The sequence below is a fragment of the Oryctolagus cuniculus genome, chromosome 13, assembly GCF_051225735.1.
Source record: "Oryctolagus cuniculus isolate XC-2025 breed Fujian yellow rabbit chromosome 13, ASM5122573v1, whole genome shotgun sequence".
Classification (NCBI taxonomy): domain Eukaryota; kingdom Metazoa; phylum Chordata; class Mammalia; order Lagomorpha; family Leporidae; genus Oryctolagus; species Oryctolagus cuniculus.
Genome location: NC_142879.1, coordinates 17,787,856 through 17,925,025, shown reverse-complemented (window position 1 = coordinate 17,925,025; position 137,170 = coordinate 17,787,856). Strand labels below are relative to the sequence as shown.

The window sequence follows — 137,170 nt, the reverse complement described above, 5'->3', positions numbered from 1 at the left end:
GTTGTGTAGTGATTATTTACCACCTTTTTACATTTTCCTGTAAATCCAAAATTATTACAAAATTTAAAAATTCATTACACAAAAAGAAAGAAAAAGCATTGTGTCACTTTCTTAACACCGCTAAGGACTTTCCATCACACTTGGAATAAAATCTAAACCCCTCCTCCTGGCCCGCGAGTTTGTGTCTTTTTTTCCTTTTCTTTTAAGAGGCAGAGAGCGCTCCTGTGCACTGGTTCTCTCCCCACCCGCCATCAACATTGGCTGGGCCAGATCTCCTGCACGGATGGCAAGAACCAGTCACTGGAGCCATCATTGCCACCTCCCAGGTCTGCACTGGCAGGAAGCTGGAGTCGGGAGCCGGAGCCAGGAATCAAATTCGGGGCCTCTGATGTGGGACGCAGGCCTCTTAACCACCTCCCTGTAACAACGTTCGACGCTTTCAGGAACTGCCGGAGTTTTCCAAAGTGACTGCGCCGTTGCCAGTTCTGACTGGTCTTCCCCTGCACCAACACCTGGTATTGTGCATCCTTTTGCTGGAAGCCGTCCTGGTGGGTGGGAACTGTTACTTCATGGCGGTTTAATCGACCAAGGATATTGGTACCTTTTCATGTCTTTAGCGGCGGCCTCAATATTTTAGCCTGAAATTTAAACATCCCTGGTCAGGCGTTCTCACTCTTCCTCCAGATGCGAGATTATAGGAGAGTCTAATCCATCACACACTCTGCCCAGCGTACCCCAGGGCCCGCCCCCGAGTTGGATAGAATGTGAAGCCCCCAGGAATTGGGCCCTGTGACAAGACAGTGACAAAGCCCCCCAGTGAAACTGGGGAGGGGACAGATCCATCTCAGGGAGTGGCATTCGGTCATCACGTTTTCCTCACACACACACACACACACAAAAAAAACTGGAGCTGCAGGAGCTCGTGCATATTTGAACCTCAAACATTTTCCTGAAAAATCCCATAGTTATTCACCCAATGTTAATGGAGTACTTTTATCTGCAGGCCCTGAAGAAGACAGGCCCCGCCCTCACTCCAGATGATGTTTGCACTCCAGTGGGTGGGTGTTTGCACAGACAGGAGTACATCCCATGGGAACCGAGGCGGCTGTAGTTTCGAGCCTAGGAGATGTCAGTTAGCCCGAGAGCACAAAGACCAGCAGGCCGAGGAGTGGCCCAGTGCAACCGCCTAGGACAGGAGGGCCGGGGGAGGCACAGGCAGGAGACTGGAGCAGTGGCTCCTCCCGGCCCAGGAGGAGGGGTTTGGATTTTATTCCAAGTGTGATGGAAAGTCCTCAAGGGGTGTTAAACAAGAGAGTGACACAATGCTTTTTCTTTCTGTTTGTGTAATAATATTTTTTATTTTGTAATAATTCTGGATTTACAGGGAAATTTAAAAAGATAGCAGTACTAGCCGGCGCCGCGGCTCTATAGGCTAATCCCACAGCTCTCATCAAAGAAAAAAATCACAATAGTTTAGAGGTTCGTGGGTTTTTTTTTTTTAAGGCTTATTTATTTATTTGAAAGGTGGAGTTACAGAGAGAGAGACAGAGAGAGAGGTCTTCCATCCACTGGTTCACTCCCCAAATGGCCGCAACAGCCAGAGCTGGGCCAATCCAAAGCCAGGAGCTTCTTCGGGTGCTCAAGTACTTGGCCCATCTTCCGCTGCTTTCCCAGGACATTAACAAGGAGCTGGATCGGAAGTGGAGTGGCCAGGACTTAAGCACAGCCCATATGGGATGCTGGTGCTGCAGAGAGAGACTTGACCTACTAAGCTACAGTGTTGACCCCGAGATTTTTTTTAAGGATTTACCTATTTATTTGAAAGGCAGAATTACAGAGAGAGAGAGAGAGAGAGAGAGAGAGAGAGAGTCTTCATCTCTTGGTTCACTCCCCAAATGGCCACAACCATCAGGGCTGGACCAGGCTGAAGCCAGGAGCTTGGAATGCCATCTGGGTCTCCCACGTTGGTGCAGTGGCCCAAGGACTTGGGCCGTCACCCCTTGTTTCCCAGATGCATTAGCAGGAGCAGCCAGGACTTGACCCAGTGCCCACATGGGATGCTGTGGCTTTACCTGCTGCGCCACGACGCCGGCCCCTTGGCTTTATTTTATATCTGGAGCCAGGCACCACTGCACTCTGTAAAACGCAGTAGTGTTTCAATGAGGTGGGTCTAGGAGGACACTGACAGACAAAGGAGCCCAAAGAAGCAGACACAGAGGCAGAAGGCAGGAAGTCACCTCAAAGTCACTTTGTGACAGTGGGACAGCACCATGTGGGATCTGGCGGGCGTCAGCCGACTCCAGGTTCCCATTTCTGGGTAAGGTGCAGGGAGCTTCGTTATCATGCCGGTTGGAACTGGTCTGCCTGGGACATTGCCTGTTATCTCTCGGATTTCTTGGAAGGTCGAGATAACAGCTTGGTTTCAGTTTGGGGACGTGGGAAGTTAGCATAGGTGACTCCATGTGTATTTCGTTTTGTTTTTAAAACTGACTTATTTGAGAGGCAGGGAGCGCAAGCTCTCGTTCACCCCACAAATGCTTACAGCGAGTTGGGACCAAGCTGAGCTGAAGCCAGGAGCCAGCAACTCAATCCAGGTCTCCCCCATGGGTGGCAGGGACCCAGCTACTTGAGGGTCTTAATTAGCAAGAGCCTGGAATGAGGCGCGGGAGCGAGGCCTCTAGCCCAGGTATTCTGATGTGGAACATAGGCAGCCTAGCCAGTGTCTTAATTTTTATAAAAAATTTATTTATTTAAAAAGCAGAGACAGAGAAAAAGAGAGAGAAACATTTTTCTTTTTCTCTGCTGGTTCACTCCCCAAATGCCTATAACAGCCAGGCTGGGCCAGACTGAAGACCTAGAGCCCGGGTCTCCCACGTGGGTGGCGGGGACCAAATTACTTGAGCCGTCACCTGTTGCTTTTCAGGACGTACACTCGCAGGAGCCAAGACTGAAACCCAGGCACTCCAACTCGGGGTGTGGGTGTCCCTGGCAGCATCCTAGCCGCTGGGACAGATGCCTGCCTCCAGGCGCTGAGATTCGGAGGTTGAGTAATAGACGCGAACCTCTCTTAGGGCACGTATCACAGACTTGTCCTGTAGTCCATTGCGCACTCACTTACTCATCCACTGTCACTGAGCACCTCCCGAGCGCCAGGCACCGTGTTAAGCACTGAACACACGAGGGGCCCAGGACACAACCCCCATGACTTGCGGAGGGGACAACGGGCGCACTCTGCGGCGGTGACCGCCAGCGGTGACCGCCGGCAGGGGCCGGGACTCTGTCTTGGCTTCCCCAGGCTCTGAGCTCCCCAAGGGGCACAGCCGCATCTGATTCTGCTTTGCCTTTGTCTCCAACACGGAAATGAAGGCTGCACAGCTGTTTGTTGAGTGAATATAAACTTGGGGCCTGTCTTGATCTCCAACCAAGTCCTTGCTGGCCCTGTGCCACTGAGGCAGACCAGAACCCCTGGGCTCCAATGTCTCCCTCCAGGCCTGCAGGTCCACCTGCCCCGCATCCCCGGCCAGGAGTCCCTGCCAGTTAACCAGGTGATATGAACAGCGGTCTTGCAGAGAGCCTGTCTCTGCAGATAAGCGGAGGGAGAAGGAACCAGACCAGGCGGTTCTGCTGGCTCCCCACCTCCTTCATTCCCCAAGGATATGTTTCCAGCCAGGACCACAGGGTCCCCCAGGCTACCCCCACTAATCTGGCTAATCTGCCCTCCCCAGGAGCCTGTCTCCTCGGGTAACCCTGCCAGGCCCGGCAGGGACGCGCTGGTCAGCACGGTGAGCAGGCTCCACCCTCTGCAGTCGCAGTTTCCCTGGGCACTGGGGCGCAGGATGACAACCCAGCTGAGTGCTTGCTTGGGTGCGTGACTCGGGTCTGTTTACAGAGTGCTGGCACCTAGCGAGGCAACCGAGCTGACGTTCTGTTCTTTTCGCTGGCCCTGGGCCCACGCGGCCACACCTGCCCATACACAGTGAAGCCAGCTCAGGTTACACCTGCACTTCCATGGTTACAGAGCAGGCCTCCCATGGGGAGGGAGGATCTCACCCCACCCCCCTGAGAAGCAAGCAAGGCCCTGCCTGAGGTCTCTGGGAGGTCATGGGGTGGGGGTGGGGGGTGACCTTGGTTGTCATAGACGCCGGCCTCTGGGGCAGCCCCGCTTCCCTTTTCCCAAGATTCTCTGTGCAGTGCCTCCTGCAGCCACACTGGGCTTGTCCACGCTTGCCCGGTGCACCTAGGTCCATGCTGGTGCCTGCCTCGGCCCTTCCCCATCCCCATCACGGGGCCTGGGGACAGGGTGTCAGCCCCTATGCCATCTGTGAGCTGTTTCCACCCCTGTGCCCACACTGCCACCCTCATCGCCCTGACACCGCAGGGCGGACTCTGCTTCTGGCATCTCACAGCGAATTCGTCAGACGTCCTTTCCAAACCTACGCAACGCCCGGTGCTCTCCAGTGCCACCAGATGCACCCTGCACCCTCGGCACCTCCCTACAGAACACATTTTAAAATGTACAGTCTTCATTTATTTGACATTTGGAGAGACATCTTTGGTTCACTCTTTGAATGTCCCCAGAAGCGGGGCCTGGGCCAGGCCAAAGCCAAGAGCCGGGAATTCAATCGAGGTCTCCCACATGGGAAGCAGGAACCCAACAACTTGAGCCCTCAGCCGCTGACTCTAGGGGTGCACACTGCAGGAAGCTGAATCAGAAGTGGAGCCGGACCTCAAACCCAGGCACTCCTGTATTGAACGTGGGTGTCCCTAGCGGCATCTCAACGCCTGTGGCAAATGCCTGACCCGGCCTCCACTCTTGCTCCCATCTGCACCTGGCTACAAAATAAGATCTTAGAAAATGTAAAGCTATGGATTCCTGGGACCCTTAGAACGACACCCAGCTCCTTGCTCTGACCGCAAGCCCCCGTGCCTTCGAGTTGTTCGGTGCCTACCTCCTGTGTCTCAGAGTTAGTGGCTTTAGCATCAAAACACCCAGTGTGCTCCTCTCTCAAAACCCACCTGCCACTTCCCCTTGCTGTAGCTCACTGCTTCTTATCAGTCAGCTACTGGCTCAAATCTTGCCTACTCCAGGGAGCTGCAAGGGTGAACATGAATGTTCTCTGAGACAGTGCTCCACAACCCACAGGGCGCAGCAGGTGCACTGCATGCAAGTCCTGACGATCTGGGTCCCGTCCGCCAGGAGCCCATCAGCGAAATCCTGACGGCTGGGGGCGGGCGTTTGCTGCAGCAGCTGAGTTGCCTCTTAGGACACCTGCGCCCCACGTTCAGGGCCTGAGTTTGAATCCCAGCTCCACTTCCAATCCAGCTTCTTGCTAATGAGCAGCCAGGGAGGCGGTAGAGGAACGTTCAATATCTCAGTCCTGCCACCCACGTGGGAGATGCAGATTAAGTCCCTGGCTCCTGGTTTTGGTCTAGCCCAGGCCCACCTGTTCTGGATATGTAGGGAGTGAATCAACAGATGGAGGATCTCTCTCTCTCTCTTTCTCTCTCTCTCTCTGCCTTTCAAATAACTAAAAATTAAATAATACAAAAACTTAAGTCCCGATGCTACCGGGGGTTCATCTGTCCCCAGCCTTTGGTCTCAGTCTGAGCCCCTGGGGTTACAGAGTAGGACTGGGGCTGCTCAGGGCTGGGCTGGTAGCCTTGTCTCTCCTCCTCCGTCTTTCCTGATGGCTGCTGAGTGAGGACCATGGAGCAAGAGTCTCTTTAAGCAGTGTGATGTGGGCCCAGACCACTGCTTTGCGTGTTCAGAAACATAAAGAGGCAGGCAAGGGACTGGAGGGTCAAGCCATGGTTTATACCCTCTTCCCATGGAGGAGCGCTGGTTCAAGTCCTGGGTGTTCTACTTCCAGTCCAGCTTCCTGTTAACACATCCTGGGAAGCCCAAGTACTTGGACCCCTGCCGCCTATGGGAGAGACCTGGACAGAGTTCCAGGCTCCTGGCTTGGGCCTGGCCCAGTCCTGGCTGTTGCCAGTATTGGGGAAATAAGCAGCAAATGGAAGGTCTCTCTTCCTCTCTCTCTGTCTACCTTTCAAATAAACAACTCAATAAATCTTGTTAAAAAGAAACTTTTATAACAAATTGACCAAAAATTTTATATCAACTGAACCCAGTAACAAACAATAACAACAGGCTGTTCTTTTTCAGTTTTGAATAATTCATCTTTATTATGTTTTCACAAGAGTATGCGCAGACTTGTGCTGGGATGGTGGGGTGATGGTGTTCTTCAACAAGGAGCACCAGAGACAAGTTCTGGTGAGCATTTCCATTTATTAACAAGCAAGTAAAAGCTTTTAAAGGGCAGGCAGAGGGGGCGTGGCTAATTCAGGGCAGCACTGATTCTATAGGACAAAGAGGATATCGGCACTTCCATGCTTCTCCAATCAGCTTGAAGGTCACATAACCTACAGTAGCCTTCCAGGTGGTCTTAATGGGCCTCGGCCACACCCGGGAGCTGTTTACCTGATTGGTGATTACAAGGCTCTTCTGCAGAAGGCAGGGGTGGGGGAAATGTGTCTGGGGCACCTGCCGCCTGCCAGCAGTCAGGTTAACCTCCTGCGTGGACCAGGCAGGCAGCCTCCCAGCCAGGCACAACCCACAAGTATGAGGTTGGAAATTATGCACAAAGCAGTGCAGCTCAATTCACAACAGCTAAGATACGGAATCAACCCAGATGTCTGAGAACTGAAGACTGGATAAAGAAATTATGGGATATGTACACCATGGAGTACTACACAACAGTAAAAAAATAAATAAAATACTGTCATTTGCAACAAAATGGAAGCAACTGGAAAAAAGTTATACTTAGTGAAATAAGCCAGTCCCAAAAAGACAAATACCATATGTTCTCCCTGATCTGTGGTAACTAATAGAGCACCTAGAAGGTAATCTATAGAAGTGAAATTGACACTTTGAGGAGTGATGACTTTGAACAGCCCTTGTCTTGACTGTTGAGGAACATTTTTTTTAAATATGATTTGTTGAACTCTTTACTTAGTGTAGGGTTAATCTTATGTGTATAAAGTCAATTGAAAACAGATCTTAGTAAAAAATAAGAATGGAACAGGAGAAGGAGGAGGAAGCAGGGTGGGAGTGCAGGTGGGAGGAATCGCTATGTTCCTATGTATACCTTTAATAAAAGGTATACCTTTAATAAAGTTCGTATACCTTTAATAAAAGGTTTCTAGATTTTTTTTAAAAAAACTAACAACAACAACAACAAAAAAAAAGGCAAAACAAACTTGGTTCTTTGTCACAGACAGTGAGGGAAGCTCCAGAAACCCGGCTGGAGTCCAGGCTGCACTGCCACACCACTTGGCCTGAGGTGCCTCACCTAAGCTGTGTGATTCTTCAGTTTCCTCTTGAGGTATCTGAACGGCAATGGTGAGCCTGTGTCAGGGAGTGCTGCAAGAATTAGAGGAGGGAGCGGATGTGAAACACTGTGTGACCGCCGCAGCTCCCCCACCTCCACATCCCCTCCCCCTCCCTCTGCTGACTCCAGGATGACATACCCCAGCCAGAGACTGAAAACAGCCGGCGACAGCTGGAGACAGGCAGTCACGGCTTTAAGCAGGGGTGGGGAATCCGTTTTCTGCCAAGAGCTGTGTGGATACTTATTCCATCATTGGCAGGCCATACAAAATCATCAACTTAAAAAAAGTTGCCTTGGCAAGACCGGGCCAAAAGGTTTTGCAGGCCTTATACAGCCTGCGGACCAGATGTTCTCCACCCCTTCAAGGGTCAGGAGGACACAGCAGAGCTGCTACCCCATATAGGGGTGCTGGTTTAAGTCCTGGGCTGCTCCACTTCCCATCCAGGTTCCTGCTAATGCACCCAGGAGGTACAGAGGCTGGGCCAAATTCTTGAGCCTCTGCCACCCACCCATGAGGAAGGCCTGGATGGAGCTCCTGGCTCCTGGCTTTGGCCTGGCCCAGCCCCAATTGTTGCAGCCATCTGGGGAGTGAACAAGCAGGTGGAAAATCTCTCGCAAATAAATATCATTTAAGAAAGAAAATAAATCTGTCTTGGAGCAGTTAAATTCCCAGCCCTCAGCGACAGAATGTAAGATGGTAGGGGAGAAGTCGGTCACCCCTACACCCATCTTAATTACACCTGAGCTCCTTCTTTTTTCATTTACTTGAAAGGCAGAGTTACAGAGAGGGAGATAGGGCTTCCTCCTGCTGGTTCATTCCCCAGATGGCCACAACAGCCAGAGAAGCAGCCAGGAGAGAGGAGCTTCTTCCAGGTCTCCCATGTGGCTGCAGAGGCCCAAGCACTTGGGCCATCCTCCACGGCTTTCCCAGACCATAACAAGAAACTGGCTGGGAAGTGGAGCAAACCGGTTCCCATTTGGGGTACTGGCATTGCGGGTGGTAGCTTAGCCCAGTGGGCCGCACGCCAGTCCCGCCAGCTCAGGAGTCCCTGAGCTCCTTAAGAGCCAATATGCCACCTGCACTCAGCTCCCGGTCTAGTCCTCTGCCTGTCATTTACCATCCCAGGGTCCCCTGTGGGAGGCCAGCAGCTCACTCAGTTACTGCAGGCCACTGGGGTACCCGAGGAGCTAGGGGTGGGTTAAGGCAGGGGCGAGGGAGCCGGGGCTGTTGAGGGGTGGTCGCTGTGGGCTGTGAATACAGCAGAGGGGAGGCAAGAGGCCTGGAATCCAGCAGGGAGGGGAGGCTGGAGAGGCACAGCAGGCAGCTTTCCCAGCTGTGGTGTGTGCGCCACTGGGCTAAGACGCCATGTGCTTGTGGGCCTTGGACTTGGAGGACTTGAACAACACCTTCTAGAGCTGACGAGTGGGGGCGACAGCAAAACGTGCGCTAGGCGCCAAGGTGGACCACAGATGGTGTGATCCGGGCTGCAGCCCGTGGGCAGCCATGGACAGCTCTCCATTTGGGTGTTGTAAGCCCGGCCCTGGCCTGGTCTGTGGCCGTTGTAGAGATGAGAGAAGTTCGTGCTGAAGTCCCACCGTCCCCAGGATACGGGTCTTTGACGAAGGGCCAGAAAAGATGGAATTTGTGAGCTGGGTCAGGTGTTGGGACTGCAGGACCTTGGTACTCGTCCCGGGCTCAGCACACTGGGCCTGGTACTGGGGGCGGGGCTGGCACCCAGTTCACCCTGGGGGCCTGGAGGGCAGTCTGTGCAGGCTCAACAGGACAGGAGGCGGAGACGTCCTGCGGGAGACCCTTCCATCCCGGAGAGAGGGACAGCATCGGTGAGGAGGTCGGGAAGCAGGCGCAGGAGGAGATCACGCGAGAGTGACGGGGAGAGGAGGGAGGGGCTGGGTGCATGCCATGCAGGGGCAGAGTCCCCCGAGGACACAGCCGTGCCCTGGGCTCCCAGCGAGGGGCTGGGCCTGGAGCAGGCAGGCAGCACATACGTGGTGACTGAGCGCCCCGTCACTGCGGCTGGGAGAGACGGAGCCGAGAGCAGGCGGAACGCGTCTTACGTGAATCCTCTGGTGGAGGAGGAGCTTCTGCTCCCAGCAGTCACACCTGACCGAGGCCTCCTGGCCCTGACCTGCCTGGAGAAACCCGGGGGCTGCAATGCCCTGCGGCTGGACAGCAGCATGGGGCACAGGCGGGCTGGCCTCGCCCAGCACCTGGGTGCTCCCCTCCAGCCCTGCCCAAGCCCACCTTCTCCCCTAGCTTCCTCCATTGACCCATCTGGGGAGTGAAGCCCAGGGCCCGCAAGGTGCCCAGCGCAGGTGTCTTCACGGGGCCGGAGCTCCAGAGTGGACCCTATTGCCAGCTCCAAGCCGTCTCTCTCTAGATCTCAGTTCCCCGCTAAGAAATGCCCACGTAGGACACAATCTTGCTCCTTCTGCCTCTGTGGAATAGGGTCATAACTTCTTGTCCCTCCCCAGACAAGAAAGCCCCCCACCCCCCAGGCTTCCCGTTGGCCAAGAATCCCTGGCCCAAGGCACCAGCGCTGCCAGGGGCTGAGCTTGCTCCCCAGGGGCCTGCATCTGCCAGCACTGCCCCCCCGCCCCCAGGAGCTCACTCCGACCCGTCCAGCAGGTGTGTCTGGCTGGGGGCCAGCAGGGCCTGGCACCGGCTCATTTACGGGAAGAGAGGATGTAAACAGAGGACAAGGGGTGGGTGGAGGACAGAGGCGATCTGGCTCCACCCTCAGCTCAGAGGCTGCTTGCGTCACACCTCGGGGGGCTGGCACCCCAGGGCCTGGGACCCGCCCTTCAAGTGGCCACATGCTGTCTCCAGGTTTCTCCAAGACTCCACCAACCCCCGGTTCCTGCTGGCTGGGGCAGCGTTTCACCACCTGTCCTCCCTCACAGCCCCAGTCTCAGCCTCACACAAAGAGCTACCTGCCCAGCCTATGGCAAGCCAGGAGATTGCCACGTGGCTGCTCCGAGGGGCGGGGACACGTTAGGTTTCGTTTTCCCACTTCGGGAGTGGAGAGGAAATAGAGGCCAGTAGGCCAGGAACCCAGGCGAGCAAGGCTGCCACTACCAGCCTCACGGCTTAACCCACACAGATGCGGACGGGCACTCAGAGCACAGGGTTCAAGTTCAAGTTCGTCCATGCTTTCAAGAAATGTTTGCCGGCCATCACCTGTGGAGGTCCCAGGCACACTTCTGGCGGGGGGGGGGGGGGGGGGATGCTTCAGTGAGCTGCCCACTCGCGTCCGCCTCAGTCCAGGGGGAGACAGACGTTGCAGGGGATGAACACCCAGCCCCAGCGCCTGCCACAGAACGCATCACCGCGTCACTGTGTCACTGCATCACTGCGTCACCGCAGGGCTGGGCAGGGGCTGCACGGGCACCCCAAGAAGAGACTGAGGAAGCACCTGAGGCAGCAGGGGAGACAGTTGGGTGTGTCTCCAGGGAGGGGCGTTCTGGCAGGCAAAGAGGCCCCATGAGGGCCTGGAGGAGGGCGCCCGAGGCCAGCCCCAGGAGGACAGTGAAGAGGCCACAGCTCTGAGTGTGCTGGGACAGCCAGGCCAGGTCCCCCAGGGCTGCAGGCTCTGTGTGGGTGCCCCAGAGGGCTGGGAGCTAAGCTGGTCCTGAGCTGAGGATGTTCATGAGTCTGTTTGCAATTTAACTGCACCCCTCTGGTTGCGGGGCTAGAGAATACATTTATTATTCAATATTATTATTCGTTTTTTAAATTTTAAAAATTTGTGATGGGACAGATGTAGTGCCAGCATCCCATACAGGCACCAGTTCAAGTGCCGACTGCTCCACTTCTGATCCAGCTCCCTGCCAATGCGCCCAGAAAAGCAGTGGAAGATGGCCCAAGTGCTTGGGCCCCTACACCCATGTGGGAGACCCAGAGGAAGCTCCTGGCCCCTGGCTTCTGCCTGGTCCAGCCCTGGTTGTTGTGACCCTTTGGGGAGTGAACCAGCAGATGGAAGATTTCTCTCTCTCTCTCTCTCTCTCTCTCTCTGTAACTCTGCCTTTCAAATAAATATATATTTTTAAAATAATAATAAAATAAAATAATTGTGATGAAACGTATGTAACATCAAAGCCATCATTGTTGTCATTTTTAACTGTACAGTTTGCTGGTATTAAGTATGGTCCCATGGCTGTGCTGCCACCAGCATCCATCTCCAAAAAAACGATCCATCGTTTCCCACTGAAACTGTTTACCTAAACTGTTTACCAGATTCATTCATTTCCATTTGAGACAGGGAGAGAGCTCCCAGGTGCTCATTCACTCTCCACATGCAAAGCCCAGAGTCAGGGGGCGCCCCAGGTCCCCCGTGTGGAAGCAAGAACCCAACCGCTTGAACCCTGCCCGTTGCCTCCCAGGGTCTGCATTAGCAGGGAGTGGGAGTCGGAGCTGGAGCAGGGATTTGAGCATGGAGACTCCTATATGGGAGGTGGGCGCCTTCACGGCTCGCTCTCCCCTACCCCGGCCCAGAACAGCCACTTGCTGCTTCCTGCTTTTATGCATTTGACCTCGCATTAGTGCAATCACAGGATTTGTCTTTGCACACCCAACTCTTTTCCCGTAGCTCTTAGGTTTGCTTTATTTTGTTTTGTTTTGTTTCTTCCTGACTTTGACTGCCTCACAACTGGTGTGAAGACAAAGGGCACAGTGTGTGTGACCAGGTCTCACAAATGGTAAGAGCCAAGTCCAGGGTTAGGAGTTTCCTGGTTATTCGTCCCCGGTGTCTGCCCAGCTGGAGGTGGATGGCACCAGGTGGGGGACTCTGGGGCTTCCTCTTGGACATGAAGGGACAGGTCAGGGTCTTGAGGTCCTGCTCTTCCTGGACCTGCAGTTTGGAAACTCCTGCAGAGCCTCTGTCTGCTGCGCTCGGCAGGGGGAGGCGGCCTGGGGCGCTGACTCTAAAGAGGGGCAGGGAAGGCTGCTTCCCCCCAACACACACCTGACATCCACGGCCGCCGCCTGTCTAATCCCTGTTACTCACATGCACCCCTGCCGCCCTGTAGAAGACATGGTGCTGCCCACTGCTCGGGTACCTACAGCTACTGGCCACCCTCGTGCAAACCCAGGGTGGACATCCCCCCAGCACCTCTCCCCGCCCCTTGCTTCTAGCTGCTCTTGGATGTGAATGCTGTGTCAGGATATTCCCTGGGGTTCTGGGGAAATCGGTGGGGACCGGGGTAGGGGGTGCACCGGCGACACTTCCTGGAGGTGACCCAGTCTCGCTCCACGCCCTGCTCAATAATAGCAACAGAGACAGCAGCCTAAGTAGAGAAGGCAGATGCCATCTTTACTAAGGAAACCGAAACCCAGGAGGGTTCAGCCATCTGCTCAAGGTTACGGAGATAACTCATGGCAACACCAGCACGGGCTCTGAGACCTGCTGCTCCCACAGTCACGTCCCAGTACAATGCAAGGTGTCTTCCAGGGTTGTCCAAGGCATGGTTCAAGGTCATTTCAAGGGGAGCTCAGGTGGTACATGGACAGACACTTCTGAAAATGTAATAGCAGGGCCAGCCCTGTGGTGCAGCGGGTTCCTGGCATCCCATATCAGAGTGCCAGTTCAAGTTCCAACTTCTCTGCTTCCAATCCAATCTCTGTTAATGTGCCTGGGAAAGAGGCAGAAGATGGCCCAGGGCTCCTGCCATCTTCGTGAAAGACCGGACAGAGTTCCAGGCTCCTAGCATCGACCTGGACCTGCCCAGGCAGTTGCAGCCTTCTGGGGTGTGAACTGTTGGATGGGAGATTCTCTCTCTCTCTCTCTCTCTCTCTCTCTCTCTCTCCATGTCTCCATCACTCTGCCTTTCAAATCAATAAGTATTTTAAAATACATATAATAGATTTGAATTTGAAGAGATTTATTTATATATTTATTTGAAAAACAGAGTGACACAAAGAGAGACAAAGAGATCAATTTTCTACGCACTGGTTTACTTCCCCAGAGCCTGTGGCAGCCAGGGCTGGGCCAGGTGGAGGCCCTGAACCTAGAACTCCATCCAGGTCTCCTGTGTGTGCTGCAGGGACCCAAATGCTTAGACCACCAGGGTGCGCGTTAGCAGGAAGCCAAAGCAGAAGCAGCGCAGCTGGGATTCGAACCAGGAGCTCTGATATAGGCCGTGGCTCCCACGTGGCGGCTTGATCCATGCCACCATAGCCACCCCTGGATTTGCTTTAATGTATGTAAGGACAATAACAAGCAGCACCTCAAACCCTTGAAGAGACATAGAGATTTTTTGAACTAATTAATTGCTTTTGAATGAAATGCATTACAGTAAAGAGGAGAGCCCCCTCAATTTGCTTTTTTAAAGATTTATTTATTTATTTGAGAGGTAGATGAGGCGGGCACTGTGGTGTAGTGGGTAAAGCCGCTGCCTGTAGTGCCAGCATCCCATATAGGTGTCAATTCGTGTCCCGGCTGCTCCACTTCCAATCCAGCTCCCTGCTATGGCCTGGGAAAGCAGCAGAAGATGGCCCAAGTCCTTGGGCCCCAGCACCTGTGTGGGAGACCTGGAAGAAACTCCTGGCTCCTGGCCTTGGATCAGTTCAGCTCTGGCTGTTGCAGCCATTTGGGGAGTCAATCTGCAGATGGAAGACTTTCTCTCTGTCTCTCCCTCTCTCTGTAACTCTTTCAAAATAAATAACATTTTTTTTTTCAATTGTGGGAAACACATGTAACATTACCACTTTAAATCACATTTTTCTTTTCTTGAGAAGCAGAGATAGAGAGAGGGCCCCCAGCCATTGGTTCACAACCCACGAAGGCTGAAGCTGGACCACAGCCAAGGTCAAAGCCAGGAGACAGGAATCCAATCACTTGAGCTATCACTGTTGCCTCCCAGAGTCTGCAATAGCAGGAAGCTGGAGTCAGGAGCCGGGGCTGGGACTTGAACACAGGCACTCAGACACGGGACTCTTTCTCTCTTTCTTTGCAGATCATGCAGCCGGGGACATGCAGCCGGGGGACATCCTCAGGCTGGGTGAACACCGGGCTTCTCCCTCTTCCCTGTGTCGCAGACCAGCCCGCGACAGGACAGGACGGGCTGTGCTGGGCAGTAGAGGGAGCATGTCGGGAACAGAGGAAGAGGAGGCGGGGATGGAGTTGGGCAAGGGGTCAGGTGCAAACTCCTTCAGCAAAGAAGCCACCAGCAGTTCCCCAGCCACTCTGGGACCCCCTGCGCTCCCAGAGCCCTAGGCCAGCCGGCCCGCCCTTTCTGTAAATGCCTGGTGGGCAGGGATCTGTGGCTCCGTCTCTGGGCTTCTCCTCCAGAAAGGGCGCCGGCTGCCCACCACGCCTCCTGGGGCCGTTTTCTCGCACCTGTTTGCCTGGGCAGGGCCCAAGCAAAGGCATCCGAGGGACTTTGGACTGCTGCTCAACCAGGTAGCGGCAGCCCGTGACTGGATGTCTTGTGTCTCAGGGTCTGAGTCAACAGGGAGATAACAGCCGGGGCAGGACCCAGCACGGAGAGAAGGCTGAGGTTGGGAAATCCCCGGGGCCCTGGCGCCCCTGCGACTTATTTATTTATTTATTAAAGATTTTATTTTACTTGAGAGGTAGAGTTACAGACTGTGAGAGGGGAGAGACAGAGAGAAAGGGTCTTCCTTCTATTGGTGCACTCCCCAGATGGCTGCAACGGCTGGAGCTGCGCTGATCTGAAGCCAGGAGCCAGGCACTTCTTCTTGGTCCCCTACGTGGGTGCAGGGGCCCAAGGACCTGGGCCATCCTCCACTGCTTTCCCAGGCCATAGCGGGGAGCTGATCGGAAGTGGAGCAGCCGGGACCAGAATGGGTGCCCATATGGGATGCCGGCGCCGCAGGCAGGTTAACCTGTGCTGCTGCGCCACTGTGCTGACCCGCCCCTGGGATTTAAACAAAGGGATTTTCAGAACAGAGAGGGGGGCTGGAGACTCACAGTCACTGTGGGCAGCCTCCCGGCTTCACGGTCTCCAGGCTCAGGGAAGCCGAAGAGTCAGGAGGTGAGGTTTCCCTCCAGGAGCCTTCGCATCAGCACGAGGCCTGTGCCACGGGGCGCTTGCCGCTGGGTGGCCGTGTGCACCCCAGGCCTCGTGGGTGCTGTGGCTCCATCTGTGCTCTGGGTGCTTCTGTGCAGCCCACCAGCTGAGCTCCTGGCTCAGATGAGCTCTAGCCAGCAGCTTTGCCTAACCCCCATGCAGTCTACCTGATAATCTCAGACTAGAAACACATTGTGGCCGGCGCCGCGGCTCACTAGGCTAATCCTCCGCCTTGCGGCGCCGGCACACCAGATTCTAGTCCCGGTCGGGGCGCCGGATTCTGTCCCGGTTGCCCCTCTTCCAGGCCAGCTCTCTGCTGTGGCCAGGGAGTGCAGTGGAGGATGGCCCAAGTGCTTGGGCCCTGCACCCCATGGGAGACCAGGAGAAGCACCTGGCTCCTGGCTTCGGATCAGCACAGTGGGCCGGCTGTAGCGGCCATTTGGGGGGTGAACCAACGGAAGGAGTACCTTTCTCTAGTACCCGGCGCCCCAACCGGGACTAGAACCCAGGGTGCTGACGCCACAGGCAGAGGATTAGCCAAGTGAGCCGCAGTGCCGGCCAAGACCCAGTTTTCTGAGACATAATTTGTTTCCATGTGGCTGCCCATTTGTAAGTCAGTGCAACTACTTCCAAAATCAGAGCAGCTACATAGAACTGTGCCTTAGAAATAGTCTCCTTGGGGCTGCCACCTGCAGTGCTGGCATCCCCTATGGGCACTGGTTCGAGTCCCGGCTGTTCCTCTTCTGATCCAACTCCCTACTGATGGTCTGGGAAAGCAGTGGAAGATGACCCAAGTCCTTGGGCCGCTGTACCCATATGGGAGACCTGGAAGAAGCTCCTGGCTCCTAGTTTAGGATCGGTGTGCAGCTCTGGCTGTTGCAGCCATCTGGGGAGTGAACCAGCAGATGGAAGACCTCTCTGTCTCTCTCTCTGCCTCTGCCTCTCTGTAGGTCTCTGCCTTTCCAATAAAATAAACAAATTTTTTTAAAGAAAGAAAATAGTCTCCTTTTAGAATTCACAATAATCATGAGAAATCTTTCTAAAATTTTTTATAAACTTATTCATTTAAGAGACAGAGACACAGAAAGAGAGAGAGCACTCCTATCGCTTGGTTCACTCCCCAAATGCCTGCAGCGGTTTGGGGCTGGGCCAAGTAGAAGCCAGAGCCAGGAACTCCATCCAGGTCGTGGGCGGCTGGGACCCAGCTACTTGAACCAACATCTGCTGCCTCCCAGGGTGTGGGCTTGCAAGGAACTGGAATAGGAGCTGGGGCTGGAGCCCAGCACTCTGATACAGGACGCAGGCGTCCTACGTGGTATCTTCCCTGCAAGCCCAAGTGCCTGCCCTGAGTGAGCGCAGAATTGACCTTAGGTCTCGAGATTACCCTCGGCCAGAACCCAGTCACTCACACCATCACTGCTGCCTCTCAAATAAAAAAGTTTAAAAAAATTTTTTTAAAGATTTCTGATTGTTGTGAATTTCAAAAAAAACCAACTATTTCCAAGGCAGAATTCTGTGTGACCATTCTGTTTTCGGAAGCAGATGTGCTGCCCCAGGAGTCGGTCTCCCAGCTTGGTTTAGAGCAAACACTGGGAGGATCCTAGAGGAAGAAGCAGAAAGCTGAAGTCGACCAGGCGCTCTTCTGTGGGATGTGGGTGTCCCAAGTGCGGTGCTAAGTGCGCATCCCCCAGTTCAATGTTTGATAGCAATTATTGGGTCCACTTCTGGGGTGGGAAGTTCTACTGGTGGTATCGATAACGTAAAGTGATGAACAGAACAGACAGATCTTAAGTGGTAAGAAGTTTCAAAACATACATCTTTTTTTTTTTTTTTTTGACAGGCAGAGTTAGACAGTGAGAGAGAGACAGACAGAAAGGTCTTCCTTCCATTGGTTCACTCCCCAAATGGCTGCTACGGCCGGCGTGCTGCGCCGATCTGAAGCCAGGAACCAGGTGCTTCTCCTGGTCTCCCATGCCGGTGCAGGGCCCAAGCACTTGGGCCATCCTCCACTGCCTTCCCAGGCCACAGCAGAGAGCTGGACTGGAAGAGGAGCAACCGGAACAGAATCCGGTGCCCTGACCGGGACTAGAACCCGGTGTGCTGGTGCCGCAGGCGGAGGATTAGCCTAGTGAGCCGCGGCGCCGGCCAAAACATACATCTTAATGCATGCAGACACGTAGCACAGTGGTTAAGACACGGCTTGAGACAACCCCATCCCATATCGGGGTGCCTGGAGTTGCATGAGGCCTCTGCTTCTGACTCCAGCTTCCTGCTCATGCACACCCCTGGGGGGCAGCAGGTGATGGCTGCTCCCCACGTGGGAGACCCACATTGAGTTCCCAGCTGTTTCAGGCATTTGGGGAATGTGCCAGCAGATGGGAGAGCCTTGTCTGCTTGTCTCTGTCTTTCAAATAAATACAACAACAATAAGTAAATGCTCAACCTCGTGGAGATCAGGTGTATACTTTGGAACCATCCCGGCTGAATAAGAAGCCACCCAAGTTTATGGAAAGTATCAAGTGTCATTTGCTCGGGCAGTCCTTCGTGTCGTGTGTCCATCCATGGCTGCTACAGCCACGTCTTTACCACCCTCGTGAGCCGCCAGGAAGATGATAAGGCAGTGACCAAGGACAGAGCCACCACATGTACCACAGCCCTGGCCAAGTCCACTCTGCCTCCTGCCCTGTGGGTGTGTGCCCCGGGCCGGGCCTCTGAGGCCCTGTGGGACAAGCTGGTTAACCATTCTCTCTGCTCCTAAGATGAGGTCATCCGTTCTCCCTGGGGAGAGGTGAGGCCTTGTGGGAAACCAGCCTGGCCTGCACTGTAGGGTGACGTCACCCTGCCCCCACCCCCTGCCGGCCCAGGGGCCAGGTCACGAGGGCCTGGAGAGCTGGAGCTCAGGTCAGAGGCCTCTCCTGAGCTCTTGTCCAAGTAAACTCACCCCCAGGCCATCCTGGTGGAAGCCATCGGCTGGTGCCAGGAGGCAGCACAGGCCGGAGGAGAGACTGCAGGAGCTAGCTCACAAGGCTGGGCTGGGGATGCACGGCGGTGGGACAGCTGGGTGGCAGGACAGTGATGCCGCGGAAGAGGGGAGCACGGTGGCTGTGCAGAAAGCCCTGCATGAGGAGCACCCATGCCCCAGGCGGCCACCCGTGGGCTCCTGGCCTCGCCCTGCTTTGCAGTGTCCTCCACACGTGGGGGGCTAGATGCTGACGATGCCTTTCACCCACATAGCAGCCCCGGGAGAGGGGCGTAAGCACTGGCCGCGTTTCAGAGATGGGCAAGTTGGGACAGGGACGGGTAAGTACAACTCCAGAGTATCCAGCAGGCAAGGCTGGCGGGGGATCAGAACCAGAAGCTGCCTCATGGGGTCCACAGCCGTCCTCCCCTCCACCTGTCCCCCTGTCCCGGCATCCCACCCCACCCCATCTCCATCTCCCTCGGCCTTTACGGAACCGATTCTTTGCAAACTCTAGAACCCTCTGGGTTCTCAGAGGGAAGGCTTGTGAGCACTGATTCTTCTCTCTCCCAGTCCCAGCAAAGCAGAGAAGTGAATCAGTAGCAGAGGTCAACCTTTCACCTTTGAATACAGCTAAAGGTCTTCAGCCTCGCCAGAGGTCACCAATTAAGGGCTCAAAGGTGCTGACTAATGGCCGTCACCTTCTCTATGAACAGGCAGACAATCATTTGTTCCATGGATTATTTCTGCAACATCTCCTATGGCACAGGCCTCGTGAACAAAATGAGCAAAGTGCCGCTCATACTGGGGAAGGGGTGGAGATCATTAACCAAAAAAATAGATAAACATGTGACATTTCTGATCATGGTTAATACCGCACAGAAAAACAAAACAGAGAGAACGCAAGGCGTGCTGGCAGCCTGGGGTGGAGGGTGGGTTGCAGCTCCGGCTGGGCTGCTCAGGGACTTCACAGAGGAGGTGATTCAGGAGCAAGGACGCGAGGGAGGTGAGAGACGGAAGCATGCGGATCCCGGGAGGATTCCGGGCAGAGAGGAGTAGACGTGCATAGGTTCTGGAGCAGCGACAAGGCCTGTGTGTGGTGCCGAGCAGAGGCACTGACCGATGGCCCTGGGCCGCAGACCTCTGTGAGGACTCAGCTTGCCCTCTGCACAGGAGGGAAGCTGGGAGAGTTTGAGCAGAGGCGGGACTCAGGCAGAACAATAGGAGACGTGAGTGCCCACCAAGAGGCCGGAGGGGTTGCAGCTGAGGCTAGCGAGCAGGTTGGATTCTGGGTATATTCTGAGAGCAAAGACTGCGGGACCGAGGACGGCTGCCAGCTGGGCTAGGGAGTGGGAGGGAAAGGCAGGCGTCCGGAGCACAACTCCAAGGCTTCGTCTTAGGAACAAGAAGGAAGACGCTTCCGTTACCGAGGGAGAACCATTTCCAGGGGAAGCCGGAGTTGGAGTTGACGTGGGGCTGAAGGGCAGGGGAGCCCTTGGTGCACAGATGGTGGTTTTAAAAAAAAAAAAAAATTATTTATTCGAAAGGCAGAGTTACAGAGAGAGAGAGAGAGAGAGAGAGAGAGAGAATCTTCCACACACGGGTTCACTCCCCAAATGGCCACAACAGTCAAGGCTGGAACAGGCGGAAGCCAGGATCTGGAAACTCAATTCAGGTCTCCCACATGGGTCCCAAAGGCTTGAGCCATCAGCTGCTGCCTCCCAGGGTGCACATGAGCAGGAAGCTGGAGTTGGAATGGGGTCGGGACTTGAGCCCACGCGCTCAGGTTTAGGACGTGGGCACCCCAAGTGGTGTCTTAACCACTGTGCCCACGGCCACCCTGTCAGTTACTCCTCTGAGGACCCTGAAGGCCCTGTGTCCGGCCCACAGCTCCCTGCCGAGCCTCTGCCAGGAGCACTCAGGCCCCGGAAGCCCAGCGATCCTGGCGGTCAGCTCAGCGCCTCCTGCACAGGGCTGGGGGGCTACCCTCTCGCAGGGGTGCCTGCCCCACACCCCTGGCCAGGCCCCACCCTCCCCACTCCACTCCCAGATCTGCACGTTAGACCCCAGGATGTGTCCTGATGCTGCGGCTGCCCTGACTTGTCCATGTCTTCAGCAGGATCCCATGGAGCCACCCTTGACGCTGCCAGCTGTGACAGTGTCACCCGGCTGCAACACCCAAGCCCATAGGTGGCTGCGAGTCACGACCCCATGACCTCCACACCTCCCTGCCTGCCTGCTACGCTCCCCTCCCACCCACTTCCTTCCCATCCTCAGCTGCATGGTCCTATTGCATGCACTGTGACCTTTGCCCTTTGCCCTGGATGCTCTTTCTGACTGGAGGACCCCATCTCTGCACCCTGGTGAGCTCCTACTCACCTTCCCAGAACCCACCCACACCAGCTTCCGAAATCGGGTTCTGCCTGGTGTTTCAGGATCGCGCTTCCTGTGCTTGCATTGCGCTGTGCGTCCCACGTGCAGGAAGCGTCGGCTCCTGCATCTGGCTTCAGCGGGGAGAGTCCTCTCTCTGCCCCCTCTGCATCTTCAGTGCTCCGGTCCTCAGTGTGTCATCCTTGTCAGCAGGTGCATAGTATCCCACACTAGAAAGAGCTGACTCTGTGGTGCAGCGGGCTAAAGCCCCAGCCTGCAGCGCCGGCATCCCATATGGGCGCTGGTTCGAGTCCCGGCTGCTCCACTTCCTATTCAGCTCTCTGCTATGGCCTGGGAAAGCAGTAGAAGATGGACCAGATGCTTGGGCCCTGCACCCATGTGGAAGACCTGGAAGAAGCTACTGGCACCTGGCTTCAGATCAGTACAGCCCTAGCTGTTGCATCCATTTGGAGTGAACCAGTGGATGGAAGACCTCTCTCTCTCTCTCTCTCTCTCTCTCTCTCTCTGCCTTTCCAATAAATAAATAAATCTTAAAAACAAAAATTCCTGGTGAGAAGCTTCAGCACCTTTAAGGCCAGCATCCCCACGGAGAATCACGGGTGGTACTTCATGGATCCTTCATGAATGAAGGAATGGTGGGATGACTACAGACGTGTAGAGGTAAAGCAGCAGATGGGATAAGCTCTGGAAGTAGAGCACACCGGATTCAAACCCCGCCTCCATCACCTGACATCTGTACAATCAATCGTAGACAAGTCACTTCACTTTGTCAAGTCTCAGTTCACCCAGCTGTGAGTTGGAGACTGTAATCCCTACCTCAGATTGTTATTCTGAGGCTAAGGGAATACTGCATTTTGTATTGTCAGAGGTTTATTTATGTACTTGCAAGGCAGAGTTAAAGAGAGAGAGAGACTTCCCACCCCCTGGTCCACTCCCCCACATGGCCACAACAGCTGGGACTGAGCCAGGCTGAAGCCAGGAGCTTCTTCCAGGTCTCCCACATGGGTGGCAGGGACCCAAACACATGGGGCATTGCTTTCCTTCCATTGCTTTCCCCAGGCCATTAGCAGGGAGCTGGATCAGAAGCGGAACAGCCGGGATATGAACCAGCACTCACATAGGATTCCGGTGTCACAGGAGGCGCCTTCACTTGCTATGCCACAATGCCAGCCCCCAAATACTGTGTTTTTCAAAGTGCTACATGGGCTTGCCTTCAGCACAGCAGTTAAGATGCCTGCGTCCCATATCAAGTACCTGGATTTGAGTCCCAACCCAGCTCCTGACTCTAGCTTCCTGCATTATGATTTAGGGACACAGTAGGTGATGGTTCAAGGAGTTGGGGCACTGCTGCCTACCCATGTGGGAGGCCTAGTTTAGCTCAGTTTAGACTCCAAAGCACTGTAGGCGTTTGGGGAGTGAACAAGCAAATGGAAGCGCTTGCCAGCTTGCTCTCTTTCTCCCCTTCTCAAATAAATACATATTTTTAATGCTAAAAGTATTTTAAAAGACTTAGATATGCTAGCAAAAATAACAAGTAGCACTATACACTATATTACAAAAAGTCTCCAGGGCAGGTGATGTGGCACAGCAGGTTAGACCGCTAGTAAAGACACCACATCCTGTAAGGAATGCCTGGTTCAAGTCCCAGCTTCTCCACTTCTGATCCAGCTCCCTCCTAATGCACCTGGGAGCCTGCAGATGAGGGCCCTGCCACACATGTGGGAAACCCAGATGGAGTTCCTGGCTCCTGGCTTCTTCCTGGGCCAGCCTTAGCTGCTGTGGGCATTTGTAGAGTGGACCAGCAGATGTAAGATTCTCTCTCTCTCTCTCTCTCTCTGTCACTCTGCTTTCAAATAAATAAATCTTTAAAATCAAAAGTCTCCTTCTGGCCAAGCTGACTCTCATTTCCAATCCAGAAGTGACACAGCTTGCCAGTTTGTTATGTTTTTCCAAAGATAGTCTCTCTCTCTCTCTCTCTCTCTCTCTCTCTCTCTCTCGCCCTCTCCCTCACCCTCTCCTTCTCTCTCTCTCTCTCTCCCTCTCCGTCACCCTTGCCCTCTCCTTCTCTCTCTCTCTCTCTCTCTCTCTCTCTCTCTCCCTCTCCCTCTCCCTCTCCCTCTCCCTCTCCCTCTCCCTCTCCTTCTCTCTCTCTCTCTCTCTCTCCTCTTCTTTCTCCACATAACCTGCTTTGGAGATTGGCCCACATAAATGCATGCAGAACTGCTTCCTCTTTAAAACACCATAACTTATTTAATTACTTCTAAACTGGCAGACACTTGGACTCGAACCTTGGGAGGATAAACTCAGGAGTCCAACTGCCTGAGCTTGAGTCCTGGCTCCACAACTCCACCTGTGACACCGTGAGCGGCTGACCTAAGTCCTTGGCGCCTTGGCCTACATAGACCTACGGCAAGAGGAGGTGGAGAGGAAGCAGAGTTTGCGTATGTAAAATACTAACAACAACGGACACATAATAACCACTCAATAAAGTAATTGGGGTTTTTTTGTTTGTTGCCAATATTTTATTATTTTCCCTGAAATGCTACCTTGATTATCCTTGCACCAATATGAAGGTCTAGGCCAACGCCGTGGCTCACTAGGCTAATCCTCCGCCTTGCGGCGCCAGCACACCAGGTTCTAGTCCTGGTGGGGGTGCCGGATTCTGTCCCGGTTGCCCCTCTTCCAGGCCAGCTCTCTGCTGTGGCCAGGGAGTGCAGTGGAGGATGGCCCAAGTGCTTGGGCCCTGCACCCCATGGGAGACCAGGAGAAGCACCTGGCTCCTGCCTTTGGATCAGCGTGGTGCGCTGGACACAGCACACTGGTCGAGGCGGCCATTGGAGGGTGAACCAACGGCAAAGGAAGACCTTTCTCTCTGTCTCTCTCTCTCTCTCACTGTCCACTTTGCCTGTCCAAAAAAAAATAAAAAATAAAAAAAAGAAGAAGAAGAAGGTCTATCTGGAGGCCAACTCATGAAAAAGTACACACTTGTGTCCAAGTTACCCGAACGTTAAGTCGGGAACCTCCCCCCAGAGCCTGTTCCAGTTTATTCACCTGCAGAAAACACGGGAGAATGACTTTTATCTGCACTCCTCAGACAGCCCAACATGCTATCCAACATTTTTTATTTTATCAGCACAATAAGAGAAAAATAGCATGTCAGTGTTGTGTCAGTGTGCATTTCTTTAACTTTTAGTACATTAGGAGGAGTTAATTTATCGTAAGCAAGGAAAACAGGTGCTTTCGGCACCTGGAGAGGAGCCACTGTGTGCGTCGATGCTTTGCTGCAGGTGGTGAAAGTGTTTTCCTCTTTCTCAAGATGGTCAAAGAGGGGCCCAGGGCCACAGTGTGTCCAGCAGAGCAGCATCCCACGTGGGTACCGGTTCCTGTCCCGGCTGCTCCACTTCTGATCCAGCCCCTGCCTGGGAAAAGCAGCAGAAGATGGCCCCTGCCACCCTTGTGGGAGACCAGGATGAAGCTCTTGGCTCCTGGCTTTGGCTTGGCCCAGCCATTTGTGCAGTGAAGTAGCCAATGGAAGATCTGTCTGTCTCTGTCTCTCCCTTTCTGTAACTCTTTCGAATAAATAAATAAATATTTAATGATGATGATGATGATAAACGGATGATCGAAGAAGTCTGGGACTCCATTGCCCAAAAAAGAACCAATAAACAGAGCCCACAATAGAAGGCAAAGCACCATGAGGGTGAGGAATGAATGGGGCTGTGTCCACAAGGGAAGGAGCCAGTGGGACTGAGTGGTGCGCTGCCTTCAGGATGAGAAGTCGAATGTGCTGGAATGTGCTAGAAACTTAACATTTCCCACAGCTGAGGTCGCGGCACAATCAGGGAACCAAGAACCTACGGTGGGCCCCTCCCAGGAGAGAAGAGACACAGGTCCCACCCCAGCAAAAACCGTCCAGGAAAAGGCTGAGTGAGGGCTGGCACCACTGGGTCCCCGAGAGCTGCCACCCGAAGGGCGTCAGCAGTCACCCAGGACCCTTGTCCACAGACCTCCTGGGGGCTCAGGAGAGACTGGCAGAGCCCCTATGAGGGTGCAGCCTTGAAGGGGGGTACCACTGCCTGGGGCAAGAAGCCCCAGCTGGAGCCTTCTCCCAGGAAGGAGGAGGAGGAGGAGGAGACAGGAGACAAAGCCTGGCTGGGCTGAGGGAGGGTCTGCAAATCCCCTTGCCCCCAGGGCACCGGCCAAGGTCCCCCTCCCACCTCTGCCCCACCTCTGGGGAGGGGCAGGAAATGGTCCCAGCGGGGACTCTGGGGGTGGGGAATGCCCCCCCACACACATTAGGGGTTGTGCCAGTCTGGGGTTGGAGAGGAGGTGGAAGGTCAGGGCTGCTTATGGAGCATCCCACAGGGGCCTGGACGGGCCTCCAGCCCAGGACAGGGAGAGCGTGGGGCTGGGGGAATGACCCCATGCCAGACCTGCCAGCCACACTGGCTGAGCACGGCTGCCACAGGAAGCCGGACAGGGACCTTGAGTAGTTCCCGCCTCTGAGACCCAGGCACGCAGAGCCTGGACAGGACCACAGCCACACAGGGGCAAGCATGGCGTCGGCCGCGGCCGGGGAGAGTGTGGAGAGGGCGGCACAGGTGCACAGGGGAGACCAGCAGTTCAGGGTGGAGCAGGAACACGGAGAAACCAGGGCCTTGCATGCAGTGATGCTGGCAGGGCGTGCGGGGGGTGGGGTGGGGGGAGGTAACCAAGCATAGCAAGAACAAAGGTCCACTGAGCTCCTGACCGCGCTGACCCGGCCCCCGCACACTCACCGCCTCGCGGAGACTCGCCCGGTTCCAGCCCCCGTGCTGGTGATCTCTATCGGCTGTGCGACACAGAAGCCAGCGGCTAATACATAATTACGGAGGCGGGTGGTGTGGCGCAGTGGGTCTGGAAGGGCCTGAGTTCGAGTCCCGACTCCGCTCCCACACTTTGGAAAGCACAGATGACGGTTCAAGTGCCTGGGCCCCTGGCACCCATGTGGGAGACCCAGAGTGAGCTCCGGGCTCCTGGTTTCAGCCTGGCCCAGTCCCAGCTGTGCCAGCATTTGGGGAGTGAGTGAAGGAGAAAAAAAAAATTAAATTTTTAAAAAGTATTGTAGAGATGTAGATAACAGTTATTACTAATTCCATTGGTCCCTAATGCTTTTTCAAAATGATAAGGAGCTATATTTTTATAGTAATATATGCTCAGGGCTGGCACTGTGGCATAGCAGGTTAAAGCCCTAGTCCGTGGCGCCAGCATCCCATATGGGCGCTGGTTCTAATCCTGGCTGCTCCACTTCCGATGCAGCTCTCTGCTACGGCCTGGGAAAGCAGTAGAAGATGGCCCAAATCCTTGGGCCCCTGTACCCGCATAGGATACCTGGAAGAAGCTCCTGGCTCCTGGCTTCGGATTGGCACAGCTCCAGCCATTGCAGGCAACTGGGGAGTGAACCCGTAGATGGAAGACCTCTCTCTCTCTCTGCCTCTGCATCTCTGTAACTCTGTCTTTCAAATAATACATAAATAAATCTTTAAAAATATGCTCAATTCAATTTTCCAGAAAATATAGATATTTTTCATGATACCACCCAGAAATAACCACTAACAATTTATAAAAGTGGGAACATTTTGTACAAAATTAAGGCAAATCTTTTTTCCACTTAATTGCATATCATGGAAAATTCGACATGTCAATAAATGTGGTCCCAGTGCCACCTTAACGGCTGCCTTGTATTGAAATCAGTTTCTCCGCTGGCTTTGACTTTCACTCATCCTCTTTTTTAATGATTTATTTTATTCATTTTAAAGGCAGAGAGAGGGAGAGACAGAGAAAAAGGTCTTCCATTTGCTGATTCACTCTCCAAATGGTCACAACTCCAAATACCACAACAGCTGGGCCAGGACAAGGTCAGGAGACCGGAACTCCACCCAGGTCTCCTACATGGGTGCAGGGCCCCAAGCACTCGGGCCAGCCTCCGCTGCCTTCCCAGGTGCATTAGCAAGGAGCTGGAACAGAAGCAGAGCAGCCGGGACTGAAGTTGGTACCTACATGGGAGGCCACCACCGTAGGCAGCGGCTTATCTCACGGTGCTCCAACAAGGGTTTCATCCTCCTGTTTTTTAAGGTTTGTGTATTTATTTAATTACTTATACATTTATATTTAAAGATTTGTTTATTTATTTATTTATTTGAGAAAGAGAGACAGAGACTGAGAAAGAAGTCTTCCATCTGCCGGTTCACTCCCCAGGTGGCCATAACGGCTGGAGCAGCGCCAGGAGCTTCTTCTGGGTCTCCCACGCGGGTGCAGGGGCCCAAGCATGTGGGCCATCTTCTTCTGCTTTCCCAGGCCATAACAGAGAGCTGGATCAGAAGTGGAGCAGCTGGGACCCAAACCGGGGTCCATATGGGATGCTGGCACTGCAGGTAGCGGCTTTACTCGCTACGACACAGTGCCTGCCCCAGAGGTTTACTTTTATTTGAAAGGCAGAGTGACAGAGAGAAAAAGAGACTGCGAGAGAGACAGAGAGAGAAAGAGAGACCATCTATCTGCTGCTTCACTCCCCAAATGGCTGCAATAGCTAGGGCTGGGCCAGACCAAAGCCAGGAACCAGGTTTCCCGTAGGCGTGGCAGCCCAAGCACTCGGGCCATCCTCCGCTGCTTTCCCAGGGGGCACCAGCAGGGAGCGGGATTGGAAGCCGAGCAGCTGGGACTGCAACAGGTCTGTGATACAGGATGCTGCTGGCGTCCCAAGTGGTGACTTAACCCATTGGTGCCACAATGCCGGCTCCAAAATAGGCATTTCTTTAAAAAAAATTTTAGCCCTTGAGCCAGTTTGTTCTACAACAAGCGTCTCCCAATTCACGCCCACCCCGAGGATTATATCAAGTTTGAGTTTCCTCACACTGCACTAACTCCACACGTCAGAGACACTCTTTTTACTCTTGGCCAATCTGATGCGTGAAAAGTGGTCTCTCCCAGGGTGCTAAGCTGCTGGCATTTCACACAACAGTGGGGCAAGAGCCCAGGCGTCCAGGGCAGCTCCACAGAGATTCCAGGTCTCAGAACCGTAGCCTGTGCCCCGGCAGGAGCATTCCCTCTTGGCTCCAAGTCAGCCAGGGAACCAAGCCTGGAAGCCAAGGACTCCACATCCCAGCAAGCCTTGCAAACATATGCAGTGGCTAGGAATGGACCAGAGGATGCTGGGACTTTCCCCTTGGCACTGTGGCTCCGGTCACCGAGGCTGGCAGGTGTGGAGGCGGGCAGGTGAGGCTGAGTCATGCGCTGGGCGTGGTTTCCTGGATCGGCCCCAGAGTTGACATGCCGGTTCCAGTAACGGGCGGCTGAGCTGGGCGAATTGCTGCTGCTGCCCGCCCAGCCCTGCACGTAGCAGGAGGAGGAGGAGGAGGAGACGAAAAGCAGGTGGCAGCAATCCCAAGGGATGGCCACCATGAGACTCAAGAACTGAATGCTCACTGCCCACCCTTGGGGACCCAGGGAAGCAGTGCTCATGGGATCCACGCCCCACCCCCATGCACTTCCCAGTCTGCAGGTCTCCTGGCGAGACTTCAGCACCTGTGCTGCAGTGAGGCCTTGGGGCTGCTCAGCTCCTCTGAAACCAGAGCCAGTTGCGGAACTGGAGAAGGAGGAACGGGAAGCCTGGTTTCCTCAACTTCCTAGCTCAAGAAAACCCAGGCTGTTCCTTGAGCCCTCCAAAGCCTCAGTTTCTCATCTGTGAAATGGGTGCACACTCTCTACCTGGCAGACTCACTGGGAGGTTTCTACAAATGTCTCTGGAGCCTAGGTCCTCTGCTCCGCCCGGGTGACCTCTTCCCTACTGGGTCACCCGCACCCTGCACAGAGCCAGGTGCAGGCAGACAGTCAAGGAAAACCAAGAGTGAAGAAGTGATGCATCCCCTGGCCCTGGGGCTCAGGCTCTGGGTCGGACGCTGTGTGCCCTGCTTTCCTGAGCTTGTCCACTCATCTCTAACGTTCTGTTGTTGGGGCTAGTGCTGTGGCATAGCAGGTTAAGTCTCCATCTGCAGCTCTAGCATCCCATGTGGGCACAAGTTCAATTCCCAGCTGCTCCACTTCCAATCCGGCTCCCTGCTAATGCGTCTGGGAAAGCAGCAGACGATGGTCCTAGTATCTGCACCCCTGACACACGCATGGGAGACCTAGATCGAATTCCAGGCTCCTGGCTTCAGCCTGACCCAGCTCAGCTGTTGCAGCCATTTGGGAAATGCAACAGCCTTCCAAATAAATAAAATAAAAAATGTTTTTAAATGTAAAAAACTATGGTAAAATTTAGTTGTTCTTTTGGATTAATTGCTCTGTTCTACTGATCATTATAAATGTTCAAGCTGGGCACCGGCGCTGTGGCACAGTGGGTTAAGCCACCACCTGCGATGCTTGGGCCCTTGGGTCCATGTGGAAGACCTGGAAGAGGTTCCTGCTGCTGGCTGTGTCCTAGCCCAGCCCCATCTTTTGCAAGCATCTGCGGGAGTGAACAAGAGGGTAGAAGCTCTCTCTACTCTCTCTCTCTCTCTGAAACTGTCTCTCTCTCTCTCTGAAACTCTGCTTTTCAAATAAATAAAATCTTTTTTTTTAAAGAAGCCTGTCTGAGAGGTGTACTATTGGTCTTTTTCTTTTCTTTTTTTTTTTTTAAGATTTATTTATTTACTTGAGAGGCAGAGTTACGGAGAGATGGAGAAACAGAGAGGTCTTTCATCCACTAGTTCACTTCCCAAATGCCCACCATGGCTGGAGCTGGGTCAATGTGAAGCCAGGAGCCAGGAACTTCTTCTGAATCTCCCATGAGGATGCAGGGTCCCAAGCACTCGGGCCATCTTCTACTGCTTTCCCAGGCCATCAGCAGAGAGCTGGATCAGAAGTGGAGCAGCTGGGACTCAGATCAGCACCCATATAAGATGCTAACACTGCAGGCAGATGCTTCACCTACTACACCACAGCACAGGCCCCAATAAAATATTTTTTTATTTTAATTTTTTTGACAGGCAGAGTTAGACAGTGAGAGAGAGAGACTGAGAGAAAGGTCTTCCTTCTGTTGGTTCACCCCCCCCAAGATGGCCGCTACGGCCGGTGTTGCGCCAATCCAAAGCCAGGAGCCAGGTGCTTCTCCTGGTCTCCCATGAGGGTGCAGGGCCCAAGCACTTGGGCTGTCCTCCACTGCCTTCCCGGGCCACAGCAGAGAGCTGAACTAGAAGAGGAGCAACCGGGACAGAACTGGCACCCCAACCAAGACTAGAACCCAGAGTGCCGGCACCACAGGCGGAGGATTAGCCTAGTGAGCCACAGCGCCGGGCTCCCAATAAAATCTTTTTAAAAACTGGTTATGAAAAAAAAAGATAGCGACAGGTTAAGCCTCTATCTTTGATGCTGGTATCCCACATGGGCACTGGCTCAAGAACTGGCTGTTCCACCTCTGATTCAGCTCCCTGCTAATGCACCTAGGAAAGCAGCAGAAGATGGCCCAAGTGCTTGGGTCCCTGCACCCATGTGGGAGATCCAGATGGAATTCCATACTCCTGGCTTAAGTCTGACCCAGCCCTGGCCATTGTCTCTCTCTCTCTTTCTGTCTCTCCCTCTCTCTGTAACTCTTCCTTTCAAATAAGTTTTAAGAAAAATTTTAATTGATTATGCTGTAGGGACTAATTTAAAGCATTCATTCCTCCTTGAAAAGGATTGAGTTGGGGGAAGAATATATGAAGAGCGATGGTTGAGACAAATGGGGGTCTGCCAGCCCTGCCCCTCAGCCCAGAGAGGGCTGTGAATGGGACAGGACTCGTGGGCAGTGGTGGCGTCTGGGTGCCCATGCCCAGCCAGAGGTCATGCAGAGGTCCTGATTGTCCCCGGGAAGAACCAGGAGGCTCTGGTCCCCACCCCAGGTGCTCACGGCAGGAAAGGGCTGGCCAGGCTCCTCCCTGCCCCATCACTCATTTACTCGTCGGCATCTTCAACAAGTCGTCATCTTGCCAGGGAGGGAGGTGCACTTGCCCCGATCTGGGAGCAGCAGGTGGGGGGCAGGACTGCCCCTGGGGCCACATGGACACTGCATGCTGGCGATGGTAATGGCCCCCAGACTCGCCGCTTCTGCAGAGGGTGTGGGCCGGTGGGACAGCTGGCTCACCTCAGTCTGACCTGAGATTGATTTGAAGAAGGCACGGCTTCAGTTGTGCCCTAAAAGTTGGCAGCATCTCCGCTGCGTGGTGCTTGCTGCTAACATCTGCAGCGGGTGGCTCCGTGGAGCCCTTGGCAGGCCTGAGGCGCATGGAGGCTGGACTGGCCTCACCTTTGGGCATGAGCCTGCGCAGGGGTCATTTGTTGCCTTTTAAAGGTTTATTGATTCATTTATCTATTTGAAAAGCAGATTTACAGAGAGAGAGGGAGACAGAGTGGGGGATCTTCCATCTGCTGTTTGACTCCCCAGATATCTGCAAAGGCCAGGGCTGGGCCAGGCTGAAGCGAGGAACCTGGAACTCCATCTGCTCCTCCCAAGTGGATGGCAGGGGCTCAGGCACTTGGGCCATCTTCTGCTGCTTTCCCAGGTGCATTAGCAGGGAGTTGGACCATCAGTGGAGCAGCCGGGACTCGAACCAGTGCCTAGTGGGATGTTTGAGTCAAAGGCAGAGGCTTGACCATTGGTGCACAACAGAGGTCCCGTTTTGCTGTCATTTAGAAATTTTTAATTTTTAGGCAGAGCCTAATCTCACTTCACCCTGAGCCCTGCCAATCACAATGCTGGCCTGGCTGGAGGGAAGGGTGGGCTGAACACAGCCACCAGGAGGAGAGGGGAAGGGTAGGAGGGAAGGGCCAGTAGGACCCCAGGGAGGAGCTGAGCTGGGGCCTGTGGTAGACCTGGGGGCGTGAGACTGGGTGTGGTCCGTGTGAGTGTGCATGTGTGGTGTCTGCGTGCACGCGGGAGCACGTGACAAGGCGCACATGTGCACGCGTGCTCCTGGTGCAGCCCGAGCGAGAGCAGGTGCCGTGTGGGTAGGTGCAAGTGCGGTGGACAGGAGTGTGCAGTGTGGGGGGAGGCAGCCTGGGAGAGTCACAGGGTAGCTTCACAAATATTTGTCGAGCACCTGCTCTGTGCCAGGCGCCATGCAAGGTGCGGAGATGAGTAAGCCGGGCATTTGCCCAGGGAGAGCCATGTGTACACAGACAGCTGGCCCAGGGAGCAGGCTGAGCTCAGCCCCTTGGTGACAACAGTGACAGTGCCACCTCATTCGCTGCGCCCAGGAGGGTCGGCCAGGCTGGAGTTCCCTGACTCCTGGGGAGGGCTGGGGTGGGGCAGGATTTCGGGAACTGTCCCGAGGGGAGGTCCAGGGCCAACAGCCCAGCCCCCGCCTTGGGCACACCCAAATATGGGAGGGGTGACCTCCCTCTGACCCGCCCAACAACACACCCCAGGTCCCACAGGATTTGATAAGAGGTGACCAGGAGCTTGAGGCAGGATATAAACAGCCCAGCCCCACCCCCAGCCTAGGACACACCCGAGGGGGTGAGAGGACCCACCTCTGGGTGGGAGCTCATTCAAGGTCCCTGGGCTGCTGAGTTGGGGTAAGGTGTCTGGCTCCAGTCAGGGGGGTCCTGGGAGAGAGGGGTGGGAGGGCACAGAGAGGACCTCCTACCCCAGCCCCAGGGTCCCCTCCCCAAGGCTGCTTCTGCCACTCTCCCAGAGCCGCAGCCAGGGAAACAGACTGGCTCTGGTCCCCACTCTCACCTGGCCAGTGACCTTGGGCCAGTCCCTGACCTCATCAGTGAAATGGGGCCGCCCAGTGCTCTCCGAGGGCTGTGGGGTGGACCCAGTGAGATAATGGGTAAACAGTGGCGCAAAGGTCAGCGTGGCCCCACCTGGCCCAACAGCTGCCCTCCCCCCCATCCCGCCTCCCCTGAGCTCCCTGCCCCCCGCCTTGAGGCTGCAGAAACTGAGGGTCAAGGCGGGTAGCAGGTGTGTGGTGGTAAGGCAAGACTGGTCACTCTCTTAAGGCCCCCAGCATGGTGTGGAGCACGAGCTGACTTCCAAGAATGAGTTCTTTGTTAGGCTGAGTGGCTGCCAGTGACGCCGGGCTTCCAAGTGTCTGGGTCAGCCGGGAAGCCAGGTCTGGCTGGAGAAGCCCACAGCCTTGCCCACTGCCCCCTCGGGCTGACTTGTTCCATTCCGGAAGGGAACTGTGAGGAACAGAAGGCCCTGGGTGCTTCCAAGACCCCGCGATTCTCCTCTTCCCTCCCCACCATTCGTTGTTCTTCCAGAGCAAGCCCCGCCTCCGTCAGCCCACGCCCCCTCCAGGTCCCAGCTCTTCTCATCCACAGCCCTCCAGAGCAGACTCCCAGATGTCCAGCTTGGCTGTCTTACCTGACACCTCAGACTCTGCAACTTTCCTCCTGGAGGATCCTCTTCGTCAGTAACCCTCCAAACAACTCACATCAAGAACACGACCCCTCTAAAACTTAGACCCGGGGGCGGGGGGTGCTGTGGCACAGTAGGCTGCCACGCAGGCATCCACGTGAGCGCAGGTTTGAGTCCCGGCTGCTCCACTTCCAGTCCAGCTCCCTGCTATGACCTGGGAAAGCAGCAGAAGATGGCCCAGGTGGGAGGCTCCTGGCTTCAGCCTGGCCCAGCCCTGGCTGTTGCAGCCATCTGGGGAGTGAACCAGAGGATGGAAGATCTCTCTCTATATATAACTCTGCCTTTCAGATGAATAAGCAAACATTTAAAAAATGAGGGCCAATATTGTGGCGTAGCAGGGTAAGCTGCAGTCTAGGATGCCAGTGTCCTGTCTGGGTGCTGGTTCGAGACCCGGCTGCTCCACTTCCCATCCAGCTCTCTGCTCATGGCCTGGGAAAAGCAGCTGAAGATGGCCCAAGTATCTGGGCCCCTGCATCGATATGGGAGACCCAGAAGAAGCTCTTGGCTTTGACCTGGCCCTAACCCCAGCTGTTGCAGCCATCCAGAGAGTGAACTAGCAGATGGAAGATCTCTCTGCTTCCCCGCTTCTGTCTGTCACTCTTTCAAATAAATAAATCTTGAAAAGAAAGAAAAAAACATCCTCTCTAAAACCTGGACCCAGAGCAGTCCACTGAGGATTAAATCTGAGGAGCCCGAGACTGGGCAAAGGTCCCAGGGAAGGGCTTCAGGACAGAGCCTGCTGGACCTCGCTCTGCATCTGTGACACTCCTCTCCCCGGGAGAGAATGAAACGCTGTTTTTCCCATTCACAAGATCTTAACTCTGATGTCATGTCAGACACGAAAGCTGGGATTCATGTTACAATATTCAGCTCACAGCCAACTTGGCTGGAAGCAAAAGCACCCATTCCACGAGGCCAGGCACGCAACTCTAGACTTCTCCAAGAACCTCAGGTCCAAACCCAACCTTACAGGAGGGCGCCGCCCCAGAGGACACCCTGGGCAAGTTCACAGGTGGTCCCGCAACCCACATCTCAGTCCTGACCTCGCCCAGCCCCCAGACGAATCCTCCCCCTTATAGGAAACCCACACCCTGCCTGCCCCTGCCTCTGCCCTGGGGAGACCCCTCATCCACCTCCGTCCAACTTACGGGCTTGCATTTCAGGACACGGGAGCTGAGACAAAACTAGAAAAAGCCCAAAAGGCACTTTATTGGAGGTCTCCGCCTCCCTTCACAGGGGAAAGGAGCCAGGAGCCCCATCCTGAGGGTGCTGGCATCACCCCGCCCCTCGCCAGCCCAGCCGAGGGCATGGTGTAACAGTCAGTCTGCCCACCAGCACTCGGTCGGAGAGGAGCAGGGAAGGGGAGAGGAATATTCTAGAAAAAATAGATCTCTATGTACATCTGACGTATTTATAGCACATAAATTAGGGAGTGCTCTGACCCCGCCCGTGGTGCCCAAGCACGGAGCAGGGAGGTGGAGGCCAGGGCAGATAGCCGGCGTCTGAGGATGCCGCTCGGCCCTCCGTGTCCCGGTGCTCCCGGGGGCCTGCCGCGGCCTGCTAGGCTCAGCCAGGCATCCGCGGGAGGAAGGTGTGGTCTGCAGCTCGCTCATCTCGGGCTCCCAGGAGCCGCGCTCGCAGGTGTAGAGTCAGCAGCCGAGGCGCCGCGTCAAACCCCAGGGCTTGTAATTCCAAGAGGAGGCCAGGGAGGAGGCCACGGGCTCCGACTCAGAGGACAGCGGTGCATCATTCCGCGGAGCGGGGCTGCTCACCACTGCACAGCGGGGAGCGCGTCCGCGGAGAGGGCCGCCCGCCTGGCCCGCCTTTCCTCCCCGCGAACAGCCGCAGGCCTCCAGTCCGTGAGTTTGGTCCCGGGGTCTGGCTCAGACCTTCAGTTCCGACTCTCGACCACCTCATCCTCCTTCCAGCCGCTGGAGTTCTTGCCAAACTTGTAGACGAGCCGCCGCCCGTCCACCCGCTCCAGGATCTCCCGTTTGTAGTAGTACCTGGGCGGGAACAAGGGGGCTCAGAGCTGCTCAGCCAGGAATCCGCCCCCCCCACCCCCAGCCCAGAGCCCGGCTCAGCCGTCCCCATGCGGGCCTCTAGCTGTGTGGGGGCACCTGCTCCTGCCCTGGCTTCGTCCTGGGGCTCATCACATTAGCATATGATCTTAGGGCTGCAAGGGAGCTTACATGTGATCCAGCCAACCCTGGCACTGGGGAGCAAACGGAGGCCACATGGCTTCAACTTTGGGCCAGCTGGAGGTTGGCGTGGGTCTGGCTCATCACCCTTTCTATACCACCCTGCCGGGGCCTTGCTGAGGCCCCGCCCCTCGCTGAGAGCACAGAGCAGCATGCACTCACGGGGGCCCCCTGGCCCGGCTCGCCCTTTGCCCACAGCCTCGCCGGGCCTCCCACCTCATGGCGCGGCTCAGCTTCTCGTAGGTCATGTTGCTGTTCTTCTTCTTCTGCCCCCACAGCTGTGCCACGGCCTCGGAGCGCAGGAACTTGAAGACGCCCTCGTGCCGGTTCTCCCACTTCATGAGGCCCTCGTTGAGCTCCGGGTGGATGAGGATGTCCCGGATAAACTCCCACAGGTGGGTGCCCCTAGGAGCTACAAGGCCAGATGCCGTCAGCCGGCAGTGCAGCGGGACCCTCTCAGGGCAAGCCCCAGCCATGCCCGGGGTGCCTGTCCTGGTGCCTCCCTCCTTGCCTCCCCTCTAGCCAGGGAGAGCCCCAGGAAGACAGATGGATCTTCACACAGGCCAACGTGGACTGCTGCCTGTGGGGGCAGCGGTCAGAGGGTCAGAGCCAACACCCCAGCAGGTGTGGAGGGCTGGGCAAGTGGCCCTAGCCTGGGGTGGGGGGGAGGGGCCAGCGTCCTGCAGAGCAGCCGCTGAGGGTGAGGTCAGGCCTGGGGTGTCGGTGTGCGAGCCTGAGCTGTGTGTGTGATGAGAAGGGCACAGGCAAGAAAGACCTTGGGCAATCTCCCAGGGGTGCACACAATGCCAAGGCCAGTGGGGACAGCAGGACAGAGTGGCCGGAAGGGCCGCCCGCTGCAGCCCTCGGTGGGCCGAGGCTCTGCCCTCTTTGCCTGCAGCTCAGGCCCCGTCCATGCTCTCAGGGTCCACCAAGGAAGCCCCTCACCCCAGCTGCCTCCCCATACCTCCTAACAGGCAGCGAAGTGGCCCAGTGCACACAGCACTGGAGTGGGCGGGCGGGAGACCCCCACTCCCAGGACGAGCAGGCCAGGGACATGCAGGGCGGGCCCGCCGAGCCCCTCACTCTCACCGTGCTTGCTCTTCTTGCCGTCCAGGCACTGCCAGTACTCCTTGCTCAGCTTTCGGGGCCGGCCACGTTTCCGCTTCCCGTGCTTGGGGTCCACTTTCTTACAGTCGGGATAGCCATCTGGGAGGGGGGGACAGGGAGATGGAGACAGGGTGAGAGGGGCATTTCGGGGATCAGATAGATGGGACGCCCTCCTGGGCCCGGGGAGCCGCCGGCCACTCACCTCGAGGGAAGAGCTTGCTGTCCGGGGGATCCAGGTCCACATCACTTCCACCAGAGTCCGAGGAATGTGAGCCCTGCGAGGCACCGGTCCCTGGTGGGGGTGGGGGGACAGGCAGAGTGAGTCCCCCGGCCACCGGGGCTGCAGGCTCTCGGGACAGGCTGCACAGCCAGCCCCTCCTAGCAGGCCTGGTTCCGGAGCTGGGAGCCAGGGCTGCACCTCCCCTTCCCCCCACCCTGCTCGGGGAGGCTCGGGGCCCCATCTCACCTGCGGTGGAGACGTCGGAGCTGCCTGGGGAGGGGGCTCCCGTACCGTAGCTGCCAGGGTAGTAGGGGCTGGCCTGCCGGCAGTCGTCCAACAGCTCCTGCGCGAAGGGGCTCCCCTGGTCTGGGGAGAGGAGGCGGGGGCTCAGGGTGGGCTCGTGGACCCCGTGGGGTGGAGCAAGTTAGGCTGGACGAGGGAGAAGCGGACTCTCACCGAAGGGGCCTGGGTCGGCCAGGGCGTCCTGGAAGGCCGCGCCGTCTTTCTCCAGCAGCTCAATGATCCAGCCGAGCTCGTCTGAGGCGCTGGAGGCTGACGTGGGGGGAGGGGGGGGAGACGGTCACATTCAGGGCCTCCCTGCCCGGGGCCTCGCGCATGGCTGCCCTCGGCGTGGGGCGCCAGCACCCCCCAACCCCGACTTACTGAGGTCTCGCAGCTGGGCGTGCAGCTGGTCCCCCAGAGGCCCGAAGACCAGCCGGAGCTCCTCGAGGGCACAGCTGCAGAGCGCCGCGCCGTCCATGTCGCAGCGCGAGAAGTCGATGGCACTGGCGTCGTACTTGTTCTTCTCTACCTGGTAGCTGATCCAGTCCAGAACCTGGGCCTTCGACCACAGCTGGGGCTGCTCCCCCAGCCAGCTGGCCTTCTCTGCAGGGGCCAGGCACAGCCACCATCGGCAAGGGCCCGTTGGCAAGGGCCCTCCTGACTCTCACCCCTCCGGGGGTCTTTCCCCACAGCGGCAGCCGGAGGGAGAATTCACGGCGCGCCTCACCCGCACAAGCCCTAGCCCAACCCCAAGGCCACAGCTCAGCCCCTGGCCTGGAATTGGCTGGGACAGCCTCCTCCTGCCCATCCCCCATCTCTCCTGCAAGCTCTTAGGTGGTCTCCTCCTGCCCCTTAGGGCGCCCGCCCCTCCTGGGGAAACACCCACCTGTGCCCTCCAGCGACATCTGGGGGTTGCTCAGCGTCAGCACCAAGTCATCAGCTGCCGCGAAGGAGGGAGCGGAGGGGACAGAGGCCAGGGCGGGGTCCTCTGCACTGTACATAGCGCTGAAATAGTTGCTGAAGACGTTGCTGATCTCACAGGTTGCAGCCATGAGGCCTCCTGGGGAGAGGAGACGTGTCTGGTCGGGGGGCCAGGGACTGCCCTTACGATCCTGGCTCCTCCGCTCCAGCAGGCTGGGGACGGGTACCCCCCAGGCGCGGAAAGGTCAGTCTTGGCGGGCACCCGTCTCCCAGGTCACCAGGATCCTTGAGCGACATGGGTCCAGAAGACCCCCTGCTGGAGCACCCTCCTCAGATCCCCTGGGCCCTCAGACAGAGGGGTGGGGTCGTGGCCACTCTGTCTGTCCCAGCGGCAGGCTCTCTGTGCCGGGACCCTCAGGACACCCCACCGGCCTACATGTCTGTTGGAACATTCTAGACCAGAGCGGGCAGGTTCAGAGCTGCATATCTGCTAGACCCCCCTCCCAGCTTCTCAAGGCCCGAGAGAGAACAGGACAGGTGGAGGGGTCCTACCTGAGTGGTGGCGGGGGTGGGGAACGAGGCAGGCAGACAGGCTGGCAGCTCAGGAGGCTGCAGGCGGGAGAGAAATCCAGGCGGCCGGAAGCTCCGCCAGGTAGCGCCGAGGAGTGTGGCCACCGCACTCCCCCACCCCGCCCTAAATAGAGCCAGGCGGCAGCTCCTCCCTGCGCCTGGGCCTTTATAGCGTGTCCCTGTTGGTAACCTGAGCTGGTGGCTCATTGGACGGAGGGGATTTCCTGGCCTTTAGACTGGGCTCCTGGCCCCAGGTGATTTGCATATTCCATGCCACTTGGCCCGGATCCTAGCAGGCGGTGCTGGGAAATCAGGCCGGGCTGGTTTAATGATTGTCAGAGTCTGTCATCCCGCACCCTCTGGGGCTGGGCGCTGGGCCGCGGCCTGGCCAGGTGGCGGGAACGGCGCGGGAGCGGGCTTCTGCACCTCGTGCTGCCCCTGGGCCGAGGAAACTCCTCCCAGGGGCCAGGCCAGGGATGGACTGGGGAGGAAGAAGGCTAGGCTGGGGAAGGGGGGGTGGAACCTGAACCCCTGGATGGACTGGGTCAGAAAAGCCGCTGGACCTAAAAGTGGACACCTGGGGACAAGGGGACCTACCAGGGAGGTAAGTTCCTAGAGTCTAAGGCTTTTTCCCAACACACAGGGACATGGGCTGGGAGACTCGATGCCAGGCAATACTCTTGGCTTCCCCAGGCCCAGGCCCCCACCCCGGCTGTGGGGCCATTCACTGGCATCTACGCATTGGTTAAGGTCTTAGCACTCCCTGCTGGCCTGGCCCCCACCCAAGCATCAGGGCTGCAGCAGCCACTTCGGGAGAGGCCTGGCCCTGCTTAGAAGTTCTTCCCTGCCCAGGGCTGCTGGAGGTGCTGGAACCCACGTGGACACGGCGATCCGCCGCTGTCCGGTCTGCCAGCTAATCTCGGGGTCACTCGGCCTGGTTTATCTCTCTGCTGCCCTCTAATGGTCGCAAGCCTGAACAACAGACTAGCCATTCAAAGAGGAGCGCACACCGCCGAAGGTGACGGCTTACAGGCACACGGAGCACACTGTTCAGAGCATCTCCTAAGGCACGCACGGTTATCCCGCTTTCATAGATCAGTGCTTCACAGCTCAGAGGGGCTGAGCGGCCGCACAGGGCCAGCTCAGCGGTGGTGCTAGGGCACCCACCCAGGTACATGGGAGTCAGTGTCTCCAGCTCGGCCGGTGGCCAGCGCCCCAGCCGCCCTGTAGGCAGGGTGAGTGCTCGTGTCTGCGGCTCTCTCTCTGGGTGAGATGACCAGGGCGGCTCAGATCACGGGGTCTGCAAGAGTGGGCTGGGCCCAGGCACTTGTTCCTCCGTGGAGGCCGTATGGACAGAATTTGATCCAACATCTCCTCTACCCTGGGTAGCTGCGGGCTTGGTATCTCTCCTCCCACTTCTTGGTCCAGGCCCCAAGCCCGGGTGGTTTGCGGGTTACTCAAACAAAAGGTGACTCCACCCACCCAAAGTTGCCCCTCTCTTTGAGTCTGTAGCCTAAGGACAAAGAAGGTCCTTCTCAGAGCCCTGCTTCTGGTCTCCCTGGGGTCTCAAACTCCTGGGTGCCAGGGTGGGTGGAATGGGCAGGGTCCCCTCCACTGGGCCAGGGGTGGCAGGAGAGCCTGGGGCTCTGGGCGCAATTCTCTCCAGCCCTTCAGGGGGCCTCCCCCAAGGAGCCCAAGGCGGGCACACCCTCTCCCAGTCACTCACCCTGGAATGTGGGAGAACCGGCTCCCAGCCCTGGGGCTATGCACGTGCTCCTTCCCCTGACTCCCTGCCCCAGAGAGCAGCTGGCTGAGGCTGCAGACAGTAGGGGGAGGAGGAGGAGGAGGAGGAGGGTGATGGAGAACACAGGCTGCCAGCTCCTTGCCTTCATGGGGCTTCTTCCCAGGAGAAGCGGAGCCAAGATCAGGAGACCACATAGCCTAGCACCCGCCCTCCAAGGGTTGGTGTCTCCAGCGGTTGGTGGGGAAGCTGAGTGGGAGAGACCTGGACTGGAGGCCAGTGCCTTGGAAGGTGGGGCGGGGGTGGTCAGAGGAGCTCGGGACACTCCCGGAGCTTCCCCACAGAGCCGTCAGCCTTGCTCGGGATGGCAGAGGCCCAGAGCGCCTTCTCCCAGCCCGCCCCGAAAGGCACATGCGTGGTCGCCGAGGAGGGGACTGAGGCAGGGTGCCCCACGGGCACCCCTGTGGTGAGAAGGGAGGACACCCAAAGTCAGCGGAGTCCGTGTGTGGCTCTAGAGTGTTTTCTGGTTGTTGATGGGCTCGTGGATAACTGCGAGGGACAGCGGCTTACGGGTCTCAGAGCTGCTGGGCTGGAGAGCAAGGCGGGGAGGGAGGTGGAGACTGGACAGCCCCGTAATAGCCCCTGCCTTCGACACGTGGCCGGGCCCTCCGGACAGAGCCGAGGACGGCGGGGCCCAGGTAGCTCTCACGTCGGCAGTGCCCCCCCCTCCAGCCCTCCCATGGCCCCCGCACCCTCTCTGTTGGCAGAGCTCCGAGCGTGCAGAGGTGCTGTCCTGCCTGCCAGCGGGCACCACCCTTCCCTTGCTCCTGCTCAGACTGAGAACAAATGGACTTCAGTTCTCCTCCCAGCACCTGCGCGGGAGGGACAGGGCCTGGGCTGGTGACAGAGCGCCAAGGACGGCCACGAGGAGGATGGCTCAGGGGCACCCTGTTGTTAAGAAGGGCAACGTATTTTAATTTAGAGTTTGTTTTACTTTTGTGAGAAAAAAAATGTTATGGGAAAATGGCGGCAGAGAACATATTATTACCTTGGTTCTTTGTCTCACATGGAAGAATTTCCAAGCAGACATGGCAAAGAGAAAAGTGAGATTTTTCCTCCTCTAGCCCATTCCCAAACCCCTGTTGCCCACTGCCAGAGAAGCCCCTGGATGGGGAGAAGGTCGAGAAAACCCAAAAACACAACAGTGAGGGGAAGATGAATGGGATTCAGAGGCTGGGAGGCTGTACCTGGGCACAGCTCCCTGAAACAGCCCAGCCATGTCTGTTACATAGTATATACAGTATGCAGTGTATAGATAAAGACTCATTCATTTATCTGAAATTCAGAGAGACATTCCATCTGCTGGTTCACTCCCCAAATGCCAGGCTGAAGCCAGGCGCCAAGAACTCCATCCGGGTCTCCCTCGTGGGTGGCAGGCGTTCAAGCACTTGGGCCATCTCCTGCTGCCTTCCCAGGTGCACCAGCAGGAAGCTGGATCAGAAGTGGAGCAGCTGGGACTGGAACCAGTGCTGCCATATTTAATGCCTGCATTGAATGAAGCAGTTTAACTCACTGCTCCACAACACTGGCCCTGCCATATATATTTTCAGATCCATGTATAGGGCCCCTTACCCCTACCCCGTCCAGGCAGTTCCCTAGGGGCAGGGCAGCAGGTCACCCTCTGGGTCCCCCCCAGCAATGTGTCTCAACACCTGCATGCAGAGGGGTCACCAGGAAGAAACTAAACAGTCACTCTACAACGCCAGCTCACTTTCTGCTTAAAAAAGTTTATTAAAATGAGGATTCAAACCTGAAAAAAAGAATGACTACCAATCATTTGTGCAGTATTTGAAAAATCAGCAAAAAAAGGCAAAATAGGAAGAAAAAGGCTAGAAAGAAGGAAAAACCCTCTACTTCTGAAGCCACGCTGGACACTGTGCGAGGGTGCAGAGCTCAGGACTCCAGGGGCCAGGGAAGTTCTCCCAGAAGACGGATCCTCCTGGGGGGATCGGCCCTTGGTGGCAGGTTTGGGACACTCATTCTGCAAGCCCAGGAGGTGGGAAGGCGCGGGGGCTGAGCGCAGGGCCGGCCTCTAAGTGCCCTTGGGCGCCAGGATCTGCTGGACGTAGTGGACGACGTTGCTGTGGAGCTGTGGCGCGGTGGACGCGAAGGTCTCCTGGGCGAGGCTCCGGGCCACCTCGCTGCCACCCATCATGGCATGGTACAGTGGAAGGGTGTACTTCTGCTTCCCCTGCAAGACACACACACATGCACACGGTCCCATGGCCCCATCCCTCGCCTCTGCCGCAGTCTGGTGGCAGCCATGGTCAAGCACTAGACGGCAGGAGGCCGGCGTTGTGGCACAGCGGGGTGAGACGCTTGCAAATGTCGGTGTCCCTTATAGGACACTGATTCGTGTCCCAGCTGCTCTGCTTCTGATCCAGCTCCCTGCTGTGGCCTGGGGAAAGCAGCGGGAGATGGCCCAAGTGCTTGGACCCCTGTACCCATGTAAGAAACAGGTGGAGTTTCAGGCTCCTGGCACCCCCATTTGGGGAGTAAACCAGTGGATGGAAGATTCTCTGTGTCACTGTGCCCTTCAAATAAATCTTTTTTTTTTTTTTTAAGTGCTCTAATTCTGGCATCTTCTCAGGGGGCCAGAGACCCACAGAGAGAGATCTCAGTATGCATCCACCCACATGATGACATGGGGCTGTCTACACTCCACAAAATGAGCGAGAGGGACACATTGGGACCCTGGACTTCTCACGAGCTGGGTGTGGTGACCAGCACTCTGCCTAGTGAAGCTGGGAGAAGCCATCAGAGGGCTCAGGACACCTCCAAACAGGCACATGACACCTGAGCATGGCTCTGCACCCAGTTGGGGCCCTGGGCTCTGGAATCAACAACAAGACAGTCCCTGGGGTTGTTTTCTGCGAGGGATCCAGCTGGCATGGGCACTGTTCCGGTCCCCGGCTTCCCCAGGGAGCAGGTCCCAGGAATCTTGGCCTTTGCAGATTCTCCCTATTGTGTTTGCCCCCTTCATGCACTACCCTCCTTCCCAGGCCCAGGTCAGGGTGGCCCGGCTTCCTTCCCCAAACCCAGGGGCCTCCTCTTCCTGGCGGGACAGGGAGGGGCCACCCACCTGGCTCTGCAGGAATTCCTTCACCTTCCAGAAGTCCTCCTGGTGGTCATTCTTGAGCACGATCTGGCCCCATCGCAGTCGCAGTTCCGCGTTCCGGGCGTTGGAGATCTTGGGGTATGTCTCCCCAAGTTTCTTCACATTCCCTGGGAAAAGGAAAGAAATGGGTCATTCCCAGCTGGCAGGGGACAGAGAGGCCCCACTCCCAGGCCCGGGAAAGCACTGGGAATGACCCTAAAGGAGACCCCCACTCCACCACTCATTCTGTTCGCCTCACGGACTGAGCCAGGAACTCCATCCAGATCTCCTGTGTGGGTGGCGGGGACCCCTACTTGAGTCCCCCCTGCTGCCTCCTAGGGAACACACGAGCAGGAAGCCGGAGCTGGAAGCAGAGCCAAGGCTCAAAGCCAGGCACTCTGCTCTGGGACGCAGGCATCGCAGGCGGCACCTTAACCGCTGCACCAAATCCTCACCCCTGAAATGGTAACGCTACTGGTTCACGTCCCAAATGCCTGCAACAGGTGAGGCTGGGCCAGGTGAAGCCAGGAGCCAGAAACTCCATCTGGTTCTGCCACACGGGTGGCAGGAACTCAAGCACCTAGGCCAACAGGTACTGCTGCACAGGCGCATTAGCAGGAAGGGGGGTCATCAGCACAGCACTGGGACTCAGACCAGGCACCCCGATATGGGAGGTGGCTTAACCCCTTTTGTCACAATGCCTACCCCTCTCACACTTATTTCTAAGGCTCTTCCACCAATTGTCCCTTAATATTAGGACAGATCTTCTGCTTTTTATCTCTTCAGATTTATTTATTTATTTGGAAGTCAGAGTTATAGAAAGAGAGAGGTTTCCATCCTCTGGTTCACTCCCCAGATGGCTGCAACGGCTAAGGCTGAGCCAGGCCAAAGCCAGGAGCCAGGCGCTTCTTCCGGGTCTCCCACATGGGAGCAGGGATCCAAGCACTCAGCCCATCCTCCACTGCTTTCCTGCCTGGGGCCAGGGCACAGCTTTCCCTGAGTCTCCCCTGCCCCTGGGGTCCAGCCCACTGAAGCGACAGCGCTCTTTTCTCACCTGCAGGGAGGGGCGACTTCTGGAGGATCTGATCCAGGAAGTACACCAGCTGGTAGGTCCTCCAGGTGGCCACAGCCACAGCGGCGATGGCCTGCATGTCCAGCTGCTCGCTCGCCCACAGCCCGGCCAGCTCCTCGGCTGGCTTCATGAGTGAGTCCCCAGGGGAGAGGTCGGGGAGGTAGGGGGGCCAGCCAGGCGTGTTCAGCCAACGATCGAACTCAAACCCTGTTTGGTAGAAGAAGAGATGACTGGGGTGGTGTTCCCGGGACCTCCACCTCCTGCTCTCTGCATCCCAAACTCTTCCCCCAGTGTCGTTGTCACTTTGCCACACATCCACCTGCCCCTGCAGGGTCCCAGCTAGGATAAGGTCTAGACCAGACTGGACTATGCCTGTCTCCTTCCATGGCTCCAACACGACAGCGTGTTGTCCCAGCAGAGTGGACAGAGGCCTTCACGTTCTGGGGGCCGACACTGTGGCCAAGTGGGTTAAGCTGCTGCCAGCAATGCCAGTGATGCCAGCCCATATGGGGCACTGGTTCAAGTCCCGGCTGCTGTTCTGATCCAGCTCCCTGCTAATGTACCTGGCAAAGCAGGGGAGGACAGCCCAAGGGCTTGGGCCCCTACACCCATCTGGGAGACCTGGATGGAGTTCCAGGCTCCTGGCTTCAGTCCAGCCCAGGCCATTGTGGTCATTTGGGAAGTAAACAGCAGATGGAAAATGGATCAAGCTCTCTCTTTCTGTCTCTGTCTCTCTCTCTGTGTCTCTGTCTCTGTCTCTCTCTCTCTCTAACTCTGTCTTTCAAATAAATCAAATCAAATCTTTAAAAAAAATTCATGTTCTCGAATCAGAGTTGTGTTCCCGACTTTGCCCCTATGTGGCTGGGACGCCGTGGGCCTGTCCCAGCACTTCTCTGTGCCTGTGCTCTGTCTGTAAAATGGGGGTGTGACAGGCCCTACCTTAGTTGACAGCTGTGAGGGTTAAATGAGCAAATACATATTAAAAGCTTAGCAGATTGCCCTGTGCGCTGTAGGCCCCGAGGATCAGCTCTCATAGCTGCAGTCCCGTGACCTGGAGAGGCGGGCCTCCAGCCCGACAGCAGGTGCTACCAAGGCCTGACTTGACCAAACTGGTGAGACAGTGACTCAGAGTCCGCGGCAGGAAGTGGGGCGCACTGTCTCGCAGATCTCGCGGACGGTCCCGCCCATTCTCCGCTCCAAGGAGGCAGGGCCTCCCCTGCTGAATCAGGGCAGCCCTGGCAACAATGCCCTGAGCTTCCTTTTTTTTTTTTTTTTTTTTTAAGATTTATTTATTTATTTGAAAGGCAGAGGTACAGAGAGAGGAGAGACACACAGAGAGAGGTCTTCCATCTGCTGGTTCACTCCCTAAATGGCCTCAGTGGTCAGCCAGGAGCTTCATCCAGGTCTCCCATGTGAGCGCAGGGGCCTAAGCACTTGAGCCATCATATACTGTCTTCCCAGGCACATTAGCAGGGAGCTGGGTTGGAAGTGGAGCAGCTGGGACTTGAACCAGCGCCCATATGGGATGCTAGTGTCAAAGGCGGTGACTGTACCCACTGCACCAAAATGCCAGTCCTGAGCTTCTATTTTTGTTTTCTTTTAAACGTATTTCAGCAGCAGAGAGGAGAGAGATGCCATCCACGGATTCACCCCCAAGTCATGAGATATTGTACTGAGGCCACTGCTGGGAGCTGGCAACTCAACCCAGGTTCCCACATGGGTGGCAGGAGCCCCATCAGTGGAGCCGTCACCTGCTGCCTCCCAGGGTCTGCTGCATTAGCAGGAAGCTGGAGCCGGGTATCAAACTCGGGGATGCTGGTATGGGACATGGGCGGCTTAACCAGCCTCCCGCTGCGAGGCTAAACACCTGCGCCAGCGCCAGGGTCTTCAGGCAGCGGCTGTAGCCCCCACGACTGTCCTATGACTCTCAGTTGGGACGGTGGGAGCAGTGGCTCTGATTCCTTGTGTCCAGCGCGAGAAGAAGGAGAAAGGTGACCCTAACTCCGCACGCCCCACTCCCCTTCAGCCTCCAGAGGCTGCCATGGACATCGCGCTCTCTCTCTCCCACAAGCCCCTGGGCCGGCTCCTCTGCTGACCTGGAATGCAGTCCACTCTCCTTTCCTTCAGCTCAGGGAAATACTCCAGGTAGAACTCCAGGAAGTCATCAGCCAGGATGCTCTGGAACTTGAACTCATCCACGTAGGCCTGTGGGGAGGGAAGGGCTGGTGAGGTCCTCCGCAGCCCCCGAGGGGCAGACCCCCCAGCTCGCGGGCCCTCTGACCCCTTACCTCTTGCGCCCCCTGCCGCCACCCTTGCACTCTGCCCAGCCGCTTTATCTGCTTCTCCTCCTTGTCCCCTCATCAGAGTGTGGACCGTACCTGCAGAAACTTGTCAAACTGATCCTGATCACCCGCCAGGTGGGCCAGGTATGAGACAAAGCAGAAACCTTTCTCGTAGGGCGTCTCGTTGTACGTGTCGTCTGGGTCGACACCTGGCCGAGGAGGAAGCAGACAGGGGCTGAGCACACGCGGCCTCTCACGCGCACTTCTGTCCTCCAGGGGCAGGTTCAAAGCTTAGCTCTGGGTGAGATGAGAACCCCGCTGCCCGGGATGGCAAGGCTGAGCTTCCCAGGAAATCCGAGAGGGCCATTAACCATGGACCTGACCGGTCCTGGGCACCAGCTATGTTCCCTTGGTGCCAGCTTTGGGGAGAGTCCCTCAACTCTCGGGACTGAGCCAGGCTCTTTTCTTTCCCGTGGGCCACCTAAAGGCTCAGCCTTCCCTCCCACAACAATGGCCAAACCAAAACCAGCCATCGGAGGGCGCAAGTTCATCCTCACAGCCAACAGCACCAGGGAACGTGAGTTTCAACTGCACAGAGAGGTTTCACCGTGGCCACACGTGGAGCTCAAAAAAACGTTAGGAGTTCAAACGCTCTGAGCTCAGGGAGGGGACGTGGATCAGAGCTCCTGTGATGCCGGGGACAAGTCCCACCCTCTGCAAAGTAAGGCCTGGCCTGATGTGCAGAGCCACACGTGCTGCACAGGCGCAAAGCAAGGGTGGCCGAGAAGTGTCGAGAGCTGCCCAGAGCTGCTCACGCTGGTGGCGGGAGAGGGGCCGGAAGCCACCCTGGATGGCCATTCCCTCCCGGAGAAAAGTCTCTCAGGGTGCACTGATCAACATCAGCCTCCAAAGAACGCGGGGCTCCAGGCTCAGCCTGGGCAGGGTGGGGGTGGGGTCAGACCTGGCTCGATCTTCACCCGGAGCTTGTTCAGCGGGTGTTCCTCTCCGGTGAGGTCCATGTGCTGCCGCAGCAGAGCCCGCCCGGTGGCAGCCTCCAAGCATGTATAAGCAGCCCCTGGGGTGGAAACAAACCCGAGCCCTGGAGTTGGTCTCCACCTACATCCAGGATGCTTTCCTGTTAGTGGACTCTGTGCTGCCCCCTAGTGGCCTGGAGCTCAATACCATCACCATCACCACCACCACCACCACCTTGTCCCAGCTGGCCATCCAAATGCAGCCCTAGCCTGAGGTTGCTCAGCCCCAGAGGCCTGGGTCCACCTGGCAGCTCCCACAGCTGAGGGTGGGGGGAGAGGAACCATACCTCCTCTCTGGGTTACTATCCCTACCAGCGTGTTTTCATTTTTAGATACTAATTCGATCTTGTGTGAAACCTTGGGATATTTTCACTGAGCCTCCTCCCCCAACCCACACACTTTAAGAGCCTCTAAGTCTCCTTCTGTCACTGAAAATAGTGACTGAGGGGACAGCAGAGAGGAACGAAGCAGGGTTTAAGCCAGCCAGCTCTCAGGTACTGGATGTTGACTTTGCACAATGGGGTGACAGTTAAGACTTTCACAAAGAGGCTCCTGCTGTAGCCATGTTGAATTAGCATAAATTTATAAATTTCCTGGGCAGCAATGGACAAGATGTACTAAAAAAGCTTTAAAATGTGCACACCCAGAAGTAGTGTTGCTAAGAATTTATCCTTTTTACCCTTCTTCAAATCACTTGAGATATGCTATAATGTTTATGACACCATCTCAGTGGGAAACTAGAACCAAGTTATGTAACAACTGCAGAGTGAGTAAATTAGGAGACATCCATTCTAGGAAGCCATGAAGGGAATGTAATACTTGGTGAAACGTTTACTGCTGTCAAGTTTAAAACAAAAAGCCAGTTGTGAAATCAAGTCTGGGGGCTGGCGCTGTGGCATAGCTGGTAAAGCTGCCACCTGCAGTGCTGGCATCCCATATGGGCGCTGGTTCTAGTCCCGGCTGCTCCACTTCTGATCCAGCTCTCTGCTGTGGCCTGGGATAGCAGTGGAAGATGGCCCAAGTGCTTGAGCCCCTGCACCCACAGGGGAGATCCGGAAGAAGCTCCTGGCTCCTGGCTTCAGATGGCTCAGCACCAGCAATTGCAGCCATTTGGGGAATGAAACAGCAGATGGAAGACCTCTCTCTCTCTCTGCCTCTCTGTAACTCTGCCTTTCAAATAAATAATTAAATCTTAAAAAAAGAAAAAATCAAGTCTGCTTTCATGGTTCACACATACATGTGTGTGTGTGGAAGGCTGTGCACTGATTATCTCCAAACAGTGAAGTCATGGATGCATTTTTTTCTTCCTCTCTGTGCTTTTCCATGTGTGTCAAAGAGATCTTGAGCAAAGAACAAAAATAATAAATGTTGCATTTTTTAAACTATCCCCAAACACAGTGAGTTATCACAGGGTGGACAAAGTTTTTCCAAAGCACACTTGAAAGACGAAAACAAACAGACAGACAGACAGACAGACGAGGAGGGCGTTTGGCGAGATGGAGAGGCTGCTGCGCGGGACACCTGCATCCTGCTGCGCTCCTGACTCCAGCAGGTCAGGGCTCAGGCAGAGTGGACAGTGAGAGAGAGAGACAGAGAGAAAGGTCTTCCTTTGCCGTTGGTTCACCCTCCAATGGCTGCCGCAGCCGGCGCACCGCGCTGATCCGATGGCAGGAGCCAGGTGCTTCTCCTGGTCTCCCATGGGGTGCAGGGCCCAAGCACTTGGGCCATCCTCCACTGCACTCCCGGGCCACAGCAGAGAGCTGGCCTGGAAGAGGGGCAACCGGGACAGAATCCTGCGCCCCGACCAGGACTAGAACCCGGTGTGCCGGCGCCGCAAGGTGGAGGATTAGCCTAGTGAGCCACAGCCCCGGCCTAAAGAATTTCTTTATGCTCTGCGAGTTGTGGGGAACTCATATGTGAGTATAGAATGGACCCGACAGTGTCTGTCTCATGGGCTGTTGTGAAATTGTTCAGTGGTGGATTTTTTACAAGATGCCCAGGAAAAAGCAGGCATAGAGATAATCAGTGAACAGGAACAGTGGTGACAACTACATGATTCATCCGGGTTAGGAACTCTCCCGTGGGTGCTGTCTGGCTCGGAGCACAGCCAGCCTGTGGCTTCAGTGTAGAGGAGGGGCACTTCCTCGCTGTGAGCTCACCCCTGAGTCCACAGCGTCAGCGTAAACCACAGCCCCCCACTCATCCTCGTGCCAGGCGGTGGGTGGGAGTCACCCATTTAAAAACGACGTTTGTCAGCCAGCGCCGCGGCTCACTAGGCTAATCCTCCACCTGTGGCGCCGGAACACCAGGTTCTAGTCCCGGTCGGGGCGCCGGATTCTGTCCCGGTTGCCCCTCTTCCAGGCCAGCTCTGTGCTGTGGCCAGGGAGTGCAGTGGAGGATGGCCCAGGTGCTTGGGCCCTGCACCCCATGGGAGACCAGGATAAGTACCTGGCTCCTGTCTTTGGCCGCGGCGGCCATTGGAGGGTGAACCAACGGCAAAGGAAGACCTTTCTCTCTGTCTCTCTCACTGTCCACTCTGCCTGTCAAAAACAAACAAAAAACAAACAAACAACAACAACAACAAAAACCGACGTTTGTCTATTGGTCTGGGGTTGTGGTGTAGTGGGAACAGCCGCCTCCCCCACCCCCTACCCCATGTGGCTGGCATCCTATATATGGAAGCCAGTTAGAGCGAGTCCCCAAGTCCCCGCTGCTCCACTTCCAATCTAGCTCCCTGCTAATGGGCCTGGGAAAGCAACAGAAGTCCTTGGGCCCCTGCACCCACATGGGAGACCCAGAAGAAGCTCCTGGCTCCTGGCTTCAGATGGGTCCAGCTCTGGCCATTTGGGGAGCCAACCAGTGGATGGAAGGCATCTCTGACTCTGCCTTTCAAATAACTTAATAAATATTTCTTAAAAAATAATGACCTTCGTCTAGACGTAGCCCCCCAGGGCATCCGCCTGGGCCCTCTGCTCTATCTCCTCTTCCCTCCATGCCCAAACCCCAGAGGCAGCACGGCTCTCGCAGGGCTGGGGGTGGCACCTTACCGAACAGGATGGTGGAGATCCTCCTCTGGGCGTACATGGTGAAGCCCTCGTTGAGCCAGAACTCCCCCCAGTTGGCGTTGGTGACCAGGTTCCCAAACCAGCTGTGGGAGACCTCATGGATGATGACGTCGGCCAAGGAGCCGTCCCCGGCCAGCAGGCAGGGCGTGACGAAGGTCAGGCACGGGTTCTCCATCCCTCCGAACGGGAAGGAGGGCGGCATGAAGAGCACGTCGTACCTGTGGAGAAGGCGGGGCCCGCGCTGCCTCACTCCCCGAGGCCCTGTGAGCCGCTCTGCTCTGCGGACCCTGGGGCCAGCCCCCCGCCCGGCCACGCCCCTGGCCCTGCCTGGCGGGGGCACTCCTTGTCCCGGTGACCTTTGCTCTGGTTGAGCAAGCCTCCCGAGAACGGGAGCGTGCCAGCAGCTCTGTCAGCGCACTGGGCGTCATCAAGACCGGGGAGGCTGAAGACGGAGTATGACGGGGAGCACGGACCAGCCAGGCTGTGACTGTGTCCCCCTCTCTCCCAGGCCCGTTCTCAGCCACCACGAGGAGCCAACCCCAACCCTTCCTCTTGTCCTCGCCTTCACCTCTGGGCCTGGAGACACCTTGTCCCAGGAGGCAGAGGAAGGCCAGCAGCCCGGGCAGGGAGTGTGGGAAGCAGGGCCGCGGTTAGCAGGAGGCGCTGGGGTCCACGGGGTACCACACCTTCCCCACACGTAGGGGCCGAAGAGTTTCTCTCCTGTTGCCAAAAATTCTTCGATCACCCCGTCGTACTCCTTCTTGGCAGCTGCTATGAGGCAGGGCTCAGCCCACACCCGGCTCCTGGAGATCAGAGCACAGAGTCAGCAGGGTGGAGCTCAGCCATAGCCATGCTCACTCAACCCGGCCTCAGTGCCCCATGGGAGACAACCGGAGGTGAGCGTGTGGTCAGCCACAGAGACGGGAGACGCAAGGCTGGTGGGCTGGCTGGTGAGGCCCAGGAACACGCTCACGGCACCCGGGAAAGCAGGCGCAGGTCAGGCTGGGGAAGGAGCAGCTGCCTCCTGCAGGTGACAGACCCTAAACCCTGCGATACAAGTCAGCAGCCTCGACACCAAATGCTGTCCCGCAAAAGTTGTCTAAGCTCTCCCAGCCTCAGTGCCTTCATCCGTCAAACGGGTGAAGATGAAAGAAGACACACGCAGAAGACCTTCCAACAGTGACCTACATGGTAACTGTTAGTTTCCTTCTTCCTGCCTGTACGAGAGATGAAGAAAGGACTTGAGGGGCTGGCATTGTGGCAGAGCAGGTTAGCAACCAGCTGTGACACTGGCATCCCATATAGGCATTGGTTCAAGTCCCAGCTGCTCTACTTCTGATCCAGCTCCCTGCCGATGCACCTGGGAAACCAGCAGAAGACAGCCCAAGTGCTTGAGCCCCTGAACCTAAGTAGGAGACCAGCATGGAGCTCTGGGCTCCTGGCTTCAGCCTGGCCCAGCCCTGGCCATTGCAGCCATGTGGGGAGTGAGCCAGCAGATGACAGATTCTGCCTCTGTCTCCCTTGTTCTCTGTAACTCTGCCTTTCAAACAAATAAATAAAACTTAAAGACAAAAAAAAAAAAAGGGGTTCAAATCAAAGAACCTTTGGAATTGAAGGAACTTTAAGAGGGAAACCTATTAATGCTAACAGAAAACTGTTAGTGGCCTTAGGAGCAACAGTGGTGTCTTTGTTCCTCACGATAAAGAGACCGTGTTTGCTCATTTACACGGCCTGGCGCAAAGTCCACACCTGAAGACACCACTGCTGCGAAGCAGGTGGGTGCACTGGGCATCACTATTGCCCTCACGGTCTCCTGTGCATCTGAAATTGTCCTAATAAGACGTGGGGAGAAGGTCAGAGGGGAGAATCAAACAGAACAACAACCAAGAAGGTCCCGTACAACGCGACGCCATGGCAGAGAGGGTGGGTGGTTAGCGGAAGGCAGGGCGCCCACGGCCAAGCACCACACCTGACCTTGCAGAAGCCTCTGCCTCAGTGTACAAGCCCACTGTCCACCAAACAGACAGTGACGTCGCCGTCCGGGGTGCGTGTCGGGATTAGAAGGAACTAAACAGGAAAGGGCCCAGGACCCCCTGGCCTGTGCCCTTGACACTCTTGCACCCAGAGTGTTTCCCCCATGGTCACAGGGCTTGGGACCATGGCACACTGTGCCAGAAACACCATCCCACCAAGACCCTGAGATGTGACCCGTGAGGCAAGGCCCATGGGACTGGGGGAAGCACTTAAGTGGATTCTGTCGCTGTGCTTGGTATACTGCGCTGTCACTTACTGCCATGCCTTCAGATAATCACTCTGACCCAGTGTGTTTAGAAGGCACTGTTCTTCCACGTCCCATTCACGCTCTTGCGAACAGAACTGTACTAAGGGTAAACAAATTCTCCACAACGACCTTCCCGTGCTCATCTGTCTTCCTGCTGACCGCAAACACAGCATCCGTCTGCTCACCCGCTGCCCCGCCTATGAGGGAGACAACCCTGGGTGAGAGGACACCGCCCCGTCTTGTAAGGCTGGCACGGTCCCGAGTGTGTGGCTGGGAGCAGGCGCCGATAGAATCCCATCCGTTATGTCATCAGATACCTGGGAACTGAGCCACAATACCAGCAAGCGCCACGGAACTGGTGATGAGCTCCAGGACTGGTAACATCTTGTCAAGGACACTGTCACCCCCAGGGACTGCACGCAGGGCCAGAGCAGGGGTCACAGCTTGGCCGTCCAGCCTTCCACTCCAGTGGCAGAGAATACATCAGCCAGCAGAAACCTAGGCTCCCAGTCACATTTCTTGTCCTGGGAAACCTGACAAAATCCCTTTCCATCTCTGGCAAATCCATCTCACTTCATGGAGGTATCGTGTGACCGTGGGTTTAGGTTCGTGCGTCTGTAGCGACAGAAAGCAGAGGCCACCTCCCTGTCTAGAGGGAGAAATGAGATCAAAGCTGTTCCCAGGGATCCAGGGCTGAGAAAATGCAGAGACCTGGCACAGACACACACAAGTGACTAAAGGGGCAGGCATTTAGCAGGCGCACATCACAGTGTGCATTACTGATGTCGGGTTCTGGCTAACGCAGGCCTGGGAGGCAGCAGGTGATGGCTCAAGCAATTGGGTTTCTGCCACCCATGGACTGAGTTCCTGGCTTTGGCCAGGCCCAGTCCCAGCCTTCTGATGCCTTTGGGGAGTGAACCTATGGCTGGGAGTTCATGCTCTCTCCCTGTCTTTCTCTGTCTCTCAAATGAATGAATGAATGTAGTTGCTAGAAAGCCGCTTAGAACTTAACGATCCTAACAAAGATCGATCTTCCAAAACCTCTGCCCAAGCTCCCCCCTCACTCCACAGGTGGCCAGGAGAGCAGCTTCTGTCAGAAGGATGAGGCTCACATTCCACAGGGCAGGACTGGGCTGGAGGTCGAGGGCAGGAGGGAGAGGAGGCAGGGGGAGGAGCGCCTGCTCCCGCAGTACTCACACCGCTGCTTCCCGGCTGGCGCTCAGAGGATGCGAGACTGTCCCAGGACCACTCCCAGAATCCTCTCTGCCTCCTGCCCCAAGAACCACCCCAGGGAAGGCTCACTGCTCAGGGTCCTTGTTGCCTCTGAGGTCACCCCAACCTTGCCTGGCGGGTCTTTGTCTCCTACCTGGGTCCAACTTCTGCCGAAACCAGATCTCCGATGGCCAAAGCTATCAGATAGGAAGGGATGGGGTGGCTCATCTCGAAGAAGAACTTATTGGGGCCTCTCTTCTCCCAGGTGTTGGCACTCATCACAGCTGTGAAGCCATCCGGGACCTGATGACAGAAAAACTCGGGCGATTTCACCTGCAGAGGGCTCCAGGGCAGCCAGCAACCCGCGTGGCAATGCCAAGGACCCAGACCCCGCCTGGGAACACACAGAGGTTTCAAGAGGCTAAACCAGGGCGAAACTGAAGGGGTTTAGAGGAAGGCTGTATAAAATTTTCATGGGTGGACGGATTCAAAACTAAGGAGTTTCTCAGAGGTGCCACTGGGTGGCCATACCCACTGATCCCCGGAAGTGTGACCTGGTAGGTCTGAAGGCACACGCTAACCCCAAAGGCAGGTCCTCGAGCCTCAGCCCCTCACCTCCACGAGGGCTGAGTACGTGTACTTCACTGCAGGCGTGTCGAAGCACGGGAAGAAGGCCCGGTTGAGGACAGCCTGGCCCTGGGTGTAGACGAAGGGTTTCTCCTTTCCCGCCGTTTGCTCTGGAGTCAGCCAACACACCTACGGGAACACAGAAGGCTTCAGGACCGACATCCCCCGCGTAAGCCCAGTCTAGCCAGAGGCAGGCGCTGACTCCGGGGAAAGCGCTGGGTAATCCTCCCAATGTTTCCGCCAGCCAGTGTGGCTCTGAAGGGAAAGTTCTCTCCTGTTGTATATTTAATCCAGCGTGAAATCCGTGCCACGGCGTGACGGCCATGTCACAGGGCAGAGTCACCACCATACCGCATCCGCTCCGCCACGTGTGCCAGGCTCATCTCCGGAAGCCCAGACCTGCTTTTTTTATTTCTTATTTCCTTTTTTTTTTTTTTTTTTTGTAAGATTTTATTTATTTGGGGCCGGAGCTGTGGCACAGTGGGTTAAAGCCCTAATCTGCAATGCTGGCATCCTATATGGGCACTGGTTCGAGTCCCAGCTGTTCCACTTCTGATCCCACTCTCTGCTGTGGCCTAGGAAAGCAGAAGATGGCTCAGGTCCTTGGGCCCCCACACCCATATGAGAGAACCAGAAGACCTCTCTCTCTGCCTCTGCCTCTCTGTAACTATGGCTTTCAAATAAATAAATAAATAAAATCTTGGATATATATATATATTTTTTTTTTTGACAGGCAGAGTGAACAGTAAGAGAGACAGAGAGAAAGGTCTTCCTTTTTCCATTGGTTCACCCCTCAGTGGCCACTGCAGCCAGCGCGCTGCGGCCGGCGCACCGCGCTGATCTGAAGCAAGGAGCCAGGCTCTTCCTCCTGGTCTCCCACGCGGGTGCAGGACCCAAGTACTTGGGCCATCCTCCACTGCCTTCCCGGGCCACAGCAGAGAGCTGGCCTGGAAGAGGGGCAACCAGGAAAGAATCTGGTGCCCCGACCAGGACTAGAACCTAGTGTGCCGGCGCCGCAGGCAGAGGATTAGCCTATTGAACCACGGTGCCGGCCAATAAATAAAATCTTTAGAGGGAGAGAGAGAGGTCTTCCATCTGCTGGTTCACTCCCCAAGTAGTCATAATGGCCAGAGCTGTGTGATCCAAAGCCAGGAGCCTGGAGCTTCTTTCGAGTCCTCCATGCAGGTGCAGGGGCCCAAGGACCTGGGCCATCTTCTACTGCTTTCCCAGGCCATAGCAGAGAGCTGGATAGGAAGTGGAGCAGCTGGGACTTGAACCAGTGACCATATGGGATACCAGCATTGCAGGTGGCGGCTTTACCGGATATGCCACAGTGCCAACCCCTTTTTATTTCTTTAAATGTTTATTTTTCATTTACTTGAGAGAGAGCCTCTATCCATGGTTCACTCCCCAAATGCCCACAAAACTAGGGCTGGGCCAGGCCATGGTCAGCACCCCAGAACTCCATCTGGGTGTCCTACATGAGCGGCAGGAACCCAGTAAGTTGGGCCATCACCTGCTGCCTGAGGACGCATTAGCAGGGAGCTGGATGGGACGTGGAGGAGCGGGGACTCTGATATGAGATGTGGCCTCCCTAGAAGCGGCTTAACCCGCTGCACAACACGTACATTCAGACCTGCTTCTGTCCTGCTCTGGGTCCTTCTACTCAAGCAATTTCTCATCAAATAAACAACTCAGAGATGCAGGAGCTAACTGAGAGTTAGTGATATGTGTGTGTCCTCTATTCCCAAAATTCACCTTTTCAGAATCAATGTAGTTTACATCATAGGCATTGGCTATATGATTCTTAATTTGTTTTCTGTCAGCCCTGAAATCAAGGGCAAGTTTGAATGATTAGTAACAAACCCAATTTAAAAAATTATTTGAGAGGCAGAGAGGGGAGAGAGAGAGAGAGAGAGAGGAAGAGTTCTCATCTCCAGGTCTCTCCCCAAATGCCCACAATGGCAGAGGCTGGGCAGGCTGAGAATTGGGTGGCAGGAACCCAGTTCCTTGAGCCATCACCGCTGCTTCCCAGGCTGCACATCAGCAGGAAGCTGGATTGGAAGTGGAGATGTAGCTTGAGCCCAGGCACTTCCAGATGGGATGTGGGCATCTTACCTGCTGCACCCATGCCCACCCCACACACAGGCAGCTAAACACCCACTCACCCCCAAAACCCAATGTTTGCCTACAGCAAAGTGGAGATCACTGACAACATAGATAAAACTGGCGTGGGGGGACTCTACATTCACATAAAAAAACACATAGAATTTAGAAAAGGATGAGAGGGGCTGGGGTTATGGTACAGCAGGTTAAGCTGCTGTCTGCCACACTGGCATCCCATGTAAGCACGGGATCAAGTCCCGGCTGCTCCACTTCCTACCCAGCTCCCTGCAAATGTGCCTGGGAAAGCAGAGGAGGATGGCCCAAGTACTCATGTCCCTGGCACCCTCATGGGAGACCTGGATGGAATTTCAGGCTCCAGGCTTCAGCCTGGCTCAGCCCTGGCCAGCTATGGCAGCCATTTAGGGAGTGAACCAGCAGATGGAATTAGATAATTCCAGGAGAGTCTCACAGGTGAGAATCACAGGGGATTTAGATGGCTGGGAAGGGAGGAGACGCAGTAACATGAGGCAAGACGGATGCAGATGCAGTGCGGGGGCGGGGGGGGCAGCGGTGGTGGTGGTGGTGGTGGTGGTGGTGGTGGTGGTGGTGGTGCGGGGAGCGGCAGGAGGTTGGGATGGAGTGGCAGGAGGCCTGGCCAGGCAGGTGAAATCTGAGGCCTGTTTTTAAACAGCACAGGGAAACCACATTGGGTTAGGAGTTTTTCCTGCCTGCGTGTTTGTGAGTGTGAAAACTTTACCCGGTTTCCTTCTAAGGAGTGCAGCAGGTGTGGAATTGGGGGCACAGCGTGACTTCCCAGGGGAGAAGGCTGGCTGCCACCAAACAGCCAAAGTGACTGAGGTCACCCCCCAGGGCCCCAAACTGTGTCAATCCCAGGCAACCTCAAACGATGTGAGGCGGCACTTCGTCCAGAGAATTTCCACTAAGAAATCACAATGGCAGGCCAGCCATGAAAAAGACATCAGGCAAATTCCAACAGTGGGACATCCAACAACACCTGACCAACACTCCTCAAAACAGTCAAGGTCAAGGTCATCAAAGACAAGGGAAGTCTGAGAAACAGTCACAGACGCAGGAGGAATCCAAGGACACACAAAGCTACACACTGCCATGGCATTCCAGAAAGGATCCAGGTCAGAAAATGGAACTAAGTAAAAAACCAAGCAAATCGGGAAAAAACATTGCTGACTTTAGTTAATAATGTATCAGTAGGGGCCGGCACTATGGAGTAACAGGTAAAGCCCCCGCCTGCAGTGTTGGCATCCCATATGGCCATGGGTTCAAGTCTCAGCTTTTCCACTTCCAGTCCAGCTCTCTGCTGTGGCCCGGGAGGGCAGTGGAAGACGGCCCAAGTGCTTGGACCCCTGCACCCACGTGGGAGACCCAGAAGAAGCTCCTGACTCTGGCTTCGGATCGGCGCAGCTCCAGCCATTGCAGCCAACTGGGGAGTGAACCAGTGGGATGGAAAACCTCTCTCTCTCTCTGCCTCTCCTCTCTCTGTGTAACTCTGATTTTCAAATAAATAAATAAATCTTAAAAAAATAAATAATCCATCAGTATTAGCTCACTGGCCCCATGGCTCATAAAATTGTAACAGGGGTCAGTATTGTGGGCCAGCCCCTGCAACACTGGCATCCTATATGAGCACCAGTTCAAGTCCCTGCTACTCCACTTCCAACCAGCTCCCTGCTAACCTGCTTGGGAAAAACAGCAGAAGAGGGTCTGAGTGCTTGGGCCTCTGCCAGTGGGAGACCTGGACAGAGTTCCTGGCCCCCGGCTCCAGCCTGGTCCAGCCCTGGCTGCTGCAGCCATCTGGGGAGTGAATTAGTGATTGAAGATCTATCTCTGTCTCTCCCTCTTTCTCTGTCACTCAGCATTTCAAATAAATAAAATCTTTTAAATAAACTGTAACAAAGTATCATACTAATGTAAAATACTAACATGAGAAACCATGAGTGTGGAGGGGGTATATGGGAACTCTATACTTAAAAAAAAAAAAGTCTTTAAAAATCTTTTTTTTTTTTTAAGTCTGTTTAACAAGCTGGCTGGGACCAGTGTTGTGGCACAACAGGTTAAGCTGCCTCTTGTGACAGCTGCATCCCATATCCGAGCTCTGCTCAGTGTCCCGGTGCTCTGATTCCGATCCAGTTTCCTGCTGATGAGCATGGGAATGCAGAACGACGGCCCAAGTACAGGGGCCCCTGCCACCTGCCACCCACGTGGGAGACCTGGATGGAGTTCCAGGCTCCTGGCTTGTGGTCATTTGGGAAGTGAACCAGCAGATGGAAGATCTTCTCTCTCTCTCTGCTTTTTAAATCAATCTATTAAAAAAAAAAAAAAGAAAGAAAGAAAGAAAGAAAGAAAGCCAAGTTGGCAATAAGAGAGAACACAAAGTACTCACTGCCTACCAGGTGCTTATAGAAAGACAACTCATTGAACTGTGAAGTGCTTAGCCTGGTGCTTGGGGCACCTTAACGAACACTGGCCATCATCCCCTCCACCAAAATGCCTTACTCATCATCTTTGCTTCAGGTTTTAAAAAAGTGACGCGAAGAGAACAGAATAAAGAGAGCTGGCAGCCCATAGTCTGAGCCTGGCGCCGGGGAGCAGGTGTGGGAGGCCAGGGCCCCCACCAGCTCCGTAGCCAGAAGAAGAGAAGGCGTGAATTTTGTCTCCTACAAAAGTCTGGAGGGCCCTTTCATCCGGCGAACTCAGAGAGGGATTCCTTACCAAGGGCCCTGCTTGCCCAGAACCAGGAGCCCAGACCTAACACCATCCAGGGCGGGAGGTTTCTCTAGCACAATGTGTTGCCTTCCCCCTCCCCTTCCCCGGAGGCTAGCTTGCATCCTGAACTTCTTCAGGATGCAAGACGCAGGGTCTGCCACAAGGTCCATTCCCTCCCCTAATGAAGCAGAGGGGCTCCGGGAGCAGCTCGGACCCTGGCGGGGGTGCGGTGGGGTGAACTAGAAGCCAGACAGTGGTCATCGGGCAGGCAGGGGGACGGTAACCCGGCAACTGCCGGCCTCCCCACAGGGCCTGGCTGCTGTTCTGACAACTGTGGGCCACACAGCCTCCCACCTTCTTATTTCCAACATCAGCCCCCCGCCCAAACTCAGAGTCAACCAACAATGAGCAGGCCAAGCTGCTAGCATGCCTGGGGCACCCCTAATTCCGGTTTGAGCAGAGCTGCCCAAGAGGAGAGTCACCCGGGCTTAGGGACTGTCGAACAAAGGGCCGGGCCAGCAGCAGGCAGCGTGTCCAGGCCCCGCAGGCCGCAGTCGAGCCGCCACCGGCAGGGCCCAGACTCTGAGACTCCGAAGCCCCAGGCTGCCGGACAGGATGGGGAGCAGGAAGGGCGTGTGGGCGTCCGGGGAGGCCAGGCGGAGGGTCAGGGCCCGGGTCCCGGTCCGGGGCGGGCAGGAAGCACTCACCCCCGGCCCCTCCCCCACGCGGAAGGTGAGTCGCAGCCGGAGGCGCTCGGAGGCCCGGCAGGGCTGCGGGAGGGCCACGCACAGGGCCTGGCCGTAGTGCGAGAAGGGCCGCGTGTGGAAGGGCACGGGCTCGGCGGGCTGCTCCTCCGCGCCGGCTGGCTCCCGCTGCAGCGCCGCCGCCGTCACCTCGAGGCACGGGTGCGAGTCGAGCCGCAGCTCGGAGGCGCCCTCGGCCACCAGGCAGCGCAGGCTCAGGGTGGCCGTGCCATGCAGCACACGACTCCCCGGGCCCGGGCCCGGCGGCCCGAACTCGGCGCGCAGGTCCAGGTGCAGGTGCAGTATCTCGAAGTCCCGGAAATTGGAGGCAGAGGCCACGTCCACGGCTTGCGCCGAGTGCAGCGGCCGCCGCGCCGCGCCGCTGCCCGCCGGGACCCTGCCGCTCGCCATGGCTGGAAGCACGGTTGCGGGTCCGCTGGGAGAGCCGGCTCCGCGGGCTGCCGCACAAGCCCCGCCCCGCCTCCCAGCCCCGCCCCGCCGCACGGATGCGCCCCCAGCAACTGTGCCGGCCACGCCCCCAGGGGCCGGCCCCGCCCTGCCGTACAGTTACGCCCCCATAGAATCCAAGGGGCCACGCCTACCTCGAATCCCGCCCGCCCTGCGGAAAATGTGGGACCCGACCGCACGCTGGGCTTGGGGTCCGCAGCCCCACGATTCCAGCTTGGTGTGGGGGCCTCAGGACTGTGGACGAAAGGGGGCGGTTGGACAGTGAGGTCCACTTGCCCAGATGTGCTCTGAGCTGCCCTTTTCTGACCCTTCGCCTTCCAGGCAGGCCGAGGATGTGGTCGGGGTGGGACCGGCGGAGCCCGGGAGGGAGGGCTCAGGTTCGAGGTCTCCCGCTCTGCGCCTCCAGCGATCCGGGCTGTATCACCTGCACGGCGGTCACCGAGCACTCGGTCGGGGCCGTGGCTGACGCCGGGCGTCGAAGGCCAGGGGCCGCCTCCGGCGCGCTGCTCGGGTCCGCTGTGCTCTCCCCGCCCGGGGGTTGCAATGGCCCCCATCCCACGTCGGCCTCCAGGGCGGATCCTGACAATGAACCACGCGGGCAGCTCTCCTTCCCTCTTCTCCTTAATTGACATGATCGTTCTACTTATTGATGCGGTCAGGTGCGATGCTGATATATGTGTGCATTGTGTAATGACCACACCAGGGTTATTAGCCTATGGACATCGCTCAGATGTGTATCACTTCTTTGTGATGAGAACAATCCAGGACCCTCTCTCCTGTTTTGAAATTCACAATAAACTATAGTCATCCCACTGTGCAACAGGACACCAGAAATTACTGCTCTTTAGCTTTGCAGCCTTGACTGCTAACCACTGTTCTCTTAATATTTTGTAAACATTCCTCCTTAAAAAAATTTTATTTGAAAGGCAGAGACAGATCCTGCAGCTGCTGGTTCACTCCTCAAATGCTTGAGGCACCAGGGGCTGGGCGGTGCTGAAGATGGGAGCCAGGAACTCCATCTGGGTCTCCCGCGTGGGCCGCAGGGGCCCAGGGCTTGCACTACCACCACTGCCTCCCAGGGTGTGCATTAGCATTCTTACGATCTGATACACCACTGTCTGTTCATCTAATGTAGGGAACCCCCTGCAGAATGCCATCAGCCACTGAGGTGCTAGGATTTTTTCTTATGGCAGCAGTGCTGTGAGTGTCTTTCCTTTGGCTAGAGTTGGTGTGGTGTGCCACTCTTAAGCGCTCAAACATAGGAAAGATACTCCCCTCTCAGAATCCCATGCAGATTACCAAACATAGTGAATCTGTGAGTGATAAGAGCCGGTCACTCCAGGCTTCTGCCTCAAAAGCAACAGTTGATGACTTAGGGAGAGAGAGCTGGACAGTGAATGACATGATAGCAAACAATGGTAGCAATGTAGCAAACAATGTAGCAAACAATGTAGCAATGCCTAGTCAGCCACCCCAAATACTCGAGGGGGGGGGGGATAAACACAAACGACCTCGAGGCAATAACCCACACAAGGTCATCTCATCCGCACCCAGTGAAGATCCCCACATTTGTGGCAGTCCTCGGGCACCCCAGGCTCTCAGGGCAGCCACTAGACCCCATCTCATCCGTATGTTTGCCATTCATGTAGGAGCGGACGCAGAATTCAGGTCCTGGATTCCAACGCCTGTAGAAAGGCTTCTGCTAACCAAGGGTCGAGGATATGCTTGTGACTTTCCAGAGAATGCGGGACAGCCTATCTGGGTACCAGCCGGAAACATCAAGCCTACAACTGACAGCCAACCAGAACCAGCTGAACAAGACTGAGAGTCCGCCTTGTTAGCAGATGCACCTGCCCTATCATCCTACCCTGAGAAACTGCCCACAGCCACATCCACTACTGCTTTATACCCCACTAGCTCTGGTCAGCCACTCAAACGGCCCACAGCCTGTGTCGGTCATGCCATTCCTGATTACCATTGCTCCTCATTCCTACCCCTATCTGAGCAAGCACTCCTGTGGTCTCCCATTTTGCACACTGGTTAGTCAACGATGGGTAAGATCCCCTGGGGGACAACCTAAGACAGGCACAGCCATGTACGGAGACCACATGGAAATGGGGTCAACAATGGTATGGCCAAGAATCATGCCTCCCATTGCTCAAAAATAAGTGAAAAGGGGGAAATGTGGTGGAATGAGAAGGCCATGCCAAGATGGCCACTGGCAAGTGAGCGTCAGTTACTCAGGGATGGCTTTGAAAACCACCTGGCAACAGAGCCTACCTGGAAACAGGCTGTGATTGGTTAGGGCATAGACCGCCCCTTGACCGGATTGGCTGCCTTGGCTATTTAAGCTGCTGTACCAACTGAAATAAATGGGTCTGCTGGCTGCTCGCCTCTGGCCCACTTTCAACCAACTCCCAGGGTCTGTGTGGTGACTCTGCGCCTCTTGCCCCCACCATGCTCCTCCTCTCAGAACAAATCCACAGCAACAAGATGGTGTCTTCCTGATGGGCATTTCAACCTTGAAATTGAGAAACTCCACTACTCCAGGAAAGACCTAGAGAAAATCTCCTTCCTATCTGTAGGTTTTTCCAATTATTTCAGTAATTAAAATAACTGATGTTTTACCTTTTATCCTAGGCTGTACTTCATTATACCAAACTTAGTTTTACAATAGTTATTAAGCACTTCCTATCAGTATTTTTATTTTTTTAAAGATTTACTTATTTGAAAAGCAGAGAGAGACAGGCAGAGACAGAGGTGTCCTCCACCTGCTGGTTCACTCCCCTAATGGCCACCATGCTAGGGGTGGGCCAAGCCAAAGCCAGGAACCAGGAAGTCCATCCCAGTCTCCTTGGGCTATCATCTGCTGCTTTCTAGGAGGGAGCTGAATCAGAAGCAGAGAAGCGAGAACTCAAGCTGGTGCTCCAATATGAGATGTTGGCATTGTAGTCAGCTGCTTAACCCACCGTGCCACAGTGCCGACCCCATCAGTATGTTGTCAGTTATTTATTCAATCTAAACTGCCAGGTTTGGGAGGGTGTTTGGCACAGCAGTTAAGATGCCCCTTGGGGGTGCCTGAATCCCACATCAGAACGCCTGGTCTAAGTCCTAGCTCTACTCTCCATTTCAGCTTCCTGCAAACGCCTACCCTGGGAGGCAGCAGGTGATGGCTCAAGTAGTTGGATTCCTGTCACAACATGGGAGACCCAGATTTAATTCTGGGCTCCTGGCTTTGGCCTGGCTCAGCTCTGGCTGTTGTGGTCATCTGGGGAGTGAACAGAGTAGATTTCTCTGTCTTACAAATAAACAAAAATTTACAGCAATCCACCTAGTTTCCTTTCCATTATTTGCTAAACTTAAAAAAAGAAATTAGAATTATATTAAACATATCAATGGATGATAGATGAATAGGTGTCTCATAAAAATTGTAAACAATAAAACCTCAATGGTGGTATATGGGTGTTCACTGTAAACTCAACTTTACAGGTCTGAAAAATTTTAAAGACAGAGCGAGAAACTGAGAGACACAAAGATAGATCTTCCATCTGCTGGTTTACTCCCCAGAGCCTGCATCAGCCAGGGCTGGGCCAGGCCAATATCAAGGGTCTAAAACTCATTCCAGATTTCCCAGGTGGCAAGAATCCAACTACTCAAGCCGTCACTTGCTGCCTCCCAGGGAGCACATTAGCAGGAGGCTGGAATTAAAAGTAGAGCCAGCACCCAACCCAGGTACTCTGACATGGGACGTGGGCATCCTAACTGCTGCACAAAATGCCTGCTTCAGTTTGTAATTTTTCACTTTAAAATGTTGGGTCCTTGATTCCCACATAGGAGAACAGAGTTCCTGGCTCTTTGCTTTGGCCTGGCCCAACCTGGTTGTTGCAAAATTTAGAGAGTGAACCGGTGAATTAAAGATCTGTCTCAGTTTCTCTGCCTTTCAAATAAAATAAGTTTTTTTTTTTTTTTTTTTTTTTTTTTTTTTTTTTTTTTTTTTTTTTTAGACAGGCAGAGTGGACAGTGAGAGAGAAAGAGAGACAGAGAGAAAGGTCTTCCTTTGCTGTTGGTTCACCCTCCAATGGCCGCCGCGGCTGGCGCACTGCGCTGATCCAAAGGCAGGAGCCAGGTGCTTCTCCTGGTCTCCCATGGGGTGCAGGGCCCAAGCACTTGGGGCATCCTCCACTGCCTTCCTGGGCCACAGCAGAGAGCTGGACTGGAAGAGGGGCAACCGGGAAAGAATCCGGCGCCCTGACCAGGACTAGAACCCGGTGTGCCGGCGCCGCTAGGTGGAGGATTAGCCTATTGAGCCGCGGCACTGGCCAAATAAAATAAGTTTTAAAACTTTAAACAATGTTGGGAAAAAAGGGACAGGACTGACTGAGGAGAATAAAGAAAAAACCCTCAGGATCTGCTGTGCTTGATGTGACAAGAGAACAGGCAGGGCTAGCGCTTGGCTCAGCAGCTTAAGCTGCCTGAAACACTGGTGTCCCACGTGGGGGCCGGTTTGAGCCCGGCCGCTCCACTTCCATCCCAGCTAACATGCCTGGGAAAGCAGTGTTAGATGGCTCCTGGCTTTGGCCTGGCCCAGCCCTGGCCGCTGCAGCCATTTGGACAGTGAACCAGCAGATGGAAGCTCTCTCTCTCTCCTCCTCTCTAACTCTGCATTTCAAATAATAAATAAATCTTTAAAAACAACAAAAAAGATGACAGAAAGAAGACCTGGCCCAGGGCATGCACTCAGGAGGCACCTGAGGGGTCTCAGTCTACGGTGCATGAGCCAGGAACAGAGGGGGTGTACAGAGGAAACAGCACCAGCCCTCCTGCCAAGAACACAGATGGTACTTCCAGTCTCAAGCGGACAGGTAAAGGAATAAAGCTTCGGTTTTCCTCTTTACCTCTCCATCTACCTCGTACTGCAGAAGGAATACACCAAATTCCACTGCCTTCCAGACATGTTCCAGCGCTGAGGTAGGTGGCCAGCCACTCGACACAGCTTCCCCTGGGTGCAGGCTGGGGAAGGGCACTGTCACCCAAGCAGAGGCAGGAAGCCTGGGAAACACACCAAAGGTTTTCATGGGATTCCCACCTAGGCTCCTGCTTTCAGAATGAAAAGGCTATTACTTTCAAGGACAAAGGAAGAGATCCTCCATCTGCTGGCTTACTTCCCAAATGCCTGCAATAGCCAAGGCTGAGCCAGGCCAAAGCCAGGAGCCCAGAACCCAATCTGGCCTTCCATGTGGGTGGTAGGGACACAAGCCATCACCTACTGCCTCCCAGGGTGCCGATTAGCAGGAAGCTGGATCAGAAGCAGAGTTGGGACTCACACCCGAGGACTACAATATGGGATGGAGGTGTCCCAAGTGGCAGCTTCATGGCTGCAACAAACACCTCCCCAAATAAAATTGTTTTCCATCTTTTTCAACTTCACTCTTCTACCCCTAACTCCAAAAAATTTAACTGAGTATTCAGATACTCTGAGTTGAAGACAGCAGAGTTAACCAATAAAATGGCAAAACCACACCAGCCTCATGTACACACAGGCCAGAGAGCAGAATTCACAGACAGAGAACTTTCTTTCCAAACTGACCCACCATTTAAAAGAAAAAGGATTTAGGAGGCTCTAAGAAGGTTTTGTTCTATAGTCCAACATATTCTTAGTTAACAACTGTTCTTTTTATATCTGACTTCCTGTATTTATGACTCAAAACTGAAGAATTACAGACTTAAAAATCCCAAAGATAGGCCGGCGCCGTGGCTCAATAGGCTAATCCTCCACCTTGCGGCGCCGGCACACCGGGTTCTAGTCCCGGTCGGGGCGCCGGATTCTGTCCCGGTTGCCCCTCTTCCAGGCCAGCTCTCTGCTGTGGCCCGGGAGTGCAGTGGAGGATGGCCCAGGTGCTTGGGCCCTGCACCCCATGGGAGACCAGGAAAAGCACCTGGATCCTGGCTCCTGCCATCGGATCAGCGCGGTGCGCCGGCTGCAGCGGCGGCCATTGGAGGGTGAACCAACGGCAAAGGAAGACCTTTCTCTCTCTGTCTCTCTCTCACTGTCCACTCTGCCTGTCAAAAAAAAAAAAAAAAAAAATCCCAAAGATATACAAATGGCCATAAATACATGAAAACTCAGTATCCTTAGTCATTAGAGAAGTGCACATCAAAACCACCAGAGCCCACCAACACTGCTTCTGGAATCTAAATGGTGTAGCCACTTTGGAAACCAGTCTGACCTACCCAGGACTCAGCAGTCCCACATTTAGGTAAATACACCAAAGAACAAAAAGTAGGGACTCATGTTGTCAAGGGTGGGAATAACTCAAGGCTTGTTAACAGATGAACAAAATGTGGTATACACATACAATGGAGTGTTCTCGATAGTTCTACACAGCAACATGGGTGGACCTGAAGACATTATGCTAAGTGAATCCAGACACAAAAGGACAAACATGTATGGTTCCACTCCCACGATGTACCCAGGCTAGGCACATTCACAAGCAGAAGGCGGGACTGTGCTTACCGGAGCTGGGAGCAGGGGACAAGGGGACATCACTGCTTCATGGATGCAGAGCTTATGCCAGTGATGGGCTTTGTAGGCACACATGGTGGCAACAGACAACACAGTGGCTGTATTTAATGCTTCTGAATTGCATATTCACAAGTAGTTAACATTATTTTATATAGATTTTACAATAAAAAATTTGTCAAGCCACAGTTAGTAATTAAATGCTTACAAGGGTATGGCATTGTGCTAAAAGAATATGTGTTCACAGTGCCACAGGGATTTGCTCCTGTTTAAAGGGATGTAAATGGGGGCTGGGACTGTGGTGCAGGTTAATCTTCCACCTGCCATGCTGGCATCCCACACGGGCACTGGTTCTAGTTCTGGCTGCTCCACTTCTGATACAGCTCTTTGCTATGGCCTGGGAAAGCAGCAGAAGATGGCCCAAGTTCCTGGGCCCCTGTACCCACGTGGGAGACCTGGAAGAAGCTCCTGGCTTCATGACTGTTGCAGCCATCTGGGGAGTGACCCAGAAGATGGAAGACCTTTCTGTCTCTCCCTCTCACTGTCTATAACTCTACCTCTCAAATAAATAAATAAAATCTTAAAATAATAATAAAGGGACACAAATGTAGGGAAGTGGGAATTATTAACATCCTTCTGTGCACCACAGACCCCTTCCAACAGTCAGGAAAATGGTCTCTTCCCAGGCCTGAGCAGAGCCCAGAAAAAGCTCAGGGGATGTGGGACGCGCTAGCAGCGGCACACCCTTTATTTTTAAGCACCCAGTGAAGACCAGGCTCTCCCAGAGCCACTGCGGCCTCCGTGAAGGCTTCTCCTACAGAACCAGGTGTGCCGGAAGCAAGCTGCTTCTGATGAGGTTCCTGAGGATCAGGAGCTCTAAAGGTAAGAGAACGTTTACTGAACAACCCCCTAACCAAGACATGCGCACTGTGCTTTCAAAGTAAAAACCGCGTCCGTAAAGCAATCTCCCGTGAAAAGATCCATGTTGACTAGCCTAGTTCTCACGCATGGCTCCCTGCGAGTGAGATGAGGGCTAACTATCCAGTGTGTGTTAATCAATACGTGAGCATGAAACGCAGAACCACACAACTTATCTTAAAAGACAGACCGAGTTCCAGAAGCTGTTTATTGTTTGGATAACAGAACACACTGGACCAGGCAGAGACGCTCCCAGGAACGGCTGGCGCGTTTCACTGCCTCTTGCCCTTTGGTCCTTCTTCTTCTAAGCACTTAGATTCTCTTTTAACGATAGGAGACATTTATTTTGATCACAAATGCAATCCAAGTGTGAATAAATAAATGTATTATTTTTTAATACTTCACATGTTCCTTTAAATAGAAAAAGTGCTCAATGTCTCTTCACAGCCTGCTCGGCCACAGCTGTCCCATCTATGGTTAAAAAGACTGTAACTTGGTCTTCTGAAATGCTTCTTGACCTCCAGCTCACTGCCGAGTAATTCCCAGGCAAGAAGTCCTACTGATATTGTCGATAGTCTCCAAATGGTGAGGACGGCAACTGGGCGGAAGGCAACTGGGAGGGGTCTTCAGCAAACTGAGGACCTGCAATTAGTAAAGAGGATTTAAGAATGACCTGCGTAGGACGTAATTCAAACGAGCAAGTCTCTAGATGACAGAGCAGCTAAGTCAAACTGAGGTCTACCTCAGAGCTGCAACCTGAATGTCGCTGTAACTCGACGTAACTCCCACAAAAGGACCAGAGAACCTTCAGACCCAGTCCATCAAGGACAGCCTGGCCTCCCGCGGGCTCCTCAGCTGTGCCGGGGAAGCTGGGCGGATCCGTCACAGCCAGAGGTGAGGCTCACACCCGAGAAGCCTCTTCTGTCACAAGCCGCAAACTGCCATGGAGCAAGGCGGGAGGACCCTGTCCCATCTGCACTTCTCTGTCAGCTGCTATTTAAAATTACTGTCACACAGTTTAAGTACCCTGGCTACACTGTAAGAGAACTCTGCAGTCCACTGCATGTAAGCGGTTAAGTGGGGCACGACCTCTGAAATGGCAAGACACCCCCGGCCCCCTTACAACAGTCCTGCTGTCTCAGCTGTTACAGAATGGGGGAGGGGGCGGTGTTTCTATGAACTAAGGAGAAAGGCAGCTCTTGAATAAAAAAGATGAATAATTAATCTTTTTTCCTTTAAGGAAATTGAAGCAGACTAAAAAAGTCATCTGGACAGAGAAGGGAGGCAGTATAAAACTCCTGGAAGGTGTCGATGCTTCGCTCCAGCGCTGTACTCTTGTTTCTCTGTGAAGCAGGACCTGTTCGTTCAGAACACTTGATACTGGATATGGCAGACACCAAGGACAACCACTGTTACCAGGAGACACACCTAACGCTACCCTCAGTTCTACCTAATACTTTCAGTGTTAATAATTTTCTCATGTAAGATAATTGGAAAAATATGGTTAACTCATGTATGAGAACTGAAAAATACAACTTCCCTCCTACACAGGCTTTCAGAAACATCTCCCATCTAAAGATAAAACTCATCTCTTTCAGGCTGATTATCCATAAATGCCGAATTTTGTACTCAAAAGGGAGATTTCAAGGAAAAAATTTAAAAGTAACCAAGACTAATCATTTAGCAGAAAGTAACTGTTTGCTGTATCTATCTGTGACCTTCTGAAAACAGGAAACTCCTGATCCTGATCACTGGGTACAATTCACCTGTTACAATTAGCAACAAATTACACTGGCTTCTCAGAGACCCTCCCAGCAGGCTTCCTTTCCACCGCTTTCATTCTCTTCAAAGCAGGGACATAATCTGACAGGATCTCACGTAGCTTTAATGTGTTCTCAGGACATAAATTCTTGAGTGCAGGGACTGTCCTGTCCACTACGGCACAAGGCCACAAGAGGACCTGGCACACAGATGTATCTAAGCTGTCATTACTGTTACACATCTGCAGAACCTTCTTCAAGCACCTTTAAAATGATCAGAAGTTTCATGATACAACCAAACGAGCACTCTAAAGATGAAAACAGAGTAACTGATGGGAAACATAGCGATCACCTTCACGCTCACTTTTCCACCTGGACCCAGAGCCTGTTATTATCATAGTCCTCATGAACCACAGCATACTAACATAATATAGAGGCTGCAAGCTACCATACTGTACTAGACAAAATATGCTCTTCGGGCTGGCGCTGTGGTGTAGCAAGTTAAAGCTCTGGCCTGCAGCGCTGGCATCCCATGTGGGAGCTGGTTCTAGTCCCGGCTGCTCCACTTCTGATCCAGCTCTCTGCTATGGCCTGGGAAAGCAGTGAAGATGGCCCAGGTCCTTGGGCCCCTGCACCCACGTGGGAGACCTGGAGGAAGCTCCTGGCTCCTGGCTTCGGAGCGGCACAGCTCCAGCCGTTGTGGCCATCTGGGGAGTGAATCAGCAGATGGAAGACCTCTCTCTGTCTCTATCTCTCTCTGTAACTCTGCCTTTCAAATAAATAAAATAAATCTTTTTTTTTAAAAAAATATGCTCTTCTATAACACCAGGAAACCATCCCAAAATGTCTGAGCTGTGGTATTAAGGAGAAAGAAGACTTACCATTGGGAAACTGTGCAGATGCAAATCTTGTCAACAAGATGCCAGCACCTTCAATTAAAGCTAGGAGAATGCCACCCATCGCGGCTGACCCCACCATGGCCACTGGTCCATCTGAAGATATTAATAACAAAGAGATTCTTTAATAGCAATCTACTTGACTGTTAAGACTACAGTAAAATAGAGAGCTTTCCATATGGCTACCCGCTCCCCTCATACCCAGACCCTTCGTTCTCACTGTTCAAGACAGAGCAGAGTCAGCAAACTAGGGCCCACAGGTCAAACACAGTCCACTGCCTGGTTCTGTACAGAAAGCTTTACTGGAACACGGCCAGTGCTTCCACTTGGGTGCCGTCTGTCATTGCTTTCATGCTGTGTAAAGCAGTTGTGACAAACACCGTACAGCCCACAAAGGCTAAAATATTTACTATCAGACCTTTTACAGAAAACTTGTACATCCTAAGTCTAAACCAGAAAACTCAAAGGAATTCCGGGTTGCTTCAAAAGATGGCTCTGAGCTCTTGACTCCTTACAACCCTATGCGGCAGGTACCGATTCCAGAGTACGGGTGAGGAAACAAGGTCTGGTAAAACGCCAGTCACAAAGTTAATAAAAAAAAGCACCGGACTGGGAGTGCTCTTGACCACTGTGATACACAACTCAGAACTTCATGCTCTCACCCTCACACGCTCCAAACAAGACACCCTCTTCCTTTCTCAGACGCCATCTCTGGCACGCCAGACCCCATCATGCAGTGTTCGGCTGTACGTATTAGAGGTCGTCACGTCAGGACAGGTGAGGTTCCCCCAAAGCCTGGCCTCTTCTGGAGTCTAGAGCAATCGCTTACTTCTTGCTGCCAGGATGGCTCCTGTCAGGGCACCACTTGTGATGGAGTTCCAGGGGTCTTCTTTCCCTCGGACTTGAACCATGCTACAGTCAATCATGGAAAACAGACCTCCCCAAACTGCAAAGCTACCTATTTTGAAAGCAAACAAAAAAAAACTTAAAAGTCACTTTTTCATCTTCTATTTAAAATGTTACAATCAAATACAAATGTAAACAACAACACTGGGGCCAGCGCTGTGGCACAGTGGGTTAACACCCTGGGCTGAAGTGCCGGCATCCCATTTGGGTGCCGGTTCGAGACCCAGTTGCTCCTCTTCTGATCCAGCTCTCTGCTATGGCCTGGGAAAGCAGTGGAAGATGGCCTAAGTACTTGGGCCCCTGCACCCAGGTGGGAGACCTGGAAGAAGCTCCTGGCTCCTGACTTTGGATTGGCGCAGCTCTGGCCGTTGCAGCCACTTGGGGAGTGAACCATCGGATGGAAGACCTCTCTTTCTCTCTCTGCCTCTCCTCTCTCTGTGTAACTCTTTCAAAAATAAATAAATCTTAAAAACAAAACAAAGGCCGGCGCCACGGCTCACTAGGCTAATCCTCCGCCTTGCGGCGCCGGCACACTGGGTTCTAGTCCCGGTCAGGGCGCCGGATTCTGTCCCGGTTGCCCCTCTTCCAGGCCAGCTCTCTGCTGTGGCCAGGGAATGCAGTGGAGGATGGCCCAAGTCCTTGGGCCCTGCACCTGGGAGACCAGGAGAAGCACCTGGCTCCTGCCATTGGATCAGCGCGTTGCACCAGCCGTGGCGGCCATTGGAGGGTGAACCAACGGCAAAAGGAAGACCTTTCTCTCTGTCTCTCTCTCACTGTCCACTCTGCCTGTCAAAAAAAACAAAACAAACAAACAAAAAACACTATTTCCAAAACAGGGCTAGTGTTGCGGTATGGCGCGTAAAGCCTCCACCTGTGGCGGCGGCATTCCATATGGGCACCTAATCAAGTCCCAGGTGCTCCAATTCCAATCTAGTTTCCTGTTAATGGCCTGGGAAAAGCAGTGGAAGATGGCCCAAGTGTTTGGGCCCCTGCCACCCATGCAGGAGACCCCGATGAAGCTCCTGGCTCCAGCGTGGTCCAGTGCTGGCCGCCGCGGTCATCTAGGGAGTGAACCAGCAGATGGAAGACCTCTCTCTCTATGGAACATCTGGAGTTGCAAAGAGGCAGAGAGAGAGAGAGAGAGAGAGAGAGAGAATCTTACACAGAAAGGTAGAGCCAGAGAGAGAGGTCTTCCATTCCACTGGTTCACTCCCCAAACGGCTGCAATAGCAGGAGCTGGGCTGATCCAAAGTCAGGAGCCAGGAGCTTCTTCCCAGTCTCCCACATGGGTATGGGGGCCTGAAGGACTTACGCCATCTTCCGCTGCTTTCCCAGGCCATAGCAGAGAGCTGGATCTGAAGTGGAACAGCTGGGACTTGAACCGGCGCCCTTGTGGGACGCCAGCACTGCAGGTAGTGACTTTACTCATTAAGCCAAAGTGCCAGTCCCTGAAACTTTTTTTTTTTGACTTCTGAATACTATCTTTTTTTTTTTTTTTTTTTAAAGATTTATTTGCTTATCTGAAAGAGCAACAGAGGGCTCTTCCATCTGCTGGCTCACTACCCAAATGTCTGTGACAGCCAAGGCTGCACCAGAAGAAACCAGGAGCTTGGAATTCCTGTCTAAATCTCCCATGTGGGTGCCTGGGACCCAACTACTTGGGCTACCACCTGTTGCCTCCAGGGAGCTGGGTAGGAAGTGAGACAGTCCGAACTTAAACCAGCACTCTGCTAATGAAGCTGACAAGACAGTGGAAGATGGCCCAAGTACCTGGGCCTCTGCCACCCATGTGAGGGACCCAGAGTTCCAGGCTTCTGGCTCAGCCTGAACCAGCCCTGGCTATTGTGGCCATCTGGGGAGTGACCCAAGCAGATGAAGATGTATGTGTGTGTGTACTGCTAATAAATAATCTTAAAAAAAAAAAAAAAAAAAAAAGAAACAACCACGAGTGTCAGGTTAAGCCACCTCCTGTGATGCCAGCATCCCATATGGGTACTGGTTTGAGTCCTGGCAGTTCTACTTCCAATCCAGCTCCCTGCTAATGGCCTGAGAAAAGCAGCAGAAGATAGTCCAAGTGCTTGGGCCCTCCTGCAACCATGTGGGAGACCTGATGAAGCTCCTGGCTCCTGGCTTCAGCCTGGCCCAGCCCTAGCTGATGCGGCTATCTGGGGGAGTGAATCAATGGATGGCAGATCTCTCTCTGTCTCCTTCTCTCACTGTAACTCTGCCTTCCAAATCAATAAATAAATCTTAGAACACACATACACACATACACGCACACAGAAAAGGATCACTTCAACTCTGGGCCTCCCTCAATTTGTTCATCTGGAAAATGGAGATAACAACACTAAGAACTTCTGCTGCTGTAAAGATTAAATATAATAATGCTGGAAAACACTTAGCACAGTGCTTAGCAATTGTAAGCACTCATAAATTGTAGCTATTAGAAAAATGTTTTTTTTTTTTAAAAAGAGAAAGTTATTCTGATCCACAAAATTTTGCAGGAATGACTGAAGTAGTAGGCCTTTTCCTTGTCTCAAATACAATCTATTCAATCTGACCACTGCATATGTTTGTAAGTGAATATAATCTGTCACCTTCCTTATCCCAGGTAATGAATAATTAAGTTCAAACTTGAGCTTGAAGCACATTGTCCTCCTTCTGGAGAAAGGTGGGGGGAGGGGAGGATCACTGTCTAACACATTGAGACAAGATTATCAAATGGATACAGTAATTACAGTTAACCTTCCAAATAAAACATAAATCAAGAAGAACCTCCAGGGATATTAGTTTGTGACAAGCTGTTAAACCAAACAGGTTTTAATTTAAAAAGAAAAACACTGCTCCATCTTCAAATAAACAGGGAAGGCACATTTTGTAGTACAAATGGAAGAAATCCCGCTCACCTCCCAGCTGTGGAGCCCTGGTTTTAATGGCTGTCAGACTCCCTCGTAGTCTGTGATTTACTCCCTATAAAAAAAGGAAGCAACCAAGGATACATCAGAAGTTTACCGGACGACGTCACCAGTAATATTACCAAACCCAGGTTTCAAGTGATGATAAAATAAAACCATTTGCCCACTTACCACTGGAGAATTGCGAAAACCTTTGATTGCTTGAAAGATACCACCACCTATGGTACCCATTGTAAAGGCCCCACCACAGTCATCCACAATTCGCCAGGGGCTGAGGACAGGGGAAAAAAAAGATGACTGTATTTTTCACAAACCATAAAACCTTGTTTGCTAACACAGAAGGATGCAACAGATTCCAATACAGAGCACATTGCAACTGATAAACATTTGGCCTAAAAAACAAGGACTCTGAGGACGTCCACAGCTATTCAGCCCCAAGTCAGCTAGGCTGGAAGGAACAGAATTAACATTAACCTCCTACTCTTACCAGCACTTTATTTAAACAAACATCAAGATGGGGTAAGCTCTTTGGTAGCTATAAACTTTAAGGCTAAGACTTAATGAAGAGGGTCGGTGCTGTGGCGTAATGGGTAAAGCCACTGCCTGCATCTGGCATCCCATATGGGTGCCAATTCGAGTCCTGGCTGCTGCACTTCCGATCCAGCTCTCTGCTATGGCCTGGGAAAGTGGTGGAAGATGGCCCAAGTCCCTGGGCCTCTGCACCCAGGTGGGAGACCTGGAAGAAGCTCCTAGCTCCTGGCTTCAGATCAGCCCAGCTCTGGCTGTTGCAGCCATCTGGAGAGTGAACTAGCGGATGGAAGACCTTTCTCTCCCTCTCTGTAGCTCTGCTTTTCAAATAAATAAATCTTTAAAAAATTTTTTTTCTTCTCTCTGTAGCTATTGATTCTTCATTAAGTCTATTTATTTATTTATTTGACAGGCCATAGCAGAGAGCTGGATAGGAAGTGGAGCAACCGGGACTCAAACCAGCACCCATATGGGATGCCAGCACTGCAGGCGTCAGCTTTACCCGCTACGCCACAGTGCCAGCCCGAGAAGGAAATTTTTAAAGTTCTGAAAGTTGATGCTAATGTCCAGGTTTAGTGAATCCAAGTAAGCACCTGAACCTTTCATTTGTATCAGATCCAGTTAGCACACTGAACCACTCTTAACAACCAGCTCCAAATGTAGCCTAAATAGTTATGTAATGTACCAAGATCTCAGGAATTTGATCAGACTAGAACCACTACCCTAGGAATATGGTCTATAAGAATCTGCTAAATTCATTTTCAACCCACTGTATGTAAATTTCTTTTATGCAGTCAAGTGCTTTACAATGCATAGAAAACCATAACTTCCAAGAAAGCTAGATTTCTTTCCTACAGAATCACTGATCTTTTAACTCTGAAAAAAGAGTATTTGTCTCCTCTCCATTTTACAGATGAACAGACGCTCCGAGATTAAACAACTTGTCAGAAGTCATGTAGGCAGTACCTAGGAGAACCAACTTAACTAAAATACAGTTCTCCCGAGCCCCCAAGCTCTTCTCACTTCATCACGCAGCCTGTGTGTTCTAGGAAAATGAAGTCTTGAGGATCATTAAAGCCACATGATTTATCATATGGTGCTGGAGGTAAGGAAAGCAATTAGGAAGCTATTGTAAAAGGCATTAAGGGCATCAGGTAAAATCCTGGTCAGAGGAACCGAAAGAAAGAATTTTTCAAAGACTACAGACTGCACATACTGGGGCTGGGGCTGGGGGGTTCTTCTAGTTCTGAGCTCGATGACTTGAGGAAGTGCCAAGGGCAATCAGATCAAAGCAGGGGCTTGAACTGTGGCTCAGCGGGGCAGGCTAAGCGGAGGCTTTTCAGGGCACTGGTTCAAGTTCCAGCTGCTCTGCTTCTGATCCAGCTCCCCACCAATGTGCCTGGGAAAGCAGCAGATGATGGCCAAAGGGCTTGGGATTCCTGTGAGGGGCCAGGCTGGAGTTCCTGGCTCCTGGCTCAGCCCGGCTCAGCCCTGGCTGTTGTGGCCAACTGGGGAAAGAACCAGCACGTGCAAGATCCCTCTGAAGCTCTGCTTTTCAAACAAACAAGTAAACCTTTCAGAAAAGATGAGAGCAGCTTTGACTACTAACTAACTGGGTAACTACCGCACTGCTCCAGGACGTATGCACCAAGGGAAAGCACAGGGGCTGCCTGATGATCTGGTAAAGGAAACCCATCGTTCTTTATGATATCTAACTCAGCAATGTCAAATCTTCTATCTCCCTGCCAACCTGCGCTCTGCAGCACATCCAACAGCAGTTCGCGGTGTGCTGAGGTCTGCGCATCTGAGCAGGATTTAGGAGGCTTTTTTTTTTTTTTTTTTTTTTGACAGGCAGAGTGGACAGTGAGAGAGAGAGACAGAGAGAAAGGTCTTCCTTTGCCGTTGGTTCACCGTCCAATGGCCACCGCGGCCGGCGCACCGCGCTGATCGGAAGGCAGGAGCCAGGTGCTTATCCTGGTCTCCCATGGGGTGCAGGACCCAAGCACCTGGGCCATCCTCCACTGCATTCCCTGGCCACAGCAGAGAGCTGGCCTGGAAGAGGGGCAACCGGGACAGAATCCGGCGCCCCGACCGGGACTAGAACCCGGTGTGCCGGCGCCGCTAGGCGGAGGATTAGCCTAGTGAGCCGCGGCGCCGGCTTAGGAGGCCTTTGAAGAGAGCAGGAGGGGCTGCATCGTCTTATACATGGGGTGGGGGGCGGCATGAAGCAGACCACAGGGCTACCAGGTAGTCATTTAAAGGCCCGGGCACTTCCACAGCTTGAGGACACCTTGGTTCCAGCCCTCACACAGTAAACAGGTGCCTAACCCAAACACCAAGAGTGATTCCTCACCTAGGCCCTCAAAGAACAAGGTGAGGCTCTGACAGCGGTTCCACGCTCCATAATTACGGTTTCTGCTGACTTAGTTAAGCTTCTGTTCCCTGAACCTACCCGAGCGCCAGCGCAGAACCTGCACCCGATGAACGCTGAATTAATGAACGAGTCTCTGCTCATGGCTGTCCAGAGCACACACGCTTTTTCTATTTTCCGAATAATCTTGTGAAGCCCACCCCCTTCCCCACGGGAGAATTCCAAGCAAGAAATCGAGGCTCTGTCCTACTGAAGCTCATCCCAACACCTTGCGTAACGCCCGTCTGCAAGGCCCCAGAACGGCACTGGTTCGAGGCTTATCTCCTCCCTAGCAGAGGGACGTGCCCAAGGTCACCTCGGCGGGCACAGGAGACTGCTACTGGCCCCACACGAGGTCCACTGCGCCCTGCGTTGGGAGGACGTTCTGAGGCCCTGTCAAGCCCAAGCCTGGACCTCCTCCCCACCCACGGCCAGGTCCCAGGCGCTGGGTCGGGTGCGGCGAGGCTCACGCGGCCGGGGACCGGGAAGCCGACGGGCCGTTCGAGTCCCGACTGCCCATGTCCAGAAGCCCGCGGCGGAGTTCGGCAGGCACCCTGGGAGGCTGTAAAAGGGAGAACGAGGGCCGTGGGCAGGGCGTAAAGAGAGGCAAGGGCAGCGGAAAAGACTCACCAAGGCTCCCGAGCGTACTCCTCCATCTTGACTCCAGTGGCGCGAGAGATGCCGGGCAAACTGGGTGGAGCCTGACCCCTGCGGCGGAAGTGATCCCGAGAGGGGGCGTTAAGGTCTATGAGGATTGGTTCGCGGTTTCCCGCCGCAGCCAATGGGAGCGGGGAAGAATGTGGGCGGGGCGGGGCCCTTGTCGTGGCCGCTCTGGCCCCGCCCAAGTCCTCGAAGGCGGCGGGTTCGCGCCCTGTGGGCGGGGAGCTAGCGAGTGACGGAGTTCTTATTACAGCAGTCACCCGAGGTGCCTTGGCCTGAGGTAAACCTGGTGTTACTCCGCTAGGGTTCACCGTTTCTCCGTTTCGGCACTTGTGCTGTGAACTCTGAACCCCTGGATGGGGAGGTCCTGCTACCGCACGCCGCGCCTCCAGGGCAGCCAGCGCCTCGGTCCTTTGTAGTGCGAGCTGCAGGTGCGGGTGGCGCCCTCGACCTGCGGGACAAGGCTCCCCTCCCGTGGGCCCAGCCCCGTGGTTCGGGCAGCTCGCCTGCATTCTGCGCTTCTGCAGTCGACGTGAGAGCCCCCTGGAAGCTTGGGGGTGAGGCAGGGAGGCGAACCCAGCGCCGCAGAGCTGGCGGTTACCAGCAACGCGGGGACAACCTCGTCGGCCGCATGGCCTGTTGGAACGCGTGCGCGTAATTGAGAACGCTCTGATGAATGGTGCAGGCCGAAGAGAGGCTGTGGGAGAGGGGTAGCATGGAAGCCCAGAGCGGGAATGCGTGTGCAGCCAGCCCCCCAGGCCCCGTGGGCGTGAGGCCCTGCGCAGAGGGCCGGGGATGTTTTTCCTGGTCTCACCAGGGCCCCCAGGCCCCGTGGGCGTGAGCCCCTGCGCGGGGGCCGGGGATGTTTTTCCTGGTCTCACCAGGCCCATCCTTTAGCTTGCTACCTGCCTGAGCGCTTATTCCATATTCATTACCCAGTCCTCTGGTTGTCTGGCTCTGACCAGATTTCCATATAAAAGAGCAAGCCCTTGGCGGTGCTGCTAGCTGTTCTTGTTCCTTGGTGGGCAGTGTTGGTTTATGTACCTGTGCTTGTTGTATTTTTCTAAAGCCTAAAAAAAGTATTCATTTGTGTGAAAAGCAGAGAGAGAGAGAGAGAGAGAGAGAGAGAGAGAGAGAGAGAATCTTCCATCTGCAGCAACAGTGGAGCTGGGTCAGGCCACAGCCAGGATCCAGGTACTTGAGCCATCATCGGCTGCCTCCCAGGATGGTTGTTAGCAGGAAGCTGGACTCGGGGGAATAGCTGGGACTGAAACTCAGAGAGTGATGTGGGATACAGGTATCCCAAGTGGAATCAACCACTGTGCCAAACACCTGCCCTTAAAATTAATTTTTTGAAATTTCATTTTCTTTTACTTATTTGCAAGGCAGAGAGCCAGAGCGCTCTCCCGGTTGCACTGTGATATGGGTGCAGGTGTCCTAAGCGGTGGCTGAAGTGACCGCACCACAGCACTGTCCTGAGTTTATTTCCTTTGACTCAGTAATCAGGGATGGCCGCAGATCTCCAGAGGGACGCGGCCAATCAGATGCTGGGTAGCTCTGTGTTATGAGTGTTATGAGGCATTGGCTCCCCGCTTTGCGAAGTTTGAGAAGTCCCGTGAGCGGTCTCTGCAAGCTGGAGACCCAGCGGTAGAATTCAGGCCAAGACCAAAGGCCCGGGGCCCAGGGAAGCCCACGATATCAGGGCACATCCTCCTTCCTCAGCCATTTATCCCACTCGGGCCCTCGGTGGATTGCCTGCTGCTCCGGTCCACTGGGAAGGGCAGTCTGTCCTGAGTCCACTGTTCTCGGCCAGAGACCCTCAGAAACACCCCTGGCAAGAGCACGTGATCTGGGCACCCCACGGCCCATGTGGACACATCAGTCGGTAACCTGCACAGGGAAGAGACCGAGTTTCAGAGTTCACAAAGCAGAGGTCCGGACACGAGCACTGGTCCCCGCTCCTGGGTCCTCACAGCCCCTGTCCTGAAGGACCTCGCTCTTCTGGGAGGCCTTGCTCCAGAGGCCAGCGAGCGGCCTCAGACATCTCACTCTGGGCTCACTTTCCACTGGAACAACTCTCTCTCTCTCCCTCTCAAATGAACAAATACTTTTTTTTTTTTTTTTTTTTTTGACAGGCAGAGTGGACAGTGAGAGAGAGAGACAGAGAGAAAGGTCTTCCTTTGCCGTTGGTTCACCCTCCAATGGCTGCCGCGGCTGGCGCGCTGCGGCCGGCGCACCGCGCTGATCCGATGGCAGGAGCCAGGAGCCAGGTGCTTTTCCTGGTCTCCCATGGGGTGCAGGGCCCAAGCACCTGGGCCATCCTCCACTGCACTCCCTGGCCACAGCAGAGGGCTGGCCTGGAAGAGGGGCAATCGGGACAGAATCCAGCGCCCCGACCGGGACTAGAACCCGGTGTGCCGGCGCCGCAAGGCGGAGGATTAGCCTAGTGAGCCGCAGCGCCGGCCCAAATACTTTTTTTAAAAATTTATCTCTTTAAGAGGTAGAGAGAGAGGTCTTCCATCTGCTGGTTCATTCCCCAAATGGCCACAATAGCCGGAGCTGGGCTGATCCAAAACCAGGAGTCAGGAGCTTCTTCTAGGTCTCCCACATGAGTTCAGGGGCCCAAGCACTTGGGCCATTCTCCACTGTTTTCCCAGACCGTAGCAGAGAGCTGGATCGGAAGAGGAACAGCAGGGTCTTGAACCAGTGCCTGTATGCAGCCGCTTTACCCACTACACCACCACACTGGCCCCTGAATAGATATTTTTTTAAATATTTATTTATTTATTTGAAAGTCAGAGCTACACAGAGAGAGAAGGAAAGCCAGAGAGAGAGAGAGAGAGAGGTCTTCCATCCACTGGTTCACTCCCCAATTGGCTACAACAGCCAGGACTGTACTTATCTGAAGCCAGGAGCCAGGAGCCCCTTCTGGGTTTCCCACACGGGTACAGGGGCCCAAGCACTTGGGCCATCCTCCACTGCCTTCCCAGGCCACAGCAGAGAGCTGGACTGGAAGAGGAGCAACCGGGACAGAACCCGGCGCCTATATGGGATGCCAGCACCGCAAGTGGAGGATTAGCCAAGTGAGCTAATAGAATAGATAATTTTAAAAATCTGTTTCAATTTTGTTCCAGGGTGAAGAAACCTTTTGGAAGAAATGTCCCCCAGTGGGTCTTCACTGTGTCAGAGGGCCTCTGGTGGCTGTCACTGGAGCAACAGTGACATGAGGGAAAGGTAGGAGGACGCAGTGGAGATGCTTGGGAGAAAACCCAATGCACAAGCGAGTGAGTTTGAGCTGGTGGTAAACACGACAGGGGGGTGTCTCACTGAAAGCCAGTATCAGGCCTGGCATTGTGGCACAATGGGCAAAGCCACCAGCTAAGATGGTAGCATCCCATAGGGGTGCCAGTTCGAACCCTGGCTGCTTCACCTCCAACCCAGCTTTCTGCTAATGCTCCTGGGAAAGCAACAGAAGATGGCTGAAGTGCTTGGGCCCCTGCACCCACATGGGAGACCTGGAAGAAGCTCCTGGCTCCTGGCTTCCACCTGACCCAGCACTGGCCATTGCAGCCATCTGGGGAATGAATCAGCAAATAGAAGATCTTTCTCTCTCCTCTCTCTCTCTCTCTCTCTCTCTCTCTCTCTCTCTCTCTCTCTCTCTCTCTCTCTCCCCGTTCTCTTTCCCTCTTTCACTATAACTCTGATTCTCAAAATAAATAAATCTTAAAAAAAAAAAAAAAAAAAAGGAAGTCAGTGCCCTGGGCCCAGTATGTGAATGGGGATAGGACTCTGTGACCCAGGACCTCACGGGCAAGGACATTTTCAGAATCTGCCCATTCTGGCCCTCAGTGCTTGCTCACTTAGAGGTTCTTGTACCTCAGTAGTGTAAGCTCCATGGACCAGAGGGTACCAGGGCCCAAAAAACCTCTGCCCACCAGGAGATCACAGGCCTTGTGTGTGGTGGCAGCCCACCCAGCCACGCCTGGTCTGAGTCCGAGACGGTTAAGTGAGGCTTGCATCACAGTCAGCTCCTGGGTCTGGGGCTCCAGGCTGTGACCGGGGCCGATGCAGTGGGCACCAGGTTTAGCCTGGCTGGCGCTTGTGTCTTTTGTGCCTTCTTTTCCCTCCCCACACCCTCCCTGCGGGAAGACATTAGCATGGCCTGTGTCTGCCTAGGTGCCTTCCCCTGCCCATTCTGCTCACCTCAGGAGGCCTGAGCCAGGCCTGCTTCCAGCAGCCCCAAAAAGAAGGAAACTGAATATTCCTCCCCTCTGTGGGCTCACACACTCTGCCTCCTGCCTTGGCCACTCTGCCTCTGTGGATCTTTGTATATGTGTATTTGTGTGTGTGTATAGGTGAGGACATCAAAAACATTGTGCAAAATTTATATTAACAAAAAACTATCATGGATTTCAAAATTCTTATATACAAATAAAACGTATCTTTTAAATAATTTTCCATGAACTTTATTTTTTCTTTTTAGATTTCTCTGTTTATTTGAAAGGCAAAGAGAGAAGGAGAGAAAGAAAGGGATCTTCCTTCTGCTGGTTCACTCCTCAAATGGCCGCGACAGCCAAGGCTGAAGCCAGACTGAAGCCAGGAGCCAGGAGCTCCCTTCAGGTCTCCCACGTGGGTGCAGGGGCCCAATTACTGTTCATCCTCCACGGCTTTCCAGGCACATTAGCAGGGAGCTGGATTGGAAGTGTAGCAGCTGGAAATCAAACGGGTGCACATATGGGATGCCAGCATTGCAGGTGGTGACTTAACCCAATATACCAGAATGCTGGCCCTTCCATGAACTTTCTAAGGCCCCTTTGTGTGTGTGTGTGTGTGTGTATAACCATGCAGCAAATATTGTGGAGTGCTTATGATGTGTCTTTGGCTGTGTTACCATATTTAGTGTACTTAATAACTCAATAACCCTGAGAGGTAGGCACTTTTCTCCCCACAGGTAGATATGTTTAACATCCTCATTTTTCCATTTCCTAAGGCTCAGAGAGGTTAAAGAACTTACCCGAGGTCCACATCTCAGATTTGAGCCCATGTCATTTGATTCCAGAACCTGTGCTCTTCTCTGTTATCCTGTACCGTCACCCCGTATTGCTGAGAATGGGACTTCACTGGGGTCATTCAGCCCCCCGGAGAGCCACCTGCGCATCAGTTAACTTGGTTCCGGATCCCTGCTGTGTTGCTGCCTCTTCCCACCACAGATTTTGATGAGTGCTTAGGCTCTCTTTCCCTTTTCTTCTCTTCCCATCCCGCTGTCCACAACCGTGTGTGTTGTGCCTCCAGAAATGACCAAGCCAGCACCCCCTGACGCTCCACACGCATTTCTCTCGGGTGGCCGTGCGCTCAGAGTGGCTGGGGCAGTGGCCCTGGTGACAGAGGCGGGAAGTGGCTGCATTTGCTGGGCTCTGCGTTTCCTCATCCTCCAGCCTTAGCAGTGATTCTTTCTGTTTTTGTTTTGTTTTTGTTTTTTAAGATTTATTTATTTATTTGAAAGTCAGAGTTACAGAGACAGACAGAAACCGAGAACAAGAGACCTTCCATCTGCTGGTTCACTCCCCAGGTGGTTGTAGCGGCCAACACTGGGCCAGGCCGAAGCCAGGAGCCAGGAGCTTTATCCTTGTCTCCCACGTGGGTGGCAGGGGCCCAGTCTTCTTCCACTGCTTTTTCCAGGCCGTGAGCAGGGAGCTGGATCAGAAGTGGAGCAGCCGGGACTCCAACCTGCACCCAAATGGGATGCTGGCACCACAGGAGGAGGTTTAACCTGCTCTGCCACAGCACCGGCCCCAGCAGTGGTGTCTTTCAGGGGAAGACCTCCAGGTCTGTGAGCAGCAGGCTCAGGAAGCCCAGGCCTCTGGGCCTCACGGTTTGGAATTGTGAGACGCAAGCAGAGAAGACGCAAGGATTTGTGTGCAGAATCCTGTGGCTAGAAGGCCCAAGTCCTGCTGGTTAAATTTGGAAGCTGTGACTTTATTCTTTGAATGTGTTTCTGGGGCCAAGACAGCTGGGCCCAGAAGAGAGGCCGCTGAGACTGGCCGGGCAGGGCTGATCCCGGGGCTGAGGACGGGCACTTACATTCTCTAGAGCAGCAATGAACATGTTTGGCAGAAACCCTGAGAAAGCAGAGTCTTTGGAAACCTGAAAGAGAGCTGCCTTCAGTGACTAGGGCCTGGAGGATGGTGGAGGGGCTCCGGAGCCAGGGTGCCCGATGTGGTGCCCATTCTGGGCAGCAGTGACAGCTGAGACTGCCTGGGCCCAGGGGACAGGGGGCTGGGGGAGGGTGCTGTGCTACCCAAGGGGAGCGGGCTGGGGGGGGACCCTCTGGTGGGTTCAGGGAGCCAGCGCCATCTGCACCTGCACATTGCAGGGAAGCTCACCAAGGCCAGCGCAGGTCTTTCTTGTGCCCTCCGGGAGGCTCATGCTGACTCTCCTCCTGAATGTGTCTGGCTCCTACTAGCTCCTTGTACCTCCCTTGCTTGCCTCACTTTGCCTTACAGTCATGAAATTATACATCTTTAAGAGTAAATGGGGGGGGGGGCGGCACTGTGGCACAGCGGGTTAACACCCTGGCTTGAAGCGCCGGCATCCCTTATGGGTGCCGGTTTGAGAGCCGGCTGCTCCACTTCCAATCCAGCTCTCTGCTGTGGCCTGGGAAAGCAGTGGAAAATGGCCCAAGTGCTTGGACCCCTGAACCCACATGGGAGACCTGGAAGAAGCTCCTGGCTCCTGGCTATGGAACGGTGCAGCTCCAGCCATTGCGGCCAATTGGGGAGTGAACCATCGGATGGAAGACCTCTCTCTCTCTCTCTCTCTCTGCCTCTCCTCTCTCTGTGTAACTCTGACTTTTGTGTAACTCTGACTTTTAAATAAATAAATCTTTAAAAAAATAAAAAAAAAGCTTTGGAAAATATTTTAAAAAAGAGTCACAATGTTGTACTGATCTTTGTATCCCTCTTCCCATAGTGCCTGGCAAGGGGCTACAGCTACATAGTAAGATCTGAATCAATGCTTGAGTGCACAGATGAATGGATGAGAATCAGGTAAGAAGATGTGTGTGAGTGTGTGTGTGTGAGAGAGAGAGACAGAAAGAGAGAGAGAGAGGAGGTGGTTACTGCTGAAACAAAAAGATGGGGGCTGGCGTTGTGTTTAGTGGGTTAAGCTGCCGCCTGGGATGCTGGCATCCCTTAACGTATCACTGGTTTGAGTCCAGGTTGCCTGGTTCCAATCCAGCTTCCTTCTGATGTGTCTGGAAAGGCAGCAGATGATGGCCTCCTGCTGGCCATGTGGGAGACCCAGATGGAGCTCCTGGCTCCTGGCTTCAGCCCAGTCCAGGCCATTGTGGCCATTTGGGGAGTGAACCAGCAAATGGAAGATTCTCTCTTCTCTCTCTCCTTTTCAAATAAATAGAATAAATCTTCAAAAAGAAAGAAAAAGATGGGAGAGGTGGTACAGCAGGGAAAAAAGCGCCGAGGGCCTGAGTCAGTGTGGGCAATGGCAGTCTCTGACAGCCGCCGTGCGGCCTGGGAGCAGGCTGACACCTGAAGCTTCCATGGCGTGACCTCACTCAGCGCTCACAGCAATCTACAGGGTGGGCACAGGGCGGGCCTTGTTTTACCGGGGATTGCCTCCAGTGCCCAGGGTCTGAACTGTCCCCTCTGACTGGTCCCTAGTGCCAGCCTCCCCTGCTGTGTGAGTTTCCCCACAGCCTCTCTACTTCTCTTTGAATGTGTTTTTCACCCTTCAGTTATTTAACGAATTATTTGAGAAGTATTTGTCTAATATCTGCCTTCACTGATAGAATGTGAGTCACAAGAAAGGCAGGGTCCGTACAGGTTTTGTGTCTTCAGTTATATCCCTTGCTCTTAGAACAATGCCTGACACGTAGTAGGCACTTGATAAATAAATGCTGCCTGACTGACCCGCACGTGGACCCTGGGGGATGGCGACACCCAGGGCTCTTCCAGCTACTGCTCAGCTCCACCCGACTCGCTTCTGCCTTCCCGACCCCCGGTCAGCACCATTCCCCTCCTCAGCCTTTACTGAAAGCTGGACCAGTGGGCATTGAATGCCATGGCCAGGCTTGAGTCCCAGACGATCCCTGGACTCAGCGAATGCTGATCAAGTGACTGTCTCTCTGTGGCTTAGGGTGGAAAGAGGCCAGGAAAGATCGAAGCATCTACCCCGATGGATTACACCAGGGCTTCTAGAAGAGATTTTGTGGCAGGAGATCGAATGTCTCTGTGACTGGCGCTCGTGGCATGATGGATGAGCAGTGGAAAGCCCTTCTGTGAACTGTGCCAGACCTGTTGCAACAGTATCTCTCCCAGCCACCCAGAGCTGTGTTTCTCTGAAGACACGCGATGTCCAGCTCTGGATTTATACGTGGGTGGCAGCCTGCCGGCTCCTCAGTGCTTGCGAAGGAGATCTGCGTGCAGGTGCCCAGCAGGGCAGGAAGCCGACGAGAACCGAGGCAGGTCCAGACCCTCTTCCGAGAGGCTGCAGGACACTGACAGCCCTTTGAGCGTTTCCTGACTTCCACGGATGCTGCTGCTGCCTTCCAGGACAGCCTGCTGCTTCTCCCTTTGGTACACACTGGGAAGAGTTCCTGTTCTCTCCCTGCTCCCCGCCCCACACCTCCCTCTCTCCCAGGGACCAGAGGGGACTAGAGCGCTGGTGCTCTGCTTCCACGTTCTCCTTGCAGAAGGGAGTGGGTAGGTGGGCTAGAGGGTAGGGCCAGTAACAACCCCGCCTGCTGAGTTATCTTTCCCAGAGCTGTTACTGCCTGGGAGTCCCTGAGCACACCACGGAACTCACTAGAAAGGGGTCAGAGGACCACACAGTGGCCACAGGGACATCCAGCCAGTGATGGAGAAGTAAACGCACTTCTGAGTGGGGCATGCCTTGGGCTGGCCACCTTCCAAACGCCCGGAGCCTCGTCCCTGCTTTTCTGGCTCTCGGAGGCTGTGATCTGCTTCTGCCAGCCTCTGCATTTTTGTATCTTTTTCTCATTGCGTGGCCCCCTTGTCTTTAAAAGGCTAAACTGCTCCGTACTAAATTTGGTCACGCAGCGCTCCAAGATTCCCTGGAATGTCCTCAAGTTTCAAACAGCTCTGACAGCGAGGCTGGCCCGCCCCCAGCATGGGGATTGGCTCCTCTTTTCAGGGCTGGACAGCTGTCACGTCTGATTGGCTGCTGGGTACACCAGCCAGGGTCCACTAGCCCTGGGCTACCGGGAGGCTGTGTGTCCAGTGAACGCTTCAGCACCTGCAGGGCGGCAGGGCCAAGGAGCAGCAGCCGTCCTCGACCAGCTGGGGGTTTGCTCCAGGCCCACTTGGCTCGTCCTAAGCAGCTCACTCCTCTCCTTGCCCTGCCCACCAGGACCCCAGAGTCCCAGGCAAGAGGTGCAGCCCACGTTGCCAAGATGTCGAAGGTAGCCAAGTATCGCCGGCAGGTGAGCGAAGACCCTGACATCGACAGCCTGCTGTCCACGCTGTCCCCCGAGGAGATGGAGGAGCTGGAGAAGGAGCTGGACGTGGTGGACCCTGACGGGAGCATTCCCGTCGGGCTGCGGCAGAGAGACCAGACGGACAAGCAGTCCACGGGCGTGTACAACCGGGAGGCCATGCTCAACTTCTGTGAAAAGGAGACCAAGAAGCTCATTCAGAGGGAGATGTCCGTGGATGTGAGTGAGCACAGCTCTGGAGGGAAGGGGGGGCGGGGGGAGGGCTGGAGACCCTGACTCTGAGACCACCATGCTTTTCCCATCAGCAGAACAGCTCTTGCTGGCAAAGGAGCGAATGCCCCCAGATGGGCAGTGTGAACTGCTTCCCTCCAGGGACTGTTGTATAAGCAGAGTCGGCCGTGTTGGGGGCTTACAGAACCACATGGGGTCACTCATAGAGTGGGAGTGGGGAGGTGTCCTGGAAGCACTCGTTGCCAGGTTGACTCCATCCTTGTCCCTCCATGCCTTCCGATTCCTTGCGTGTCGTGCTGTCCTGTTGTGAAGAGGGGCGAAGGGCAAGGACGATGCATGTGGTCCCCTGCCAGTCTCCCAAGAAGGCAAAGCAAAACCCTCCCCTTGTGAGAGCAAGACTCCCTGCTTGGCCCCTCTGGCCCTGCGGGCATCTCACGGCACATTGGCCATCACAATGGCCAGAGGGGCTTCCCAGAGCCAGGCCAATGGGGGCCGGGGTCTGTGCACCGAGGCCCATGTCTTCACCTGACAGCCTGCTTTACACCAGGGAAGCTGGGGGCTTGTAGCTGCTGTTCTTGTTGGCATTTTTAGAGGAGCTTCCTGAGGGGACAGCCCCACTTCAGTGGGGGTCCTCACCAGCAGGGGGAGGGGAGGCACGGGGGTGCTGGGAGCATCTGCCTGGTCCAGCGGCCGCACGGAGGACTTGTGGCTCTCACCCTGGCTTTCATGTGTACGCTGTCTTCAGATGGTGAGACCAGCCTCCATCTGGGCCTGACTTTGCAGGCTGCCTTTGTCCATGGGAAAGAGTATGTCGTGGCTAACACAAAGGCTTTTCCATGGGCCCTCTTCCTCACTCACCCCCTTCGCGTACTTCATCCATCGCTTGTGAATTCTTGTAAGACAAAGTTCAGTCTCGAATCTTGTCTTCAATTTTACTGTTGTGGAAACTGAGGCAGAGTGCTCTGGTTGGTGTGTGCATCCCCCGGAGCATCCGAGAGCGGGAGCACTGGCCGCTGGAACTCGTGTGGGACCTGGCTGGGTGCCCGGGGGTGGACACAGCCGACTCGGAGAGTAGGGGTGGGAAGGGAGGGGGAGGATAGAAGGGCCGAGGCAGGGAGTGGAGGAGCCAGAACTCTGGCTCTGTCCCCACTGCCCCTGGGCCCGTGTTTAAGGCTTGGCCAAAAGTGGGGCGGGTGAGGGAAGCCAGCAGGCTCAGGAATTTATTGTCCTGTGGGCAAGGTGGTTGCCTCGGAGGCGGCTGTAATAACGATGAATAAATACTAAGACATTTAAGGGAAAAAATGATAGGACTTACCGTGAGGGCTGGTACTTCAGGACAGCCACCAGGAAAATACAGACAGAAAGGCAAAACGCACCTGCTGTCGGGCCCAGATCCTGCACTCGGGGAGTACGGCCCTCACTTCCCCTGGGGTCTAGGGGCCTCTAGTGCTCAGATACCCTCACCCCCTCCCCGAGGCGGAAGGCCAACAAAACACTCTCGCTCACAGAGCAAGACAGCTGGGCCCCAGAGAGCGTGGGGGACCCCTGACTGCTGGAAGCTGCAGCTCGTGAACCTTGTCCTCAGCCTGGGAATGCAGAGGCTTCTCCCGAACCCCATCCCAGCACCCTCACCCCTGCCAGGCACTCACTTGGTTCTGTAGACAGTAAAGGAGTGGGCGGTGTGTGTGCACATGTGCACATCCTGTGTACAAGGTGTGTACAAGGAGTGGGTGGCGTGTGTGTGTGCACATGTGTGTATATCCTGTGTGCAAGGCACTGCTTTCAAGGAGTGGATTGTGTGTGGGTGTGTGTGTGTGCATTCGCGTATACATCCTATGTACAGGGCCAGTCCAAGGGCGTGTGCTGGGAGGGTGGGTGGATTCTGTGACTTTGGGTGATTGGGAATGAGCCCTAGAGAGTGGCATCTTTAGCACCACTAAAAAAACAGTGGGTGTGTGGTAATGCGCTTGGATTTAAGCATCAGAGAGCCCTGCTGTGGTGCTATGTCTCTTGCCATCACTCAAGTTACCTAGCCTGGCATAACTGTGGCCCTACTGCAGGACTGGTGTGTCAACAAAAGGGACCAGGAGGTGAAGCCCTTCGCAGAGAGCCTGGTGGATCATAAGCCATAAACGGCAGCTGTGATCGGACAAGTTCGTTTGGGAACCCGCGAACTGGGGAAGGGAGCCAGAAGCGCCCAGCCCCTCCCCCACTCAGCACCCTGTTCAAGCCCTGCCTGTCAGTTCACTCAATGGCCAGTCAACAAGCCAGGGGTCCCAGCTCACTCTGCAGCCTTGGTGCCGTGGGACTGGCAGTGGCCCGCACCCTGGAGGCCTTCACTGCAGGGTGGGAACTGGAAGGCGGTGGACAGGGTGACTGTGGGTCAGTTCCCCGGACTCCAGGAGGGGCGGCTTCCCGAGAGCCCTCTCCATGCCAAGCACAGTTCAGTTCTTGGGAAATGGGCATGTTTGTCCCCATTACACAGATGCGGAAGTGCGCCTCAGTGAGGTCACACAGCCGGAAAGGGGCCTTGCTGACACTGGGATCTGTGCTTCCTCCCCTCTGCCACACCAGAGTCCAGGCAGGCCAGGAGTGCCAGTCCTTGTCCTGAAGACCATCTGGTCCGGTGAGAGGCACGTGGAAGCGCCAGAGAAGTGTCTTGGAGCTGTGGCCACATACTCCCATGTTGTTACGGCAGCAGTGGCTGAGTAGGGACACGACTGCTAAAACCAGGTGTGGAGGCCACCGGGTGTTAAAACGTGGGTCCGACACCCGTGTCCCAAATCAGAGCTTGGCCCCCGCCTCCTGCTAACGCAGAGCTCGGAAGCGGCAGGGTGACGGGTCCCTGCCGCCCACATGGGGCATGGGTTGAGCTCTTCTCTCTCCACCTCTCAAATAAATAATCTTTTTTAAAAAAACACAACCAAGTATGGATAAGGGAAGCAAATGCCTGCTCAATACTGGATTTTACTAAGGAATTTCTGTTAATTCCTCTCAGGAGTGATAGTGGCATTGTGGGCAGACTTTAGAAAGGTTCTTTAGTTTTTAGACACAAATATTGGAATGTGTATGGGGAGAATTGATTGGATTGGTCAGTTTGCTTTGAAATGAACGGGGCCGTGTGAGCTGAGACCAGGCCTCGTGGAAGCAGGGTGACAGGTCCACTCGGGGCTGATTGTACTGTTGTCTCTGCCGTTTTCTGTATACGACTGTGCATTTGAGGGGTCTTCAGAAAGTGTGTGGAAAATGCGTATCTTGGGAAATACTATGCCTGGATTTCAAAAATTGTCTGCATCAAGTAAATTCATCCTTTAATTCCATTTTCTGTAAACATTTTGAAGTACCATCCTTTTTTGAAAGTCACCATAATAAAAAATGTTCTAATAGGTAGACAGAGGGGCAGGTTGGCCTGGAGTTTAACGCTAATTGGGGGCCCACATTGGTGTCTGCGTGCCTGGGCTCAAATCCCAGCTCTGGCTCCTGACTCCAGTGTCCTGCTAAAGCAGCCCCTGGCGGGGGGGCAGCAGTGACGGCTCCAGCAGCTGGGTCCCTGCCACCCACATGGGAGACCCGGTGGAGTTTCTGGCTCCCAGCTTTGGTCTTGGCCCAATCCTGCCATGGCAGGCATTTGGAGAGTGAACCAATGAATGGGAACTCCATCTCTCTCTCTCTCTCTCTCTCTCTCTCTCTCTCTCTTTCTTTCTTTCTCTGAAAATAAATAAATAAAAATTAAAATGGACATAAACCAGGAGTAGGAGGCAGGCCCAGTTTGAGGCCAGCTCTGGCTTCCCCTGGGGAGGGTGAGGCTGTTGTGCCAGGGGTCTGCCCCGTCGCGGGGACCTGGGCTGCTTCTCCCTCCGTGGGATGGACTCCTCCAGGGGCTGTCGGGGCCGTTTGCTGCCTCATTCACGAATGTTTCATCCTCACCACCTCTTCCAGGTCAACTCCTCTTTCTCCTTCCTGTCTCAGGTACCATTTCCTCCAGGCAGTCCTCCTTGACCTGCAGGTAAGGGGAGGACCCTGAGTGAGCATTCCCACCAATACCTCTCTGTTGCCTCCCTCTCCCCCTCCCAGGAAACCCCTTTTCTGTGTCTGCATTCGTGGCTGTCTCCCTCAGCAGCATGTGTGGTTCTGGAGGGCAAATGTTCCCGCAGGGCCCAGCTCACGGCAGGCCCTCAGCCTCTGTTAAATGAATGTTAGCAGGGTGCTGGGGCTTGGCAGAACCGACGCCAGCTTCTCTCCCTCCTGGAAGGGGCCAGACCTCTCTGCCTAGCATGAAGCCCACCCAGGTCCCCTGGGCACGCTCCCTCAGCCCAGGTGCCAGACACAGCCCCTGGGCAAGTGCGTGGCCGCAGCTCCCTGAAGCTTGTCCCTGGCTCAGGTTGCAGGAACCAGATCCTAACAGGTCAACTCCTGTGTTCTTTCCTTCCCCAGTGGGAAAGAAAGCCTCCAGCTGGCCTCCCCCTTCCTTCTCCCTGGTGTTACAGGGGCTGGGGATTAGCACCTGCACCCAGCCAGGGGCCAGGCAGCTGAGCCAGGGGGTGGAGGAAGCACTTTTAGGTTCTCCCTAGGGACTTGGGAAACAAACCCTGCACCCCTGCAGCTGGAGGCTGCCGGCCTGAGCCTCCTGACCTTCCCCTCCTGTTGCCTGCACAGCCTCGGCAGCCCCCTCCCCCAGGGGTCCTGGTCACCACTGGCTGCACACAGGGCTGGGAACACCAGTGCTGGAGGGTTGAGGCCTGCGGTGGCACCACCCCTCAGAGTGCCCTTTGCAGAGGGCTGGGCCTGATCAGGAGTGCACTGGGCAGCACGGCGCATCGCTTAAGGGGATTAACCCCGAGTAGTACACACCCAAAATAGCCCTGGAGGCCAGGGTGGAGAGGGCAGAAGAGGTGATGGGGGCCTGTTGACCCAGGGGTGGGGGTGGGGGCAAAAGCTGGCACCCAGAGGGGTGAGACAGGCCTAAGTCCCTTCCTGGAGTTTGAAAGCCACCTCCCTCCAGGCTTTGGAAAAGCAGCTGTTTCTTACACCGGGTGGCAGGCCCACCAGACGTCCGTTTTACACAGCAGCACTGGGAGTTCTGTTCTGTGCCTTTACAGTGTTGAAGAATTCTGGGAGAGGAGGCGTCAGTGCCTTCTCCCCCCCGCCCTACCCCACCCCCTCACCTCGAGCGTGGCCCTGGCCACTTGCTCTCTCCTCACAGCAACAGAACTCGGCTACGCAGGGAATGCAAGAGGGCGCAGGACACAGGGACAGGACCAAGGACCACTTGTAAAAAGAAGGTGGCCCACAGTGAGAGGGGGATGGGAGGGTCAGGAGGTACGCGTGAGTCCCACTCTCTGAGGAGCAGTTGCTGCTTTCTGGGGTTTCGCGGTCCCTGGACTGGAGCAGGCAGGAGAGGACAGAGCTCTTGTCTAGCTTGGCTGCCTTCCTTCAGTGCCATCTGGGCTCCAAGAGACCCTGGGGGACAAGACCCTGTCAGACAACAGCAGCACATCCACAGCTGCTCCAGGGCGAGCTACATGCACGCACACGTGCGCAACACACTATCTACATGCATGCACGCACGCACACACACACCCTACAGGAGCAGCAGCAGCACCAAGCCTGGGGGCAGGGGCAGAGAGGTTGATATTTGTGTCCTGACCCTTGGTACTCGGGCCCTTCTTGTTTCTTAGACCCTGTGGCCATCGCCAGCAGGAAGAGTGGTCTGCAGTGAGAGTAGCAGCTCCCCCAGGGCACGCGTGAGGTAGAAAGCCCAGGGATGTTTGGAATCAGATAGGTCAGGGTTTGAATTCTGCTTCTGCCCTTTACTGCTCCGGGGAACCTGAGTGGTTACTTAAGGAAGGAGGAGCATTAGCTTTATTGAGTGCTTCCTGGAGCCAAAGGCATCCTCAGTGCAATCTCATTACTGTAGCTTCCTGGGACTCGGTGACTCTACCTGTCCAGTGGGGTTGATAACATCGGCCTGGCAGGGTTCCGGTGAGACTGAGACAGGACAGGTGTTAGGGCACCGGCACACCAGGAGGAGAACCCTGCACTCTGGAGTCTTCACGGGGGTGCGCCCACGGTCAGTGGGTGTGACGGGATGAGAGGAAGGGAGAAACAAAAGCAAGGAGCTGATTCTGAGGAAGAAGGCAAGGCCTATTTAATCACTTACTGCCTGGCCCAGCCGCCTGGCTTCTTTGAGCCTCTGCCTAATTTATTGAGCCCCAGGATTAAGGGCCCTTCCTGAGTTGGTTGTTGGCTTGGAAAAATGGTAGCATAGGGCGCTCAGGGGAGCTTCTGGGACAGGCGTGTTCTTGTCCACAGCCCTCCTGTTAAGCTCCGAGGGGCCAAGGCTGCTTGGGGAGAATCTGGCTCTGGCCATCTCAGCGTCCATCTACACACTGTTCAGTACAAGGCTCAGTGGTAGGAGAGCTGCACGAATGATCTACCCGAAGCACCGAGCAGAGTGCTGGCCTGGAGGCCTGGCGTGTTGATGTGCTGATGGGGACAGTGAAGGGCCTTGCACGCCTGCTTCCTTTCCCTCCTGCCAACCCCACACAGCCCCGTTCTCTTCATCCCTTTAAACAGAAGATCCATGAATAGGTTTCGTGTTTACAAGGAGGGAGGAGAGCTCCGTGCAATCACTAATTCCCAAGTGTGTTATGAGTTCCTACTCACCTTATGAATGCTGGGATAGCATAATGGATAAGACAGGCAGGGTCCTTGCCCTCGTGGAGATTGTATGCTAGTGGGTGTGACGTACATGTTAATGAACATACCTGTAACACAGGGCACATACGTGTTAGAAAGGAGAACCGACTGTTTAAAAGGAGTCTGAGACTCACTGTTTTGATGAGCAGGGCCTGGAATGGTCCAGGGCGCCAGCCAGGCAGGGCTGGAGGAAGGGCTTTCCAGATGGGAGAGTGGCAGACACAGAGGTGCTGTGGAGGACGCGGCGGAGGGAGGCAGAGGCAGAGGCCAGACACAGGGAGCAGAGGGAGCTGGGAGGGCTGGCACAGAACAGCTGAGCCAGGCTCAGCTCCTGCAGGGCCCTTCAGGAGTGCGGGGAGAAGTCGGTGAAGAGTCTGAGCAGGGGAGAGATGTGAGCTGATCTGGCTGATGGTTTTTAAAGGCTTATTCTGCCAGCTTGCAGACCAATGGACTATGGGCGACCAAGAGTGAGGAGAACGGAGACCAGAGTGTTGCAGTAAACCACGTAAAAGCTCAAGGGTGAGGGCCTGGCATGGTGGTGTAGTGGGTAAAGCCACCACCTTCAATGCCGGCATCTCATATGGGTGCTGGTTCAAGTCCCAGCCACTCCACTTCTGATCCAGCTCCCTGCTATTGCACCTGGGAAAGCAACAGAGGATGGCCTAAGTGCCTGGGCTCCTGCACCCATGTGGGAGACCTGGATGAAGCTTCTGGCTCCTGGCTTCAGCCTGGCCCAGCCCAAGCTGTTGTGGCCATTTGGGGAGTGAAGCAGCAGGTAGAAGATCTCTCTGTCTCTCTCTGCCTCTCCCTTTCTCTGTGTAATTCTGCCTTTCAAAGAAATAAATAATTCTTTAAAAAAATGCCCAAGGGTGCAGGAAATCCTCTAAAGAAAGCACAGACAGGGCTGGCTGATGTCTTAGAGGAGACAGCGTGGCCAGGTAGACCTGCCCTGCCTGGGCCTGTGGCTGAATTTGATGTTATTTACTGATATGGGAAACTGCAGAGAAGCGGTTGTAGAAGTTCACGATCAGAGCAAGTTTGTGTGCTTACTCTGTCCTCAAGAGGAAATGTTGGGTTGGCAGGGGGTTTTATAAGTCTGGGCAGAGCTGGGGCTGGAGATGAAATGGGAGTGGGGTCAGCCATGCATGCACCATATTTCGAGTCTTGAGCCTGGGGGAGACCATTTAGGGAGAGAACGGGTGGAGAGGAGCAGAAGGCCAGGGGCTGAGCCCTTCATTGCAGCACTTGGAGGCACTGCGAGAGGAGGAGGAGCCAGTGCAGGGACTGGGGGCGGGGAGAAACTGGGTCCTTTCACAAGGTCAAGGGGAAAAGGGCTTCAAGGAAGAGCGAGTTTTCCACTGCATCCATTCTTGCTGGGGCAGGCAGTCAGCCGCAGAACCCAGTAAGATGGAAGCAAGCGGCCATGACAAGAGGGATCTCACCGTAACCAAGACTGACTCAACAGGGGATAGTGGGTAAGGTCAGGAGAGAGTGTAGACAAATCTGTTTTTCTAGAGTTTTGTTGCATTGGCAAGTAAAAAAAAGTAGGGTGGTATTGAGAGGTCAGTGTGGAATCAGGAGGATTCTGTTGTATGTGTGTGTGTGTGTGTGTGTGTGTGTGTTTTTAAGATTTATTTATTTATTTAAAGGCAGTTACAGACATATGGGAGGAGAGAGAGAGACAGAGACAGAGAGAAAGAGAGAGATCTTCCATTTGGTTCACTCCCCAAGTGGCTGCAATGGTCAGACCAAAGCCAGGAGCCAGGAGCCTCGTCTGGGTCTCCCACTTCTGCTGCTTTCCCAGGCGCATTAGCAGGGAGCTGGATCAGAAGCGGAGCAGCCGGGACACACACCGGCACCTGCATAGGATGACGCCATTGCAGTCAGCGCTGTACCTGCTGCGCCACAGTGCCCATGCCGAGGATTCTATTAAGACAGGGACTATAACTGCATGTTCACGTGCAGATGGGACAGTTCAGCAGACCGGGAAACCCGGGGGACATCGAACCCGGGGGACATCGGGAAAGGAGTGGAGAAAGGATGCAATGCCCTGGGGTCAGGAAGCAGCTGCAGCAGGAGAGGCCGTCAGGCTCATCAGTGTGGTGAGGGCAGGACGCGGCCGGATGGAAGGGGAGGAACTTGGGAGGCTGCGGCAGTAAGCCTCAGGTCATAGCAAAGGTGCGCGGTGTCTCCAGGTGAGAGGAGAGAAAACACTCGGGGTATGAAATTTGGCGTGTGAACGGTCAGCAGACAGCAGCCAGCTCTTCTGTCCCCAAGGCCACCCACGCCGAAGGAGAGGCAGGGAGTACACAGGCCCATCCCCAGAACCCAGCCAAGCCAGGGGCACCAGGTGCTGATTCCCACCTTGACTTCACAAGCCGTGTGGCCTCACACAGAGACTAAACAGCATCTAACGCTTAGAAACCTTACTCTCTTTTATACTTTTCAGTGGCTGTCTGAATTGCATTTGTATTTGGAAAAATTTGCTTTGTAAATAGATTTTAAAGTATATGTTTTCTTTTAAAAACAAATATTTATTTATTTGAAAGAGTGACAGAAAGAGAAAAAGAGAGAGAGAGAGCACATGCTTCCATCTGCTGGTTCACTCCCCAAATGGCCACAATGGCCAAAGCCAAAGCCAGAAGCCCAGGACTCCATCCTGGTCTCGCATGAGGGTGTCAGCGGCCCTGAACTGTTTTTTGCTGCTTTCCTAGGCTCATTCACTGGGAGCTGGATCAGAAACAGAGCAGCTGACTCAAAGCAGTGCTCTGATAGAAGATGCCGGTGTCACAAGTGGAAGCTAACCCACTGTGCCACAACCCCGAGCCCTCTAATACATGTTTTAATGAAATATAAAACACATTCAGATATGTGCATAAGATACAAGTGGCAAGGTTTCATGAGTTATCCCAAAGGGAACTGGAAGTAGAACATTTGTCAGTCCTACAATACTTACCCCCTACCACGCTTCCTCCTCAAAGCTAACCCCCATGCTGATTCCAATGTATGGGTTAATCCTGCCTGGTCTTCAATTTTGTAGACTCAAATAGTATGTGTTCTTCTGTGTCTGGCTTGTGAGACTCAATCATGTTGTTTGGCATTTTTAAACTCTCACCACTATGGTATCCGTTATATGAATAGACCACCATTTATTTATCCAACTCGCTGTTAGTGGGTGTTTGGGTTGTTTCCAGTCTGGAGCTGTTTCAAACAATGCTGCTAGGGACATTTTTGCCCATTTTTTGAACTTATGACTTCATTCTGTTGAGTATGTGCCTTGGAGTGGAACTGTTGAGTCATAGAGAATACACAGCGAGATTTAGTTCATTTTTTCATCTGTATATAGGGATGATTCCTTCTGATTTGAAGAATCCCTCTGAGGATCAGATAGGAAAGTTTGAAGAAAGCCTGGTGCAAACAGGCATCATCCTTATTTTGAACCAAGCCCCCTTTGGAGAGCACCTAGAAGGCCATCGATCCTTTGACAGCCCCTGCCTGCTGTCCCCTGCCTTGCTCTAAGGTTTAGACGCTTCACTAAAGCCCAGGACAGAGTCCTGTAACCCACAACTCCTTGCAGCTCGCAAAGATGAGGGCCTCAGGATGCAGCCCGCCCGGCTTGTCCTTAGCCCCACTTCCTCCTCATGGCGACCCGCTGTTCCCCCTCTCAGTGCAGATCCTGCCAGCTTTGACTTGGTGTCTTGTTTGATCACTCTCAACACCATCCCCACTCTCATGCTCGAAGCCCCTCAATCCTTCCTCACCTGCAGCCTGTGTGAGACAAGCTATTTGGCATTTTTATTCTACGCCTAAGCTGGGGGAAAACAACACAGCTGTGTAACATGTGGGTCCCTCTGTGGATGAAAACCTTGAGCCCCAGTCAGTCAGGGCCGCCTACCTTTCGCTGCCTGGGACCTTATTCCAAAGTTCACCTTTCTCTGCAAACCCTCTTGTCCCCCATCTCTCTTTTCACCCTCCACCAATGCCTTGGCCTCAGATTTCACTGAGAAACTCGAAGCCATCAGGTGAGAATGCCCTCAAATTCCTCTTCTGTCCCCAGAGAATTTCTCTCCATGCACGTACACACCTTCCTTCCGTTCTCTCCCCCAACAAGCGATCCCTGGCTCCCTCCACCTGTTCCAGGCTTGCACACTCCTGTGTCCCGCCCTCCTCTGTCTGCCCCCGGAAGCGCTCCGCCTTCCTGTCCCAGCATCCTTCCCTACTGGCCCCTTCCCTCCAATTCTCACCTTCTCTCCTTTCCTCTGGAGCCAAGCTGCAGGAAACAGGATCCACACTCACTGTCGCCTCGGGCAGCACTGACCTCTGCCTGGGTGAGGGATCCAAAGACCTCCCTGTGGCCTTCTCCAGGGCCACATTTTAGTCTTCATCCTTCTTCTTTTTTAGTGGCATTTTAACCCCTTCCTCACTCTCACAGCACTCACATCTCCCTTGGGGCCAAGACACCACATTCGCCTGGTTTTCCTTTTCTCTCTCCCATTGTTCCTCCTGGTCTCCTCTGAGAGCAACTCTTCCCTCTAATGCCCAAATTTGATTGTCCCTGGGGCTGCCCTCCCTGTGCAGTCTCCTTGGCTACCTTCATCCAACCCCACTACCACCCGTAGGCTCTATCTTTATCTCTGGCCTAGATCTCTATTTTGAGTTCTAGATCATTCAGTTGCCTCTTGGACACCTCAACTGTCTCAAATTCAACTAGTCTAAAAATAAATTAATCATTATCACCCCGCTCCACCCCAAAGCTGCTTGTCCTCCTGCGGGCCACACGTTAAGTGGAAGAACTGTCCACCCCGACGCCACCCTGCTCTAACCCCTCTCCCAGCGTTTTAAGACTTTCCTGTTTGTTCTGCTCCTGTGATCTCTCTTGGCCCTTCCCTCCTCTCCACTCCACTTCTATCGTTTCTACCCATATCATTTATCAACCAGAAGAATATCATGACCTCCCCAGGGATCTCTGCTTCTCTCCTCACCATGGCAATCCACCCCGCACACAGCTGCCAGAGTCTTATTATAAAGTGAAATCATGATCTTGACACTCCTGCGTAAACCCTTCCGTTGCTCAACACAGCTTCCATGATCAAATCTACACTCCTTAGCATGGCTTAGAAGGCCCTTGCGATGCAACACCTCCAGCTACTGGCACTCTGCTCATTTGTACCCTTTGCTACAGTCATATTGACCCTTGGTTCAACAAAGTGGCAAGCTGTGCTGTGCTTCCTCTGTGCCTTTGAACATTCCACTGCCTCTCACTGGATTGCCAGGCCCAGCTAATCCTTCTTCCTCCTTTTTTTTTTTTTTTAAGATTTATTTTATTTATTTGAAATGTAGAGCTACAAAAACAGGGGAGAGACAGAGAGAGAAATCTTCCATCTACTGGTTCTCTCCTCAGATAGCCACAACAACCAGGGCTGGGACAGGCCAGAGCCAGGAGCCAGGAGCTTCTTCCGGGTCTCCCATGTGGATGGCAAATGCCCAAGCACCTGGGCCATCTTCCACTGCTTTCCCAGGAAGCAAAGCAGCCGAGACTCAAACTGATGCCCATATGGGATGCTGGCATTGCAGGCAGTGGTTTAACCTGCTAAGCCATAGTGCTGGCCCCATCCTTCCTCCTCTTGCGAGGCTCAGTTCAGCTGTACCTGGCCTAGAAAACTGCTCACCTCTCCAGGTCGTGTGCATCACTTCTGTTCACAAATCACTATCTGCAGCTTCTGGCATGTCATGCACTGTGTGCACGTAACACGTGGTTGCTGGCATTGGCTGTTTCTATGATGTCCCAAACTTAAAAAAAAAAAAAGATTTATTTTATTTATTTGAAATGCAGAGTAACAGAGCAATAGGGAGAGACAGAGAGATCTTCTATCTGCTGGTTCACTCCTGAAATGGCCTCCACAGCCAGGGCTTGGCCAGGCTGAAACCAGGAGCCAGGAGCTTCTTCCGGGTCTCCCACATGGGTGCAGGGGCCCAAGCACTTGGGCCATCCTCTGCTGCTTTCCCAGGCACGTTAGTAGGGAGCTAGATCGGAAGTGGAGCAGCCGGCTCTTAGATGGGACGCAGGAGCTGCAGGCAGCAGCTTTACCCGCTATGCCACAACACCGGCCCCTCTCAAACCTCTTAGGGCACAGCCTGGCTCTTTTTCAGCTCTAGGTCCCCAGGGCCTGGCTCAGCGAATGCCAGTTGAATAAGCAAAGGATGAGCAGTTTGGAATTACCATTCTTATCACTCTTGATTGGATCTACAGTCGTGGTGGGTTCATCGATACTCTTCTGAATCTGATTTTGTGTCCAAATCTTCAGATCAAGGGTGGCTTGGCAGTGATCTTTCCCCTCCTGGTTTCTGTAAACAACCAGCTAAATCAGTCCACAACTTACACTCTGAGATCTGAATTGTTTAAAGGTCACTGGCCTGTCTCCCCTTCAGTTTGACCTTGTTCCTTTTTTCTCTCTTTCTTTCTTTCTCTTTCTTTCTTTCTTTCTTTCTTTCTTTCTTTCTTTCTTTCTTTCTTTCTTTCTTTCTTTCTTTCTTTCTCTCTCTCTCTCTCTCTCTCTCTTTCTTGCTCTCTCTTTCTTTCTTCTTTCTTTCTCTCTCTCTCTCTCTCTCTCTCTTTCTTTCTTTTTCTTACTCCTCTCTTTGCCTGCTCTGTAGGGGTCTGAGATTCAAGCTAACATTTTCAGCCTGACACTGGGGCCACAGGTACACCCCACAGAGGATAATAATAATTAAGAAATTGCTGTCAATGGAGCCAACCGAGGCCTTCAGCGCCTCACGTCTAGACCCTCCCCTAAAATGTCTGGAGGAGCTCAGTGGCCTTGCCTCTAGAGCCACAGAAAGAGATGCAGCCGGAGCAGAGAACCTGCTCTCAGCGGCTCTCCCTTGCGCCCACCTGTGGAGTGGAGGGAGAGTTCCTGGGGTACTCATAGAACCCATGCCTGTCGGAGGCCCACTGCCCGGACGTGGCCACGATGACCTAGAAGGCTCTGGGCATAGAAGCGTTCTTCAAAACATCTGTGGGAAAGTGTAAATACAAGATAAATCTATTTCAGTGCAAACATTTTTGAAATCCGTGCATCCAAGAGGTCTTCCATAAATCCATGACAAATGGATGTCATGAAAAAAAAAAAACTATGTATGGGTTTCAAAAATGGTTTGCATCAAAATAAACCTATCTTTCAATTCCATTTTCCCACAGAGATTTTGAAGTACCCTCACACCAGTTCTGCAGGCAGGCACACGCAGACTCACCCTCCTGAGGCTGGAGCGAAGGAGGAGCAGAGGCGGGGACCTGGTCCTTGCAGGCAAGCGAGCAGCATTTCTCAGCCAGGCCTCTGCGAGAGAACAAGTTCTACAGAAAACAAACCAAGCGACAGTTTCCTCTCTGTCCTAGTCTGTTTTTTGCTGCCCTAATGGAATTCTACAGGATGCATAATTTATAATGAACAGAAATTTTTAAAAATGTTTTATTTATTTATTTGAGAAGTAGTTACAGAAAGAGAGAGGGAGAGACAGAAAGGTCTTTTTTTAATTAATTTATTTGAGAGGTAGAGTTACAGGTAGTGAGAGGGAAAGACAGAGAGAAAAGTCTTCCATCCGTTGGTTCACTCCCCAAATGGCCACAACAGCTGGAGCTGAGCCGATCTGAAGCCAAGAGCTTCTTCTAGGTCTCCCATGTGGGTGCAGGGGCCCCAGTACTTGGGCCATCTTCCATTGCTGTCCCTGGCTATTAGCAGAAAGTTGGATTGAAAGAGGAGCAGCCGGGACTAGAACCGGCACCCATATGGGATGCCGGCACTGCAGGTGGCAGCTTTACCCACCAGCCCCCTGTGTCCTTGATTTAAAGGCAGGAGGAGGGGGTACTCCAAGCACAGAAAAGCTATTTCTAGATTTACTTTCTTCAAAAAATAATTCATAATTACAGTAAGAAGGCTCATAGACAAACTATAAAATACAGGGAAAAGAGGATAAATAATCTTATTAGCTGAAGATGCTGGCCATTGCCACATATCTGAGTGCTTACATCTATATGTAGTTTTCTCTAAATCACTGAGATCATTTTATGTGCATGTATGTTCACATGCATTTTGTTTCCTGCCTTTTTTTTTTTTTTTTTTTGCTTATCTTACTACATTTCCCTATGTCATTAAAATTTCTCCCTAAACACCGTTTTCTGTGGACATCACCCTTGTCCAGCGTATGGCTGTGTTGAGAACCATTTGCCTGTGTTTGGACTCTTACCTGGCTCATGATGAATACACTTTCCATGGCCCCAGACAGACCCCCAGAACCTCAGCACAGGCTCTTCCCTCATCCTAGATGCCCACACCCAGAGGTGGAGACGGCCAAATAAGAAGATAAACAGAAGCATTAACGCATCAAGCCTGTTGCCGAGCCCCGTGGCCCAAGCGCAGAAAACACTCCCAGGGCCCTGGAAGCAGAGCCTGCCGGGCAGCTCACCGGGCAGGCGCTCACAGCCCCGGGGGACTCAAGGCCACACACGCTATTTTTTAGAGGATCAGATTCCTGATGATGGACTCTGTGCCAGGCAGAGCACACCCCCCTCCCCAGGGAGCTGATGGCTTGTGTGTCCATGGAGAAACACATGCGCCTGTGTCTTTGTCTCGAGAGGAAGGAACTGTCGTTACGTAAACAGAGAATCCAGACTCCAGCCTCAGAAGAGTTCGGCTCCAGGAAAGATGTCAAGAAAGGGAGGTCAATTAGACCCCCTCCTGCGTCCTGAGGGCCCTGCCAGACACATCCACACAGCACCAGCTCAGCAGGCAGAGGACTTGTCCCCGCCCCAGAGAACCAGAGAAAGACCATCCCCACCCAGAAGCCCACAGGCAAGCACTCGGCCGCCGTGTGGCGACACGGCACGGCACAGCACGGCACCGTCCCAGCTTACTCTGGCGATGGTGCTAGCACAGCCCAGTGCCTCTTGTCAGTGTCACCATTACAGGCCCCACATAGGTCATCCCGGGAGACCCTCCCATCAGCCTTGGAGGGAGACGGAGCAGACAGGCTTCAGTCTACTCGACAGATAGAAAAACAGGCTCATGGGGGCCGCCCAGCAAGCCGGTGGCAGAGGAAGGTCTTAAACTGACTGCATGTTGCAACAAGCTGTGCGTAACCTAACAGACAAACCATGTCCCCACAGCCTTCCCTTGGGCCCTCACTCAGCCAGAGATCATGTGTTCATTCAGCATTTATGAAACCTCCACCGTGTGCCCAGTTCCAGGATAGGTGCCGCCCTGTCCTGGCAGCTGGCTCAGTCGGCAGCTTGGCCACCACGGTGCCGCTCCCTGGAAACCTGTGTGCTAAGCTGGCCTGGCCCCTATGCTGCCTTCTGAGGGACCCCAGGGAGCGAACAGTCGGGAAGCAGCTCTGGCCGCTCTGTGGCGACTCCTTTCCCCCAGCAGCAGCCTCCTGCTTCCTTCCTTCCCCACCCTTCCCCCCCGACCCCTGACCCTTGAGCTTCTCTTCCCCAGCTTCCCGTGGACAAGGCCGCGGTCTCTTTCCAAGGACATGAACCAATCACACAAACGCTTTATTATGTAGAGTTTCCCACTGCTCATCACAGACAGAAATAAACAGGGAAATAAAGCTGGCCCCTGTGGGCCGTGACCGCCATCCCTGATCTGTGCTGTCCCCTGGGGTGAGCACTTGAAATGTGGCCCTAACTGGGAATGCACACTGGACTTCAAAGACTTACCAGGAAAAAAAAAAACTAAAATATCTCATTGATAAGTTTTTTTTTTAAAGATTTATTTGTTTGAAAGGCAGAGAGGGTGGGGGAGGAACAGAGAGAGAGAGAGAGAGAGAGATCTTCCGTCCACTAAATGCCCAAAACAGCTAGGACTGGCTCAGGTCGAAGCTAGGAGTCAGGAACTCCATCCAAGTCTCCCATGTGGGTGGCAGCGACCCAAGCACTTGGGCCAACACCTACTGCCTCCCAGGTATGTTAGCAGGGAGCTTGATAGGAAGCAGAAATGGAGGTCCAGTATGAGATACTGGCATTCCAGTAGCTTAACCCACTGCACCACAATGCTGGACCCCATCAGTGGTTTTAAAAAGCACACTCACAAAGTTGTATAACCAACGGCAGTACCTAATTCCAGGATATTTTCATTATCTCCAAGCAGACACCCTGGCCCATCAGCATTCACTCATTTCCTCTCCTGCAACCCTAGGATGTGCTTTCGGTGTCTATAGGCTTGCCTGTGTGGACATTCCATAGAGAGAGAATCATCCTATGTGATCTTTCCGGTCCGGCTTCTTTTATTTTCTGTGGCCTCCAGGTCCATTGATACTGGAGCACGTATCAGGGCTGCGTTCTTCCTTCTGGCTGAATACTGTCCCATCCTGGGGCTTCTCCACACTGTGTGTCCACTCAGCAGCTGATGGACAGTCAGGTGGCTTCCGCCTTCCGGTTATTGTATATAACACTGCAGTGAACACTTCTGTCTGGATATTTTCTAAGTAACGCTCTTCATTTCTTATTTGGAACACAAATCGTTCGTATTTACAGGGTGTCGTGATGCTTCAGCACACTGTACACATTGTGTAATGCTCAGATCTGAGCGAACATTTGTCGTGGCATACACTTGTGCTCTCAGTTCTGTTGGATATACAAGAGCTCTTCAGAAAGTTTGTGGGAAAAGTGGAATTAAAAGATAACTTCATTTTAGTGTAAAAAATTTAGAAATATTTGCATGGTTTTTTCATAATACTCCTCGTCCATGACCTTCAGAAGCCTCCTCTGACATCTGGGCACGGAATGTCTGGGTCGTATGGTAGCTTTATGTTTAACCTTTTTTCAGTTGGGAAATGGCTCAGTTTTTAAAAGTTTTTTTTATTTATTTATTTATTTATTTGAGAAAGAAGGAGAGGGATCTTCTATGCTGACTCCAGAGAGAGGGTCTGGCATCAGTGCTGTGGCACAGGAGGTTAAGCCTCTGCCTGTGATAACAGCTGTGTCAGAGCGAGAGCTCAAGTCCTGGTTGCTCTGCTTCTGACCCAGCTCCCTGCTAATGCACCTGGGAAAGCAATGGGAGATGGCCCCAGTGCTTGGACCTCTGCCACTCATGTGAGAGACCAGGATGGCTCCTGGCTTCAACCTGGCCCAGCCCCGGCAGTCGCAGCCATTTTGGGAGTGAACCAGCAGATGGAAGATCTCTCTCTCTCTCTCTCTCTCTATCTTTCAAATGAATAAAATAAATCTTTAAGAGAGAGCTTTCATCCTCTGGTTCACTTTCTTTAAAAAAAAAAAGATTTATTTATTTATTTATTTATTTGAAAGTCAGAGTTTGATACAGAGAGAGGAGAAACAGAGAGAGAGGTCTTCCATCCGCTGGTTCACTCCCCAGTTGGCTGCAACAGCTGGAGCTGTGCGATCCGGAGCCAGGAGCTTCTTTCAGGTCTACCACGCGGGTACAGGGGTCCAAGGACTTGGGCCATCTTTTACTGCTTTCCCAGGCCATAGCAGAGAGCTGGATTGAAAGTGGGGCAGCTGGGTCTCAAACCAGCACCCATATGGGATGCTGGCGCTTCGGGCCAGGGCATTAACCCACTGCACCACAGCGCCGGCCCCATCTGGTTCACTTTCTAAATGCCTGCAATAGTCAAGGCTGGGCCTTCCCAGTTAGGGCCAAAGCCAGGAGCCAGGAATGCAATCCAGGTCTCCTACATGGGTGTCAGGAACCCAGTTACTTGGGTCATCACCACTACCACCCAGAATCTGTATTAGTAGGAAGGTGGAGTCCCAAATGGGAGCTGGGAATCACACCCAGGGACTCCGATGTGGGAGGTGAGTCTCCTTCCGCTGGAATACGTGCCTGCTCCCGGTTTTGTCTTTCCCAGAAATTACCAGATTGTTTCCCATGGCGACTGTGCCACTCATAGTCTCACCAGCGATGTACGAAGGTCTCGCATTCTCGGCATCCTTGCCAGCACTTGGCGCTGTCTGCTTTGTACCAGCGATGCCGAGTGGGTATGGAGTACACAGCGCTGTGGTTTTGCTGGTCTCTAAGGAGATGACTGATGTGATGGTTTCCCCGCTCCTCTTCCTGAAGTCCCTTTCCTCCCCCTGATGACTTACTTTTCAGAATCACTTTATTTATTCTTGTGGTTTTCATTGCTACAATACACCCGCAACTCCTACCTCTACCTCTAGAGCCCATATCTCTTTCCTGAGACTCACATCCTTAGCTTATTTTTAAGGAATTTATTTATTTGAAAGTCAGGCCTACAGAGAGAGAGACAGATATCTTCCATCCTCTGGCTCACTCTCCAGATGGCTGTAACCGCCGGGGCTGGGCCAAGCCAAATCCAGGAGCCAGGTGCTTCATTGGGGTCTCCCAGGTGGGTGGCAGAGGCCAACTTCCACTGCCATTAGCAGGGAGTTGGATTGGAAGTGGAGGAGCAGGACACGAACCAGCCCCATCTGCCACACCACAACGCCAGCCCCATCACATCCTTATCAGTGCCACCGTGTTAGGCCTTCAGACTTTTCATGGCCAGAACAATCCAGCGCTCTTCTCCCCTTCGTGTCCCCTGCCATGCTCATAAGCATCGCTGTGTACCAAGTGAAGTAGACTGGAAGTCTTGGAGCCAGCCTCTGCTCCTTCCTGTCAGTCACCACTTCACTGGACCCTAGTAACTGTGCCCACAGCTGTCTGAACTGCATCTCCTTCCCTCTGCGCTCACTGCTCGCCTTGATCCCGGAGCTCCTAATTTCTTGCCTGGATGTTTGCCGTAGCCTCCTACTGCTCTCTTTGCCTCCAGGTTCTCCCAGCCTCGACGCCATCCTCCAAACATCCGTCAGAGCCAGCTCTCTAAAGCACAAGTCTGACGGCCACTTCTCTGGTTAAAAATCTGCATGCTCCTCTCCCACCTGAGGGGTTAAGCCCGCACTCCTTAGCATGAGTGGGAAGTCAGCCACGATCTGGCTGCAGGGTGCGGCTCTGGCCTCATCTCCCACCAGCACTTCCTCTGCCCTGTATGAGTTCCAGACCTCGGCCGTCCCTGGCTGTGCCGTGCTCCAGCAAGTCACATGCTTTTGCCTGCTATGTGCCCTCTGCGGAGAAGCTCCTTTTCTGGTCTCCTGTGCCCAGTGTGCTGCCTCTATGCATTGCCCCAGGTCTGTGTTCCCCGGGCCCTGCCTTGTGTGGAGGCCACATGACGTCCTTCATCGCTGCCCCTCTGCCCCCTAGATCTTGGCTTCCCTTTCTCCTGCCAGTGGGATGACCAGCCCTGCCCCCCAACTTGGCCTCAGCTTAGTGCTCAGCTCTTCCCTGCCTCTGACCCCTGCAGCGGGCCTCAGAAGGGAAGCCCCCAAGCCTCGTCTCTCAGCTGGCCGGGGGCATTCCCGTCCCCTGGCCCTGGCTCATGAAGAACTTGAGTCTCCTAGGAGCTCGGATGCTAAAAGAGAGCTGCATTTGGGATTGTAGTGACCCTGCAGCATGGAAGGGGGAACTTTCCAGAACAACGCACAGGGTCTGGGAAAGGGGAGCGCAGGGTGTATGTTTGACTGGGGCAGAGCACCCAGGAGGAGTCAGTGGTGGGTGGAGCTGGCCTGGACACCAACACACTTCCTCTTTCTCCGCATCCCAGGCCCCTTGACAGACCTCAGGCAGACCCTGCAGAAGCCTGCCACGATGGCTGAGTGCCAGGGTAGAGACGTAGACTGGAGGGTGGTGCATTTGGATGCTGATTGGTGGCTCCCTGGAGGTTTCTCACGGGCCCCTGGGGCTCTTCCTGGGACTGTGCCCGGTCCAGGGGGCACAGAGACTGCAGGGGATCTGAGGTTGAGAGGAAGTGGACCTTTGAACAGCAGAACCAGGATTCAGCAAGTTCTGGTCAGGCTGGAATGATAGTGTCAGTGTAAAAGATAAACTTTAAAACTTTTAAAATTTCTTTTCACTTGTTTTAAAGGCAGAGAGACCCACAGAGAAAGAGATGGGGCTGGCATTGTGGTGTAGCAGGTAAAGCTGACGCAACAAAGCTGGCATCCCATGTAGGCAGCAGTTCACATCCTGGCTGCTCCACTTCCCTGCTAATGGCCTGGGAAAGGCAGTGTAAGATGGTCCAATGGGAGACCTGGATGAAGCTCCTGGCTCCTGACTCCTGGCCTGGCCCAGCACTGGCTGTTGCGGCCATCTGGGAAGTGCACCCCGCAGATGAAAGATCTCTCTCTCTTTCTGTCTCTCCCTCTCTCTCTCTGCAACTCTGACTTTCTAAATAAACAAATAAATCTTAAAAAAAGAGAGAGACAGACAGACACAGAGAGATGTTCCGTGTGCTGTTCCTCCAATGTCCACAATAGCCAAGGCTGGGCCAGGCCAAAGCCAGGAGCAGAGAATTCAATCCGTGTCTCTCATGTGGGTGGCAGGAGCCCAGGCACTTGAGCCTTCGTCTGCTGCTTCCTCAGGTGCTCGTTAGTGGGAAGATGGATTGGAAACCGAGGAGCCAGGACTTAAACCCGCACTCTGTGGGAATGCCAGTGTCCTGAGCAGCGTCTTAGCTGCTACACCGAATGCCTGCCCCACAGATACACTTTCTAGCCTGGAGAAGAGCAGCCTGAAGAGAGAATAAATTTCAAACGTGAGAGAGGACTCCAAAAATTCATGAAATGGTGGAATTAAAAGATAAGTTTGTTTCAGTGAAAAATTTTTGAAATCTGTGCACAGTTTTTTTTAAAGAAAATATTTATTTATTTATTTACTTCAAAGGCATCACAACAGAGAGAGAGAGAGATCATCCACCTACTGGCTTTCTCCCCGAATGGCCATAACACCCAGGGCTGGGCCAGGCTGAAGACAAGAGCCAAGAACTCCATTCTGGTCTCCCATGTGGGTGGCAGGGGCCCAAGTATTTGGGCCATCTTGCACTGATTTCCCAGGTACATTAGCAGGAAGCTGGATTGGAAGCAGAGCAGCTGGGACTCGAACCTGCACTCTGACATGGGATACTGGTGTTGCAAGTGGCGGCCTAACCTTCTGTGCCACAATGCTGACTCCTGTGCACATTTTTAAAAGATTTATTTATTTGAGAGACAGAGTTACAGAGAGGCTGAGAGAGGCAGAGAGAGAGAGAGAGCCTCCATCCCCTGGTTTACTCCACAAATGGCCACAATGGCCAGAGCTGGTCCTCGGAAGCCAGGAGCCAGGAGCTTCCTCCGGGTCTCCCACACAGGTTCGGGGGCCTAAGGACTTGGGCCATCTTCCACTGCCATATTCCCAGGCCATAGCAGAGAACTGGATCAGAAGTGGAGCAGCTGGGCCTCAAATCGGCACTCATATGGGATGCCGGCACTGCAGGCAACAGCTTCACCCATTACACCACAGTGCCGGCTTCTATGTGCACATTTTTTAAAGTTTATTTATTTATTTGAAAGGCAGAATGACAGAAAGCCAGGAGCCAGGAGCTCCTTCCTGGTCTCCCACACAGGTGCCAGGAATGCAAATAGTTGGGCTATTATCTGCTGCCCCCAGGTATGTTAGCAGGGAGCTGGATCAGAAGTGGAGGTGGCACTCTGATATGAGATGCGAGTGTCCCAAGCAGTGGCTAGCCCACTGTGCTGCCACACTTGCCTTCCTGAAAAGAAAAAACCGCAAGTTTTTAGAAGAAAAGAAAAGGAAGCATCTGGACTTCCCCAGGAGGAGCTGAGCGCGGCCCTGGAAGTTCTCAAGCACAAGCTGCTTGGTAGGGACACTGCCAGGAGAGCCGGAATGTCTGCAGCTCACTGCAGCAAGTATTTATGAAGTGCAGAGCACTCTGCCAGGCCAGGCTCAGCGCAGAAATAAAGGACAGGTGCTTGCCCTCAAGTCCCCCCGAGGAAACCGCGGCGGTGAGCAGGGGGACGGGGCTGGAGCTGGCCCTGCCGCTCAGAGGGCCCTGGGCTGGGAGGGCCTGCTGCCGCTGCTTGTCCGGGGCATGTCGTGGTATAGTAGCCGTGTTCTCAAAGTGAAATGCATGCTTAGAACTGCACGCTGGACTGTGGACACATGAAATCACGTTACACCTGGGATTTCCCCTAATGTAATCTGATCTGGGGATGGGCTGAAAGGGGTGGGCCCCACGTGAATCCCGAGCAGCGCTGGTGCCTCGAGACACATGCTGCTGCTCTCTAGTTGTCAGCACAGCTGGGATTTCCCATAATCAAAAGTTGAAAAGAAGAAGGAGCAGGGGCCAGTGCTGTGGCTTAGCAGGCTAGGCCTGCATCCCATCTGGGCACTGGTTTGAGTCCCAGCTGCTCCACTTACCATGCAGCTCCCTGCTAATGCGCCTGGGAAAGCAGCAGAAGATGGCCCAAGTGCTTGGGCCCCTTTCACCCACTTGGGAAACTTGGAAGAAGTTCTTGGCTCCTGGCTTCAGACAGGCCCAGCTCCAGCAGTCATGGTTTGGGGAGTGAACCAGCAGGTGGAAGCTCTCTCTGTGTGTTTCTCCCTGTCTGTGTAACTCTGCCTTTCAAATAAATAACTAAAACTTAAATTAAAAAAGAAGAAGAAAAAGAAGAGGAGGAAGAGGAGCAGGAAGAAAGCGCGTCCTCCGGACAGAGAGGGGACACGTCCTGGGCGGCAGCCCGGCTGGAGAGACTCTGCTGCAGATTAGGAAGTTGCGGGTTGGGGAGCGCTGCAGGAAGAGTCTGGGCTGCCGTCCCGGTGTCTGCGGGCTGGGGTTTCCACTCCAACATGGAGAAGGCAGGAAGGCAGGGACCTCCCACTGACATCCTGGGCGCCTGTTTGTCTATCAGGCCTAGGACTGGCTACAGGATTTGCAGGACTCTGTGGAAAATGAAGAGGTGGGGACTAGGAGTCCTTGTTCTAGAATGAACTTTTGAAGCGGCAACAGCACAGGCCCTTGGCAGTGCAGGGGATGAGCCCCAGACGTGCATCCTGATTAGGCCTTGCAGCCTTTTCTGTTTTGAACAGGCCAGAGAGGGAGAGCCAGGGCTCTGCTCACAGCCCCAGGCAGCAAGAGGACAGCGTGTTCCTCCTGCCACCCCCCACCCCCAGTCCCCCAGGGACCGTGTGGACTTGGTAGTCTGGGACAAATAGCTTACATTTAAATAGACTTTTACAATGTTACCCAAACTTGCTGGGTTCTCAATGCTGCTGGAATAAAAGGAAGAAGCGGAAAGGACCAGCCAGGCCGCTCGGAGAGCTGAGTGCTAAAGTCACTTGTTTGTGTCTCCAAAGAGATTTCCTGGTTTCTCCAAAAATGGGGTTTGCTCCAAGCCTCCCAGCATGAGTCACCAGCCCTGCTGGCAAAAACACTGAGGCCCACAGAGGGCAGTGGAGCTGACCCTGGGTCAGTTGGCAGAGGTCTGCCAGCAGAACCTTCAGCCCCCTGGGGCGAGAGGAGGGGCCTGCCCACTCCCACCCCCAAAACCCCAGGTTCCAGGCACTGCCCGGGAAGCCTCTCCTATGCAGGCCGCAAGCCACAGCCTCACCTCCAAGCCCTCTGTCTTGGTCCACGTGCAGTCAGAGTGCACACCACCCTGCTGGCAGGAGGCAGGGTCTGGATGAGGAGCAGACACTCACCGCCGTGCCTGCCTGCCTTGCTGCTCTTGCTGGGTGCCTGCAGCTCCGATCCCCTCCCCCATTTCACGTCCTTTCCAGCCCTTCAGGGGCCACGTCCACAGGAGTCCCCACCCCCTTAGAGTTGGCGACACAGGTGCCCATGCGTGCGCACCGCTCGTGGTCTCTCCAGAAGCTGCCAAGGGTGCACACGCTGCCCGCGAAGCTCGCTCTCCCGCTATGGTGTCAGCAAAGGGCCTCTTTTCCCGGGTTCTCAAACCATGGCCTTCCCCTGGTGCCGCTGCAGCCCTGCCGTGGTCCTAGGAGGTGGAATGAGTTGTGGGGTTCCCTGTGTGCTCGAGCTGGGGGCGGGGCCTGAGACCCCCCCACCCCCCAGCAAAGGGCACCAGCGTTCATCACCAGCCTGGGCTGACTTCCTACTCAGGGGAGCAGAGCCGGGCTGCATGGGGCTGGGCCTGGGGCTGAGCAAGATGAAGGAACCCCCCTTGTCTCTGTCCACCCCCAGCCCTAAGCCTTCTCCCCCACCCCTAGCTGAGGGGTCTTGGCTCTTTATTTTATTCTGTTTTGTTTGGGCTGTGAGATAAAATTGTTTAAAAACTATTGTCTTTCTTTTTTGTAAAAGATCTATTTATTTATTTGAAAGGCAGAGTTACGGGGGATGGGGCAGGGAGAGACAGCGATCTTCCATCCACTGGTTCATTCCCGAAATGGCTGCAATGGCTGGGGCTGGGCCAGACCAAAGCCAGGAGCCCAGAGCATCTTCCAGGTCTCCCACGTGGGTGCAGGGGCCCAAGCAGTTGGACCATCTTCCACTGCTCTCCCAGGCCATAGCAGAGAGCTGGATCGGAAGTGGAGCAGCCAGGACTCGAACCGGTGCCCATATGGGATGCCCGCATCACTTGACCTTAAACCAGTGCCAGCCCCTATTTTCTTTTTTATAAAACACCCACTCCCCCATCATCCATGTGGTCCAGGTATTAGATACCTGCTTGAAAAAAAAGATGGTTACATCACACCCCAAAGTCAGATCCGGGTGAACTGAAGGCATAGGCTGAAACGTCCCTGGAGGCAGGGCAAGTGTCTGCAGGAGGAGAGAGGGTGGGAGAGGCCCCGAGCCGTGTGCCAGGGCTCAGAGGCGGGGAGGCTCGGAGGCTTGGGGCCTGGCTCCCTGCGGAGCAGGCTGGGTGGGTTTTCTCCCGCAGCCCCAGAGAGGGAGGCTAGCGACCGGGTCTTGGGTCTCCCCGAGTCCAAACTCCATCCTGAGGGAACCACAGAACCGAGAAAGGTTCCAGGCAAGGCTGTGACTGCAGGAATCCGTGCTCCAGAGCGCCCCCATCCTGGAGGAGGTGGCTGAGCCTGGGCAGAGGTTACTGTGCTGTCCCAGGAGCCATGTGCCCCTCAGGGAGGATGAGGAGGGCCCACAGGAGAGGGAGAGGAAGAGGGGAAAGAAAGCCGCCTGTGTAAGCAGCCACACACAAAGTCCCGGGGTTGCCAGTGATGAGAGAGTGCCCCTTTCCCTCCCCAGCAGGCTTTATTTGGAGCTGCTGGACACCTATGGGGGCCATTGCCAAGTAGGGGGGCAGCGCAGGAGTGGGCGAGGCCGCCAGGAGAGGTGAGGGCCCCGTCTTGGAGGACGCCAGGCTGCTCCTTAGACTTGTGGAATCAGGGATCTGGACCTGTGTCACGGGGGCCCAGAGATACAGCCTGGAGAGACGTCACACAGAGAGTGTGTATGATGATGTGTCAGAAAGGAGCGGTCACCCAGCGAGAGGAGGCAGAGGGGACCCCAGGAGGCTGACAGTGAGCCCCTGAGACCCCCGCGTTTCTGTGTCAAGCAGAGGAAGAGGGGCCACCCGGGAGCTGGAAGAAAACCACAGGGGAGGTCCTGGCCCCCATGCCCACTGCTTCCCAGGCAGCCAAGCAAGGTGAAACTAAACGGAGGCCCAGGTGCTGCGGGCAGATTGACTTCTGGGTAATAGGGGGGAGGCGAGGTTGTGCAGGGCTGAAGAGGGAATGGGGAGGAGCAAGGAGAACTCCTGGGGGGAGTTTGGGTACTAAAGAAGGGCGGAGGGAGGGCCAGGCCCTGGAAGGGACGGTGGGCGGGCGGAGGGAGAGCTAGGCCCCTGGTGGACAAGGCAGGGATGGGATTCGTGTGAAAATTAATGCTGCATAGGTAGGTGGAGGCGAGGGAAGGAGCAGGGTGGTGGTGGGGGGTGGGGGGTGAGAGCCTAGGGCTCATGGTGCTTCAGATGCAGCTGGAAGGAAGGAGGGGGCCCCCCGGAGATGCCTGGCAGGACAAGCAGATGCGCATGGGACAAGAGGACAAGGAGAGCGCGCCTGGGCAGCCGGAGTGTGGCACTGAGAGCCGCCCACCAGCAGCTCTGCCTTCAAGGCTTTCCCCACAGCAGGAGGCCGTTTTGCAGAGGGGAGCTGTGGGTGGGCTGCTTTCCCTGTATGGCCCAGCTGCAGAGGGGGCGCCACGCAGGCTCGGGGTCCATGAGATTCAGGGCTGGGGCAGGGGATGGTGACACATTGGTGGCACAGCTGGTGAGGGACACGCTGAGCGGGGCAGCAGGTGAGGCAGCCAGGGCGAGTGGTGTAGAGAGAATGAACGTGGCTCTCACTCCAGCTGCTCCCCTGAGACACCTGTAGACCTGTGGTCTCAGCAGCTTTGTTCACAGCGGCCCGCGGCCAGCCGAGTGTCGGGGAGGGACGGCTGGAGGAATGCGGTGGGCCCTGCACAGCTGCGCAGGGTAGGACGTTCCGAGTCTGAGTTTTCCGAGTGTCCGTTTCGCAGTGGCATCCTCCACTTAGCAGGACTTCCATCTCCCTGTTGCCCTCACATCCTTCCTCAGCAACAGAAGGGTCGGCCATGAGCTGGATGAGGCCTGAAAAGTCACGTTTCGAGCAGTGGCCCAGAGAATAGCCGTTAAAGAAAGGACAAGTAGGTGGGGGCCAGCGTTGTGGTGTAGCGGGTTTGCGGCCGCTGGCATCCCATGTCGGAGCGCCAGTTCAAGTCTCAGCTGCTCCTCTTTGGATCCACTTCCTGCTAATGCTCCTGGAAGGTAGCGGATGATGGCCAAGTGCTTGGGCCCCCGCATTCCACGTCGGAGACCCAGATGGAATTCCAGGCTCCTGGCTTTGACCTGGCCCAGCCCTGGCTATTGTAGCCTTTTGGGAAGTGAACCAGTTGATAGAAGATGTCTCTCTTCTTCTGTGCCTCTCCTTCTCTCTGTGTCTCTGTCTTTCAAATAAAAAAAATAAAGTATGGGGGTGTGCGTCTGGCCCGGTGTTTAGGGCGTCCACGTTCCACACTGGCGCCAGGTTCCCGACCCTGGCTCCTGCCTCCAGCTTCCTGCCACTGGGGCCCCTGGGAGGCAGTGGCGGTGACACAGGTAGTCAGGGCCTTGCCACCCCTCAGGAGACTTGGGTTGAGCTCCCGGCTCCTGGTTTCACTCCTGGCCAGTGCATACACGCACACACTCTCTCTATCCCTCTCTTCTACTCTCTGCCTCTCAAATAAACTGATTTTCTTAAAAAAAAAAAAAAAAAAAAAAAAAAAAAAAAAAAACAAAGAATTCTGGCTCTTCAAAAAGTTCATGGAAAATGTGCATTGTGTTGAACTCCCTTTTCCGGGAGCTAAGAGGAGAGCTCTGGGGCCTGATTCCTCAACCTGAAACTCACAAGTCTCTGGTTTCCTAAAACAGACTTGACCTCTTCCCAGCTGCACAGCCCTTGGGATAGAGTGGTCAAGCCTCCCACCCCCAGCCTCCCACCTCTGGCCCAGGGGGGGCGGACTTCTCCTTGTTTACCGCATTCCTTTGGGGCCAGTCAGTGGTGAGCAGGCTCTGGGGAGCTGGCCCCTTGCCCCCATGTGCCTCGCAGCTCCCACCTCCCTCCCCCGACTCTTGACATCCTCAAGGGCCCAAGCAGGCCATGTGCCTCCAGGAAGCTAAGCCTATGCAGGGATACACCCAACCGTTAGTCCTGGTATTTGGCCCACCTGGTCTGGACCCAGCCCCAGGAGGGGAGGAACCTGGGAGTCTGCATAGGCACAGTGGACACGGGCACACAGCCCTGGGCCCCAGAAGGACACCTGTGTCAGGCAGGCCTCTCCCAGAGACACCGTGACTCTCTTAGACCCTGAATGGCAGAGCCCTGGGCTATCTTTTCCAAGGTGGGGTGGCATCGCACATGTCCGTTCTCCCAGTAGCCCGGGCCTCCTGCACCAGTGCCCACTGGTCGTACCCTGGTCCAGCCTGCCTGGGCCTCAGCATATGTGCTCTGGTGAGCAAGCTCTCGCCACCAGCCCTGCTCACGGAGGCTCCCCTGGCCTAACTGGCACTGCAGTAAGGTGGCTCTGGGGGCTGGGTGACAAATCTGGGCCAGGCTGAGAAAGCTGAGGTCCAGGGTCTTGAATCCAAGGCCACCCTGGCCGCTGGGCCCTTGCCTCTCTGCTGTGGGGACCTCCTCTAGCAGTGTGAGTACAGGGTGTGGTTCGGTGCCCCTCTGCCTCAGCATCAGCCTCGGAAGACAGAGTTGTCACCTGCTGTGGTCCTTCGTCTACAAACTTTCTTTTCTTTCTAATCCTTGTTTATTTTTGAAAGGCAGAGAGACAGAGAGGCAGAGACACAGAGATCTTCCACGGTGGTGCATTCCTCCAGATGCCCACAACAGCTGGGGCTGGCCTGGGCTGAATCCAGGGTCTGGACCGCCTGATGGGTCTCCCAGGGGGTGGCAGGGACTCAGCTCCTTGGGCCGTCACCTGTTGCTTCTCAGCAGGAAGCTGGAATCGCAGCAGAGCCAGGACTTGAACCCAGACGCCCTGATGTGGGCCCTGCCTGTCCCAGCTGCTGTGCCTAACACTCGCCCCTCTGTAAACTTTCCTGACCTCCTTCATTCCAGACTAATACTTGGCTTCGCTCGTTGGACAGCGCTCACTTGTTCATTTACTCAACACCATCGAGCGTCTCCTGCGTGCCAGGCATTGTGCTCTGTGCCGGGGATCCAGTGGATAATAAAGCATGCTTTGTGCACGGGCCGAGGGGGACGCGGAGTGACGGGGGCCAAGACAAGGGAGCCAGGGAGGGCAGTGATGGGGGAGGGGCTCCACGGAAGGCTGGGGGCCAGGGCAGCTCTCCAGAGCAGGGCAGGCTCCTGGACAGGGGCAGGGGTGGGGGTGGGGGCGGGGCGAGGCCAGGTGAGGAAGGGGTGGAGAAATGCCTGCGTGGAGTCCAGGGCTTCGGGGTGAGGCTTGGCCAAGGGGGAGCCCCCGCTCCTCAGCCTCTCACCTCCTCCTGCTCCTCCAGGAATCAGCTCCAGTGGCACCTTCCCCCGTCCCTACCAGGTGCGCCAGCTCCCTGCAGCCAGCACCGTCCACGCGTCCTTTGGGTCTCCTCCTCTCCCAAGCCTGAGTGTGGAGCAGGTGCAGTTTGCTCACCTCCGCTTATTCTATGTTTGGCCCCAGAGTGAAGCACACAGTGGTTTTAATGTAAGAGTCTCATTGTCAAGCACGTGGGAAGCCAACATGGGAAGTGATAAACATGGGTGGCACAGTGTGAGGTCGCTGGGCTGCAGACCCTGATTCCTGATGGGCGGCTGACCCTGGTCTTCTGTCTCTCAAAGCCATCCTCTCCCAGCCATGCCGGAAAACAAATCTGGGGCCCTCCCTCCATCTCCCGGGGTGACACTGCACTCCCCAGTTCCCTGCAGAGACTCTCAGGTTCATGCCCTACCCTAGCCGAGCCCAGGGCCTGGCCCAGAGCATGTGCATGCCCGGAGCTCAGACTCCCCGGCTTTGCGAAGTGTTGCAGCAGTGTGGCACCCATCCCCTAGGGGGTCGCTGTGACACTGGAGGGCACAGCAGCACAGCAGTGAAGCCCACCTGTGTTAGAGCCACTGGCCTCCCACTTGCCCTTGTAACTGGAACGAAGGACCACCTGCGACGTGGGGAAGATCTCAGCACCGACCCCAGCAGCCTTAATCCCCCTGCCCCAGCACACTGTCCGAAGTGGTGGATTCCAGCAGCGTCCTCGGCGCCGTGGGGACCTGATGTTTGTTAAGACCTTGATGATGGAAGCTTTGGGATGGGAAGGCCCCCACCCCAGCCACCCCCGAAGGGCTCCTCCCTGCAGAGTCCCCTCCTGCTGAGACCGGGGCCGCCCGCCCCTGCTCTGCCCCGTGACCTACAGCGTCTCGGTAGCCTGTCAGTCGCCCTCTTCCTTCGTGCTGGGGTGGGGACTGAAGCGAAAGTGGCTCAGCCTACGGCCCCTCACACAAGACTGCGACACAAAGGCCAGACATCTAGAGCCCGTGACCCTGGACTTGAGTCCCTGCTTCGTCTTGGAGGAGCTGTGTGGTCCCGGGCCTCAGCCGCTTCTCCTGTGGGGTGGGGAGAGGAATCCTCAGTGCGGACAGGGCAGCCGCGCCGTGTGCAGCTCTCAGGACTTGAGCCATCACTGCTGCCCCCCAGGGCGTGCGTCAGCAGGAGTCTGGAGCTGCAGCTGGCCCTGGATCCAGGCTCTCCCCTGTGGGATGTGACCCCACCGGGAGGCTGCTTGCCCACCTCTTCTCTGGCATCTTCACGGGGAAGGAGGCACTGCCTGCAGCCCCGGGGCCTGCACATCTGTGGCCACTCTGCCTGGGGCCTGGAGCCCAAGTGCCACCCCTGGGAGCTGACTCACCTGCTCACAAGGGGGCTGGCTGTGGGAGGGCACTGGGAAGCCAGAGAGGGGTCAAGCAGGGTGGGGACAGGGCAGCAGGGGCCTGGCTTTTCTTAGCCCTGTGACTGCATGGGTCTTGGCCTCTTAGCTCAGAGCCTACGAGGTACATACGCTCCCCTGGGGGGTGCCCTGGCCGACCCCTCTGAAGCCCTGAGCATGTGGACAGCTATGCCCAAATGGCCTGCGTTCCTCTGAGGGAGCAGGAGGCACAAGCCTCCCACATCACCAGTCATGTTTACCGAGTGTCTCCCGGCAGGGCTCAGGTTCATGGTGGGGGCAGGGGCTGGCTGAGATCTTTGCTCGTCTCTGGTGTGGAGGGGTCTCCGTGAAGCCCCGTGTGGGGTCTGAGCCTGACACCGCTCCGGTTCCAACGGCCCCTGTGTGGATTATCTGGGGACGTTGCACCTGTCCGGGCTCCTCCGAGTCTCCATGCTGCCTAGGTCAGGGGCTGGAGGCTGCAGACACACACAGGGAGCAGGGGGTTCTACTGCCCTCGTATCACATGACAAAGCCCCCTCCCAAAATGTGGAGCCCGTTTCTTGCAGGCTTTGTTGTACTCCAGCTATAGGTAGGAGCTGAGCATATGTGTGGGTCTTTGTGGACAGCCTTTGAACATTCCAGAAAGTGTGTTTCCAGAGCTGTGAGCCCACAGGGGTGAGGTGGTAGCGTCATCCCACCCTCGCCTCCTCCAGCCTCAGCTCTGGGGTCGGCTTCCCCCATTGGCCCTTCCAGCAGGGGGCGCTCTGCAGCAGGGGACGTGGCCACAGCATGATCTTGAGGCTGCTGGACACTGGGGAAGCTCCATCTTCCACACTTCAGCTCCACGGGGCCATGCCTTCTGTGCTATGTCTGCTGATGTCAGCTTGTCCCCTCCTCGGCCATGGGGACTCTGTGTCCCTTACGTGGTGATCATAGAATGAAGGGCCACAGGACAGGGCCAGCCCCTCACAAGGTCCCTTCAGAGGCCGGTCGCCATTGCTGGTAGGACGACACCAGTCGCTCTCCTGTCCGACCCCCGCCTCTGTCACCATGGGGTTATGGTGGGTCAGGGGAGACTGCCCAAAGTAGCCAGGTCCCTCCCCAGCCGCCAGCCTTCTAAGCAGGTTCCTAGGGTTCAGGAGAACAGACAAGATGCACCTGCACTGGCCACTGCGTGCTGTTTCCCCTGGTCAAGGACACAGAGCCAGGGCAGGGGCTGCCAACAGGAGGGGACGGGCGCCACTGCCATCGTGGGTCAGCCGCTTTGCATGAGGGTCCCGGCACCCCCAAGCCCCTCTTGGCACCTCCTGTCCTCCTTGGCATCAGGACTTTGAGTCGTGGCTCTGCCATTTACAGCCCAGTGAGGAGCCGCCGGGTGCCTGTGCTGTGGTGTGTGTGTGACAACAAGTTCAGAGGGGCTGAGTAACTCAGCCACGGTCACACACCTAGGCAGAGGCAGAGCTGGGATTTGCACACAGGCCAACTGCCCACAGAGCCAGGGCTCCCATGTCACCGTGGGAGAGCTTTGCTGGAACAATCCGGGAGGGCGCACTGTCAGTTGTTCAAAGACCGGCAGCCCTGGCCCAAGCCTCAGTGCAGGGCTCCTGCTGCAGACAACCAGGGGAAACGCCTGCCGCTCCCAGGGATGCCACTGTCCTGAGGGGCCAAGGGACGCTCCTGGAACTTCTCATCAGGACAGTCTAGACTCTGTGTCCTTGGTGGAAAACAGCGAGAGGCGGCCAGAGACTGGAGGCATGGCTACCTTGCCCTGTGCTAGCCCTGGGCCCTGCTGCCCGCCCTGCCCTTCACACCAGCCCTGAAGGGAGCTGCTCTCCCCAGGGACGGCTGGCAGCCCCTCCCGCAGGCAGCCACTCCTCCCTGCCATGGCTTGCATGGACAGACAGCACTGACAGCTGCGGCACCTGATGCCAGGAGGTCACCAGGTGGCCAGCGGGAGCAGGCCCAGGGTCTCGGGCCTCTGCAGAGACGCTGTGTGGGCAAAGCAGGGGAACGGGACCTCGTTCCCCTGTGAGATGAGGCAGGGCCAGTGGGAGATGCAGGTGCAGCACCAGGAGGGAGGCGCAGGCCTGGAGACGTCCCCTGGTGCTTTCCTGGTAAACAAAACCCTGATCCCGGAGAAGCCAAGCAGGCCGCAGCCCGGGGCGGATTCCCGTGCCCGGCAACTTCACTAAGACCTGGCAAGAAGGTCCACCAGAAGCAGACCCGGGGACCCCAGAGGCCCTGCCCCCAGCCTGGGCTCAAGCTGGGGGCCCTCTGGATAGCCCCTGGCAGAAAGCCGTCAGGGACTCGCCAGGCAGCCCTGGGGGACCTCTGCCAGAGTGGCACTGGACTGTCTGAATCACGAAATCTCCTCGGCCTTGCTGCGGGCAGGGGCTCACGCGGTGGTGTCACACAGGAGGGGACAGTCCCTGACCATCACCTCTGCCCTCCTGGCTCTCCCCTCCTCCCACAGGCAGGCTTGCTCCTTCCTCCTCCCGCTCCCCCTTGCCAGGTGAGCCCCTCCCCTGCAGCTGCCTGGAGCTGGGGTGTCTGCAGAGGCTGGTAGGATCACTGGGAGCTCACAGGGCCTCGGGCCGGCTGCCGAGCGTGGCCGGCCATCGGAGGTCTTAGCCCTGGCCGTCGCTAAGCCCTCGCTTGCAGGGCACCTGTGCCGAGACACACAGCCCCGCTCTGCTCTGTTGGCAGTGGAGGTGATGAAGTGTTCTCTCCTCTGTCTAATCAGATAAGGCCCCTCAGGAAGCAGCAGTGTCAGAGCCTGAAGGAAGGGAATCCATCAGTGGCATTGAACTTGGACCCTTGCGAACCGGACAGGTGACAGACAGGAGAGCAGCAGTGTGGGGCTGTAGACTGGAGGCATGGCACCCTGAGTCCTGCCACACATCCCAGGCTGTGAGAGGCCATCCTGTCCATTCCCCTGCCTTCCCTTGGGACTCCCAAACCTCTCCCCGGGGACCCCCCCCCAACCCTAAGGCTTTTCCTAAGCGGGGAGAAATGAGGCCCTGGAAGCTCTGTTTTATCTAACCCGAGCCCCTCTCACTCTAAGACACAAAGGGTCACGTAAGGCCTGGAGACAAGAACACAGGCAAAAATAACTCGGGGTCACCACGATGCACCACAGCTCTGGAAGCAGAAGGAGGCTGGCCTGGCCGGGACTCCCTTTCAGATAAGCACGAAGGAGGCAGCTCTGCGTGGCTGGGCCCAGCGCGGCCTGCGGAGCTGCGGCTCCTTCTCCTTTTAAGGCAACGCTGTGCTCTCTGGCTGCACGAGCCTCGGCAAGCCCCAGCCCCACTCATTCCTGGCTATTTGGAGGAAACCGATGATTAATCGGCCCTTCCCCCACCCGGCCTGTTTTCCATTAGGTTCTCTCTAAAGGATTGGCACACCTCCCCGGGAACAGGCGCCTGGCAGATCCTACCCATGGGGACCCCTGTGCAGGGGGCAGACCGAGAGCCAGCCGTCCCAGATGAGGACAAAGGGGAAAGGTTGGGCAGAGAGGGGTTAACGTGGGAAAACCAGTGCGGGATGGGCGGGGGCGGGAGGTTCCCCATGGCAGCCCTGGGTCTGCAGGAGCAGCTGGCGAGTGGGTTCCTGGGTGGCAGGGGGTGCGTGGGCGCCCGAGGGCGAGGGACGCCTTTGTCCTAAAGGAGGAGATCCGACATGAGCAACCAGGCCCGAAACCCAGTGTTTCTTGAACTTGTGTGAAGCTGCTTCCGTGAGTCTCTCTGGACCCCCAGTGTCCCTGCACACGTAACCTGTGAGCGACGCGGGAACGCTGCGGAGGGCAGCTGGGCAGTGTGGGGGCTCTGAGGTCCTGAGTCTGCCCTGAGGCCTGATTTGCGCACTTGGCTGGGAGAGGAGGCCCCCATAGCTCTCACCTGCAGTGCGACCCTGGGTCCCTCTCCACGGTGGGCACTGAAGTCCCACCTCTGCCCCAGGGGACCTGCCGTGACCAACCCAGATCCCTGGGAGCCCGCGTGAGGAGTTTGCGGTGGGCTCTGCGGCCCCTACTCCATCTCCACAGCCCCCGTGAGGTGCCCAGAGCAGAGGAGGTAGCCAGGGGCACATTCCATAGCCCTGGGCCCCTTGGCTGCCCATTGTGGTTCCAGCGGAGGAGCCCAGGGGCTGGTCCCAGTGGCACCTGTCACTCTCCACCCCTTCCAGGAAGAACAGCTGTGAGAGAGCGCTGTGGAGAGAACCCAGGCTTTGCCGTCTTCCTTCCCCTCTTCCGGCACCCCAGCTGGGCTCCTGTGGAAGACAGACAACCCTCTGATGCCCAGGCCGTGGTCTCATCCTCTTAAAAATCTGCTGGGCAAGGAGCTCGCGGCGATCCTTGCAGTCCCGCTGCCCTTCAGTCTCCTTGGGCAGTGGACAGCTACACCGACATCTGAGCTCAGGCAGGCCCGCTGCTTCCTCCGCTCCTCAGGCGAGGATGAGGAGCAGGTTCCCTCCAATTAGGGCCCAGCAGCCGCGGTTGGCCTAGTGGTTAAGACACTCATGTGCCAGCTCCGACGCCTGCTCCAGCTTCCTGCTAATGCAGACCCCGGGAGGCAGCAGTTGGATCCCTGCCACCCACGTGGGAGATCTGCGTGTGAGTTCCCAGCTTCTGGCTTTGGCCCAGCCCAGTCCTGGCCGTCGCAAGCATTTGGGGAGTGAAGTGGATGGGAGCCTTCTCTGTCTATCTTTGTCTCTGTCTCCTGAATTGTTAAAAAAAAAAAAAAAAAAAGGAAAACAAACTTGGCTCAGCCTAGAAGCGGGTTTGCAGAGGAGGAAAGGGGCCCGTGCAGGGGCAGGTGGCTGTGCCCACACAAAGCTCCGCTGACCCTGTGCGTGGTCAGAATGGAGTCACGGCGTCCGGGGCCTGGTCTGGCAGAGTCCTCCCAAGGTCGCTGGCCCAGGGGACCCTAGGGTTCCTCGAAGAGCATGGGGGATGCTGTAACTTACTGCGAGAGACAGACACTGGATGTGAGGCACCTCCTTTATTCCATTTATGCCTCAACGCGACGGCCATGGTGGGCTCCAGAGAGAGCTTTAGTTGGTGAAGCAACACGTCGGCAAGCTTGTGCTGATGCCCCCACATCTCTTTGCGAAGGTTTGCGCCTGTAGAACTCCTGCGAAGCAGGGCGGGGCGAGGGTGCGGGATGCGGGACACCTGGCCCCCTACACTGAGGGCTGGATAGCGCCTGTTTGAGTCTCTGTTTCTGCAAACCCGAACTGATGTCTAAAATCCACAGTGAACAGAAGTGCACACTGAAGACAGACAGGATCGGGGACGGTGGTTATTCCTGTTTGCCTCGGGTTCCAGCAGGGCGTGGCAGGAAACTTCTAGAGCGGTCCCAAGTCCCAGGCACAGAAAAGGGTGCAGGGCCCTGAGGGCTGGGCTCTGCCGCTGGACTCCACGGCGCCCTCTGGTGTCCTCCGTGGAGGCCAACGCCAGCGCTCCTCCAGAGGTCAAGGGCGGTGACCCAGTCCTCCCCCTGGTCCCAGTGCTCCGTGCTCGGTCCTCCCACTTCATGTTTGTTTTTCTTTTCTGAACTCTTAGGAAAGCAAGAAAGTGGAGAGCAACGCAGATGCCAAGAACGGAGAGGAAAGGGGCAGAGATGCCGGCACAAAAGCCTTGGGCCCCCGGAAGGACCCGGATCTGGGCAAGGAGCCAAGGAAGGGAGTTTTGAAGAAAAGCGTCTCCAGAGACAAAGGGGACGCAGACGGCCCAGGTGGGGAGAAGCCCAAGGAGGAGAAGCTCATCAGGGGCCTGGACAAGGGCCGGGTCAGGGCCGCCGTGGACAAGAAGGAGGGCACGGGGGAGCCCAGGGCGGCGGCCTCGCGGAAGGAGGCGGGCGACAGGCACCTGGGCGTGAGCAGGGACAAGGACAAGAAGAGAGAGGAGGCCAAGGAGGCGGCCAAGAAGGAGGAGGAAGAGAAGGGCAAAGGGCCGAGCAGGAGCCCGGACCCCAGGAAAGAGGGTGAGAAGCCGAAACCCAGGAAAGAGGATGAGAAGCCGACAAGACCCAGCGGGGGTGCGGGCGGGGAGAAGGAGGGCGAGGAGGCGAGGAGGGCGCCTGGGAAGACAGATACCAAGAAGCGGGGGGAGGAAGGCCAGACAGAAGCGTCCCCCGCCAGAAAGGAGGCCAAGGACGAGAGCAAGACCAAAGCACCTGAGAAGCAGGCCCCCACGGCGCCCCCCAAGGCCGCTGAGGCGCCGGCCAAGGCCGAGGAGGAGGCGGCTCCCAGCATATTCGATGAGCCGCTGGAGAGGGTGAAGAACAACGACCCGGAGATGACCGAGGTGAACGTCAACAACTCGGACTGCATCACCAACGAGATCCTGGTGCGCTTCACCGAGGCCCTGGAGTTCAACACCGTGGTCAAGGTGTTCGCCTTGGCCAACACGCGCGCTGACGACCACGTGGCCTTCGCCATCGCCATCATGCTCAAGGCCAACAAGACCATCACCAGCCTCAACCTGGACTCCAACCACATCACGGGCAAGGGCATCCTGGCCATCTTCCGGGCGCTGCTGCAGAACAGCACGCTGACCGAGCTGCGCTTCCACAACCAGCGCCACATCTGCGGCGGCAAGACCGAGATGGAGATCGCCAAGCTGCTCAAGGAGAACACCACGCTGCTCAAGCTGGGCTACCACTTCGAGCTGGCCGGGCCCCGCATGACCGTCACCAACCTGCTCAGCCGCAACATGGACAAGCAGCGGCAGAAGCGGCTGCAGGAGCAGAGGCAGGCGCAGGAGGCCAGCGGAGAGAAGAGGGAGCTGCTGGAGGTGCCCAAGGCTGGGGCCCTGGCCAAGGGCTCCCCCAGACCTTCGCCCCAGCCCTCCCCCAAGCCCTCCCCCAAGAACTCGCCCAAGAAAGGGGGGGCTCCGGCCGCGCCCCCGCCCCCGCCCCCTCCCTTGGCTCCGCCCCTGATCATGGAGAACCTGAAGAACTCCCTCTCGCCCGCCACGCAGAGGAAGATGGGGGACAAGGTGCTCCCGGCCCAGGAGAAGAACTCGCGCGACCAGCTGCTGGCCGCCATCCGCTCCAGCAACCTCAAGCAGCTCAAGAAGGTAGCTGTGTTCGTGGGCCGGGGCCACGGGCTGGGTGGGCAGGGGTCCGCGGGGGAGCTCAGGTCAGGCTGCAGGCACGAAGCCAGGCCCCCACCTCCAGGCGGCCCTCACTCGTGTCTCCCTCTGGGTCCTCCAGCCTCTCCCCTGCGCCCCGCCCCCCCGCCCCGCCGTGTCTGCCTCCTGCAGCCTCGGCAGAGTTGTCCCCCTCAGGCCCTCCTTCCTTTGAGCCTTCTCCATTCCCTGAGACAAAAATGCTCTTTGTCCTACCAAACCCTCTCCCAGGGCCAGCCAAGCCCCACATGTCGGGCTCCCCCAAGGAGAGTCTGCCTCTGTGGAGCCTGTGCCATGGACGCATGCGCCGTCTCTGGGCTGGGCACCTGGTGCCCGGAAGCCCTGCCTGCTGACAGCGGCCTTGGTGCTGTGCCCCAGCCCTGGCGCCGTGCATTCAGGACCAGCTCCGCTGTGGCCCCAGGGCCAGGGGATGGACGGCGTCCAGTTTTCACAGGAAAGGGGACATGGTGCCTGGGCGGCACCCCTGGCCGAGGAGGCCGGGGCTCCGCCCTTCCGGGGGAGGAGCCGAAGGGGGCAGCAGAGGGCCCCTTGCAGCCTCCTCTGACCTGTCTGTGCTCTGCCCCTGCAGGTGGAAGTGCCCAAGCTGCTGCAGTAGGACCAGGCAGCCGGGCACCGTCTGCCCGCGCCACGACCGCCCGGGCCTCACCTCCCAGGGCCACACGGCCCCCACCCACCCACCCCGGCCCCGCTGCTGCCGCCATGCGGGAGCTCGAGGCCTGGGCCACGCTCCAGGAAGGATGCCCTGTCTCTCCCCACTTTCCTGTTCTTATCTCTGAGGCTCTCCGAAACCGCTTGTGTACCTGGAGCTGAGGGTTCCAGGCAAGAAGAGCCCTTGTAGCTCATCGCTGAGAAGACGGCACCACCCGGGGCCCGCACGGCTGGCAGCCACAAGAGGCCCAGGAGCCACGAGAGGAAAGCTGTGTCCACGGCCACGCCCACCCCAGCCCCGCCGCCCTCCAGGGCCAGGATTCAGACCTCTGAGGAGCCCTCGGACAAAGCTGTTGGGCAGTGGCAGGTCTGAGAGGGTGGGGGGCCCACAGGAGAGCAGGAGGGGCTGAGGAGCCCCCCAGCCTCCCTCTGGTTAGCCCTGGCGGGGACAGCCTGCCTGGTGGGGAGCGGGTTCCAGCGGGAGGGGAGGGGCAGGCAGCAGCCGGACCAGAAGGTTCGATGCCAAAGCCGATGTTTGCCGCACACCCACTGCTGTTGTATAAATAGCTGTGTATCTGTTTCCATAAGATTTTGATAATATATACAAGCCGTTAGCCGTGACTGGCTGTGCCTCACCTCTCTGCTATGCCCAGGGCCCTGATGCTCACCCTCGAAGAATCTAGAAGCTCAGGGGCCCTGCCGTGCCTGCCGAGTTGACCAGGAAATGAGCGGAGACTCCCCGCCCGCCCGCCCCGGCTGCCCAGGCCCAGGAGGCCAGGCCTGCTCCCGCAGCGTGCTGCTGCCTGGCGTCCACGGCCAGAGCTGGGCTCGGAGGTGCAGGCGGGGTGGAGGCCGGCCCGGGGTGCCTATATTAGGCCTGTTCCAAGGATGCTCCTTCCGTGACTCTTCCTGCCGTGGGCTTGGGGCCAGCCTCTAACAGCAGTCACAGGCCAGCCGGGCAGCAGAGAAGCCGGGCAACGGCGTGGGGAGCCTACTCGGCCCCCGGTCCTCCCCGCGGGTCCTAGCTCACTTCCTGCGCCACCGCCGCCCTCTGGCCCCACAGCACTGCCCTGCACGCCCACCGTCTGCTGCATGTCAAAGGCACCTTCCCGGCTCTCCTGGCACGAGGATGCGTGGCAGCCTTGGCACTGGGGAGCCGCCACCTGTATGTGTTTTCCACTGCAGGTTGTTCTGCCTCCGCGGCTTCTCCATCTTGGGGGTGGGGTCGGGGCCCTTGCTGGGTCTGGACAGGCCTGAGGACCCAGACCCCAGGGGCACTCTGCACCCTCTCGCCCTGCACCCCCGTAACCTGTGTCTGGGCAAGGAGATGGAGAACCTTGCTGGCTCCTGTCAGGCTAAGGGTGTTAGCTGGAACCAAGCCGGGTCAGCGCCGCCCACTACCCACAGCCACAGGCAGAGCTCAGGCCTTTAACCCTACCTCGCAGTCCCCCTCCCCTGCCCCAAAGAGACTGCCCATGGTGTCTTAGGAAGGCGTGGGAAGCCCTAACAGAACCCCAACAACGGAGCTCCAAAGGAACCTGTCACCTTAGGAAGTCCTGCCAGACTCCACGCAGGATTTAGCCGGAGGGAAAAGCCACGCCCCACCGTTCCCAAGCAGCAAGAGCTGCTGTTCCCTTCCTGCACTCCTGGGACCTAGCGGTGGGGTGATGTCATCGGTCCGCCGGTGCATTTGAACCTGAGGCGGGAGCGCAGCGCCACCTGGAGGCGGCCGCGTCCCGGGCTCTCATCCGAGGAAGCAGGCAGGGAGAAAGGGCGGTCAGGGGGCTCCGGGCTGTCTGGGGGGCGCCGAGGGGCGGGCTCGGCGCACGGCGGACACTCGCTGAGCTGGGAAGGGGCCACACTCCTGCTCCCGACGCCGCCCCTGCCCCACCCGCGCCGGCAGACTGTCCGGCTTCCCTCCTGAAACCCACTGGGAAAGAGCCAGACGGGGTCTGCCCTCGCCCGGCGCCTGGATTTCACAGGGGAGAACACCCGCTTCAAAGACCGCAAATGTCCAGGTGGATGAATCTGGACCCAGCTCAGGTCTCCCGCCAGCGGGCCACCCCGCCGACCCGAGCCCGGCGCCCGAACACCTACGCGCCCCGCCCCGCGGCCATGCCCGGCCCCTCCTCCCCGTGGAACCGCCTCTCCTTCCGCTCCCGCTGCCCCGGGCTCCTTCCCTCCACCTGCCCGCCGGCACGCGCCAAGGCTAGCACCAAGATCGAGGCTAGACCCCGGCCGGCCGAGGTCGCCGCCTTCCTCGCTGTCGCGGGGTGCGAGGAGCTGCGGCCCCGGGGGGGCACAGTCAGGTCTCTGCCACGCCCGCGGCCCACTTCCAGGCCGGGGACGTCACCCGCGAGCATGCTCCGTTCCACGATCGCGGGTCTGGTCCGGAGCGCCCTGCGCAGTGCCGGGCTCTGAGGTCAGCTGGGTGCAGGCTAGGCCTGGAAGCCCGCGGGGAGGGGCGCGCCGCTCTGCATCCTGGGGCTCCCTTCCCCACCCCTCCTCCTCCCTGGGGCCTCTGGACCTGTTTCCATGGAGCCTTGCCCTAGCACCATGCGGCACCTGCCCTGGCTGCCCCACCACACCTGTTTGTTTCCGTATAAGAACGCCCCCTTCTCATCTATGCCTCCCAGACCCCTCGAGATCCCCTCCCAGGTACACCACCGGGCCCCCAGCCTTTGAGAGCTGCAGCCTCTCCCTGCCTGCCCTTGTCAGGTGCCTGCCTGGTGTTCAGGGGAGGGTGGCTGCGGCTCGGTGCCCTCCTGCCCTGCTTGGCGCTCCGTGCCCCACGGTGCCTGCGCCAGGTGGGAGTGCTCAAGTCCGCGGGAGCCTCGCTCCACCACCGTCCTCCTCATCCCCCTTGTTCTCAGAATCCCCTTGCTCTCAGCGCTCTGATCTGAACTGGCAGGACTGGGGCCCCTCCACACCCTCCCCCCTGCAGCTGGAGCTGGCTGCACCTGCCTCCTCCCCCGCCTGCCAAGCAGTTGTCCGCTCCAGGAGGGGTCGCTCTGACTGCCCCGCCTTGCGCTTCCCCCTGGACGTCACTTCTGTCACACCTGAGCTTGCGGCTCTTAGCACATGCAGAACGTTTATCCTGCACATCTCCCCTCCTTGGCTCCAAGACGAGCTGGGGCCCAGGACTCCGAGGACCCGCAGGCCCTGAACAGAAGGTGGAACCCCCCACACACACACTGCCCAGCTCTGTCTCCACCGGCAGCAGCTGCCCCTCCCTGTCTGGGTCAAGGGCCTTTCCCTGGGAGGGGGCAGCCGTGAGTCCCGGCGCAGCTCCGGCCTCCTGCCTTCCAGCTCGGTGACAAGACAACTCCTTGACCCCGCGGGTGACTGGGTCAGTACGGACCCGGGGCGCTGGTGGTGGCTTTGCCTAACTAAGCTGGCACACCTCTACTAGAATCAAGCACCCGGGGCAGGCATCTGATGTGGGGGTTAAGGTGCCGCTTGGGGCGCCTGCATCCCATAGTGCAGAGCTCAGCTTCAAGTCCCGGCCTCACTCCCAATTCCAGCTTCCTGCGACAGGTGACAGCTCAAGTTCTCAGGTCCCTGACACTCACATGGGCTCTGGGCTCTGGCCTGGTTCAGTCCCAGCTGTTGTGGGCATTTGAGGAGTGAACTAACAGATGGAAGATCTGTGTGTGTGTGTGTGTGTGTGTGCGCGCGTGCTTTTCAAAGAAGCAAAATGAGCAACATTCTTTGAACAAGTATACAACTTCCTGCCCTGGATCTGTCACCTGGAGCGTGGGGATGGTGACCCTAGGGGCAAGGCAAGGGAGGCCGGCCCTAGGGTGCTAGGTGGCCCTGGGGTGCCAGGTGGCTCTAGGGTGCTAGGCAGTACTCATGGGAGGTGGCGAGATGGTCTGGCTCAGTGGGACCCACAAGTGTGGGCCCAGGAGGCCTGATACCTGAGGGCCACCTGATGATCCAAGCAGCTGGCAGAAGCACCTACCAGTGTCCTGGGCGGCCCAGTTCACTTGGTGTCGAGTCCTGGGCCCCCGATCAGGGAAGACAGCACTGACAGTTTCACTCTCGCAGCAGCTGGGAGGCCTTGTTCCCACCAGCAGAGAGGACACAGGGGCCAGGAGACCTGTCCAAGGTCCCAAAGCAGTGGGGTCCAAGTTTGCTACACTGTTCCAGGGGCCCGAGCCCTAGCAGAGAGTCCCGGTAACACAAGGACGCTGCTGCATAAACCTCCCTGGCTGGCGAGTCAGCCCGAGGAGCCTGTAGCCGCCACACTTCTGCCTGGGATGGGCGAGGGCCGCGCTGAGCCCTAGTGCGGGCGCCGGCTCTGCCTGGGAAATGCGGAGCGGGCAGTGGTCTGGGCCCAGCGGAAGGCGATGCTGCCGGGCCCAATGACACGGCTGACATGAGTGACATCTCACGGCTTTAATCCAGCAGGCCAGAGCCCCGGCCCATGGGGCAGCCAGGGAGGAGGGCTATGGCCAGCTGCTGGCAGCACCCTCTCCCCATCCACACCCCAGCCCAGAAGGGGCAAACAGGAGAGACCCCAGCCCTCCTGCCTGGGATGGTGGGAGAGAGGGACCATCTGAAAGCAGGGGCTGTGACCCGGGTTGTCATTCCCCTCCCCTGCCCCCGGCCAAGATGCCCCACCTACCGGGCCCTCCCCACCCCCTCATCATGGCCTAGTTCCCACACAGCTCCTGTTCCACTTCCCTGGGGCTCCGTCCCCAGTAGGGTTCAGGGCTTGGTCTGGGGCCTGGAGACTTGAAGACCCCTGCCCATGCCCAGGGCGGATGCCAGATGCCGGCGCAGGACGTGGCACTTCCCAAGGCTGGCATCGCGGGGGTGCGGCAGAGACACGCTGGGTCCTCAGGCTCCTGGGTAAGAGGGCTGTGGCGGCATATAGGGGGGAGGAGCTGAAAGCCAAGGAGACACAGTGAGCTCAGTGGGGCAGGGGAGGGCAGGGAGCAGCCCCTCCCCAGACTGTGCAGGATCTGTGCGGAGGAGGGGTCTGGAGGCTTCCCCCGAGAGCTGGTGCAGGCTGGGAGACCATGAAGGGAAGCCGGGGGTGTGGGCAGGGGCGTCACAAAGGACAGGGCAAGCAGGAGCCAGGGGCTCCAGGAGCTTCCTTACCTGCGGGGTTGTAGATGGGGGGCCCGGCCGGGTAGAGTGGATACTGGGGAGCAGGCCCACTAGGGGGGTACATGAAGCCAGGCTGCGGGGCTGCAGGGCCAGCTTTGGGGTCCTGGGGGTACGGGTACACTGGCTGCACGGGGATGCCGGTCATTGGAATCTCCTGGCCTGGGAGGGAGACAAGGACGGGCACTCGGGGCTCTGCCTCCACAGGAAGCCTCCTCCCTCCAGCCAGTAGGCACCTGGGTCGGCTCCTGGCAGGCGAGCAGGGAGCTGTGCCCGTGACGCCGGCGTGCCAATCTGGGTTTAGCAAGTTTGCTCCCCGGGTGGGTTTCAGAGCCAGAGAGCACAGCCTGGGAATGTCCCACTCGGCCAGGGAGTGGGCGGCTCCGGGGGCTGGTGTCTTGCAATCCAGCTGAGCTGCCACCAGGGGGTCCTCCCCCAGCCCCCCCCCCCCCAGCTCTCCCATATGGCGTCCATCAGGGTTGGGCACGTGTGCAGGCGCATGCCAACACACAGGCACTCATTCCACCGGACCCTGGAGCCCACCCATGTTCTCCACCAGGGGGCTCCACGCCGTGCACCTGCTAGGAGTCACGTGCACCTGTCGTGCACCAGGACAGACTGAACCCTGCACCCCTCGACATTCCGGTGCAGGACGTGCATGGACACACGTCCACACCGGGGCACGCTCTCGTGTCGCTGAGCTCACCAGCCTGTCTCCGGGTTGATGCATACACAGAAGCACACAGCGCCCACAAGCGTGCCAACCCTTGAACCCCGTGGTGCCCACCAGAGGGCTTAGCGCGGCCCACCCTGCCCGGGGCGCTGTGTACCTTCAAATGGGCTCTGGAGCTGCTGGCGGCGGCGGTACAGGTAGCAACAGGAGCAGAGGAAGCAGCAGATGGTGGTGGCAACCACAGCAACGAAGAGGATCACGGCCGAGGCGATGCCAGCTATGGTCTTAGGGCTTGAGACAGAGAACCAGTCCCTCGCCCTCCAACTCCTGGCCAGCAGGGGGCCACAGCATGCTGAGACTTGGGGCCCTGTGGGCTCTGCCCAGGGCCTGTGGAGCAGATCTTAGGGCACCTCCACCTCCCACAGTGCTGTGCAGCCCGGCTGGCCGGCGTGAAGCATGCCGGGATTTGTAGTATCTTCCACCCACCCCCCCCAACCCCCCACATGATTGCTTTTGCACCCACAACTCAACTGATTGCATTCACAACATGTCAGCCCTGCAAGGAGCCTGCAGAATCATCTGGAGCCATTTTTTAACCCCACGTCCATTGGACGGCCTCCTGATTTCCATTTTATAGTCAGCGGGCCCCTTGGAAAAGAAGTTTGGAAACCACTCATCTTGGCAACCCCTCACTCTGTGCAGAGGAGCAACGGCCAGAGGGGATGAGAGGCCTCCCCAGGAGCACGGTTGGCGGGAGGAGGGCCTGGGGTCCAACTCGGGGCTGGCCAGAGCGCCCTGCACAAAGCCACACTGCGGCCAGGGTGTGAACCTGAGGCCCTGCGGCCACAGCCTGGCCAGCACAGGGGAGGGCTCAGGAGAGGAGCTGGGGGCAGAGCCCGGCCCCAGCCCAGGATGGACCACCCTGCTCTGCCAATGGGCTGGGGTCCTCAGGACTCCACTAGGCTAGAAATGCGGAGGTGGACCGCGGGGTGAGGGGGGAGGTAGGGGGGCCTCCAGCCAGCAGGGCAGGGTAGGGGCTGGCGCCCACCTGAAGGCCAGGCAGTGCTTCTGCTGCCGCTCTGTGATGAGCAAGGTCAGGTCCCGGCAGCAGAACCGCTGGTAGCAGGTCCCGCAGCAGAAGGTGAAGAACTCGCAGTCGAAGCCCGGATGCCAGGAGCCGTTCCGGTCCAGGTACCACAGGCAGTCCTCGCCGGCCAGCGCTGCGGGCAGGGGTGGGTGCCCAGTGGCCTCCAGGCCGCCCTCGCCCGGCTCGCGGAAGACCGGGGTCGCCCCTTGTTCCCACCCCGGGGTCTCAGCCTCGGAGCCCAGACGCCCTCTCCTGGAGCTGACCCCGCGCCCCCGGGGTCAGCGACCCACGGCCCCAGCAACCGGAGCCCTCCCCCTTAGTCCCCTTGCCCGGGGGTCCTGGGGGCGCCCCTCCCACCCCGCCCCGCCCAGCCTCGCTCCCCATCCCCTTACCCAGGGGAGTGCCCAGCGCCAGGAGGGCGATCGCGGCGAGCGGCGCGGCCCCGCGGAGCCCCGCGGGCGGCATGGCGGGGAGCTGGGCGCGGCCAGGGCGGGCCGCCTGGCTGGGGGCCGCAGGAGCGAGCCGGCCGGCGGGAGCTGCGGCGGGCCCAGCCCGCGGCCAGGCTCGGCGGCTCTCCCGCCTCCTCCGGGGGAGGGGCTAAGCGCCGCGCACCGCCCAGAGCCCACCCACCCGCGACACCCACGCAGCCCCGCTCCGGAGCCTGGCGCCCTCAGCCCGTCGCCGTCCCCGGCAGCGCGGTGGCTCCTCCGGTCCGGGCCGCCACCATGGGTAAAGCGGACAACTGGGCACTGCGGCCAGGGAGGCCCGGCTGTGCCCGTCCTGGGCCCGCCCCGCGCCCGGGCCCAATCAGCATCCAGGACCCCAGAAGCCCTGACCCCGGAGCCACATCCGAAGCCCCAGACTCAGGAGCCAACCCGGAGTGACACGGCCGGACCTTCCTCCTTGCCAGCCCTCCTGTGCCCCGAGTGTCCGGCCTGGGACGTCCTGCAGGGGGAGGGGCCTGGGAGGAGGCTGGGAGTCACTCCACCCCCATTCCCAGGACACAGGCACCCATTGAGAGGCGGTTCAGAGCGGCTTTGTCCCCCGCAGTGTCCACAGGCTTGAGCCCTGCCAGCTGCGTTGGCTCCTTGAGATGGCCCCTTCCCCCCTGAGTGGACAGCGCTGGCCTCAGCAGCGGGGGGTCCGGGATGGCAGGCGGCGCCCAGAGCTCCATGGCCTGCAGGAGGCAGCATCTGGGGCTCGGGAAGCCCCTCAGCCGCTGTCACAGGTTTACAGACTGGCCTGACAGTAACTGACGCAAGCCCCTAACCTTGCCAAGGAGCCATCCCGAGCACAAAGCTGGAGTTGGAAGAAAGCTGGTTCCCGGCTCTCGCTGCTGCTGGGGTGTGTGGCTGGGCTTCCCACCCTGACCAGGAGCTGCACACCTGCCTCCGTCCCCAGCCGGCCGCGGGGAGCCCTTCACAGAGAGCCACTGCTGCACTACGGCGGCTGCTCCACCGGATGGCTGGGGTTATCCCGAAGCCCATGTCACAGACAAGGAGGACGCGGGCCGCACAGCCCGGAAGTGACAGAAGCAACAGGTGACCCCGGGTGCCCTAGAGCAGGAGCACAGGGGGCCAGCCCGGCGTTCTGGTGTCCCCACTGCCACCCAGTTCCTCCTGCCTACTCCACAAGCCCTGGGAGGGCATGGTGACCCCGGCCCTGGCCGCAGGTCTGAGTCGCTGTTGCTTGCATAGCCCTGGGCTGCCCGTGGCTCGCTCTCCTGGGGCTCTGTGGCCCTCCCCTGAGTGTCTCTCATTTCCCCCTCCTTGCCAGTTCCTCCCCACGGCAGTGAAATCACCGGTCTTTCCTGCTGAGAACCACACCCAAGCACACCTGGACATCTCCCGCCCCAGTTGCTGTCCTCCACCACCCTCCTCAAAGCCCATGCCCCTGGCCAGCCCCTGGGGCCCACCTGTCATCCGGCTTGCACCTACAGCCTGCAGTATCTCATCGCAAAAGGAGAACTTTCCAGTCCATGGGAAGGGAAGGGATTAGACCAGGACAGAGGGAGTAAGGAGGTGGCTGTTGGGGGTCAGAGGGGAGAACTGACAATTTTTTTTTTAAGTTCTTTATTTAAAAGGCAGAGTTACAGAGAGAGGAGGAGGGGAGAGAGAGAGATCTTCCATCTGCTGCTGTTTCGTTCCTCAAATGGCCATAACAGCCAGGACTAAATCAGGATCCAGGAGCCTCCTCTGGGTCTCCCACACAGGTACAGGGGCCCAGGCACATGGGCCCATCCCCCATTGCTTTCCCAGGTGCATTAGCTGGGAGCTGGATCTGAAGTGAAGCAGCTGGGACCTGAATCGGCACCCCTATGGGATGTCAGCATCGAAGGCGGGGGCTTAACCTGCCGTGCCTGCCACAGCACCGGCCCGGAACTGGCACTTCTTAGCAGAGGGCGCTGGAGGCAGGACACGGAGAGCTGGGCATAGCTCCGTCACCACGAGGTACCCCCGTCCTGAGAGAGCCGCAGGGCTGGGGACAGTGAGGAGGGGGCTTGGGTCTCTGGAAGTAGTTGCTGGGATCTTCAGAAGGGCTCTCACTCCATCTCCTTCAGGGGAGAAGAGCACCCAGAACACCCTCCCGTCCCCAGCCGTCGGGCCACCAGCGAGGGAGTGCGTGGAATGTGACAGTATTGATAACCCCAGCCCCCCGCACTGCAGGTGCACCATTCCCCGTGCGCAGTGGGGAACGGCAGGTGGGAGAAGTGAATGCCCACAGCTCACGCTGTCCAGCTTTTTCGACTTCCAAGCCTAGGGCCTCGGCTCCGTCACCTGCCTCTCCTTAAACACTCTAAAATGCCTGGCACGAAGAGTATGTACTCCTGGAGACCTCAAGGCCCAGCCTTGTCCCCTGCTGTGCGGGGCCTCCGGGAGGGGAGGAGGGGTTGGGCAGGCCCGGGCTGCTGAGTCACCTCACTCCCGGGCTGAATGACCAGCTCAGGGCTCTTCGGCCCCCTGCCGTGCTGTTTTTTTTTTTTCCCCCCAAAAAAAGCTTGTTTATTTTTATTTGAAGAGCACACACATACACACACATAGACAGAAATATCTTGTATCCTCTGCTTCAGTCCCTAAATGCCCACAACAGTCAGGGTGGCAGAATTGGGCCAGGCAGCAGCCAGAAGCCAGGGACTCCATCTGGGTCTCCGTACTCGAGCCATCACCTGCTGCCTCCCAGGGTGCAGCAGGAAGCCACATCCAAAGTGGAGCAGCCCAAACTCAAACCAGGCCCTCCGACACGGGCTGCTCTGATGTAGGATTTCCGTTTCACAAGCAGTGGCTTGGACCATCATGGCC

The 137,170-nt window shown here is 56.0% G+C and overlaps 5 protein-coding genes and 1 long non-coding RNA gene across 14 annotated transcripts; 2 read left to right on the top strand and 4 right to left on the bottom strand.

Moving 5' to 3' along the window:
• Nucleotides 1-34,396: 34,396 nt before the first annotated feature.
• ELF3 (E74 like ETS transcription factor 3) lies at nt 34,397-38,652 on the bottom strand. Its single transcript, XM_002717596.6, has 9 exons — nt 38,495-38,652; nt 37,908-38,081; nt 37,403-37,624; nt 37,196-37,291; nt 36,986-37,105; nt 36,722-36,811; nt 36,502-36,618; nt 35,629-35,824; nt 34,397-35,217 (listed from the first exon to the last, which is right to left on the bottom strand). The coding sequence occupies exons 2-9, from the start codon at nt 38,071-38,073 to the stop codon at nt 35,103-35,105; spliced, it is 1,122 nt and encodes a 373-aa protein (XP_002717642.1). The 5' UTR covers nt 38,074-38,081; nt 38,495-38,652; the 3' UTR covers nt 34,397-35,102.
• Nucleotides 38,653-42,020: 3,368 nt separating this feature from the next.
• Nucleotides 42,021-61,070, bottom strand: RNPEP (arginyl aminopeptidase). 2 transcript variants are annotated; one of them, XM_002717470.6, is made up of 11 exons: nt 60,539-61,066; nt 54,972-55,112; nt 54,511-54,659; nt 51,550-51,666; nt 50,846-51,081; nt 47,726-47,839; nt 46,861-46,973; nt 46,579-46,687; nt 44,465-44,689; nt 43,396-43,538; nt 42,021-42,504 (listed from the first exon to the last, which is right to left on the bottom strand). In XM_002717470.6, exons 1-11 carry the CDS (start codon nt 60,983-60,985, stop codon nt 42,346-42,348), a joined length of 1,953 nt encoding a protein of 650 aa, XP_002717516.2. In that variant the 5' UTR covers nt 60,986-61,066; the 3' UTR covers nt 42,021-42,345. The 2 variants fall into 2 exon arrangements, 1 of the variants encoding a protein (XP_002717516.2); XR_016218808.1 differs by lacking the exons at nt 42,021-42,504; nt 43,396-43,538 and having other exon boundaries at nt 44,671-44,689; nt 46,771-46,973; nt 60,539-61,070.
• A 7,599-nt stretch (nt 61,071-68,669) lies between these two features.
• TIMM17A (translocase of inner mitochondrial membrane 17A) lies at nt 68,670-78,568 on the bottom strand. 3 transcript variants are annotated; one of them, XM_002717598.5, is made up of 6 exons: nt 78,526-78,568; nt 75,129-75,228; nt 74,949-75,012; nt 71,966-72,094; nt 71,122-71,232; nt 68,670-69,122 (listed from the first exon to the last, which is right to left on the bottom strand). In XM_002717598.5, the coding sequence occupies exons 1-6, from the start codon at nt 78,549-78,551 to the stop codon at nt 69,037-69,039; spliced, it is 516 nt and encodes a 171-aa protein (XP_002717644.1). In that variant the 5' UTR covers nt 78,552-78,568; the 3' UTR covers nt 68,670-69,036. The 3 variants fall into 3 exon arrangements, with proteins under 3 accessions (XP_002717644.1, XP_089167419.1, XP_089167420.1); XM_089311293.1 differs by lacking the exon at nt 75,129-75,228; XM_089311294.1 differs by lacking the exons at nt 74,949-75,012; nt 75,129-75,228.
• A 132-nt stretch (nt 78,569-78,700) lies between these two features.
• Nucleotides 78,701-86,843, top strand: LOC108178224 (uncharacterized). Of its 4 annotated transcripts, XR_011381330.2 has the most exons (4): nt 78,701-78,835; nt 81,690-81,789; nt 85,525-85,601; nt 86,707-86,843. It is a non-coding gene; the product is annotated as an uncharacterized LOC108178224 (long non-coding RNA). The 4 variants fall into 4 exon arrangements; XR_016218805.1 differs by lacking the exons at nt 85,525-85,601; nt 86,707-86,843 and adding an exon at nt 85,196-85,481; XR_016218807.1 differs by lacking the exons at nt 85,525-85,601; nt 86,707-86,843 and adding an exon at nt 83,615-83,737.
• A 782-nt stretch (nt 86,844-87,625) lies between these two features.
• Nucleotides 87,626-127,617, top strand: LMOD1 (leiomodin 1). The gene is made up of 3 exons (XM_017347865.4): nt 87,626-88,243; nt 124,759-126,276; nt 126,917-127,617. The coding sequence occupies exons 1-3, from the start codon at nt 87,983-87,985 to the stop codon at nt 126,941-126,943; spliced, it is 1,806 nt and encodes a 601-aa protein (XP_017203354.4). The 5' UTR covers nt 87,626-87,982; the 3' UTR covers nt 126,944-127,617.
• A 3,765-nt stretch (nt 127,618-131,382) lies between these two features.
• SHISA4 (shisa family member 4) lies at nt 131,383-135,467 on the bottom strand. 3 transcript variants are annotated; one of them, XM_089311291.1, is made up of 5 exons: nt 135,142-135,467; nt 133,833-134,004; nt 132,942-133,075; nt 132,106-132,273; nt 131,383-131,888 (listed from the first exon to the last, which is right to left on the bottom strand). In XM_089311291.1, exons 1-5 carry the CDS (start codon nt 135,356-135,358, stop codon nt 131,842-131,844), a joined length of 738 nt encoding a protein of 245 aa, XP_089167417.1. In that variant the 5' UTR covers nt 135,359-135,467; the 3' UTR covers nt 131,383-131,841. The 3 variants fall into 3 exon arrangements, with proteins under 3 accessions (XP_089167417.1, XP_008266817.1, XP_089167418.1); XM_008268595.5 differs by lacking the exon at nt 135,142-135,467 and adding an exon at nt 134,264-134,795; XM_089311292.1 differs by lacking the exons at nt 132,106-132,273; nt 135,142-135,467 and adding an exon at nt 134,264-134,677.
• Nucleotides 135,468-137,170: the final 1,703 nt, after the last annotated feature.

Bases quoted from the DNA above. Each gene is read 5' to 3' on its own strand.
- ELF3 (XM_002717596.6), bottom strand. From the start codon at position 38,073: ATGGCTGCAACCTGTGAGATCAGCAACGTCTTCAGCAACTATTTCAGC. The intron at 37,625-37,907 runs GTGGGTGTTTCC...TGGCCCCTGCAG, and splicing joins GATGTCGCTGGAGGGCACAG to AGAAGGCCAGCTGGCTGGGG. The intron at 37,106-37,195 runs GTGAGAGTCCGC...TCCTCTCCCCAG, and splicing joins GGCCGACCCAGGCCCCTTCG to ACCAGGGGAGCCCCTTCGCG.
- RNPEP (XM_002717470.6), bottom strand. From the start codon at position 60,985: ATGGCGAGCGGCAGGGTCCCGGCGGGCAGCGGCGCGGCGCGGCGGCCG. The intron at 55,113-60,538 runs GTGAGTGCTTCC...GTGTTCCCGTAG, and splicing joins GCGTGGGGGAGGGGCCGGGG to GTGTGTTGGCTGACTCCAGA. The intron at 42,505-43,395 runs GTGGGTGGCCCC...TGTGTCTTGCAG, and splicing joins AGGAATTCCTGCAGAGCCAG to GGGAAGCAGAAGTACACCCT.
- TIMM17A (XM_002717598.5), bottom strand. From the start codon at position 78,551: ATGGAGGAGTACGCTCGGGAGCCTTG. The intron at 71,233-71,965 runs GTAAGCGATTGC...TAATATCTTCAG, and splicing joins AGCCATCCTGGCAGCAAGAA to ATGGACCAGTGGCCATGGTG. The intron at 69,123-71,121 runs GTAAGTCTTCTT...TACTAATTGCAG, and splicing joins ATCTGCACAGTTTCCCAATG to GTCCTCAGTTTGCTGAAGAC.
- LMOD1 (XM_017347865.4), top strand. From the start codon at position 87,983: ATGTCGAAGGTAGCCAAGTATCGCCGGCAGGTGAGCGAAGACCCTGAC. The intron at 88,244-124,758 runs GTGAGTGAGCAC...CTGAACTCTTAG, and splicing joins AGAGGGAGATGTCCGTGGAT to GAAAGCAAGAAAGTGGAGAG. The intron at 126,277-126,916 runs GTAGCTGTGTTC...CTGCCCCTGCAG, and splicing joins ACCTCAAGCAGCTCAAGAAG to GTGGAAGTGCCCAAGCTGCT.
- SHISA4 (XM_089311291.1), bottom strand. From the start codon at position 135,358: ATGGGCTTCGGGATAACCCCAGCCATCCGGTGGAGCAGCCGCCGTAGT. The intron at 134,005-135,141 runs GTTAGGGGCTTG...CCCTGCCCGCAG, and splicing joins CGGGATGGCTCCTTGGCAAG to CGCTGGCCGGCGAGGACTGC. The intron at 133,076-133,832 runs GTGGGCGCCAGC...CTCTGTCTCAAG, and splicing joins AAGCACTGCCTGGCCTTCAG to CCCTAAGACCATAGCTGGCA.